The following is a 119,996-nucleotide window of genomic DNA, read 5'->3' as shown; positions in this document are numbered from 1 at the left end:
CTGGAGACCGGACATACAGACTAGGTTGAACACTTCCCCCAGTACTCCTCCCTCCACTCACAATTGTGGTTCAAAAATATCGCCAATGGGCCCTGGCTCTCGGTAGAGAATTTAGTAATTTATAATAAGTAAAACTACATTTTTTCTTAAACATTTTTAAATTTAATAAATTTTTTAATTAATTAATTTTTAAATTTTACATCCAAATTAGTTAGCAGATAGTGCCACAATGATTTCAGGAGTAGATTCCTTAATGCCCCTTACCCATTTAGCTCATCCCCCCTCCCACAACCCCTCCAGTAACCCTGTTTGTTTTCTATATTTAAGAGCCTCTTATGATTTGTCCCCCTCCCTGTTTTGGTATTATTTTTACTTTCCTTCCCTTATGCTCATCTGTTTTGTCTCTTAAAGTCCTCATATGAGTGAAGTCATATGATTTTTGTCTTCCTCTGACTGACTAATTTCGCTTAGCATAATACCCTCCAGTTCCACCCACGTAGTTGTAAATGGCAAGATTTCATTCTTTCTGATTGCCGAGTAATACTCCATTGTATAGATATACCACATCTTCTTTCTCCATTCATCCATCGATGGACATTTGGGCTCTTTCCATACTTTGACTATTGTCGATAGCGCTGCTATAAACATGGGGGTGCATGGGCCCCTTTGAAACAGCACACCTATATCCTTGGATAAATACCTAGTAGTGCAATGGCTGGGTCGTAGGGTAGTTCTATTTTTCATTTTTTGAGGAACCTCCGTACTGTTTTCCAGAGTGGCTGCACCAGTTTGCATTTCCACCAGCAGTGCAAAAGAGACCCTCTTTCTCTGCATCCTACCCAACACCTGTTGTTGCCTGAGTTTTTAATGTGAGCCATTCTGACAGGTGTGAGGTGGTATCTCATTGCGGTTTTGATACAACTAAAATGTTTTACATTGAAACCAATCTGCAAGTTACTTTGAATCAAGAAAATAAGTTTTAGTAATGAACGTAATTTGACTGGTTGGATGAAATTCTAAGAACAGGTAAATTTTCAGAATTTTGTAGAGCCTGTGGGCATTTGGCGAAACCCTCTGCCATTTCCAGGGGTAGATACCGTGACTCAGAAATTCCTGGCTAGAGAAACACAGATCGTTCATTGCACAGACTTAGGCTCAGAAAAACACGAGTACAGGTACACCGCATATAGTTAGTCTTCTAGATGTAAACAGGTGGAAACTTCAGCTGCTTGTAAAACCAGATCAAAGTCATCTTCACGAAGTAGAAAATATTAGCATGCCATTTCTCTGCTAGACAACAAAGCAGATATGACTGAAACACACTGGTCCCTCAGGGATACATCTTCAGTTGACTCAAAAGATTTTATAAAAATTCACAGGCCAAGTTACCTAGAGGTACAGGGGTCATGGCAGATGGCTGAGTCAACAGACCCGAAGGGCTTTTTCCCACCCATATATTTTCTTACCAGGCTCTGAGGATCCACGTCCTGTACTAAGGAAGAAAGCCCAGTAGCTTCAGAGAATACATGGGTACTGAAACGAAAGCCAGCTTTCCCATATGACCAGCAGCTAAAAGCCTAGGAAGAAAATACAGAAAATACAGAGCACAGAACGGATTTCCCAGGATCAGAAACAATATGAGGCACTATTTGCAATATAGCCAGGACGCCTTGGGGGGAGGGGGGGAATCAAATGGTGTGAAAAAGATAGGCAAAAGGGAAGAGTTCTCAAAAAGGGAAAAAAATCAAAATAAAAGGTCTTCAGAGAAAGGAAAAACTAAAGAAGTCAAGACAAGCTAGTATAAGGAAGATATATTAAATAGTTTTAATGTAATGAACGTCGCACTGGGATACAGGTTGCACACAACGCAGGAGTGTGCGATTCACCTTGGAGAGGACCCATAGAAGAAGGGTACCGAGCTGGTGAGAAGGAACGGGAAGATCCTGGCTAGGTGTAAGGTAAGGCCGGAACGGGAAACTAGTAAACGTGAAATCTTGGTGGCGGGCAAGAGGAATGAGGGACGGGGGTGGGGAGAGGAGGGGGAGGACGGTACTTCTGGGTAACACGCTGGCCGCTGGGCCATATGACGGAGGGTATCAGTCACGCAACTGGAAAAACACGCACACGAGAAGTCCACTCCGTCCTCCCGTGTGATGCACAGGTTCCCACCTGCTTGAGGTTGGATCTTCCTCACCGGCTCCACCTGTATCTGCGTGCTCTCTCACCTTCATTGCCTGATGGTCCCAATGAAGGGACTTGGCGAGAATTTGCTTTTCACATCCAGGTTCGGATTCCACGGTCGGTCTCAGTTCTCCCATTCCCCCAACCCACCACTCCCGTGGGACACAGTAATCGCCGCAGGGAGGACTCCACCTCTGCCACCGCTGGTTCCGCCGCCCCGGAACGAACACCACTGCCACCCTTCATCCACACACCGCGTGCTCCTTTCCGGCGCGATGCCCGCTTTGCCGCAAAGAGGCAGCGTGCTGGAAGTACCGAAGGCCAAACCCGTGCGTGAGTGGATCTGGGTCCCCTCCGAGTCTGGGCCAGGAATGCCATGCGGGGGAGGGGACCGAGACCGGGGGGGGGGGGGGGGGGGAGTCGGGAAGGGGGGGGCCCGTGCCGGGCGCCCGTGCAGGGCAGGGAGTCGAGGGCGGCAGGCAGGGGCAGGCGTGGGGAGGCAGCCGGAGAGGGGTCGGGCGCCCGGGTGGCCGGCCGCCGCCGTCCTCGTTAGTATAGTGGTGAGTATCCCCGCCTGTCACGCGGGAGACCGGGGTTCGATTCCCCGACGGGGAGGCAAGACGCCCTTTTTGGTGGCCTGCGCAGCTCTGGGTCCCACCTCTTGCTCCCGAGGGGCAGGGGCGCTTCTTCTCGGCCGTCCGTCGTCCGGCCGGCGGCGCGTGCCCGGCCTGCCCACCGTCCACCGGCCCCGGCCCTTTGCGTGGCTCGAGGCCGGACGCTGGGTCGCCACCGCGCAGCCGGGGCCTCGTGTGGTCGGTCCCCGCGGCAGCCACAGCGAGCTCCTCGGCGACGTGCCGCCCAGCCGCACAGCCGCCGTGGGTGTCGCTCGGGTGGGAGGCAGAAGGGTCCGGTCCCGTCTGGATGCGGGAGGTGGTGTGGCCTGGCGCACGCCCCCTCTGCTCCTTCCCGCGCCCGGCCAGGCCGGGCCGGGCCGGGCCGGGCCGGGCCGGGCCGCTAGCTGCGGGCCGCGGAGGACGCGGAAGACGCCGGGCCGGGGACGTGGCGGGGCTCCCCAGCCGGCCTCCGAGGGCCCGAGAGCGGCCAGGCGGCCAGAGCGCCCTCCAGAGGCGGGCGGCGGTGGGCGCCGGGCGCGGGGCGCAGGGCGGGCGGACGGGCGGGCGTGCCCGGCGACCGGCCGGCGCAGCTGAGTCGGAGGGGTGAGGCTGGGGCGCCGGGCGGCCGGAGCCCGTGGTGGCCGGGCAGAGCTGCGGCCGGGCGGGACGTCGGGGCAGGGATGCGCCGGGCGGCGGCGGCAGCGGCAGCGGCGAGAGAGCGCCAAGGCGAGAAGGCGCCGGAGCGCACCCTGGGCCGGCCGCGTCGGGCCGGCCCGGGCCGTGCAGCGTTGGTGGTATAGTGGTGAGCATAGCTGCCTTCCAAGCAGTTGACCCGGGTTCGATTCCCGGCCAACGCAGCCGGCCGACCTTTTGCGCCGCTCCGGGGCCCTCCTGGCCAGGCCCGCCGGGCGCTGGCAGTGGGGGACGGCGTGCCGGCCCGCTGGGCGCTGGGCGCTGGGCACGTGGCCCGAGGCGGCGTGCGGGTGCGAGGGCGGCCGGCGCGCAGCGTTTTGCGAGTGCTGCCAGCGGTCCGGGTGGACTGCGTGGGGCCCGCGGGCGGCTGGACGTGCAGAGGCAGGGGCCTCGGGGCCCAAGCGGAGCCGCGTGGGGGGAATGGAGGCGCTGGGTCCAGGGGGTGCAGGCCAGGCACGCAGCCTGTCGCTCCCTGGTGGTCTAGTGGTTAGGATTCGGCGCTCTCACCGCCGCGGCCCGGGTTCGATTCCCGGTCAGGGAAGCCTTTCTTCTTCCTCTGGCCCTCCGGGGCCTCCCCTCCCGGCCGGCCGAGCCGAGCCACCCACCGCCCCGTCCCCAGTGCACCCGCACCACCCCCTTTTAGCCCACGCCGGCACGCCAGGCCGAGCTGGCTAGCTTGTCGCGGGCCCCGCCGCCACGATGGAGGGGTGCACACAAGGCCACCTGCCACGCCCCGACGGGCAGCCCCAGCCTCGCCCTGCCACCTCGGCCCGTCCGAGCCTTTTGGCCTGGCTGGCCCACCGGAGGCCCTCGGCCTCGCCTCGCCCCTTCGCCCCCACCCGCGCACACGCTCGCCTGGCACCTTCGCTTCCACAGCCCGAGACGCGAGTGGCCGGGGCGGCCTCTGTCCCCCGCCGGGACCACCAGTGTGCGCAGGCGCCCCTGCCCCCCGAGTGTGCTCGGACCCCCACCGCCCCCTCCGGTGGCGCTCCTAGCTGGCCGGGCTGACGAGCCATCCTGTCCTCCCTCGTGAGGTGCCCGCGGTGGCGGTGCTGGGCGCGTGGGTCAGGTGAGCCACGCGCAGCCCTGAGTCGCGTCACCTGGCCGAGCAACCCCCCTCGGGCCTGCGACCTCTCGGGCGGCTTCCCTGCCCCACGCGGGGCGGGAGCGCCACGACCTGGCTGGCTGCGTCTCTCCCCGGCGACGGAGAGCGGACCCCACGGGCACGCTAGTCTTGGGCGCCCATGCGAGCGCAGAGTCCGACCGCCGTGCCCGGGAGGTGGAGGAGGGAAGAGGCATCCGGGCACGGCCCGGACCCCCCCCCACGCCCCCCCCCCCGCCCCGGGCACTGGAGGTGAGACAGCGGGGAGGTGCCGTGGGAGCCCCGGGGAAAGACAACCCAGCAGCCAGGCAGGTGGGCGGCGGTCGACGCACCCCGGGGGACTGGGCGCACTTGTCGCCAACTTGTCATTCCACTTGCAGGACACGTCGGTCCCTCCATCCTAGGCGCCGTCCGTCCTTCTGTCCACCCCTGTCTGTATCCGTCCTCTTCTGTGGATGCCTCCCAAGGTCCATCGCACACCTCAGTCTCCTTCCCGCCCCAATTTGGACACCCCTGTCCGCCGGGGATTTGCTCTGTGATCAGAGGTGTCCCCTCTCGAGGCCAAGCGGTCAGCCGGTGCGCCGCGCACACCTGCTGGGGCACACTCGCTTCAACCGCACAAGCCCCCTGCAGCGGTGCGGAGGAGTCGCGGCGGCCGTGGGTCTCCGGGTGCTTCCCGTGCCCGCGGGAAGTTTCCTCGGAGTCCTTGCTTTTGCGTGGGTGTGTGTGTGTGTGTGTGTGTGTGTGTGTCTCGGGAGGGGGTGGCTGGTGGGAGGGGCGGCGGTGCGAGGTGGTGCCGAGGGAAGGGGAGGAGCGTGTGGGTGGCAGCGCGAGTTGGTGCGGGGATGCGTTCCTTGCAGTGAATCGGGAGACTGGAGCGAGGCGAGCGTCGTTAAAGAGAAGAAGGGCAAGGCAGGTGTGTGGGCGGGCGCGGACGGGCCCTTGGCTCCGGGGCGGGCGGAGTTTTGTCCCCAGGGCGAGCGAGCCAGGGAGGAGGAAGGGAATGTGCGGCAGGGGCGGGGACGGACCCCCAGAGAGGAGCAGAGGTGGCTTTGGCCAGGTGCTCTGAAGGTGGGAGAGAGGCTTGGAAGCGGAGCGCGCAGTTGGCGCTGCGGGGCCAAAAGGGGATGGCGCGTTGCATGGGCCGGGAATCGAACCCGGGCCTCCCGCGTGGCAGGCGAGAATTCTACCACTGAACCACCCATGCACCCACGGACGTGGTCCACAGAGGGCTTCCCCAGCGGCGCCGGCCGCCTCCGTTGCCGGTCCCCGCCAGTAGTGAGCGTGAGCGTGAGTGTGAGCGTGAGCGTCTGCTCCGTGGGAGCAGGAGGCGGGCGGTCTGCAAGACAGGCTCCAGGCACGCGGAGAGCCAGCCCCTAGGGCGCGGCGCGGCGCGGCGCGGCGCGGCGCGGACGTCCGGGCAGAGGAAGGCACGGAGGCGGACTGGGCTCATCCCGTGCTTTGTCCCTCGTCCGGGGCCGCCGCCACAGCCTGCCCGTGTCCCCAGAGGCAGCCAGGAGCTGGACCCAGCCTGGCCAGCGCCCGATCCCCAAACAGCCGGAGCCATTTGTGGCCGGTGCCGGCAGGCCAGGGACCTTGCCTTCAGCTACTCCCAGCCCCGAGCCAGAGTCCGTTTGGCGGATGGTTTTCTCGCGCGTGCAGTGTGTGTCCCGACGGAAGGGGTGGGGAACGGACCTCTCGTGTGTGGAGCCATGGGGCCAGGGGCCGGGGCCGGGGCCGGGGGGCGGGGCCGGGTGGGCTGTGTGTCTTTGTGTGTGTGTGTGTGTGTGTGTGTGTGTGTGTGTGTGTGTGTTTGTGCTCGCGCCGGCGTCTGTCGGAGTTAGAGGCCAGGTAGCGCCGCCTGCGCCTCTGAGTGCGTCTCGCTCGGGCCAAGAGAGCAAAGGCCTGAGCGCGCTGGCCGGAGCCTCTCCCTAGGGGTCCGGCTCGGTGCCTTGGCAGGTTGGGAGGCAGGAGGGCGGTCTTGGATCCGGGCGGAACGCTGGGGCGGAGTGGCCGGCCGGCGGCGGCGGCGGCGGCCTCCCCGAGCCAGGAGATGCGCTGTGGTGCCCGGCTGGATGGCCTGGGGGTCTAGGGCTTCCGCTCACTGCTCCCTGCAGCCACCTTCCCGGCTTGGACTCGTGAGCCAGGCCCACAGAAGGGAGGGGTCCGCGCCGCCGGCTGGCCAGCAGCCGGCTGCGCTGTATGGCTCCCGGGAGGCAGACAGGCAGGCAGGCAGGTAGGTGTGGCCAGGGGAAGGCCCCTAGGTGGAGAATCGTGTGGGCCGCCTCGGGAGGGTGTGGAGAGAATGGACTAGGGCCGGGGGAAAAGCACGGGGTGACGGTGGGGTGGGTGCGTGTTCCCGGTGGCGGCGGAAGCGGACGGCTGGCTGGAAGGGCCAGGCGCTGTCCAGCGGCCACAAGTGGGAGCGGGAAGCGCGGGGAGCTTTGCAGCCTGGGCTGGTTCGCGAGTGCCGGGGTGAGGAGGGCAGGGGCGGGAATAGACGAGAAGGAGGACCAAAGAGCCTCCAGAAAGACGCAGGTGCGAAGTCAGCGAAGCCTGCGGGTGTGGGAAAGGCGCTCGAGGCGCGGGGGAGTGCGTGTGTGTGCGCCCGCGCGCGCCCGCGTGCGCGCGCGCGCTCAGAGCCCGAGGCGGCGAGGGTGGAGGGGCTGGAGCTCGGTCCCGGGCAGCGTGTGCTCGGGTGCGAGGCGGGCCGCGGCCGCGAGAGGGTGTGGTCCAGGCCCCGGTGGCGTGGCTGCTGTGTGGGGCGGGCCAAAAGGTGGGCGTGTCAGGAGTGGGATTCGAACCCACGCCTCCAGGGGAGACTGCGACCTGAACGCAGCGCCTTAGACCGCTCGGCCATCCTGACGGCGGGTGTGGGCGCGTCGCCGCTGGCCTGGCTGGGACGCGGCGCTAACGCTGGTGTCCTTGGCCGTCATGGCGCCCGGCTGGCGGCTGTGTGCGTGCGCAAGGGGCGAGACACGCGCGGCGGCCCCGGAGGAGCACGGCCAGCCGCCTCGCCGCCGCCGCCGCCGCCGCCGCCGCCAGCGCGGCTCCCGTGGCTGTCGCACCCCCACCCCCAGCTCCCTGCAGGCCCCGTCCAGCGTCGGCGCCCCTTGCCCTGCTCCCCACCCCGCCTGCCTCGCCCTCGCCCTCGCCCTCGCCGTCGCCCTCGCCCTCGCCCTCGCCGCCCCGCTTGCCGTCTGGGGCCTTTTCTCCCGGCGCGATGCCCGCCTGGCAGACGAGAGAGAGGCAGCGCTCGTTGGGAGTACTGAGCGCCGTCCGGTCCGTGTGTGGGCCCCGGGTCCGGGCGGACTCCGAGTCGGGGCCGGGGCTGCCGTGCGGGAGAGGGGGCCGAAGCGGGGCTGGGGTCGGGTGGGGCGTGGCCCGTGCCGGGCGCCCGTGCAGGGCAGGGCGTCGAGGGCAGCAGGCAGGGGCAGGTGTGGGGAGGCAGCCGGAGAGGGGTCGGGCGCCCGGGTGGCCGGCCGCCGCCGTCCTCGTTAGTATAGTGGTGAGTATCCCCGCCTGTCACGCGGGAGACCGGGGTTCGATTCCCCGACGGGGAGGCAAGACGCCCTTTTTGGTGGCCTGCGCAGCTCTGGGTCCCACCTCTTGCTCCCGAGGGGCAGGGGCGCTTCTTCTCGGCCGTCCGTCGTCCGGCCGGGCGGCGCGTGCCCGGCCTGCCCACCGTCCACCGGCCCCAGCCCTTTGCGTGGCTCGAGGCCGGACGCTGGGTCGCCACCGCGCAGCCGGGGCCTCGTGTGGTCCCCGCGGCAGCCACGGCGAGCTCCTCGGCGACGTGCCGCCCAGCCGCACAGCCGCCGTGGGTGTCGCTCGGGTGGGAGGCAGATGGGTCCGGTCCCGTCTGGATGCGGGAGGTGGTGTGGCCTGGCACCCGCCCCCTCTGCTCCTTCCCGCGCCGGGCCAGGCCGGGCCGGGCCGGCCGCTAGCTGCGGGCCGCGGAGGACGCGGAAGACGCCGGGCCGGGGACGTGGCGGGGCTCCCCAGCCGGCCTCCGAGGGCCCGAGAGCGGCCAGGCGGCCAGAGCGCCCTCCAGAGGCGGGCGGCGGTGGGCGCCGGGCGCCGGGCGCCGGGCGGGGGGCGGGCGGACGGGCGGGCGTGCTCGGCGACCGGCCGGCGCAGCTGAGTCGGAGGGGCGAGGCTGGGGCGCCGGGCGGCCGGAGCCCGTGGTGGCCGGAGCCCGTGGTGGCCGGGCAGAGCTGCGGCCGGGCGGGACGTCGGGGCAGGGATGCGCCGGGCGGCGGCGGCAGCGGCGAGAGAGCGCCAAGGCGAGAAGGCGCCGGAGCGCACCCTGGGCCGGCCGCGTCGGGCCGGCCCGGGCCGTGCAGCGTTGGTGGTATAGTGGTGAGCATAGCTGCCTTCCAAGCAGTTGACCCGGGTTCGATTCCCGGCCAACGCAGCCGGCCGACCTTTTGCGCCGCTCCGGGGCCCTCCTGGCCAGGCCCGCCAGGCGCTGGCATTGGGGGACGGCGTGCCGGCCCGCTGGGCGCTGGGCGCTGGGCACGTGGCCCGAGGCGGCGTGCGGGTGCGAGGGCGGCCGGCGGGCGGCGTTTTGCGGGTGCTGCCAGCGGTCCGGGTGGACTGCGTGGGGCCCGCGGGCGGCTGGACGTGCAGAGGCAGGGGCCTCGGGACCCAAGCGGAGCCGCGTGGGTGGAATGGAGGCGCTGGGTCCAGGGGTTGCAGGCCAGGCGCGCAGCCTGTCGCTCCCTGGTGGTCTAGTGGTTAGGATTCGGCGCTCTCACCGCCGCGGCCCGGGTTCGATTCCCGGTCAGGGAAGCCTTTCTTCTTCCTCTGGCCCTCCGGGGCCTCCCCTCCCGGCCGGCCGAGCCGAGCCACCCACCGCCCCGTCCCCAGTGCACCCGCACCACCCCCTTTTAGCCCACGCCGGCACGCCAGGCCGAGCTGGCTAGCTTGTCGCGGGCCCCGCCGCCACGATGGAGGGGTGCACACAAGGCCACCTGCCACGCCCCGACGGGCAGCCCCAGCCTCGCCCTGCCACCTCGGCCCGTCCGAGCCTTTTGGCCTGGCTGGCCCACCGGAGGCCCTCGGCCTCGCCTCTCCCCTTCGCCCCCACCCGCGCACACGCTCGCCTGGCACCTTCGCTTCCACAGCCCGAGACGCGAGTGGCCGGGGCGGCCTCTGTCCCCCGCCGGGACCACCAGTGTGCGCAGGCGCCCCTGCCCCCCGAGTGTGCTCGGACCCCCACCGCCCCCTCCGGTGGCGCTCCTAGCTGGCCGGGCTGACGAGCCATCCTGTCCTCCCTCGTGAGGTGCCCGCGGTGGCGGTGCTGGGCGCGTGGGTCAGGTGAGCCACGCGCAGCCCTGAGTCCCGTCACCTGGCCGAGCAACCCCCCTCGGGCCTGCGACCTCTCGGGCGGCTTCCCTGCCCCACGCGGGGCGGGAGCGCCACGACCTGGCTGGCTGCGTCTCTCCCCGGCGACGGAGAGCGGACCCCAGGGGCACGCCGGTCTTGGGCGCCGATGGGAGCGCAGAGTCCGACTGCCGTGCCCGGGAGGTGGAGGAGGGAAGAGGCATCCGGGCACGGCCCGGACCCCCCCCCACGCCCCCCCCCGCCCCGGGCACTGGAGGTGAGACAGCGGGGAGGTGCCGTGGGAGCCCCGGGGAAAGACAACCCAGCAGCCAGGCAGGTGGGCGGCGGTCGACGCACCCCGGGGGACTGGGCGCACTTGTCGCCAACTTGTCATTCCACTTGCAGGACACGTCGGTCCCTCCATCCTAGGCGCCGTCCGTCCTTCTGTCCACCCCTGTCTGTATCCGTCCTCTTCTGTGGATGCCTCCCAAGGTCCATCGCACACCTCAGTCTCCTTCCCGCCCCAATTTGGACACCCCTGTCCGCCGGGGATTTGCTCTGTGATCAGAGGTGTCCCCTCTCGAGGCCAAGCGGTCAGCCGGTGCGCCGCGCACACCTGCTGGGGCACACTCGCTTCAACCGCACAAGCCCCCTGCAGCGGTGCGGAGGAGTCGCGGCGGCCGTGGGTCTCCGGGTGCTTCCCGTGCCCGCGGGAAGTTTCCTCGGAGTCCTTGCTTTTGCGTGTGTGTGTGTGTGTGTGTGTGTGTGTGTGTGTGTGTCTCGGGAGGGGGTGGCTGGTGGGAGGGGCGGCGGTGCGAGGTGGTGCCGAGGGAAGGGGAGGAGCGTGTGGGTGGCAGCGCGAGTTGGTGCGGGGATGCGTTCCTTGCAGTGAATCGGGAGACTGGAGCGAGGCGAGCGTCGTTAAAGAGAAGAAGGGCAAGGCAGGTGTGTGGGCGGGCGCGGACGGGCCCTTGGCTCCGGGGCGGGCGGAGTTTTGTCCCCAGGGCGAGCGAGCCAGGGAGGAGGAAGGGAATGTGCGGCAGGGGCGGGGACGGACCCCCAGAGAGGAGCAGAGGTGGCTTTGGCCAGGTGCTCTGAAGGTGGGAGAGAGGCTTGGAAGCGGAGCGCGCAGTTGGCGCTGCGGGGCCAAAAGGGGATGGCGCGTTGCATGGGCCGGGAATCGAACCCGGGCCTCCCGCGTGGCAGGCGAGAATTCTACCACTGAACCACCCATGCACCCACGGACGTGGTCCACAGAGGGCTTCCCCAGCGGCGCCGGCCGCCTCCGTTGCCGGTCCCCGCCAGTAGTGAGCGTGAGCGTGAGTGTGAGCGTGAGCGTCTGCTCCGTGGGAGCAGGAGGCGGGCGGTCTGCAAGACAGGCTCCAGGCACGCGGAGAGCCAGCCCCTAGGGCGCGGCGCGGCGCGGCGCGGCGCGGCGCGGACGTCCGGGCAGAGGAAGGCACGGAGGCGGACTGGGCTCATCCCGTGCTTTGTCCCTCGTCCGGGGCCACCGCCACAGCCTGCCCGTGTCCCCAGAGGCAGCCAGGAGCTGGACCCAGCCTGGCCAGCGCCCGATCCCCAAACAGCCGGAGCCATTTGTGGCCGGTGCCGGCAGGCCAGGGACCTTGCCTTCAGCTACTCCCAGCCCCGAGCCAGAGTCCGTTTGGCGGATGGTTTTCTCGCGCGTGCAGTGTGTGTCCCGACGGAAGGGGTGGGGAACGGACCTCTCGTGTGTGGAGCCATGGGGCCAGGGGCCGGGGCCGGGGCCGGGGCCGGGGGGCGGGGCTGGGTGGGCTGTGTGTCTTTGTGTGTGTGTGTGTGTGTGTGTGTGTGTGTGTGTGTGTGTGTGTGTGTTTGTGCTCGCGCCGGCGTCTGTCGGAGTTAGAGGCCAGGTAGCGCCGCCTGCGCCTCTGAGTGCGTCTCGCTCGGGCCAAGAGAGCAAAGGCCTGAGCGCGCTGGCCGGAGCCTCTCCCTAGGGGTCCGGCTCGGTGCCTTGGCAGGTTGGGAGGCAGGAGGGCGGTCTTGGATCCGGGCGGAACGCTGGGGCGGAGTGGCCGGCCGGCGGCGGCGGCGGCGGCCTCCCCGAGCCAGGAGATGCGCTGTGGTGCCCGGCTGGATGGCCTGGGGGTCTAGGGCTTCCGCTCACTGCTCCCTGCAGCCACCTTCCCGGCTTGGACTCGTGAGCCAGGCCCACAGAAGGGAGGGGTCCGCGCCGCCGGCTGGCCAGCAGCCGGCTGCGCTGTATGGCTCCCGGGAGGCAGACAGGCAGGCAGGCAGGCAGGTAGGTGTGGCCAGGGGAAGGCCCCTAGGTGGAGAATCGTGTGGGCCGCCTCGGGAGGGTGTGGAGAGAATGGACTAGGGCCGGGGGAAAAGCACGGGGTGACGGTGGGGTGGGTGCGTGTTCCCGGTGGCGGCGGAAGCGGACGGCTGGCTGGAAGGGCCAGGCGCTGTCCAGCGGCCACAAGTGGGAGCGGGAAGCGCGGGGAGCTTTGCAGCCTGGGCTGGTTCGCGAGTGCCGGGGTGAGGAGGGCAGGGGCGGGAATAGACGAGAAGGAGGACCAAAGAGCCTCCAGAAAGACGCAGGTGCGAAGTCAGCGAAGCCTGCGGGTGTGGGAAAGGCGCTCGAGGCGCGGGGGAGTGCGTGTGTGTGCGCCCGCGCGCGCCCGCGTGCGCGCGCGCGCTCAGAGCCCGAGGCGGCGAGGGTGGAGGGGCTGGAGCTCGGTCCCGGGCAGCGTGTGCTCGGGTGCGAGGCGGGCCGCGGCCGCGAGAGGGTGTGGTCCAGGCCCCGGTGGCGTGGCTGCTGTGTGGGGCGGGCCAAAAGGTGGGCGTGTCAGGAGTGGGATTCGAACCCACGCCTCCAGGGGAGACTGCGACCTGAACGCAGCGCCTTAGACCGCTCGGCCATCCTGACGGCGGGTGTGGGCGCGTCGCCGCTGGCCTGGCTGGGACGCGGCGCTAACGCTGGTGTCCTTGGCCGTCATGGCGCCCGGCTGGCGGCTGTGTGCGTGCGCAAGGGGCGAGACACGCGCGGCGGCCCCGGAGGAGCACGGCCAGCCGCCTCGCCGCCGCCGCCGCCGCCGCCGCCGCCGCCGCCAGCGCGGCTCCCGTGGCTGTCGCACCCCCACCCCCAGCTCCCTGCAGGCCCCGTCCAGCGTCGGCGCCCCTTGCCCTGCTCCCCACCCCGCCTGCCTCGCCCTCGCCGTCGCCGTCGCCCTCGCCCTCGCAGCCCCGCTTGCCGTCTGGGGCCTTTTCTCCCGGCGCGATGCCCGCCTGGCAGACGAGAGAGAGGCAGCGCTCGTTGGGAGTACTGAGCGCCGTCCGGTCCGTGTGTGGGCCCCGGGTCCGGGCGGACTCCGAGTCGGCGCCGGGGGCTGCCGTGCGGGAGAGGGGGCCGAAGCGGGGCTGGGGTCGGGTGGGGCGTGGCCCGTGCCGGGCGCCCGTGCAGGGCAGGGCGTCGAGGGCAGCAGGCAGGGGCAGGCGTGGGGAGGCAGCCGGAGAGGGGTCGGGCGCCCGGGTGGCCGGCCGCCGCCGTCCTCGTTAGTATAGTGGTGAGTATCCCCGCCTGTCACGCGGGAGACCGGGGTTCGATTCCCCGACGGGGAGGCAAGACGCCCTTTTTGGTGGCCTGCGCAGCTCTGGGTCCCACCTCTTGCTCCCGAGGGGCAGGGGCGCTTCTTCTCGGCCGTCCGTCGTCCGGCCGGCGGCGCGTGCCCGGCCTGCCCACCGTCCACCGGCCCCGGCCCTTTGCGTGGCTCGAGGCCGGACGCTGGGTCGCCACCGCGCAGCCGGGGCCTCGTGTGGTCGGTCCCCGCGGCAGCCACAGCGAGCTCCTCGGCGACGTGCCGCCCAGCCGCACAGCCGCCGTGGGTGTCGCTCGGGTGGGAGGCAGATGGGTCCGGTCCCGTCTGGATGCGGGAGGTGGTGTGGCGTGGCACCCGCCCCCTCTGCTCCTTCCCGCGCCCGGCCAGGCCGGGCCGGGCCGGGCCGGGCCGGGCCGGGCCGCTAGCTGCGGGCCGCGGAGGACGCGGAAGACGCCGGGCCGGGGACGTGGCGGGGCTCCCCAGCCGGCCTCCGAGGGCCCGAGAGCGGCCAGGCGGCCAGAGCGCCCTCCAGAGGCGGGCGGCGGTGGGCGCCGGGCGCGGGGCGCAGGGCGGGCGGACGGGCGGGCGTGCCCGGCGACCGGCCGGCGCAGCTGAGTCGGAGGGGTGAGGCTGGGGCGCCGGGCGGCCGGAGCCCGTGGTGGCCGGGCAGAGCTGCGGCCGGGCGGGACGTCGGGGCAGGGATGCGCCGGGCGGCGGCGGCGGCGGCAGCGGCAGCGGCGAGAGAGCGCCAAGGCGAGAAGGCGCCGGAGCGCACCCTGGGCCGGCCGCGTCGGGCCGGCCCGGGCCGTGCAGCGTTGGTGGTATAGTGGTGAGCATAGCTGCCTTCCAAGCAGTTGACCCGGGTTCGATTCCCGGCCAACGCAGCCGGCCGACCTTTTGCGCCGCTCCGGGGCCCTCCTGGCCAGGCCCGCCGGGCGCTGGCAGTGGGGGACGGCGTGCCGGCCCGCTGGGCGCTGGGCGCTGGGCACGTGGCCCGAGGCGGCGTGCGGGTGCGAGGGCGGCCGGCGCGCAGCGTTTTGCGAGTGCTGCCAGCGGTCCGGGTGGACTGCGTGGGGCCCGCGGGCGGCTGGACGTGCAGAGGCAGGGGCCTCGGGGCCCAAGCGGAGCCGCGTGGGGGGAATGGAGGCGCTGGGTCCAGGGGGTGCAGGCCAGGCGCGCAGCCTGTCGCTCCCTGGTGGTCTAGTGGTTAGGATTCGGCGCTCTCACCGCCGCGGCCCGGGTTCGATTCCCGGTCAGGGAAGCCTTTCTTCTTCCTCTGGCCCTCCGGGGCCTCCCCTCCCGGCCGGCCGAGCCGAGCCACCCACCGCCCCGTCCCCAGTGCACCCGCACCACCCCCTTTTAGCCCACGCCGGCACGCCAGGCCGAGCTGGCTAGCTTGTCGCGGGCCCCGCCGCCACGATGGAGGGGTGCACACAAGGCCACCTGCCACGCCCCGACGGGCAGCCCCAGCCTCGCCCTGCCACCTCGGCCCGTCCGAGCCTTTTGGCCTGGCTGGCCCACCGGAGGCCCTCGGCCTCGCCTCGCCCCTTCGCCCCCACCCGCGCACACGCTCGCCTGGCACCTTCGCTTCCACAGCCCGAGACGCGAGTGGCCGGGGCGGCCTCTGTCCCCCGCCGGGACCACCAGTGTGCGCAGGCGCCCCTGCCCCCCGAGTGTGCTCGGACCCCCACCGCCCCCTCCGGTGGCGCTCCTAGCTGGCCGGGCTGACGAGCCATCCTGTCCTCCCTCGTGAGGTGCCCGCGGTGGCGGTGCTGGGCGCGTGGGTCAGGTGAGCCACGCGCAGCCCTGAGTCGCGTCACCTGGCCGAGCAACCCCCCTCGGGCCTGCGACCTCTCGGGCGGCTTCCCTGCCCCACGCGGGGCGGGAGCGCCACGACCTGGCTGGCTGCGTCTCTCCCCGGCGACGGAGAGCGGACCCCACGGGCACGCTAGTCTTGGGCGCCCATGCGAGCGCAGAGTCCGACCGCCGTGCCCGGGAGGTGGAGGAGGGAAGAGGCATCCGGGCACGGCCCGGACCACCCCCCCCCCCCACGCCCCGGGCACTGGAGGTGAGACAGCGGGGAGGTGCCGTGGGAGCCCCGGGGAAAGACAACCCAGCAGCCAGGCAGGTGGGCGGCGGTCGACGCACCCCGGGGGACTGGGCGCACTTGTCGCCAACTTGTCATTCCACTTGCAGGACACGTCGGTCCCTCCATCCTAGGCGCCGTCCGTCCTTCTGTCCACCCCTGTCTGTATCCGTCCTCTTCTGTGGATGCCTCCCAAGGTCCATCGCACACCTCAGTCTCCTTCCCGCCCCAATTTGGACACCCCTGTCCGCCGGGGATTTGCTCTGTGATCAGAGGTGTCCCCTCTCGAGGCCAAGCGGTCAGCCGGTGCGCCGCGCACACCTGCTGGGGCACACTCGCTTCAACCGCACAAGCCCCCTGCAGCGGTGCGGAGGAGTCGCGGCGGCCGTGGGTCTCCGGGTGCTTCCCGTGCCCGCGGGAAGTTTCCTCGGAGTCCTTGCTTTTGCGTGGTGTGTGTGTGTGTGTGTGTGTGTGTGTGTGTGTCTCGGGAGGGGGTGGCTGGTGGGAGGGGCGGCGGTGCGAGGTGGTGCCGAGGGAAGGGGAGGAGCGTGTGGGTGGCAGCGCGAGTTGGTGCGGGGATGCGTTCCTTGCAGTGAATCGGGAGACTGGAGCGAGGCGAGCGTCGTTAAAGAGAAGAAGGGCAAGGCAGGTGTGTGGGCGGGCGCGGACGGGCCCTTGGCTCCGGGGCGGGCGGAGTTTTGTCCCCAGGGCGAGCGAGCCAGGGAGGAGGAAGGGAATGTGCGGCAGGGGCGGGGACGGACCCCCAGAGAGGAGCAGAGGTGGCTTTGGCCAGGTGCTCTGAAGGTGGGAGAGAGGCTTGGAAGCGGAGCGCGCAGTTGGCGCTGCGGGGCCAAAAGGGGATGGCGCGTTGCATGGGCCGGGAATCGAACCCGGGCCTCCCGCGTGGCAGGCGAGAATTCTACCACTGAACCACCCATGCACCCACGGACGTGGTCCACAGAGGGCTTCCCCAGCGGCGCCGGCCGCCTCCGTTGCCGGTCCCCGCCAGTAGTGAGCGTGAGCGTGAGTGTGAGCGTGAGCGTCTGCTCCGTGGGAGCAGGAGGCGGGCGGTCTGCAAGACAGGCTCCAGGCACGCGGAGAGCCAGCCCCTAGGGCGCGGCGCGGCGCGGCGCGGCGCGGCGCGGACGTCCGGGCAGAGGAAGGCACGGAGGCGGACTGGGCTCATCCCGTGCTTTGTCCCTCGTCCGGGGCCACCGCCACAGCCTGCCCGTGTCCCCAGAGGCAGCCAGGAGCTGGACCCAGCCTGGCCAGCGCCCGATCCCCAAACAGCCGGAGCCATTTGTGGCCGGTGCCGGCAGGCCAGGGACCTTGCCTTCAGCTACTCCCAGCCCCGAGCCAGAGTCCGTTTGGCGGATGGTTTTCTCGCGCGTGCAGTGTGTGTCCCGACGGAAGGGGTGGGGAACGGACCTCTCGTGTGTGGAGCCATGGGGCCAGGGGCCGGGGCCGGGGCCGGGGCCGGGGGGCGGGGCTGGGTGGGCTGTGTGTCTTTGTGTGTGTGTGTGTGTGTGTGTGTGTGTGTGTGTGTGTGTGTGTGTTTGTGCTCGCGCCGGCGTCTGTCGGAGTTAGAGGCCAGGTAGCGCCGCCTGCGCCTCTGAGTGCGTCTCGCTCGGGCCAAGAGAGCAAAGGCCTGAGCGCGCTGGCCGGAGCCTCTCCCTAGGGGTCCGGCTCGGTGCCTTGGCAGGTTGGGAGGCAGGAGGGCGGTCTTGGATCCGGGCGGAACGCTGGGGCGGAGTGGCCGGCCGGCGGCGGCGGCGGCGGCCTCCCCGAGCCAGGAGATGCGCTGTGGTGCCCGGCTGGATGGCCTGGGGGTCTAGGGCTTCCGCTCACTGCTCCCTGCAGCCACCTTCCCGGCTTGGACTCGTGAGCCAGGCCCACAGAAGGGAGGGGTCCGCGCCGCCGGCTGGCCAGCAGCCGGCTGCGCTGTATGGCTCCCGGGAGGCAGACAGGCAGGCAGGCAGGCAGGTAGGTGTGGCCAGGGGAAGGCCCCTAGGTGGAGAATCGTGTGGGCCGCCTCGGGAGGGTGTGGAGAGAATGGACTAGGGCCGGGGGAAAAGCACGGGGTGACGGTGGGGTGGGTGCGTGTTCCCGGTGGCGGCGGAAGCGGACGGCTGGCTGGAAGGGCCAGGCGCTGTCCAGCGGCCACAAGTGGGAGCGGGAAGCGCGGGGAGCTTTGCAGCCTGGGCTGGTTCGCGAGTGCCGGGGTGAGGAGGGCAGGGGCGGGAATAGACGAGAAGGAGGACCAAAGAGCCTCCAGAAAGACGCAGGTGCGAAGTCAGCGAAGCCTGCGGGTGTGGGAAAGGCGCTCGAGGCGCGGGGGAGTGCGTGTGTGTGCGCCCGCGCGCGCCCGCGTGCGCGCGCGCGCTCAGAGCCCGAGGCGGCGAGGGTGGAGGGGCTGGAGCTCGGTCCCGGGCAGCGTGTGCTCGGGTGCGAGGCGGGCCGCGGCCGCGAGAGGGTGTGGTCCAGGCCCCGGTGGCGTGGCTGCTGTGTGGGGCGGGCCAAAAGGTGGGCGTGTCAGGAGTGGGATTCGAACCCACGCCTCCAGGGGAGACTGCGACCTGAACGCAGCGCCTTAGACCGCTCGGCCATCCTGACGGCGGGTGTGGGCGCGTCGCCGCTGGCCTGGCTGGGACGCGGCGCTAACGCTGGTGTCCTTGGCCGTCATGGCGCCCGGCTGGCGGCTGTGTGCGTGCGCAAGGGGCGAGACACGCGCGGCGGCCCCGGAGGAGCACGGCCAGCCGCCTCGCCGCCGCCGCCGCCGCCGCCGCCGCCGCCGCCAGCGCGGCTCCCGTGGCTGTCGCACCCCCACCCCCAGCTCCCTGCAGGCCCCGTCCAGCGTCGGCGCCCCTTGCCCTGCTCCCCACCCCGCCTGCCTCGCCCTCGCCGTCGCCGTCGCCCTCGCCCTCGCAGCCCCGCTTGCCGTCTGGGGCCTTTTCTCCCGGCGCGATGCCCGCCTGGCAGACGAGAGAGAGGCAGCGCTCGTTGGGAGTACTGAGCGCCGTCCGGTCCGTGTGTGGGCCCCGGGTCCGGGCGGACTCCGAGTCGGCGCCGGGGGCTGCCGTGCGGGAGAGGGGGCCGAAGCGGGGCTGGGGTCGGGTGGGGCGTGGCCCGTGCCGGGCGCCCGTGCAGGGCAGGGCGTCGAGGGCAGCAGGCAGGGGCAGGCGTGGGGAGGCAGCCGGAGAGGGGTCGGGCGCCCGGGTGGCCGGCCGCCGCCGTCCTCGTTAGTATAGTGGTGAGTATCCCCGCCTGTCACGCGGGAGACCGGGGTTCGATTCCCCGACGGGGAGGCAAGACGCCCTTTTTGGTGGCCTGCGCAGCTCTGGGTCCCACCTCTTGCTCCCGAGGGGCAGGGGCGCTTCTTCTCGGCCGTCCGTCGTCCGGCCGGCGGCGCGTGCCCGGCCTGCCCACCGTCCACCGGCCCCGGCCCTTTGCGTGGCTCGAGGCCGGACGCTGGGTCGCCACCGCGCAGCCGGGGCCTCGTGTGGTCGGTCCCCGCGGCAGCCACAGCGAGCTCCTCGGCGACGTGCCGCCCAGCCGCACAGCCGCCGTGGGTGTCGCTCGGGTGGGAGGCAGATGGGTCCGGTCCCGTCTGGATGCGGGAGGTGGTGTGGCGTGGCACCCGCCCCCTCTGCTCCTTCCCGCGCCCGGCCAGGCCGGGCCGGGCCGGGCCGGGCCGGGCCGGGCCGCTAGCTGCGGGCCGCGGAGGACGCGGAAGACGCCGGGCCGGGGACGTGGCGGGGCTCCCCAGCCGGCCTCCGAGGGCCCGAGAGCGGCCAGGCGGCCAGAGCGCCCTCCAGAGGCGGGCGGCGGTGGGCGCCGGGCGCGGGGCGCAGGGCGGGCGGACGGGCGGGCGTGCCCGGCGACCGGCCGGCGCAGCTGAGTCGGAGGGGTGAGGCTGGGGCGCCGGGCGGCCGGAGCCCGTGGTGGCCGGGCAGAGCTGCGGCCGGGCGGGACGTCGGGGCAGGGATGCGCCGGGCGGCGGCGGCGGCGGCAGCGGCAGCGGCGAGAGAGCGCCAAGGCGAGAAGGCGCCGGAGCGCACCCTGGGCCGGCCGCGTCGGGCCGGCCCGGGCCGTGCAGCGTTGGTGGTATAGTGGTGAGCATAGCTGCCTTCCAAGCAGTTGACCCGGGTTCGATTCCCGGCCAACGCAGCCGGCCGACCTTTTGCGCCGCTCCGGGGCCCTCCTGGCCAGGCCCGCCGGGCGCTGGCAGTGGGGGACGGCGTGCCGGCCCGCTGGGCGCTGGGCGCTGGGCACGTGGCCCGAGGCGGCGTGCGGGTGCGAGGGCGGCCGGCGCGCAGCGTTTTGCGAGTGCTGCCAGCGGTCCGGGTGGACTGCGTGGGGCCCGCGGGCGGCTGGACGTGCAGAGGCAGGGGCCTCGGGGCCCAAGCGGAGCCGCGTGGGGGGAATGGAGGCGCTGGGTCCAGGGGGTGCAGGCCAGGCGCGCAGCCTGTCGCTCCCTGGTGGTCTAGTGGTTAGGATTCGGCGCTCTCACCGCCGCGGCCCGGGTTCGATTCCCGGTCAGGGAAGCCTTTCTTCTTCCTCTGGCCCTCCGGGGCCTCCCCTCCCGGCCGGCCGAGCCGAGCCACCCACCGCCCCGTCCCCAGTGCACCCGCACCACCCCCTTTTAGCCCACGCCGGCACGCCAGGCCGAGCTGGCTAGCTTGTCGCGGGCCCCGCCGCCACGATGGAGGGGTGCACACAAGGCCACCTGCCACGCCCCGACGGGCAGCCCCAGCCTCGCCCTGCCACCTCGGCCCGTCCGAGCCTTTTGGCCTGGCTGGCCCACCGGAGGCCCTCGGCCTCGCCTCGCCCCTTCGCCCCCACCCGCGCACACGCTCGCCTGGCACCTTCGCTTCCACAGCCCGAGACGCGAGTGGCCGGGGCGGCCTCTGTCCCCCGCCGGGACCACCAGTGTGCGCAGGCGCCCCTGCCCCCCGAGTGTGCTCGGACCCCCACCGCCCCCTCCGGTGGCGCTCCTAGCTGGCCGGGCTGACGAGCCATCCTGTCCTCCCTCGTGAGGTGCCCGCGGTGGCGGTGCTGGGCGCGTGGGTCAGGTGAGCCACGCGCAGCCCTGAGTCGCGTCACCTGGCCGAGCAACCCCCCTCGGGCCTGCGACCTCTCGGGCGGCTTCCCTGCCCCACGCGGGGCGGGAGCGCCACGACCTGGCTGGCTGCGTCTCTCCCCGGCGACGGAGAGCGGACCCCACGGGCACGCTAGTCTTGGGCGCCCATGCGAGCGCAGAGTCCGACCGCCGTGCCCGGGAGGTGGAGGAGGGAAGAGGCATCCGGGCACGGCCCGGACCACCCCCCCCCCCCACGCCCCGGGCACTGGAGGTGAGACAGCGGGGAGGTGCCGTGGGAGCCCCGGGGAAAGACAACCCAGCAGCCAGGCAGGTGGGCGGCGGTCGACGCACCCCGGGGGACTGGGCGCACTTGTCGCCAACTTGTCATTCCACTTGCAGGACACGTCGGTCCCTCCATCCTAGGCGCCGTCCGTCCTTCTGTCCACCCCTGTCTGTATCCGTCCTCTTCTGTGGATGCCTCCCAAGGTCCATCGCACACCTCAGTCTCCTTCCCGCCCCAATTTGGACACCCCTGTCCGCCGGGGATTTGCTCTGTGATCAGAGGTGTCCCCTCTCGAGGCCAAGCGGTCAGCCGGTGCGCCGCGCACACCTGCTGGGGCACACTCGCTTCAACCGCACAAGCCCCCTGCAGCGGTGCGGAGGAGTCGCGGCGGCCGTGGGTCTCCGGGTGCTTCCCGTGCCCGCGGGAAGTTTCCTCGGAGTCCTTGCTTTTGCGTGTGTGTGTGTGTGTGTGTGTGTGTGTGTGTGTCTCGGGAGGGGGTGGCTGGTGGGAGGGGCGGCGGTGCGAGGTGGTGCCGAGGGAAGGGGAGGAGCGTGTGGGTGGCAGCGCGAGTTGGTGCGGGGATGCGTTCCTTGCAGTGAATCGGGAGACTGGAGCGAGGCGAGCGTGTCGTTAAAGAGAAGAAGGGCAAGGCAGGTGTGTGGGCGGGCGCGGACGGGCCCTTGGCTCCGGGGCGGGCGGAGTTTTGTCCCCAGGGCGAGCGAGCCAGGGAGGAGGAAGGGAATGTGCGGCAGGGGCGGGGACGGACCCCCAGAGAGGAGCAGAGGTGGCTTTGGCCAGGTGCTCTGAAGGTGGGAGAGAGGCTTGGAAGCGGAGCGCGCAGTTGGCGCTGCGGGGCCAAAAGGGGATGGCGCGTTGCATGGGCCGGGAATCGAACCCGGGCCTCCCGCGTGGCAGGCGAGAATTCTACCACTGAACCACCCATGCACCCACGGACGTGGTCCACAGAGGGCTTCCCCAGCGGCGCCGGCCGCCTCCGTTGCCGGTCCCCGCCAGTAGTGAGCGTGAGCGTGAGTGTGAGCGTGAGCGTCTGCTCCGTGGGAGCAGGAGGCGGGCGGTCTGCAAGACAGGCTCCAGGCACGCGGAGAGCCAGCCCCTAGGGCGCGGCGCGGCGCGGCGCGGCGCAGCGCAGCGCGGCGCGGACGTCCGGGCAGAGGAAGGCACGGAGGCGGACTGGGCTCATCCCGTGCTTTGTCCCTCGTCCGGGGCCGCCGCCACAGCCTGCCCGTGTCCCCAGAGGCAGCCAGGAGCTGGACCCAGCCTGGCCAGCGCCCGATCCCCAAACAGCCGGAGCCATTTGTGGCCGGTGCCGGCAGGCCAGGGACCTTGCCTTCAGCTACTCCCAGCCCCGAGCCAGAGTCCGTTTGGCGGATGGTTTTCTCGCGCGTGCAGTGTGTGTCCCGACGGAAGGGGTGGGGAACGGACCTCTCGTGTGTGGAGCCATGGGGCCAGGGGCCGGGGCCGGGGCCGGGGCCGGGGGGCGGGGCTGGGTGGGCTGTGTGTCTTTGTGTGTGTGTGTGTGTGTGTGTGTGTGTGTGTGTGTGTGTGTGTGTTTGTGCTCGCGCCGGCGTCTGTCGGAGTTAGAGGCCAGGTAGCGCCGCCTGCGCCTCTGAGTGCGTCTCGCTCGGGCCAAGAGAGCAAAGGCCTGAGCGCGCTGGCCGGAGCCTCTCCCTAGGGGTCCGGCTCGGTGCCTTGGCAGGTTGGGAGGCAGGAGGGCGGTCTTGGATCCGGGCGGAACGCTGGGGCGGAGTGGCCGGCCGGCGGCGGCGGCGGCGGCCTCCCCGAGCCAGGAGATGCGCTGTGGTGCCCGGCTGGATGGCCTGGGGGTCTAGGGCTTCCGCTCACTGCTCCCTGCAGCCACCTTCCCGGCTTGGACTCGTGAGCCAGGCCCACAGAAGGGAGGGGTCCGCGCCGCCGGCTGGCCAGCAGCCGGCTGCGCTGTATGGCTCCCGGGAGGCAGACAGGCAGGCAGGCAGGCAGGTAGGTGTGGCCAGGGGAAGGCCCCTAGGTGGAGAATCGTGTGGGCCGCCTCGGGAGGGTGTGGAGAGAATGGACTAGGGCCGGGGGAAAAGCACGGGGTGACGGTGGGGTGGGTGCGTGTTCCCGGTGGCGGCGGAAGCGGACGGCTGGCTGGAAGGGCCAGGCGCTGTCCAGCGGCCACAAGTGGGAGCGGGAAGCGCGGGGAGCTTTGCAGCCTGGGCTGGTTCGCGAGTGCCGGGGTGAGGAGGGCAGGGGCGGGAATAGACGAGAAGGAGGACCAAAGAGCCTCCAGAAAGACGCAGGTGCGAAGTCAGCGAAGCCTGCGGGTGTGGGAAAGGCGCTCGAGGCGCGGGGGAGTGCGTGTGTGTGCGCCCGCGCGCGCCCGCGTGCGCGCGCGCGCTCAGAGCCCGAGGCGGCGAGGGTGGAGGGGCTGGAGCTCGGTCCCGGGCAGCGTGTGCTCGGGTGCGAGGCGGGCCGCGGCCGCGAGAGGGTGTGGTCCAGGCCCCGGTGGCGTGGCTGCTGTGTGGGGCGGGCCAAAAGGTGGGCGTGTCAGGAGTGGGATTCGAACCCACGCCTCCAGGGGAGACTGCGACCTGAACGCAGCGCCTTAGACCGCTCGGCCATCCTGACGGCGGGTGTGGGCGCGTCGCCGCTGGCCTGGCTGGGACGCGGCGCTAACGCTGGTGTCCTTGGCCGTCATGGCGCCCGGCTGGCGGCTGTGTGCGTGCGCAAGGGGCGAGACACGCGCGGCGGCCCCGGAGGAGCACGGCCAGCCGCCTCGCCGCCGCCGCCGCCGCCGCCGCCGCCGCCGCCAGCGCGGCTCCCGTGGCTGTCGCACCCCCACCCCCAGCTCCCTGCAGGCCCCGTCCAGCGTCGGCGCCCCTTGCCCTGCTCCCCACCCCGCCTGCCTCGCCCTCGCCGTCGCCGTCGCCCTCGCCCTCGCAGCCCCGCTTGCCGTCTGGGGCCTTTTCTCCCGGCGCGATGCCCGCCTGGCAGACGAGAGAGAGGCAGCGCTCGTTGGGAGTACTGAGCGCCGTCCGGTCCGTGTGTGGGCCCCGGGTCCGGGCGGACTCCGAGTCGGCGCCGGGGGCTGCCGTGCGGGAGAGGGGGCCGAAGCGGGGCTGGGGTCGGGTGGGGCGTGGCCCGTGCCGGGCGCCCGTGCAGGGCAGGGCGTCGAGGGCAGCAGGCAGGGGCAGGCGTGGGGAGGCAGCCGGAGAGGGGTCGGGCGCCCGGGTGGCCGGCCGCCGCCGTCCTCGTTAGTATAGTGGTGAGTATCCCCGCCTGTCACGCGGGAGACCGGGGTTCGATTCCCCGACGGGGAGGCAAGACGCCCTTTTTGGTGGCCTGCGCAGCTCTGGGTCCCACCTCTTGCTCCCGAGGGGCAGGGGCGCTTCTTCTCGGCCGTCCGTCGTCCGGCCGGCGGCGCGTGCCCGGCCTGCCCACCGTCCACCGGCCCCGGCCCTTTGCGTGGCTCGAGGCCGGACGCTGGGTCGCCACCGCGCAGCCGGGGCCTCGTGTGGTCGGTCCCCGCGGCAGCCACAGCGAGCTCCTCGGCGACGTGCCGCCCAGCCGCACAGCCGCCGTGGGTGTCGCTCGGGTGGGAGGCAGATGGGTCCGGTCCCGTCTGGATGCGGGAGGTGGTGTGGCGTGGCACCCGCCCCCTCTGCTCCTTCCCGCGCCCGGCCAGGCCGGGCCGGGCCGGGCCGGGCCGGGCCGGGCCGCTAGCTGCGGGCCGCGGAGGACGCGGAAGACGCCGGGCCGGGGACGTGGCGGGGCTCCCCAGCCGGCCTCCGAGGGCCCGAGAGCGGCCAGGCGGCCAGAGCGCCCTCCAGAGGCGGGCGGCGGTGGGCGCCGGGCGCGGGGCGCAGGGCGGGCGGACGGGCGGGCGTGCCCGGCGACCGGCCGGCGCAGCTGAGTCGGAGGGGTGAGGCTGGGGCGCCGGGCGGCCGGAGCCCGTGGTGGCCGGGCAGAGCTGCGGCCGGGCGGGACGTCGGGGCAGGGATGCGCCGGGCGGCGGCGGCGGCGGCAGCGGCAGCGGCGAGAGAGCGCCAAGGCGAGAAGGCGCCGGAGCGCACCCTGGGCCGGCCGCGTCGGGCCGGCCCGGGCCGTGCAGCGTTGGTGGTATAGTGGTGAGCATAGCTGCCTTCCAAGCAGTTGACCCGGGTTCGATTCCCGGCCAACGCAGCCGGCCGACCTTTTGCGCCGCTCCGGGGCCCTCCTGGCCAGGCCCGCCGGGCGCTGGCAGTGGGGGACGGCGTGCCGGCCCGCTGGGCGCTGGGCGCTGGGCACGTGGCCCGAGGCGGCGCGCAGCGTTTTGCGAGTGCTGCCAGCGGTCCGGGTGGACTGCGTGGGGCCCGCGGGCGGCTGGACGTGCAGAGGCAGGGGCCTCGGGGCCCAAGCGGAGCCGCGTGGGGGGAATGGAGGCGCTGGGTCCAGGGGGTGCAGGCCAGGCGCGCAGCCTGTCGCTCCCTGGTGGTCTAGTGGTTAGGATTCGGCGCTCTCACCGCCGCGGCCCGGGTTCGATTCCCGGTCAGGGAAGCCTTTCTTCTTCCTCTGGCCCTCCGGGGCCTCCCCTCCCGGCCGGCCGAGCCGAGCCACCCACCGCCCCGTCCCCAGTGCACCCGCACCACCCCCTTTTAGCCCACGCCGGCACGCCAGGCCGAGCTGGCTAGCTTGTCGCGGGCCCCGCCGCCACGATGGAGGGGTGCACACAAGGCCACCTGCCACGCCCCGACGGGCAGCCCCAGCCTCGCCCTGCCACCTCGGCCCGTCCGAGCCTTTTGGCCTGGCTGGCCCACCGGAGGCCCTCGGCCTCGCCTCGCCCCTTCGCCCCCACCCGCGCACACGCTCGCCTGGCACCTTCGCTTCCACAGCCCGAGACGCGAGTGGCCGGGGCGGCCTCTGTCCCCCGCCGGGACCACCAGTGTGCGCAGGCGCCCCTGCCCCCCGAGTGTGCTCGGACCCCCACCGCCCCCTCCGGTGGCGCTCCTAGCTGGCCGGGCTGACGAGCCATCCTGTCCTCCCTCGTGAGGTGCCCGCGGTGGCGGTGCTGGGCGCGTGGGTCAGGTGAGCCACGCGCAGCCCTGAGTCGCGTCACCTGGCCGAGCAACCCCCCTCGGGCCTGCGACCTCTCGGGCGGCTTCCCTGCCCCACGCGGGGCGGGAGCGCCACGACCTGGCTGGCTGCGTCTCTCCCCGGCGACGGAGAGCGGACCCCACGGGCACGCTAGTCTTGGGCGCCCATGCGAGCGCAGAGTCCGACCGCCGTGCCCGGGAGGTGGAGGAGGGAAGAGGCATCCGGGCACGGCCCGGACCACCCCCCCCCCCCACGCCCCGGGCACTGGAGGTGAGACAGCGGGGAGGTGCCGTGGGAGCCCCGGGGAAAGACAACCCAGCAGCCAGGCAGGTGGGCGGCGGTCGACGCACCCCGGGGGACTGGGCGCACTTGTCGCCAACTTGTCATTCCACTTGCAGGACACGTCGGTCCCTCCATCCTAGGCGCCGTCCGTCCTTCTGTCCACCCCTGTCTGTATCCGTCCTCTTCTGTGGATGCCTCCCAAGGTCCATCGCACACCTCAGTCTCCTTCCCGCCCCAATTTGGACACCCCTGTCCGCCGGGGATTTGCTCTGTGATCAGAGGTGTCCCCTCTCGAGGCCAAGCGGTCAGCCGGTGCGCCGCGCACACCTGCTGGGGCACACTCGCTTCAACCGCACAAGCCCCCTGCAGCGGTGCGGAGGAGTCGCGGCGGCCGTGGGTCTCCGGGTGCTTCCCGTGCCCGCGGGAAGTTTCCTCGGAGTCCTTGCTTTTGCGTGGGTGTGTGTGTGTGTGTGTGTGTGTGTGTGTGTCTCGGGAGGGGGTGGCTGGTGGGAGGGGCGGCGGTGCGAGGTGGTGCCGAGGGAAGGGGAGGAGCGTGTGGGTGGCAGCGCGAGTTGGTGCGGGGATGCGTTCCTTGCAGTGAATCGGGAGACTGGAGCGAGGCGAGCGTCGTTAAAGAGAAGAAGGGCAAGGCAGGTGTGTGGGCGGGCGCGGACGGGCCCTTGGCTCCGGGGCGGGCGGAGTTTTGTCCCCAGGGCGAGCGAGCCAGGGAGGAGGAAGGGAATGTGCGGCAGGGGCGGGGACGGACCCCCAGAGAGGAGCAGAGGTGGCTTTGGCCAGGTGCTCTGAAGGTGGGAGAGAGGCTTGGAAGCGGAGCGCGCAGTTGGCGCTGCGGGGCCAAAAGGGGATGGCGCGTTGCATGGGCCGGGAATCGAACCCGGGCCTCCCGCGTGGCAGGCGAGAATTCTACCACTGAACCACCCATGCACCCACGGACGTGGTCCACAGAGGGCTTCCCCAGCGGCGCCGGCCGCCTCCGTTGCCGGTCCCCGCCAGTAGTGAGCGTGAGCGTGAGTGTGAGCGTGAGCGTCTGCTCCGTGGGAGCAGGAGGCGGGCGGTCTGCAAGACAGGCTCCAGGCACGCGGAGAGCCAGCCCCTAGGGCGCGGCGCGGCGCGGCGCGGCGCGGCGCGGACGTCCGGGCAGAGGAAGGCACGGAGGCGGACTGGGCTCATCCCGTGCTTTGTCCCTCGTCCGGGGCCACCGCCACAGCCTGCCCGTGTCCCCAGAGGCAGCCAGGAGCTGGACCCAGCCTGGCCAGCGCCCGATCCCCAAACAGCCGGAGCCATTTGTGGCCGGTGCCGGCAGGCCAGGGACCTTGCCTTCAGCTACTCCCAGCCCCGAGCCAGAGTCCGTTTGGCGGATGGTTTTCTCGCGCGTGCAGTGTGTGTCCCGACGGAAGGGGTGGGGAACGGACCTCTCGTGTGTGGAGCCATGGGGCCAGGGGCCGGGGCCGGGGCCGGGGCCGGGGGGCGGGGCTGGGTGGGCTGTGTGTCTTTGTGTGTGTGTGTGTGTGTGTGTGTGTGTGTGTGTGTGTGTGTGTGTGTTGTGCTCGCGCCGGCGTCTGTCGGAGTTAGAGGCCAGGTAGCGCCGCCTGCGCCTCTGAGTGCGTCTCGCTCGGGCCAAGAGAGCAAAGGCCTGAGCGCGCTGGCCGGAGCCTCTCCCTAGGGGTCCGGCTCGGTGCCTTGGCAGGTTGGGAGGCAGGAGGGCGGTCTTGGATCCGGGCGGAACGCTGGGGCGGAGTGGCCGGCCGGCGGCGGCGGCGGCGGCCTCCCCGAGCCAGGAGATGCGCTGTGGTGCCCGGCTGGATGGCCTGGGGGTCTAGGGCTTCCGCTCACTGCTCCCTGCAGCCACCTTCCCGGCTTGGACTCGTGAGCCAGGCCCACAGAAGGGAGGGGTCCGCGCCGCCGGCTGGCCAGCAGCCGGCTGCGCTGTATGGCTCCCGGGAGGCAGACAGGCAGGCAGGCAGGCAGGTAGGTGTGGCCAGGGGAAGGCCCCTAGGTGGAGAATCGTGTGGGCCGCCTCGGGAGGGTGTGGAGAGAATGGACTAGGGCCGGGGGAAAAGCACGGGGTGACGGTGGGGTGGGTGCGTGTTCCCGGTGGCGGCGGAAGCGGACGGCTGGCTGGAAGGGCCAGGCGCTGTCCAGCGGCCACAAGTGGGAGCGGGAAGCGCGGGGAGCTTTGCAGCCTGGGCTGGTTCGCGAGTGCCGGGGTGAGGAGGGCAGGGGCGGGAATAGACGAGAAGGAGGACCAAAGAGCCTCCAGAAAGACGCAGGTGCGAAGTCAGCGAAGCCTGCGGGTGTGGGAAAGGCGCTCGAGGCGCGGGGGAGTGCGTGTGTGTGCGCCCGCGCGCGCCCGCGTGCGCGCGCGCGCTCAGAGCCCGAGGCGGCGAGGGTGGAGGGGCTGGAGCTCGGTCCCGGGCAGCGTGTGCTCGGGTGCGAGGCGGGCCGCGGCCGCGAGAGGGTGTGGTCCAGGCCCCGGTGGCGTGGCTGCTGTGTGGGGCGGGCCAAAAGGTGGGCGTGTCAGGAGTGGGATTCGAACCCACGCCTCCAGGGGAGACTGCGACCTGAACGCAGCGCCTTAGACCGCTCGGCCATCCTGACGGCGGGTGTGGGCGCGTCGCCGCTGGCCTGGCTGGGACGCGGCGCTAACGCTGGTGTCCTTGGCCGTCATGGCGCCCGGCTGGCGGCTGTGTGCGTGCGCAAGGGGCGAGACACGCGCGGCGGCCCCGGAGGAGCACGGCCAGCCGCCTCGCCGCCGCCGCCGCCGCCGCCGCCGCCGCCGCCAGCGCGGCTCCCGTGGCTGTCGCACCCCCACCCCCAGCTCCCTGCAGGCCCCGTCCAGCGTCGGCGCCCCTTGCCCTGCTCCCCACCCCGCCTGCCTCGCCCTCGCCGTCGCCGTCGCCCTCGCCCTCGCAGCCCCGCTTGCCGTCTGGGGCCTTTTCTCCCGGCGCGATGCCCGCCTGGCAGACGAGAGAGAGGCAGCGCTCGTTGGGAGTACTGAGCGCCGTCCGGTCCGTGTGTGGGCCCCGGGTCCGGGCGGACTCCGAGTCGGCGCCGGGGGCTGCCGTGCGGGAGAGGGGGCCGAAGCGGGGCTGGGGTCGGGTGGGGCGTGGCCCGTGCCGGGCGCCCGTGCAGGGCAGGGCGTCGAGGGCAGCAGGCAGGGGCAGGCGTGGGGAGGCAGCCGGAGAGGGGTCGGGCGCCCGGGTGGCCGGCCGCCGCCGTCCTCGTTAGTATAGTGGTGAGTATCCCCGCCTGTCACGCGGGAGACCGGGGTTCGATTCCCCGACGGGGAGGCAAGACGCCCTTTTTGGTGGCCTGCGCAGCTCTGGGTCCCACCTCTTGCTCCCGAGGGGCAGGGGCGCTTCTTCTCGGCCGTCCGTCGTCCGGCCGGCGGCGCGTGCCCGGCCTGCCCACCGTCCACCGGCCCCGGCCCTTTGCGTGGCTCGAGGCCGGACGCTGGGTCGCCACCGCGCAGCCGGGGCCTCGTGTGGTCGGTCCCCGCGGCAGCCACAGCGAGCTCCTCGGCGACGTGCCGCCCAGCCGCACAGCCGCCGTGGGTGTCGCTCGGGTGGGAGGCAGATGGGTCCGGTCCCGTCTGGATGCGGGAGGTGGTGTGGCGTGGCACCCGCCCCCTCTGCTCCTTCCCGCGCCCGGCCAGGCCGGGCCGGGCCGGGCCGGGCCGGGCCGGGCCGCTAGCTGCGGGCCGCGGAGGACGCGGAAGACGCCGGGCCGGGGACGTGGCGGGGCTCCCCAGCCGGCCTCCGAGGGCCCGAGAGCGGCCAGGCGGCCAGAGCGCCCTCCAGAGGCGGGCGGCGGTGGGCGCCGGGCGCGGGGCGCAGGGCGGGCGGACGGGCGGGCGTGCCCGGCGACCGGCCGGCGCAGCTGAGTCGGAGGGGTGAGGCTGGGGCGCCGGGCGGCCGGAGCCCGTGGTGGCCGGGCAGAGCTGCGGCCGGGCGGGACGTCGGGGCAGGGATGCGCCGGGCGGCGGCGGCGGCGGCAGCGGCAGCGGCGAGAGAGCGCCAAGGCGAGAAGGCGCCGGAGCGCACCCTGGGCCGGCCGCGTCGGGCCGGCCCGGGCCGTGCAGCGTTGGTGGTATAGTGGTGAGCATAGCTGCCTTCCAAGCAGTTGACCCGGGTTCGATTCCCGGCCAACGCAGCCGGCCGACCTTTTGCGCCGCTCCGGGGCCCTCCTGGCCAGGCCCGCCGGGCGCTGGCAGTGGGGGACGGCGTGCCGGCCCGCTGGGCGCTGGGCGCTGGGCACGTGGCCCGAGGCGGCGTGCGGGTGCGAGGGCGGCCGGCGCGCAGCGTTTTGCGAGTGCTGCCAGCGGTCCGGGTGGACTGCGTGGGGCCCGCGGGCGGCTGGACGTGCAGAGGCAGGGGCCTCGGGGCCCAAGCGGAGCCGCGTGGGGGGAATGGAGGCGCTGGGTCCAGGGGGTGCAGGCCAGGCGCGCAGCCTGTCGCTCCCTGGTGGTCTAGTGGTTAGGATTCGGCGCTCTCACCGCCGCGGCCCGGGTTCGATTCCCAGTCAGGGAAGCCTTTCTTCTTCCTCTGGCCCTCCGGGGCCTCCCCTCCCGGCCGGCCGAGCCGAGCCACCCACCGCCCCGTCCCCAGTGCACCCGCACCACCCCCTTTTAGCCCACGCCGGCACGCCAGGCCGAGCTGGCTAGCTTGTCGCGGGCCCCGCCGCCACGATGGAGGGGTGCACACAAGGCCACCTGCCACGCCCCGACGGGCAGCCCCAGCCTCGCCCTGCCACCTCGGCCCGTCCGAGCCTTTTGGCCTGGCTGGCCCACCGGAGGCCCTCGGCCTCGCCTCGCCCCTTCGCCCCCACCCGCGCACACGCTCGCCTGGCACCTTCGCTTCCACAGCCCGAGACGCGAGTGGCCGGGGCGGCCTCTGTCCCCCGCCGGGACCACCAGTGTGCGCAGGCGCCCCTGCCCCCCGAGTGTGCTCGGACCCCCACCGCCCCCTCCGGTGGCGCTCCTAGCTGGCCGGGCTGACGAGCCATCCTGTCCTCCCTCGTGAGGTGCCCGCGGTGGCGGTGCTGGGCGCGTGGGTCAGGTGAGCCACGCGCAGCCCTGAGTCGCGTCACCTGGCCGAGCAACCCCCCTCGGGCCTGCGACCTCTCGGGCGGCTTCCCTGCCCCACGCGGGGCGGGAGCGCCACGACCTGGCTGGCTGCGTCTCTCCCCGGCGACGGAGAGCGGACCCCACGGGCACGCTAGTCTTGGGCGCCCATGCGAGCGCAGAGTCCGACCGCCGTGCCCGGGAGGTGGAGGAGGGAAGAGGCATCCGGGCACGGCCCGGACCACCCCCCCCCCCCACGCCCCGGGCACTGGAGGTGAGACAGCGGGGAGGTGCCGTGGGAGCCCCGGGGAAAGACAACCCAGCAGCCAGGCAGGTGGGCGGCGGTCGACGCACCCCGGGGGACTGGGCGCACTTGTCGCCAACTTGTCATTCCACTTGCAGGACACGTCGGTCCCTCCATCCTAGGCGCCGTCCGTCCTTCTGTCCACCCCTGTCTGTATCCGTCCTCTTCTGTGGATGCCTCCCAAGGTCCATCGCACACCTCAGTCTCCTTCCCGCCCCAATTTGGACACCCCTGTCCGCCGGGGATTTGCTCTGTGATCAGAGGTGTCCCCTCTCGAGGCCAAGCGGTCAGCCGGTGCGCCGCGCACACCTGCTGGGGCACACTCGCTTCAACCGCACAAGCCCCCTGCAGCGGTGCGGAGGAGTCGCGGCGGCCGTGGGTCTCCGGGTGCTTCCCGTGCCCGCGGGAAGTTTCCTCGGAGTCCTTGCTTTTGCGTGTGTGTGTGTGTGTGTGTGTGTGTGTGTGTGTGTCTCGGGAGGGGGTGGCTGGTGGGAGGGGCGGCGGTGCGAGGTGGTGCCGAGGGAAGGGGAGGAGCGTGTGGGTGGCAGCGCGAGTTGGTGCGGGGATGCGTTCCTTGCAGTGAATCGGGAGACTGGAGCGAGGCGAGCGTCGTTAAAGAGAAGAAGGGCAAGGCAGGTGTGTGGGCGGGCGCGGACGGGCCCTTGGCTCCGGGGCGGGCGGAGTTTTGTCCCCAGGGCGAGCGAGCCAGGGAGGAGGAAGGGAATGTGCGGCAGGGGCGGGGACGGACCCCCAGAGAGGAGCAGAGGTGGCTTTGGCCAGGTGCTCTGAAGGTGGGAGAGAGGCTTGGAAGCGGAGCGCGCAGTTGGCGCTGCGGGGCCAAAAGGGGATGGCGCGTTGCATGGGCCGGGAATCGAACCCGGGCCTCCCGCGTGGCAGGCGAGAATTCTACCACTGAACCACCCATGCACCCACGGACGTGGTCCACAGAGGGCTTCCCCAGCGGCGCCGGCCGCCTCCGTTGCCGGTCCCCGCCAGTAGTGAGCGTGAGCGTGAGTGTGAGCGTGAGCGTCTGCTCCGTGGGAGCAGGAGGCGGGCGGTCTGCAAGACAGGCTCCAGGCACGCGGAGAGCCAGCCCCTAGGGCGCGGCGCGGCGCGGCGCGGCGCGGCGCGGACGTCCGGGCAGAGGAAGGCACGGAGGCGGACTGGGCTCATCCCGTGCTTTGTCCCTCGTCCGGGGCCACCGCCACAGCCTGCCCGTGTCCCCAGAGGCAGCCAGGAGCTGGACCCAGCCTGGCCAGCGCCCGATCCCCAAACAGCCGGAGCCATTTGTGGCCGGTGCCGGCAGGCCAGGGACCTTGCCTTCAGCTACTCCCAGCCCCGAGCCAGAGTCCGTTTGGCGGATGGTTTTCTCGCGCGTGCAGTGTGTGTCCCGACGGAAGGGGTGGGGAACGGACCTCTCGTGTGTGGAGCCATGGGGCCAGGGGCCGGGGCCGGGGCCGGGGCCGGGGGGCGGGGCTGGGTGGGCTGTGTGTCTTTGTGTGTGTGTGTGTGTGTGTGTGTGTGTGTGTGTGTGTGTGTGTGTTGTGCTCGCGCCGGCGTCTGTCGGAGTTAGAGGCCAGGTAGCGCCGCCTGCGCCTCTGAGTGCGTCTCGCTCGGGCCAAGAGAGCAAAGGCCTGAGCGCGCTGGCCGGAGCCTCTCCCTAGGGGTCCGGCTCGGTGCCTTGGCAGGTTGGGAGGCAGGAGGGCGGTCTTGGATCCGGGCGGAACGCTGGGGCGGAGTGGCCGGCCGGCGGCGGCGGCGGCGGCCTCCCCGAGCCAGGAGATGCGCTGTGGTGCCCGGCTGGATGGCCTGGGGGTCTAGGGCTTCCGCTCACTGCTCCCTGCAGCCACCTTCCCGGCTTGGACTCGTGAGCCAGGCCCACAGAAGGGAGGGGTCCGCGCCGCCGGCTGGCCAGCAGCCGGCTGCGCTGTATGGCTCCCGGGAGGCAGACAGGCAGGCAGGCAGGCAGGTAGGTGTGGCCAGGGGAAGGCCCCTAGGTGGAGAATCGTGTGGGCCGCCTCGGGAGGGTGTGGAGAGAATGGACTAGGGCCGGGGGAAAAGCACGGGGTGACGGTGGGGTGGGTGCGTGTTCCCGGTGGCGGCGGAAGCGGACGGCTGGCTGGAAGGGCCAGGCGCTGTCCAGCGGCCACAAGTGGGAGCGGGAAGCGCGGGGAGCTTTGCAGCCTGGGCTGGTTCGCGAGTGCCGGGGTGAGGAGGGCAGGGGCGGGAATAGACGAGAAGGAGGACCAAAGAGCCTCCAGAAAGACGCAGGTGCGAAGTCAGCGAAGCCTGCGGGTGTGGGAAAGGCGCTCGAGGCGCGGGGGAGTGCGTGTGTGTGCGCCCGCGCGCGCCCGCGTGCGCGCGCGCGCTCAGAGCCCGAGGCGGCGAGGGTGGAGGGGCTGGAGCTCGGTCCCGGGCAGCGTGTGCTCGGGTGCGAGGCGGGCCGCGGCCGCGAGAGGGTGTGGTCCAGGCCCCGGTGGCGTGGCTGCTGTGTGGGGCGGGCCAAAAGGTGGGCGTGTCAGGAGTGGGATTCGAACCCACGCCTCCAGGGGAGACTGCGACCTGAACGCAGCGCCTTAGACCGCTCGGCCATCCTGACGGCGGGTGTGGGCGCGTCGCCGCTGGCCTGGCTGGGACGCGGCGCTAACGCTGGTGTCCTTGGCCGTCATGGCGCCCGGCTGGCGGCTGTGTGCGTGCGCAAGGGGCGAGACACGCGCGGCGGCCCCGGAGGAGCACGGCCAGCCGCCTCGCCGCCGCCGCCGCCGCCGCCGCCGCCGCCGCCAGCGCGGCTCCCGTGGCTGTCGCACCCCCACCCCCAGCTCCCTGCAGGCCCCGTCCAGCGTCGGCGCCCCTTGCCCTGCTCCCCACCCCGCCTGCCTCGCCCTCGCCGTCGCCGTCGCCCTCGCCCTCGCAGCCCCGCTTGCCGTCTGGGGCCTTTTCTCCCGGCGCGATGCCCGCCTGGCAGACGAGAGAGAGGCAGCGCTCGTTGGGAGTACTGAGCGCCGTCCGGTCCGTGTGTGGGCCCCGGGTCCGGGCGGACTCCGAGTCGGCGCCGGGGGCTGCCGTGCGGGAGAGGGGGCCGAAGCGGGGCTGGGGTCGGGTGGGGCGTGGCCCGTGCCGGGCGCCCGTGCAGGGCAGGGCGTCGAGGGCAGCAGGCAGGGGCAGGCGTGGGGAGGCAGCCGGAGAGGGGTCGGGCGCCCGGGTGGCCGGCCGCCGCCGTCCTCGTTAGTATAGTGGTGAGTATCCCCGCCTGTCACGCGGGAGACCGGGGTTCGATTCCCCGACGGGGAGGCAAGACGCCCTTTTTGGTGGCCTGCGCAGCTCTGGGTCCCACCTCTTGCTCCCGAGGGGCAGGGGCGCTTCTTCTCGGCCGTCCGTCGTCCGGCCGGCGGCGCGTGCCCGGCCTGCCCACCGTCCACCGGCCCCGGCCCTTTGCGTGGCTCGAGGCCGGACGCTGGGTCGCCACCGCGCAGCCGGGGCCTCGTGTGGTCGGTCCCCGCGGCAGCCACAGCGAGCTCCTCGGCGACGTGCCGCCCAGCCGCACAGCCGCCGTGGGTGTCGCTCGGGTGGGAGGCAGATGGGTCCGGTCCCGTCTGGATGCGGGAGGTGGTGTGGCGTGGCACCCGCCCCCTCTGCTCCTTCCCGCGCCCGGCCAGGCCGGGCCGGGCCGGGCCGGGCCGGGCCGGGCCGCTAGCTGCGGGCCGCGGAGGACGCGGAAGACGCCGGGCCGGGGACGTGGCGGGGCTCCCCAGCCGGCCTCCGAGGGCCCGAGAGCGGCCAGGCGGCCAGAGCGCCCTCCAGAGGCGGGCGGCGGTGGGCGCCGGGCGCGGGGCGCAGGGCGGGCGGACGGGCGGGCGTGCCCGGCGACCGGCCGGCGCAGCTGAGTCGGAGGGGTGAGGCTGGGGCGCCGGGCGGCCGGAGCCCGTGGTGGCCGGGCAGAGCTGCGGCCGGGCGGGACGTCGGGGCAGGGATGCGCCGGGCGGCGGCGGCGGCGGCAGCGGCAGCGGCGAGAGAGCGCCAAGGCGAGAAGGCGCCGGAGCGCACCCTGGGCCGGCCGCGTCGGGCCGGCCCGGGCCGTGCAGCGTTGGTGGTATAGTGGTGAGCATAGCTGCCTTCCAAGCAGTTGACCCGGGTTCGATTCCCGGCCAACGCAGCCGGCCGACCTTTTGCGCCGCTCCGGGGCCCTCCTGGCCAGGCCCGCCGGGCGCTGGCAGTGGGGGACGGCGTGCCGGCCCGCTGGGCGCTGGGCGCTGGGCACGTGGCCCGAGGCGGCGTGCGGGTGCGAGGGCGGCCGGCGCGCAGCGTTTTGCGAGTGCTGCCAGCGGTCCGGGTGGACTGCGTGGGGCCCGCGGGCGGCTGGACGTGCAGAGGCAGGGGCCTCGGGGCCCAAGCGGAGCCGCGTGGGGGGAATGGAGGCGCTGGGTCCAGGGGGTGCAGGCCAGGCGCGCAGCCTGTCGCTCCCTGGTGGTCTAGTGGTTAGGATTCGGCGCTCTCACCGCCGCGGCCCGGGTTCGATTCCCGGTCAGGGAAGCCTTTCTTCTTCCTCTGGCCCTCCGGGGCCTCCCCTCCCGGCCGGCCGAGCCGAGCCACCCACCGCCCCGTCCCCAGTGCACCCGCACCACCCCCTTTTAGCCCACGCCGGCACGCCAGGCCGAGCTGGCTAGCTTGTCGCGGGCCCCGCCGCCACGATGGAGGGGTGCACACAAGGCCACCTGCCACGCCCCGACGGGCAGCCCCAGCCTCGCCCTGCCACCTCGGCCCGTCCGAGCCTTTTGGCCTGGCTGGCCCACCGGAGGCCCTCGGCCTCGCCTCGCCCCTTCGCCCCCACCCGCGCACACGCTCGCCTGGCACCTTCGCTTCCACAGCCCGAGACGCGAGTGGCCGGGGCGGCCTCTGTCCCCCGCCGGGACCACCAGTGTGCGCAGGCGCCCCTGCCCCCCGAGTGTGCTCGGACCCCCACCGCCCCCTCCGGTGGCGCTCCTAGCTGGCCGGGCTGACGAGCCATCCTGTCCTCCCTCGTGAGGTGCCCGCGGTGGCGGTGCTGGGCGCGTGGGTCAGGTGAGCCACGCGCAGCCCTGAGTCGCGTCACCTGGCCGAGCAACCCCCCTCGGGCCTGCGACCTCTCGGGCGGCTTCCCTGCCCCACGCGGGGCGGGAGCGCCACGACCTGGCTGGCTGCGTCTCTCCCCGGCGACGGAGAGCGGACCCCACGGGCACGCTAGTCTTGGGCGCCCATGCGAGCGCAGAGTCCGACCGCCGTGCCCGGGAGGTGGAGGAGGGAAGAGGCATCCGGGCACGGCCCGGACCACCCCCCCCCCCCACGCCCCGGGCACTGGAGGTGAGACAGCGGGGAGGTGCCGTGGGAGCCCCGGGGAAAGACAACCCAGCAGCCAGGCAGGTGGGCGGCGGTCGACGCACCCCGGGGGACTGGGCGCACTTGTCGCCAACTTGTCATTCCACTTGCAGGACACGTCGGTCCCTCCATCCTAGGCGCCGTCCGTCCTTCTGTCCACCCCTGTCTGTATCCGTCCTCTTCTGTGGATGCCTCCCAAGGTCCATCGCACACCTCAGTCTCCTTCCCGCCCCAATTTGGACACCCCTGTCCGCCGGGGATTTGCTCTGTGATCAGAGGTGTCCCCTCTCGAGGCCAAGCGGTCAGCCGGTGCGCCGCGCACACCTGCTGGGGCACACTCGCTTCAACCGCACAAGCCCCCTGCAGCGGTGCGGAGGAGTCGCGGCGGCCGTGGGTCTCCGGGTGCTTCCCGTGCCCGCGGGAAGTTTCCTCGGAGTCCTTGCTTTTGCGTGGGTGTGTGTGTGTGTGTGTGTGTGTGTGTGTGTCTCGGGAGGGGGTGGCTGGTGGGAGGGGCGGCGGTGCGAGGTGGTGCCGAGGGAAGGGGAGGAGCGTGTGGGTGGCAGCGCGAGTTGGTGCGGGGATGCGTTCCTTGCAGTGAATCGGGAGACTGGAGCGAGGCGAGCGTCGTTAAAGAGAAGAAGGGCAAGGCAGGTGTGTGGGCGGGCGCGGACGGGCCCTTGGCTCCGGGGCGGGCGGAGTTTTGTCCCCAGGGCGAGCGAGCCAGGGAGGAGGAAGGGAATGTGCGGCAGGGGCGGGGACGGACCCCCAGAGAGGAGCAGAGGTGGCTTTGGCCAGGTGCTCTGAAGGTGGGAGAGAGGCTTGGAAGCGGAGCGCGCAGTTGGCGCTGCGGGGCCAAAAGGGGATGGCGCGTTGCATGGGCCGGGAATCGAACCCGGGCCTCCCGCGTGGCAGGCGAGAATTCTACCACTGAACCACCCATGCACCCACGGACGTGGTCCACAGAGGGCTTCCCCAGCGGCGCCGGCCGCCTCCGTTGCCGGTCCCCGCCAGTAGTGAGCGTGAGCGTGAGTGTGAGCGTGAGCGTCTGCTCCGTGGGAGCAGGAGGCGGGCGGTCTGCAAGACAGGCTCCAGGCACGCGGAGAGCCAGCCCCTAGGGCGCGGCGCGGCGCGGCGCGGCGCGGCGCGGACGTCCGGGCAGAGGAAGGCACGGAGGCGGACTGGGCTCATCCCGTGCTTTGTCCCTCGTCCGGGGCCACCGCCACAGCCTGCCCGTGTCCCCAGAGGCAGCCAGGAGCTGGACCCAGCCTGGCCAGCGCCCGATCCCCAAACAGCCGGAGCCATTTGTGGCCGGTGCCGGCAGGCCAGGGACCTTGCCTTCAGCTACTCCCAGCCCCGAGCCAGAGTCCGTTTGGCGGATGGTTTTCTCGCGCGTGCAGTGTGTGTCCCGACGGAAGGGGTGGGGAACGGACCTCTCGTGTGTGGAGCCATGGGGCCAGGGGCCGGGGCCGGGGCCGGGGCCGGGGGGCGGGGCTGGGTGGGCTGTGTGTCTTTGTGTGTGTGTGTGTGTGTGTGTGTGTGTGTGTGTGTGTGTGTGTTTGTGCTCGCGCCGGCGTCTGTCGGAGTTAGAGGCCAGGTAGCGCCGCCTGCGCCTCTGAGTGCGTCTCGCTCGGGCCAAGAGAGCAAAGGCCTGAGCGCGCTGGCCGGAGCCTCTCCCTAGGGGTCCGGCTCGGTGCCTTGGCAGGTTGGGAGGCAGGAGGGCGGTCTTGGATCCGGGCGGAACGCTGGGGCGGAGTGGCCGGCCGGCGGCGGCGGCGGCGGCCTCCCCGAGCCAGGAGATGCGCTGTGGTGCCCGGCTGGATGGCCTGGGGGTCTAGGGCTTCCGCTCACTGCTCCCTGCAGCCACCTTCCCGGCTTGGACTCGTGAGCCAGGCCCACAGAAGGGAGGGGTCCGCGCCGCCGGCTGGCCAGCAGCCGGCTGCGCTGTATGGCTCCCGGGAGGCAGACAGGCAGGCAGGCAGGCAGGTAGGTGTGGCCAGGGGAAGGCCCCTAGGTGGAGAATCGTGTGGGCCGCCTCGGGAGGGTGTGGAGAGAATGGACTAGGGCCGGGGGAAAAGCACGGGGTGACGGTGGGGTGGGTGCGTGTTCCCGGTGGCGGCGGAAGCGGACGGCTGGCTGGAAGGGCCAGGCGCTGTCCAGCGGCCACAAGTGGGAGCGGGAAGCGCGGGGAGCTTTGCAGCCTGGGCTGGTTCGCGAGTGCCGGGGTGAGGAGGGCAGGGGCGGGAATAGACGAGAAGGAGGACCAAAGAGCCTCCAGAAAGACGCAGGTGCGAAGTCAGCGAAGCCTGCGGGTGTGGGAAAGGCGCTCGAGGCGCGGGGGAGTGCGTGTGTGTGCGCCCGCGCGCGCCCGCGTGCGCGCGCGCGCTCAGAGCCCGAGGCGGCGAGGGTGGAGGGGCTGGAGCTCGGTCCCGGGCAGCGTGTGCTCGGGTGCGAGGCGGGCCGCGGCCGCGAGAGGGTGTGGTCCAGGCCCCGGTGGCGTGGCTGCTGTGTGGGGCGGGCCAAAAGGTGGGCGTGTCAGGAGTGGGATTCGAACCCACGCCTCCAGGGGAGACTGCGACCTGAACGCAGCGCCTTAGACCGCTCGGCCATCCTGACGGCGGGTGTGGGCGCGTCGCCGCTGGCCTGGCTGGGACGCGGCGCTAACGCTGGTGTCCTTGGCCGTCATGGCGCCCGGCTGGCGGCTGTGTGCGTGCGCAAGGGGCGAGACACGCGCGGCGGCCCCGGAGGAGCACGGCCAGCCGCCTCGCCGCCGCCGCCGCCGCCGCCGCCGCCGCCGCCGCCGCCAGCGCGGCTCCCGTGGCTGTCGCACCCCCACCCCCAGCTCCCTGCAGGCCCCGTCCAGCGTCGGCGCCCCTTGCCCTGCTCCCCACCCCGCCTGCCTCGCCCTCGCCGTCGCCGTCGCCCTCGCCCTCGCAGCCCCGCTTGCCGTCTGGGGCCTTTTCTCCCGGCGCGATGCCCGCCTGGCAGACGAGAGAGAGGCAGCGCTCGTTGGGAGTACTGAGCGCCGTCCGGTCCGTGTGTGGGCCCCGGGTCCGGGCGGACTCCGAGTCGGCGCCGGGGGCTGCCGTGCGGGAGAGGGGGCCGAAGCGGGGCTGGGGTCGGGTGGGGCGTGGCCCGTGCCGGGCGCCCGTGCAGGGCAGGGCGTCGAGGGCAGCAGGCAGGGGCAGGCGTGGGGAGGCAGCCGGAGAGGGGTCGGGCGCCCTGGCCGGCCGCCGCCGTCCTCGTTAGTATAGTGGTGAGTATCCCCGCCTGTCACGCGGGAGACCGGGGTTCGATTCCCCGACGGGGAGGCAAGACGCCCTTTTTGGTGGCCTGCGCAGCTCTGGGTCCCACCTCTTGCTCCCGAGGGGCAGGGGCGCTTCTTCTCGGCCGTCCGTCGTCCGGCCGGCGGCGCGTGCCCGGCCTGCCCACCGTCCACCGGCCCCGGCCCTTTGCGTGGCTCGAGGCCGGACGCTGGGTCGCCACCGCGCAGCCGGGGCCTCGTGTGGTCGGTCCCCGCGGCAGCCACAGCGAGCTCCTCGGCGACGTGCCGCCCAGCCGCACAGCCGCCGTGGGTGTCGCTCGGGTGGGAGGCAGATGGGTCCGGTCCCGTCTGGATGCGGGAGGTGGTGTGGCGTGGCACCCGCCCCCTCTGCTCCTTCCCGCGCCCGGCCAGGCCGGGCCGGGCCGGGCCGGGCCGGGCCGGGCCGCTAGCTGCGGGCCGCGGAGGACGCGGAAGACGCCGGGCCGGGGACGTGGCGGGGCTCCCCAGCCGGCCTCCGAGGGCCCGAGAGCGGCCAGGCGGCCAGAGCGCCCTCCAGAGGCGGGCGGCGGTGGGCGCCGGGCGCGGGGCGCAGGGCGGGCGGACGGGCGGGCGTGCCCGGCGACCGGCCGGCGCAGCTGAGTCGGAGGGGTGAGGCTGGGGCGCCGGGCGGCCGGAGCCCGTGGTGGCCGGGCAGAGCTGCGGCCGGGCGGGACGTCGGGGCAGGGATGCGCCGGGCGGCGGCGGCGGCGGCAGCGGCAGCGGCGAGAGAGCGCCAAGGCGAGAAGGCGCCGGAGCGCACCCTGGGCCGGCCGCGTCGGGCCGGCCCGGGCCGTGCAGCGTTGGTGGTATAGTGGTGAGCATAGCTGCCTTCCAAGCAGTTGACCCGGGTTCGATTCCCGGCCAACGCAGCCGGCCGACCTTTTGCGCCGCTCCGGGGCCCTCCTGGCCAGGCCCGCCGGGCGCTGGCAGTGGGGGACGGCGTGCCGGCCCGCTGGGCGCTGGGCGCTGGGCACGTGGCCCGAGGCGGCGTGCGGGTGCGAGGGCGGCCGGCGCGCAGCGTTTTGCGAGTGCTGCCAGCGGTCCGGGTGGACTGCGTGGGGCCCGCGGGCGGCTGGACGTGCAGAGGCAGGGGCCTCGGGGCCCAAGCGGAGCCGCGTGGGGGGAATGGAGGCGCTGGGTCCAGGGGGTGCAGGCCAGGCGCGCAGCCTGTCGCTCCCTGGTGGTCTAGTGGTTAGGATTCGGCGCTCTCACCGCCGCGGCCCGGGTTCGATTCCCGGTCAGGGAAGCCTTTCTTCTTCCTCTGGCCCTCCGGGGCCTCCCCTCCCGGCCGGCCGAGCCGAGCCACCCACCGCCCCGTCCCCAGTGCACCCGCACCACCCCCTTTTAGCCCACGCCGGCACGCCAGGCCGAGCTGGCTAGCTTGTCGCGGGCCCCGCCGCCACGATGGAGGGGTGCACACAAGGCCACCTGCCACGCCCCGACGGGCAGCCCCAGCCTCGCCCTGCCACCTCGGCCCGTCCGAGCCTTTTGGCCTGGCTGGCCCACCGGAGGCCCTCGGCCTCGCCTCGCCCCTTCGCCCCCACCCGCGCACACGCTCGCCTGGCACCTTCGCTTCCACAGCCCGAGACGCGAGTGGCCGGGGCGGCCTCTGTCCCCCGCCGGGACCACCAGTGTGCGCAGGCGCCCCTGCCCCCCGAGTGTGCTCGGACCCCCACCGCCCCCTCCGGTGGCGCTCCTAGCTGGCCGGGCTGACGAGCCATCCTGTCCTCCCTCGTGAGGTGCCCGCGGTGGCGGTGCTGGGCGCGTGGGTCAGGTGAGCCACGCGCAGCCCTGAGTCGCGTCACCTGGCCGAGCAACCCCCCTCGGGCCTGCGACCTCTCGGGCGGCTTCCCTGCCCCACGCGGGGCGGGAGCGCCACGACCTGGCTGGCTGCGTCTCTCCCCGGCGACGGAGAGCGGACCCCACGGGCACGCTAGTCTTGGGCGCCCATGCGAGCGCAGAGTCCGACCGCCGTGCCCGGGAGGTGGAGGAGGGAAGAGGCATCCGGGCACGGCCCGGACCACCCCCCCCCCCCACGCCCCGGGCACTGGAGGTGAGACAGCGGGGAGGTGCCGTGGGAGCCCCGGGGAAAGACAACCCAGCAGCCAGGCAGGTGGGCGGCGGTCGACGCACCCCGGGGGACTGGGCGCACTTGTCGCCAACTTGTCATTCCACTTGCAGGACACGTCGGTCCCTCCATCCTAGGCGCCGTCCGTCCTTCTGTCCACCCCTGTCTGTATCCGTCCTCTTCTGTGGATGCCTCCCAAGGTCCATCGCACACCTCAGTCTCCTTCCCGCCCCAATTTGGACACCCCTGTCCGCCGGGGATTTGCTCTGTGATCAGAGGTGTCCCCTCTCGAGGCCAAGCGGTCAGCCGGTGCGCCGCGCACACCTGCTGGGGCACACTCGCTTCAACCGCACAAGCCCCCTGCAGCGGTGCGGAGGAGTCGCGGCGGCCGTGGGTCTCCGGGTGCTTCCCGTGCCCGCGGGAAGTTTCCTCGGAGTCCTTGCTTTTGCGTGTGTGTGTGTGTGTGTGTGTGTGTGTGTGTGTGTGTGTCTCGGGAGGGGGTGGCTGGTGGGAGGGGCGGCGGTGCGAGGTGGTGCCGAGGGAAGGGGAGGAGCGTGTGGGTGGCAGCGCGAGTTGGTGCGGGGATGCGTTCCTTGCAGTGAATCGGGAGACTGGAGCGAGGCGAGCGTCGTTAAAGAGAAGAAGGGCAAGGCAGGTGTGTGGGCGGGCGCGGACGGGCCCTTGGCTCCGGGGCGGGCGGAGTTTTGTCCCCAGGGCGAGCGAGCCAGGGAGGAGGAAGGGAATGTGCGGCAGGGGCGGGGACGGACCCCCAGAGAGGAGCAGAGGTGGCTTTGGCCAGGTGCTCTGAAGGTGGGAGAGAGGCTTGGAAGCGGAGCGCGCAGTTGGCGCTGCGGGGCCAAAAGGGGATGGCGCGTTGCATGGGCCGGGAATCGAACCCGGGCCTCCCGCGTGGCAGGCGAGAATTCTACCACTGAACCACCCATGCACCCACGGACGTGGTCCACAGAGGGCTTCCCCAGCGGCGCCGGCCGCCTCCGTTGCCGGTCCCCGCCAGTAGTGAGCGTGAGCGTGAGTGTGAGCGTGAGCGTCTGCTCCGTGGGAGCAGGAGGCGGGCGGTCTGCAAGACAGGCTCCAGGCACGCGGAGAGCCAGCCCCTAGGGCGCGGCGCGGCGCGGCGCGGCGCGGCGCGGACGTCCGGGCAGAGGAAGGCACGGAGGCGGACTGGGCTCATCCCGTGCTTTGTCCCTCGTCCGGGGCCACCGCCACAGCCTGCCCGTGTCCCCAGAGGCAGCCAGGAGCTGGACCCAGCCTGGCCAGCGCCCGATCCCCAAACAGCCGGAGCCATTTGTGGCCGGTGCCGGCAGGCCAGGGACCTTGCCTTCAGCTACTCCCAGCCCCGAGCCAGAGTCCGTTTGGCGGATGGTTTTCTCGCGCGTGCAGTGTGTGTCCCGACGGAAGGGGTGGGGAACGGACCTCTCGTGTGTGGAGCCATGGGGCCAGGGGCCGGGGCCGGGGCCGGGGCCGGGGCCGGGGGGCGGGGCTGGGTGGGCTGTGTGTCTTTGTGTGTGTGTGTGTGTGTGTGTGTGTGTGTGTGTGTGTGTGTTTGTGCTCGCGCCGGCGTCTGTCGGAGTTAGAGGCCAGGTAGCGCCGCCTGCGCCTCTGAGTGCGTCTCGCTCGGGCCAAGAGAGCAAAGGCCTGAGCGCGCTGGCCGGAGCCTCTCCCTAGGGGTCCGGCTCGGTGCCTTGGCAGGTTGGGAGGCAGGAGGGCGGTCTTGGATCCGGGCGGAACGCTGGGGCGGAGTGGCCGGCCGGCGGCGGCGGCGGCGGCCTCCCCGAGCCAGGAGATGCGCTGTGGTGCCCGGCTGGATGGCCTGGGGGTCTAGGGCTTCCGCTCACTGCTCCCTGCAGCCACCTTCCCGGCTTGGACTCGTGAGCCAGGCCCACAGAAGGGAGGGGTCCGCGCCGCCGGCTGGCCAGCAGCCGGCTGCGCTGTATGGCTCCCGGGAGGCAGACAGGCAGGCAGGCAGGCAGGTAGGTGTGGCCAGGGGAAGGCCCCTAGGTGGAGAATCGTGTGGGCCGCCTCGGGAGGGTGTGGAGAGAATGGACTAGGGCCGGGGGAAAAGCACGGGGTGACGGTGGGGTGGGTGCGTGTTCCCGGTGGCGGCGGAAGCGGACGGCTGGCTGGAAGGGCCAGGCGCTGTCCAGCGGCCACAAGTGGGAGCGGGAAGCGCGGGGAGCTTTGCAGCCTGGGCTGGTTCGCGAGTGCCGGGGTGAGGAGGGCAGGGGCGGGAATAGACGAGAAGGAGGACCAAAGAGCCTCCAGAAAGACGCAGGTGCGAAGTCAGCGAAGCCTGCGGGTGTGGGAAAGGCGCTCGAGGCGCGGGGGAGTGCGTGTGTGTGCGCCCGCGCGCGCCCGCGTGCGCGCGCGCGCTCAGAGCCCGAGGCGGCGAGGGTGGAGGGGCTGGAGCTCGGTCCCGGGCAGCGTGTGCTCGGGTGCGAGGCGGGCCGCGGCCGCGAGAGGGTGTGGTCCAGGCCCCGGTGGCGTGGCTGCTGTGTGGGGCGGGCCAAAAGGTGGGCGTGTCAGGAGTGGGATTCGAACCCACGCCTCCAGGGGAGACTGCGACCTGAACGCAGCGCCTTAGACCGCTCGGCCATCCTGACGGCGGGTGTGGGCGCGTCGCCGCTGGCCTGGCTGGGACGCGGCGCTAACGCTGGTGTCCTTGGCCGTCATGGCGCCCGGCTGGCGGCTGTGTGCGTGCGCAAGGGGCGAGACACGCGCGGCGGCCCCGGAGGAGCACGGCCAGCCGCCTCGCCGCCGCCGCCGCCGCCGCCGCCGCCGCCGCCAGCGCGGCTCCCGTGGCTGTCGCACCCCCACCCCCAGCTCCCTGCAGGCCCCGTCCAGCGTCGGCGCCCCTTGCCCTGCTCCCCACCCCGCCTGCCTCGCCCTCGCCGTCGCCGTCGCCCTCGCCCTCGCAGCCCCGCTTGCCGTCTGGGGCCTTTTCTCCCGGCGCGATGCCCGCCTGGCAGACGAGAGAGAGGCAGCGCTCGTTGGGAGTACTGAGCGCCGTCCGGTCCGTGTGTGGGCCCCGGGTCCGGGCGGACTCCGAGTCGGGGCCGGGGGCTGCCGTGCGGGAGAGGGGGCCGAAGCGGGGCTGGGGTCGGGTGGGGCGTGGCCCGTGCCGGGCGCCCGTGCAGGGCAGGGCGTCGAGGGCAGCAGGCAGGGGCAGGCGTGGGGAGGCAGCCGGAGAGGGGTCGGGCGCCCGGGTGGCCGGCCGCCGCCGTCCTCGTTAGTATAGTGGTGAGTATCCCCGCCTGTCACGCGGGAGACCGGGGTTCGATTCCCCGACGGGGAGGCAAGACGCCCTTTTTGGTGGCCTGCGCAGCTCTGGGTCCCACCTCTTGCTCCCGAGGGGCAGGGGCGCTTCTTCTCGGCCGTCCGTCGTCCGGCCGGCGGCGCGTGCCCGGCCTGCCCACCGTCCACCGGCCCCGGCCCTTTGCGTGGCTCGAGGCCGGACGCTGGGTCGCCACCGCGCAGCCGGGGCCTCGTGTGGTCGGTCCCCGCGGCAGCCACAGCGAGCTCCTCGGCGACGTGCCGCCAAGCCGCACAGCCGCCGTGGGTGTCGCTCGGGTGGGAGGCAGATGGGTCCGGTCCCGTCTGGATGCGGGAGGTGGTGTGGCGTGGCACCCGCCCCCTCTGCTCCTTCCCGCGCCCGGCCAGGCCGGGCCGGGCCGGGCCGGGCCGGGCCGGGCCGCTAGCTGCGGGCCGCGGAGGACGCGGAAGACGCCGGGCCGGGGACGTGGCGGGGCTCCCCAGCCGGCCTCCGAGGGCCCGAGAGCGGCCAGGCGGCCAGAGCGCCCTCCAGAGGCGGGCGGCGGTGGGCGCCGGGCGCGGGGCGCAGGGCGGGCGGACGGGCGGGCGTGCCCGGCGACCGGCCGGCGCAGCTGAGTCGGAGGGGTGAGGCTGGGGCGCCGGGCGGCCGGAGCCCGTGGTGGCCGGGCAGAGCTGCGGCCGGGCGGGACGTCGGGGCAGGGATGCGCCGGGCGGCGGCGGCGGCGGCAGCGGCAGCGGCGAGAGAGCGCCAAGGCGAGAAGGCGCCGGAGCGCACCCTGGGCCGGCCGCGTCGGGCCGGCCCGGGCCGTGCAGCGTTGGTGGTATAGTGGTGAGCATAGCTGCCTTCCAAGCAGTTGACCCGGGTTCGATTCCCGGCCAACGCAGCCGGCCGACCTTTTGCGCCGCTCCGGGGCCCTCCTGGCCAGGCCCGCCGGGCGCTGGCAGTGGGGGACGGCGTGCCGGCCCGCTGGGCGCTGGGCGCTGGGCACGTGGCCCGAGGCGGCGTGCGGGTGCGAGGGCGGCCGGCGCGCAGCGTTTTGCGAGTGCTGCCAGCGGTCCGGGTGGACTGCGTGGGGCCCGCGGGCGGCTGGACGTGCAGAGGCAGGGGCCTCGGGGCCCAAGCGGAGCCGCGTGGGGGGAATGGAGGCGCTGGGTCCAGGGGGTGCAGGCCAGGCGCGCAGCCTGTCGCTCCCTGGTGGTCTAGTGGTTAGGATTCGGCGCTCTCACCGCCGCGGCCCGGGTTCGATTCCCGGTCAGGGAAGCCTTTCTTCTTCCTCTGGCCCTCCGGGGCCTCCCCTCCCGGCCGGCCGAGCCGAGCCACCCACCGCCCCGTCCCCAGTGCACCCGCACCACCCCCTTTTAGCCCACGCCGGCACGCCAGGCCGAGCTGGCTAGCTTGTCGCGGGCCCCGCCGCCACGATGGAGGGGTGCACACAAGGCCACCTGCCACGCCCCGACGGGCAGCCCCAGCCTCGCCCTGCCACCTCGGCCCGTCCGAGCCTTTTGGCCTGGCTGGCCCACCGGAGGCCCTCGGCCTCGCCTCGCCCCTTCGCCCCCACCCGCGCACACGCTCGCCTGGCACCTTCGCTTCCACAGCCCGAGACGCGAGTGGCCGGGGCGGCCTCTGTCCCCCGCCGGGACCACCAGTGTGCGCAGGCGCCCCTGCCCCCCGAGTGTGCTCGGACCCCCACCGCCCCCTCCGGTGGCGCTCCTAGCTGGCCGGGCTGACGAGCCATCCTGTCCTCCCTCGTGAGGTGCCCGCGGTGGCGGTGCTGGGCGCGTGGGTCAGGTGAGCCACGCGCAGCCCTGAGTCGCGTCACCTGGCCGAGCAACCCCCCTCGGGCCTGCGACCTCTCGGGCGGCTTCCCTGCCCCACGCGGGGCGGGAGCGCCACGACCTGGCTGGCTGCGTCTCTCCCCGGCGACGGAGAGCGGACCCCACGGGCACGCTAGTCTTGGGCGCCCATGCGAGCGCAGAGTCCGACCGCCGTGCCCGGGAGGTGGAGGAGGGAAGAGGCATCCGGGCACGGCCCGGACCCCCCCCCCCCCACGCCCCGGGCACTGGAGGTGAGACAGCGGGGAGGTGCCGTGGGAGCCCCGGGGAAAGACAACCCAGCAGCCAGGCAGGTGGGCGGCGGTCGACGCACCCCGGGGGACTGGGCGCACTTGTCGCCAACTTGTCATTCCACTTGCAGGACACGTCGGTCCCTCCATCCTAGGCGCCGTCCGTCCTTCTGTCCACCCCTGTCTGTATCCGTCCTCTTCTGTGGATGCCTCCCAAGGTCCATCGCACACCTCAGTCTCCTTCCCGCCCCAATTTGGACACCCCTGTCCGCCGGGGATTTGCTCTGTGATCAGAGGTGTCCCCTCTCGAGGCCAAGCGGTCAGCCGGTGCGCCGCGCACACCTGCTGGGGCACACTCGCTTCAACCGCACAAGCCCCCTGCAGCGGTGCGGAGGAGTCGCGGCGGCCGTGGGTCTCCGGGTGCTTCCCGTGCCCGCGGGAAGTTTCCTCGGAGTCCTTGCTTTTGCGTGTGTGTGTGTGTGTGTGTGTGTGTGTGTGTGTCTCGGGAGGGGGTGGCTGGTGGGAGGGGCGGCGGTGCGAGGTGGTGCCGAGGGAAGGGGAGGAGCGTGTGGGTGGCAGCGCGAGTTGGTGCGGGGATGCGTTCCTTGCAGTGAATCGGGAGACTGGAGCGAGGCGAGCGTCGTTAAAGAGAAGAAGGGCAAGGCAGGTGTGTGGGCGGGCGCGGACGGGCCCTTGGCTCCGGGGCGGGCGGAGTTTTGTCCCCAGGGCGAGCGAGCCAGGGAGGAGGAAGGACCCCCAGAGAGGAGCAGAGGTGGCTTTGGCCAGGTGCTCTGAAGGTGGGAGAGAGGCTTGGAAGCGGAGCGCGCAGTTGGCGCTGCGGGGCCAAAAGGGGATGGCGCGTTGCATGGGCCGGGAATCGAACCCGGGCCTCCCGCGTGGCAGGCGAGAATTCTACCACTGAACCACCCATGCACCCACGGACGTGGTCCACAGAGGGCTTCCCCAGCGGCGCCGGCCGCCTCCGTTGCCGGTCCCCGCCAGTAGTGAGCGTGAGCGTGAGTGTGAGCGTGAGCGTCTGCTCCGTGGGAGCAGGAGGCGGGCGGTCTGCAAGACAGGCTCCAGGCACGCGGAGAGCCAGCCCCTAGGGCGCGGCGCGGCGCGGCGCGGCGCGGCGCAGCGCAGCGCGGCGCGGACGTCCGGGCAGAGGAAGGCACGGAGGCGGACTGGGCTCATCCCGTGCTTTGTCCCTCGTCCGGGGCCGCCGCCACAGCCTGCCCGTGTCCCCAGAGGCAGCCAGGAGCTGGACCCAGCCTGGCCAGCGCCCGATCCCCAAACAGCCGGAGCCATTTGTGGCCGGTGCCGGCAGGCCAGGGACCTTGCCTTCAGCTACTCCCAGCCCCGAGCCAGAGTCCGTTTGGCGGATGGTTTTCTCGCGCGTGCAGTGTGTGTCCCGACGGAAGGGGTGGGGAACGGACCTCTCGTGTGTGGAGCCATGGGGCCAGGGGCCGGGGCCGGGGCCGGGGCCGGGGGGCGGGGCTGGGTGGGCTGTGTGTCTTTGTGTGTGTGTGTGTGTGTGTGTGTGTGTGTGTGTGTGTGTTTGTGCTCGCGCCGGCGTCTGTCGGAGTTAGAGGCCAGGTAGCGCCGCCTGCGCCTCTGAGTGCGTCTCGCTCGGGCCAAGAGAGCAAAGGCCTGAGCGCGCTGGCCGGAGCCTCTCCCTAGGGGTCCGGCTCGGTGCCTTGGCAGGTTGGGAGGCAGGAGGGCGGTCTTGGATCCGGGCGGAACGCTGGGGCGGAGTGGCCGGCCGGCGGCGGCGGCGGCGGCCTCCCCGAGCCAGGAGATGCGCTGTGGTGCCCGGCTGGATGGCCTGGGGGTCTAGGGCTTCCGCTCACTGCTCCCTGCAGCCACCTTCCCGGCTTGGACTCGTGAGCCAGGCCCACAGAAGGGAGGGGTCCGCGCCGCCGGCTGGCCAGCAGCCGGCTGCGCTGTATGGCTCCCGGGAGGCAGACAGGCAGGCAGGCAGGCAGGTAGGTGTGGCCAGGGGAAGGCCCCTAGGTGGAGAATCGTGTGGGCCGCCTCGGGAGGGTGTGGAGAGAATGGACTAGGGCCGGGGGAAAAGCACGGGGTGACGGTGGGGTGGGTGCGTGTTCCCGGTGGCGGCGGAAGCGGACGGCTGGCTGGAAGGGCCAGGCGCTGTCCAGCGGCCACAAGTGGGAGCGGGAAGCGCGGGGAGCTTTGCAGCCTGGGCTGGTTCGCGAGTGCCGGGGTGAGGAGGGCAGGGGCGGGAATAGACGAGAAGGAGGACCAAAGAGCCTCCAGAAAGACGCAGGTGCGAAGTCAGCGAAGCCTGCGGGTGTGGGAAAGGCGCTCGAGGCGCGGGGGAGTGCGTGTGTGTGCGCCCGCGCGCGCCCGCGTGCGCGCGCGCGCTCAGAGCCCGAGGCGGCGAGGGTGGAGGGGCTGGAGCTCGGTCCCGGGCAGCGTGTGCTCGGGTGCGAGGCGGGCCGCGGCCGCGAGAGGGTGTGGTCCAGGCCCCGGTGGCGTGGCTGCTGTGTGGGGCGGGCCAAAAGGTGGGCGTGTCAGGAGTGGGATTCGAACCCACGCCTCCAGGGGAGACTGCGACCTGAACGCAGCGCCTTAGACCGCTCGGCCATCCTGACGGCGGGTGTGGGCGCGTCGCCGCTGGCCTGGCTGGGACGCGGCGCTAACGCTGGTGTCCTTGGCCGTCATGGCGCCCGGCTGGCGGCTGTGTGCGTGCGCAAGGGGCGAGACACGCGCGGCGGCCCCGGAGGAGCACGGCCAGCCGCCTCGCCGCCGCCGCCGCCGCCGCCGCCGCCGCCGCCAGCGCGGCTCCCGTGGCTGTCGCACCCCCACCCCCAGCTCCCTGCAGGCCCCGTCCAGCGTCGGCGCCCCTTGCCCTGCTCCCCACCCCGCCTGCCTCGCCCTCGCCGTCGCCGTCGCCCTCGCCCTCGCAGCCCCGCTTGCCGTCTGGGGCCTTTTCTCCCGGCGCGATGCCCGCCTGGCAGACGAGAGAGAGGCAGCGCTCGTTGGGAGTACTGAGCGCCGTCCGGTCCGTGTGTGGGCCCCGGGTCCGGGCGGACTCCGAGTCGGGGCCGGGGGCTGCCGTGCGGGAGAGGGGGCCGAAGCGGGGCTGGGGTCGGGTGGGGCGTGGCCCGTGCCGGGCGCCCGTGCAGGGCAGGGCGTCGAGGGCAGCAGGCAGGGGCAGGCGTGGGGAGGCAGCCGGAGAGGGGTCGGGCGCCCGGGTGGCCGGCCGCCGCCGTCCTCGTTAGTATAGTGGTGAGTATCCCCGCCTGTCACGCGGGAGACCGGGGTTCGATTCCCCGACGGGGAGGCAAGACGCCCTTTTTGGTGGCCTGCGCAGCTCTGGGTCCCACCTCTTGCTCCCGAGGGGCAGGGGCGCTTCTTCTCGGCCGTCCGTCGTCCGGCCGGCGGCGCGTGCCCGGCCTGCCCACCGTCCACCGGCCCCGGCCCTTTGCGTGGCTCGAGGCCGGACGCTGGGTCGCCACCGCGCAGCCGGGGCCTCGTGTGGTCGGTCCCCGCGGCAGCCACAGCGAGCTCCTCGGCGACGTGCCGCCCAGCCGCACAGCCGCCGTGGGTGTCGCTCGGGTGGGAGGCAGATGGGTCCGGTCCCGTCTGGATGCGGGAGGTGGTGTGGCGTGGCACCCGCCCCCTCTGCTCCTTCCCGCGCCCGGCCAGGCCGGGCCGGGCCGGGCCGGGCCGGGCCGGGCCGCTAGCTGCGGGCCGCGGAGGACGCGGAAGACGCCGGGCCGGGGACGTGGCGGGGCTCCCCAGCCGGCCTCCGAGGGCCCGAGAGCGGCCAGGCGGCCAGAGCGCCCTCCAGAGGCGGGCGGCGGTGGGCGCCGGGCGCGGGGCGCAGGGCGGGCGGACGGGCGGGCGTGCCCGGCGACCGCCCGGCGCAGCTGAGTCGGAGGGGTGAGGCTGGGGCGCCGGGCGGCCGGAGCCCGTGGTGGCCGGGCAGAGCTGCGGCCGGGCGGGACGTCGGGGCAGGGATGCGCCGGGCGGCGGCGGCAGCGGCAGCGGCGAGAGAGCGCCAAGGCGAGAAGGCGCCGGAGCGCACCCTGGGCCGGCCGCGTCGGGCCGGCCCGGGCCGTGCAGCGTTGGTGGTATAGTGGTGAGCATAGCTGCCTTCCAAGCAGTTGACCCGGGTTCGATTCCCGGCCAACGCAGCCGGCCGACCTTTTGCGCCGCTCCGGGGCCCTCCTGGCCAGGCCCGCCGGGCGCTGGCAGTGGGGGACGGCGTGCCGGCCCGCTGGGCGCTGGGCGCTGGGCACGTGGCCCGAGGCGGCGTGCGGGTGCGAGGGCGGCCGGCGCGCAGCGTTTTGCGAGTGCTGCCAGCGGTCCGGGTGGACTGCGTGGGGCCCGCGGGCGGCTGGACGTGCAGAGGCAGGGGCCTCGGGGCCCAAGCGGAGCCGCGTGGGGGGAATGGAGGCGCTGGGTCCAGGGGGTGCAGGCCAGGCGCGCAGCCTGTCGCTCCCTGGTGGTCTAGTGGTTAGGATTCGGCGCTCTCACCGCCGCGGCCCGGGTTCGATTCCCGGTCAGGGAAGCCTTTCTTCTTCCTCTGGCCCTCCGGGGCCTCCCCTCCCGGCCGGCCGAGCCGAGCCACCCACCGCCCCGTCCCCAGTGCACCCGCACCACCCCCTTTTAGCCCACGCCGGCACGCCAGGCCGAGCTGGCTAGCTTGTCGCGGGCCCCGCCGCCACGATGGAGGGGTGCACACAAGGCCACCTGCCACGCCCCGACGGGCAGCCCCAGCCTCGCCCTGCCACCTCGGCCCGTCCGAGCCTTTTGGCCTGGCTGGCCCACCGGAGGCCCTCGGCCTCGCCTCGCCCCTTCGCCCCCACCCGCGCACACGCTCGCCTGGCACCTTCGCTTCCACAGCCCGAGACGCGAGTGGCCGGGGCGGCCTCTGTCCCCCGCCGGGACCACCAGTGTGCGCAGGCGCCCCTGCCCCCCGAGTGTGCTCGGACCCCCACCGCCCCCTCCGGTGGCGCTCCTAGCTGGCCGGGCTGACGAGCCATCCTGTCCTCCCTCGTGAGGTGCCCGCGGTGGCGGTGCTGGGCGCGTGGGTCAGGTGAGCCACGCGCAGCCCTGAGTCGCGTCACCTGGCCGAGCAACCCCCCTCGGGCCTGCGACCTCTCGGGCGGCTTCCCTGCCCCACGCGGGGCGGGAGCGCCACGACCTGGCTGGCTGCGTCTCTCCCCGGCGACGGAGAGCGGACCCCACGGGCACGCTAGTCTTGGGCGCCCATGCGAGCGCAGAGTCCGACCGCCGTGCCCGGGAGGTGGAGGAGGGAAGAGGCATCCGGGCACGGCCCGGACCCCCCCCCCCCCACGCCCCGGGCACTGGAGGTGAGACAGCGGGGAGGTGCCGTGGGAGCCCCGGGGAAAGACAACCCAGCAGCCAGGCAGGTGGGCGGCGGTCGACGCACCCCGGGGGACTGGGCGCACTTGTCGCCAACTTGTCATTCCACTTGCAGGACACGTCGGTCCCTCCATCCTAGGCGCCGTCCGTCCTTCTGTCCACCCCTGTCTGTATCCGTCCTCTTCTGTGGATGCCTCCCAAGGTCCATCGCACACCTCAGTCTCCTTCCCGCCCCAATTTGGACACCCCTGTCCGCCGGGGATTTGCTCTGTGATCAGAGGTGTCCCCTCTCGAGGCCAAGCGGTCAGCCGGTGCGCCGCGCACACCTGCTGGGGCACACTCGCTTCAACCGCACAAGCCCCCTGCAGCGGTGCGGAGGAGTCGCGGCGGCCGTGGGTCTCCGGGTGCTTCCCGTGCCCGCGGGAAGTTTCCTCGGAGTCCTTGCTTTTGCGTGTGTGTGTGTGTGTGTGTGTGTGTGTGTGTGTGTGTGTGTGTCTCGGGAGGGGGTGGCTGGTGGGAGGGGCGGCGGTGCGAGGTGGTGCCGAGGGAAGGGGAGGAGCGTGTGGGTGGCAGCGCGAGTTGGTGCGGGGATGCGTTCCTTGCAGTGAATCGGGAGACTGGAGCGAGGCGAGCGTCGTTAAAGAGAAGAAGGGCAAGGCAGGTGTGTGGGCGGGCGCGGACGGGCCCTTGGCTCCGGGGCGGGCGGAGTTTTGTCCCCAGGGCGAGCGAGCCAGGGAGGAGGAAGGGAATGTGCGGCAGGGGCGGGGACGGACCCCCAGAGAGGAGCAGAGGTGGCTTTGGCCAGGTGCTCTGAAGGTGGGAGAGAGGCTTGGAAGCGGAGCGCGCAGTTGGCGCTGCGGGGCCAAAAGGGGATGGCGCGTTGCATGGGCCGGGAATCGAACCCGGGCCTCCCGCGTGGCAGGCGAGAATTCTACCACTGAACCACCCATGCACCCACGGACGTGGTCCACAGAGGGCTTCCCCAGCGGCGCCGGCCGCCTCCGTTGCCGGTCCCCGCCAGTAGTGAGCGTGAGCGTGAGTGTGAGCGTGAGCGTCTGCTCCGTGGGAGCAGGAGGCGGGCGGTCTGCAAGACAGGCTCCAGGCACGCGGAGAGCCAGCCCCTAGGGCGCGGCGCGGCGCGGCGCGGCGCGGCGCGGACGTCCGGGCAGAGGAAGGCACGGAGGCGGACTGGGCTCATCCCGTGCTTTGTCCCTCGTCCGGGGCCACCGCCACAGCCTGCCCGTGTCCCCAGAGGCAGCCAGGAGCTGGACCCAGCCTGGCCAGCGCCCGATCCCCAAACAGCCGGAGCCATTTGTGGCCGGTGCCGGCAGGCCAGGGACCTTGCCTTCAGCTACTCCCAGCCCCGAGCCAGAGTCCGTTTGGCGGATGGTTTTCTCGCGCGTGCAGTGTGTGTCCCGACGGAAGGGGTGGGGAACGGACCTCTCGTGTGTGGAGCCATGGGGCCAGGGGCCGGGGCCGGGGCCGGGGCCGGGGCCGGGGGGCGGGGCTGGGTGGGCTGTGTGTCTTTGTGTGTGTGTGTGTGTGTGTGTGTGTGTGTGTGTTTGTGCTCGCGCCGGCGTCTGTCGGAGTTAGAGGCCAGGTAGCGCCGCCTGCGCCTCTGAGTGCGTCTCGCTCGGGCCAAGAGAGCAAAGGCCTGAGCGCGCTGGCCGGAGCCTCTCCCTAGGGGTCCGGCTCGGTGCCTTGGCAGGTTGGGAGGCAGGAGGGCGGTCTTGGATCCGGGCGGAACGCTGGGGCGGAGTGGCCGGCCGGCGGCGGCGGCGGCGGCCTCCCCGAGCCAGGAGATGCGCTGTGGTGCCCGGCTGGATGGCCTGGGGGTCTAGGGCTTCCGCTCACTGCTCCCTGCAGCCACCTTCCCGGCTTGGACTCGTGAGCCAGGCCCACAGAAGGGAGGGGTCCGCGCCGCCGGCTGGCCAGCAGCCGGCTGCGCTGTATGGCTCCCGGGAGGCAGACAGGCAGGCAGGCAGGCAGGTAGGTGTGGCCAGGGGAAGGCCCCTAGGTGGAGAATCGTGTGGGCCGCCTCGGGAGGGTGTGGAGAGAATGGACTAGGGCCGGGGGAAAAGCACGGGGTGACGGTGGGGTGGGTGCGTGTTCCCGGTGGCGGCGGAAGCGGACGGCTGGCTGGAAGGGCCAGGCGCTGTCCAGCGGCCACAAGTGGGAGCGGGAAGCGCGGGGAGCTTTGCAGCCTGGGCTGGTTCGCGAGTGCCGGGGTGAGGAGGGCAGGGGCGGGAATAGACGAGAAGGAGGACCAAAGAGCCTCCAGAAAGACGCAGGTGCGAAGTCAGCGAAGCCTGCGGGTGTGGGAAAGGCGCTCGAGGCGCGGGGGAGTGCGTGTGTGTGCGCCCGCGCGCGCCCGCGTGCGCGCGCGCGCTCAGAGCCCGAGGCGGCGAGGGTGGAGGGGCTGGAGCTCGGTCCCGGGCAGCGTGTGCTCGGGTGCGAGGCGGGCCGCGGCCGCGAGAGGGTGTGGTCCAGGCCCCGGTGGCGTGGCTGCTGTGTGGGGCGGGCCAAAAGGTGGGCGTGTCAGGAGTGGGATTCGAACCCACGCCTCCAGGGGAGACTGCGACCTGAACGCAGCGCCTTAGACCGCTCGGCCATCCTGACGGCGGGTGTGGGCGCGTCGCCGCTGGCCTGGCTGGGACGCGGCGCTAACGCTGGTGTCCTTGGCCGTCATGGCGCCCGGCTGGCGGCTGTGTGCGTGCGCAAGGGGCGAGACACGCGCGGCGGCCCCGGAGGAGCACGGCCAGCCGCCTCGCCGCCGCCGCCGCCGCCGCCGCCGCCGCCGCCAGCGCGGCTCCCGTGGCTGTCGCACCCCCACCCCCAGCTCCCTGCAGGCCCCGTCCAGCGTCGGCGCCCCTTGCCCTGCTCCCCACCCCGCCTGCCTCGCCCTCGCCGTCGCCGTCGCCCTCGCCCTCGCAGCCCCGCTTGCCGTCTGGGGCCTTTTCTCCCGGCGCGATGCCCGCCTGGCAGACGAGAGAGAGGCAGCGCTCGTTGGGAGTACTGAGCGCCGTCCGGTCCGTGTGTGGGCCCCGGGTCCGGGCGGACTCCGAGTCGGGGCCGGGGGCTGCCGTGCGGGAGAGGGGGCCGAAGCGGGGCTGGGGTCGGGTGGGGCGTGGCCCGTGCCGGGCGCCCGTGCAGGGCAGGGCGTCGAGGGCAGCAGGCAGGGGCAGGCGTGGGGAGGCAGCCGGAGAGGGGTCGGGCGCCCGGGTGGCCGGCCGCCGCCGTCCTCGTTAGTATAGTGGTGAGTATCCCCGCCTGTCACGCGGGAGACCGGGGTTCGATTCCCCGACGGGGAGGCAAGACGCCCTTTTTGGTGGCCTGCGCAGCTCTGGGTCCCACCTCTTGCTCCCGAGGGGCAGGGGCGCTTCTTCTCGGCCGTCCGTCGTCCGGCCGGCGGCGCGTGCCCGGCCTGCCCACCGTCCACCGGCCCCGGCCCTTTGCGTGGCTCGAGGCCGGACGCTGGGTCGCCACCGCGCAGCCGGGGCCTCGTGTGGTCGGTCCCCGCGGCAGCCACAGCGAGCTCCTCGGCGACGTGCCGCCAAGCCGCACAGCCGCCGTGGGTGTCGCTCGGGTGGGAGGCAGATGGGTCCGGTCCCGTCTGGATGCGGGAGGTGGTGTGGCGTGGCACCCGCCCCCTCTGCTCCTTCCCGCGCCCGGCCAGGCCGGGCCGGGCCGGGCCGGGCCGGGCCGGGCCGCTAGCTGCGGGCCGCGGAGGACGCGGAAGACGCCGGGCCGGGGACGTGGCGGGGCTCCCCAGCCGGCCTCCGAGGGCCCGAGAGCGGCCAGGCGGCCAGAGCGCCCTCCAGAGGCGGGCGGCGGTGGGCGCCGGGCGCGGGGCGCAGGGCGGGCGGACGGGCGGGCGTGCCCGGCGACCGGCCGGCGCAGCTGAGTCGGAGGGGTGAGGCTGGGGCGCCGGGCGGCCGGAGCCCGTGGTGGCCGGGCAGAGCTGCGGCCGGGCGGGACGTCGGGGCAGGGATGCGCCGGGCGGCGGCGGCGGCGGCAGCGGCAGCGGCGAGAGAGCGCCAAGGCGAGAAGGCGCCGGAGCGCACCCTGGGCCGGCCGCGTCGGGCCGGCCCGGGCCGTGCAGCGTTGGTGGTATAGTGGTGAGCATAGCTGCCTTCCAAGCAGTTGACCCGGGTTCGATTCCCGGCCAACGCAGCCGGCCGACCTTTTGCGCCGCTCCGGGGCCCTCCTGGCCAGGCCCGCCGGGCGCTGGCAGTGGGGGACGGCGTGCCGGCCCGCTGGGCGCTGGGCGCTGGGCACGTGGCCCGAGGCGGCGTGCGGGTGCGAGGGCGGCCGGCGCGCAGCGTTTTGCGAGTGCTGCCAGCGGTCCGGGTGGACTGCGTGGGGCCCGCGGGCGGCTGGACGTGCAGAGGCAGGGGCCTCGGGGCCCAAGCGGAGCCGCGTGGGGGGAATGGAGGCGCTGGGTCCAGGGGGTGCAGGCCAGGCGCGCAGCCTGTCGCTCCCTGGTGGTCTAGTGGTTAGGATTCGGCGCTCTCACCGCCGCGGCCCGGGTTCGATTCCCGGTCAGGGAAGCCTTTCTTCTTCCTCTGGCCCTCCGGGGCCTCCCCTCCCGGCCGGCCGAGCCGAGCCACCCACCGCCCCGTCCCCAGTGCACCCGCACCACCCCCTTTTAGCCCACGCCGGCACGCCAGGCCGAGCTGGCTAGCTTGTCGCGGGCCCCGCCGCCACGATGGAGGGGTGCACACAAGGCCACCTGCCACGCCCCGACGGGCAGCCCCAGCCTCGCCCTGCCACCTCGGCCCGTCCGAGCCTTTTGGCCTGGCTGGCCCACCGGAGGCCCTCGGCCTCGCCTCGCCCCTTCGCCCCCACCCGCGCACACGCTCGCCTGGCACCTTCGCTTCCACAGCCCGAGACGCGAGTGGCCGGGGCGGCCTCTGTCCCCCGCCGGGACCACCAGTGTGCGCAGGCGCCCCTGCCCCCCGAGTGTGCTCGGACCCCCACCGCCCCCTCCGGTGGCGCTCCTAGCTGGCCGGGCTGACGAGCCATCCTGTCCTCCCTCGTGAGGTGCCCGCGGTGGCGGTGCTGGGCGCGTGGGTCAGGTGAGCCACGCGCAGCCCTGAGTCGCGTCACCTGGCCGAGCAACCCCCCTCGGGCCTGCGACCTCTCGGGCGGCTTCCCTGCCCCACGCGGGGCGGGAGCGCCACGACCTGGCTGGCTGCGTCTCTCCCCGGCGACGGAGAGCGGACCCCACGGGCACGCTAGTCTTGGGCGCCCATGCGAGCGCAGAGTCCGACCGCCGTGCCCGGGAGGTGGAGGAGGGAAGAGGCATCCGGGCACGGCCCGGACCCCCCCCCCCCCCACGCCCCGGGCACTGGAGGTGAGACAGCGGGGAGGTGCCGTGGGAGCCCCGGGGAAAGACAACCCAGCAGCCAGGCAGGTGGGCGGCGGTCGACGCACCCCGGGGGACTGGGCGCACTTGTCGCCAACTTGTCATTCCACTTGCAGGACACGTCGGTCCCTCCATCCTAGGCGCCGTCCGTCCTTCTGTCCACCCCTGTCTGTATCCGTCCTCTTCTGTGGATGCCTCCCAAGGTCCATCGCACACCTCAGTCTCCTTCCCGCCCCAATTTGGACACCCCTGTCCGCCGGGGATTTGCTCTGTGATCAGAGGTGTCCCCTCTCGAGGCCAAGCGGTCAGCCGGTGCGCCGCGCACACCTGCTGGGGCACACTCGCTTCAACCGCACAAGCCCCCTGCAGCGGTGCGGAGGAGTCGCGGCGGCCGTGGGTCTCCGGGTGCTTCCCGTGCCCGCGGGAAGTTTCCTCGGAGTCCTTGCTTTTGCGTGTGTGTGTGTGTGTGTGTGTGTGTGTGTGTGTCTCGGGAGGGGGTGGCTGGTGGGAGGGGCGGCGGTGCGAGGTGGTGCCGAGGGAAGGGGAGGAGCGTGTGGGTGGCAGCGCGAGTTGGTGCGGGGATGCGTTCCTTGCAGTGAATCGGGAGACTGGAGCGAGGCGAGCGTCGTTAAAGAGAAGAAGGGCAAGGCAGGTGTGTGGGCGGGCGCGGACGGGCCCTTGGCTCCGGGGCGGGCGGAGTTTTGTCCCCAGGGCGAGCGAGCCAGGGAGGAGGAAGGACCCCCAGAGAGGAGCAGAGGTGGCTTTGGCCAGGTGCTCTGAAGGTGGGAGAGAGGCTTGGAAGCGGAGCGCGCAGTTGGCGCTGCGGGGCCAAAAGGGGATGGCGCGTTGCATGGGCCGGGAATCGAACCCGGGCCTCCCGCGTGGCAGGCGAGAATTCTACCACTGAACCACCCATGCACCCACGGACGTGGTCCACAGAGGGCTTCCCCAGCGGCGCCGGCCGCCTCCGTTGCCGGTCCCCGCCAGTAGTGAGCGTGAGCGTGAGTGTGAGCGTGAGCGTCTGCTCCGTGGGAGCAGGAGGCGGGCGGTCTGCAAGACAGGCTCCAGGCACGCGGAGAGCCAGCCCCTAGGGCGCGGCGCGGCGCGGCGCGGCGCGGCGCAGCGCAGCGCGGCGCGGACGTCCGGGCAGAGGAAGGCACGGAGGCGGACTGGGCTCATCCCGTGCTTTGTCCCTCGTCCGGGGCCGCCGCCACAGCCTGCCCGTGTCCCCAGAGGCAGCCAGGAGCTGGACCCAGCCTGGCCAGCGCCCGATCCCCAAACAGCCGGAGCCATTTGTGGCCGGTGCCGGCAGGCCAGGGACCTTGCCTTCAGCTACTCCCAGCCCCGAGCCAGAGTCCGTTTGGCGGATGGTTTTCTCGCGCGTGCAGTGTGTGTCCCGACGGAAGGGGTGGGGAACGGACCTCTCGTGTGTGGAGCCATGGGGCCAGGGGCCGGGGCCGGGGCCGGGGCCGGGGGGCGGGGCTGGGTGGGCTGTGTGTCTTTGTGTGTGTGTGTGTGTGTGTGTGTGTGTGTGTGTGTGTGTTTGTGCTCGCGCCGGCGTCTGTCGGAGTTAGAGGCCAGGTAGCGCCGCCTGCGCCTCTGAGTGCGTCTCGCTCGGGCCAAGAGAGCAAAGGCCTGAGCGCGCTGGCCGGAGCCTCTCCCTAGGGGTCCGGCTCGGTGCCTTGGCAGGTTGGGAGGCAGGAGGGCGGTCTTGGATCCGGGCGGAACGCTGGGGCGGAGTGGCCGGCCGGCGGCGGCGGCGGCGGCCTCCCCGAGCCAGGAGATGCGCTGTGGTGCCCGGCTGGATGGCCTGGGGGTCTAGGGCTTCCGCTCACTGCTCCCTGCAGCCACCTTCCCGGCTTGGACTCGTGAGCCAGGCCCACAGAAGGGAGGGGTCCGCGCCGCCGGCTGGCCAGCAGCCGGCTGCGCTGTATGGCTCCCGGGAGGCAGACAGGCAGGCAGGCAGGCAGGTAGGTGTGGCCAGGGGAAGGCCCCTAGGTGGAGAATCGTGTGGGCCGCCTCGGGAGGGTGTGGAGAGAATGGACTAGGGCCGGGGGAAAAGCACGGGGTGACGGTGGGGTGGGTGCGTGTTCCCGGTGGCGGCGGAAGCGGACGGCTGGCTGGAAGGGCCAGGCGCTGTCCAGCGGCCACAAGTGGGAGCGGGAAGCGCGGGGAGCTTTGCAGCCTGGGCTGGTTCGCGAGTGCCGGGGTGAGGAGGGCAGGGGCGGGAATAGACGAGAAGGAGGACCAAAGAGCCTCCAGAAAGACGCAGGTGCGAAGTCAGCGAAGCCTGCGGGTGTGGGAAAGGCGCTCGAGGCGCGGGGGAGTGCGTGTGTGTGCGCCCGCGCGCGCCCGCGTGCGCGCGCGCGCTCAGAGCCCGAGGCGGCGAGGGTGGAGGGGCTGGAGCTCGGTCCCGGGCAGCGTGTGCTCGGGTGCGAGGCGGGCCGCGGCCGCGAGAGGGTGTGGTCCAGGCCCCGGTGGCGTGGCTGCTGTGTGGGGCGGGCCAAAAGGTGGGCGTGTCAGGAGTGGGATTCGAACCCACGCCTCCAGGGGAGACTGCGACCTGAACGCAGCGCCTTAGACCGCTCGGCCATCCTGACGGCGGGTGTGGGCGCGTCGCCGCTGGCCTGGCTGGGACGCGGCGCTAACGCTGGTGTCCTTGGCCGTCATGGCGCCCGGCTGGCGGCTGTGTGCGTGCGCAAGGGGCGAGACACGCGCGGCGGCCCCGGAGGAGCACGGCCAGCCGCCTCGCCGCCGCCGCCGCCGCCGCCGCCGCCAGCGCGGCTCCCGTCGCTGTCGCACCCCCACCCCCAGCCACCTGCAGGCCCCGTCCAGCGTCGGCGCCCCTTGCCCTGCTCCCCACCCCGCCTGCCTCGCCCTCGCCGTCGCCGTCGCCCTCGCCCTCGCAGCCCCGCTTGCCGTCTGGGGCCTTTTCTCCCGGCGCGATGCCCGCCTGGCAGACGAGAGAGAGGCAGCGCTCGTTGGGAGTACTGAGCGCCGTCCGGTCCGTGTGTGGGCCCCGGGTCCGGGCGGACTCCGAGTCGGGGCCGGGGGCTGCCGTGCGGGAGAGGGGGCCGAAGCGGGGCTGGGGTCGGGTGGGGCGTGGCCCGTGCCGGGCGCCCGTGCAGGGCAGGGCGTCGAGGGCAGCAGGCAGCCGGAGAGGGGTCGGGCGCCCGGGTGGCCGGCCGCCGCCGTCCTCGTTAGTATAGTGGTGAGTATCCCCGCCTGTCACGCGGGAGACCGGGGTTCGATTCCCCGACGGGGAGGCAAGACGCCCTTTTTGGTGGCCTGCGCAGCTCTGGGTCCCACCTCTTGCTCCCGAGGGGCAGGGGCGCTTCTTCTCGGCCGTCCGTCGTCCGGCCGGGCGGCGCGTGCCCGGCCTGCCCACCGTCCACCGGCCCCAGCCCTTTGCGTGGCTCGAGGCCGGACGCTGGGTCGCCACCGCGCAGCCGGGGCCTCGTGTGGTCCCCGCGGCAGCCACGGCGAGCTCCTCGGCGACGTGCCGCCCAGCCGCACAGTCGCCGTGGGTGTCGCTCGGGTGGGAGGCAGATGGGTCCGGTCCCGTCTGGATGCGGGAGGTGGTGTGGCCTGGAACCCGCCCCCTCTGCTCCTTCCCGCGCCGGGCCGGGCCGGGCCGGGCCGGCCGCTAGCTGCGGGCCGCGGAGGACGCGGAAGACGCCGGGCCGGGGACGTGGCGGGGCTCCCCAGCCGGCCTCCGAGGGCCCGAGAGTGGCCAGGCGGCCAGAGCGCCCTCCAGAGGCGGGCGGCGGTGGGCGCCGGTCGCCGGGCGCCGGGCGGGGGGCGGGCGGACGGGCGGGCGTGCCCGGCGACCGGCCGGCGCAGCTGAGTCGGAGGGGGCGAGGCTGGGGCGCCGGGCGGCCGGAGCCCGTGGTGGCCGGAGCCCGTGGTGGCCGGGCAGAGCTGCGGCCGGGCGGGACGTCGGGGCAGGGATGCGCCGGGCGGCGGCGGCAGCGGCGAGAGAGCGCCAAGGCGAGAAGGCGCCGGAGCGCACCCTGGGCCGGCCGCGTCGGGCCGGCCCGGGCCGTGCAGCGTTGGTGGTATAGTGGTGAGTATAGCTGCCTTCCAAGCAGTTGACCCGGGTTCGATTCCCGGCCAACGCAGCCGGCCGACCTTTTGCGCCGCTCCGGGGCCCTCCTGGCCAGGCCCGCCGGGCGCTGGCAGTGGGGGACGGCGTGCCGGCCCGCTGGGCGCTGGGCGCTGGGCACGTGGCCCGAGGCGGCGTGCGGGTGCGAGGGCGGCCGGCGCGCAGCGTTTTGCGAGTGCTGCCAGCGGTCCGGGTGGACTGCGTGGGGCCCGCGGGCGGCTGGACGTGCAGAGGCAGGGGCCTCGGGGCCCAAGCGGAGCCGCGTGGGGGGAATGGAGGCGCTGGGTCCAGGGGGTGCAGGCCAGGCGCGCAGCCTGTCGCTCCCTGGTGGTCTAGTGGTTAGGATTCGGCGCTCTCACCGCCGCGGCCCGGGTTCGATTCCCGGTCAGGGAAGCCTTTCTTCTTCCTCTGGCCCTCCGGGGCCTCCCCTCCCGGCCGGCCGAGCCGAGCCACCCACCGCCCCGTCCCCAGTGCACCCGCACCACCCCCTTTTAGCCCACGCCGGCACGCCAGGCCGAGCTGGCTAGCTTGTCGCGGGCCCCGCCGCCACGATGGAGGGGTGCACACAAGGCCACCTGCCACGCCCCGACGGGCAGCCCCAGCCTCGCCCTGCCACCTCGGCCCGTCCGAGCCTTTTGGCCTGGCTGGCCCACCGGAGGCCCTCGGCCTCGCCTCGCCCCTTCGCCCCCACCCGCGCACACGCTCGCCTGGCACCTTCGCTTCCACAGCCCGAGACGCGAGTGGCCGGGGCGGCCTCTGTCCCCCGCCGGGACCACCAGTGTGCGCAGGCGCCCCTGCCCCCCGAGTGTGCTCGGACCCCCACCGCCCCCTCCGGTGGCGCTCCTAGCTGGCCGGGCTGACGAGCCATCCTGTCCTCCCTCGTGAGGTGCCCGCGGTGGCGGTGCTGGGCGCGTGGGTCAGGTGAGCCACGCGCAGCCCTGAGTCGCGTCACCTGGCCGAGCAACCCCCCTCGGGCCTGCGACCTCTCGGGCGGCTTCCCTGCCCCACGCGGGGCGGGAGCGCCACGACCTGGCTGGCTGCGTCTCTCCCCGGCGACGGAGAGCGGACCCCACGGGCACGCTAGTCTTGGGCGCCCATGCGAGCGCAGAGTCCGACCGCCGTGCCCGGGAGGTGGAGGAGGGAAGAGGCATCCGGGCACGGCCCGGACCCCCCCCCCCCCCACGCCCCGGGCACTGGAGGTGAGACAGCGGGGAGGTGCCGTGGGAGCCCCGGGGAAAGACAACCCAGCAGCCAGGCAGGTGGGCGGCGGTCGACGCACCCCGGGGGACTGGGCGCACTTGTCGCCACCTTGTCATTCCACTTGCAGGACACGTAGGTCCCTCCATCCTTTGGCAAAGGGGCCGGCGTGTTTCCCAGCGGTCCCTTTCGCCACTTCTGCGTCCCACTCCACACCCCCGATGAGCGGCGTCCTCCAACCACCCCCCCACTCACGCACACGTTTCACAGTTTCACTTTTCACAGTTTCCCATCTCGCCTCACCCTGTGCCTCGCCATGGTAGGCGCCGTCCTTCCCTCTGTCCACCCCTGTACCAGTCAACTTCTGTGGATGCCTCCCAAGTCCATTGCACACCTCAGTCTTTCTCCTGCCACATCATTCCCCACCGCACGCCTGGCTGAATGGCAGAGCTCGACCCTGGGCTCAGGTGGTTGGCGGAGGGAAAGGGAATGTGGGCACTGGTGGTTGGCCAGCACCCAGGCAGCGGAGGTGAGAGAGGGTGCAGATATAGGGAATGGAGGGGGAAAACCCAGCGGCCACGCAGCCTGCAGGGGGGCAGAAGTACCTCCGTGACAGGGAGGTCCTCTATCTATGGTGTTATTCAATTTGAGGCCCCATACTCTCCATGGTATGGCACCGTTGCCAGCGTGGTACCCAGAAATAGCTTCCTCCCCCTGTGTTGCGCTACCCCCAATCAGCAGCACACCCCCCCCATCCCCTGGGTTCACTTTTAAGTTTCCTCTCCCCACGTTGCCTTACACCCAGCCTGGATATGTTCCAAGTCTCTCCTCAGTCATGTATATATCTTCTCCTGATGTTCAAGTTTTTTTTTTTTAAAGAGACATTTCCACCATAGACAATCATGCATCAGGTTGGGAAATTGATTATTGAGTCATACATAGATTAAAATTCTAACAGCCAAGGGAATCGTGGGTGATACCAAAGCTTGGTCGCTCCTAGAAATAGTTTTTTCCCAGAACATTAGAGGTAGGATGCTCCTGCTGACACGTTGATTTATGAGTTGTAGCCCTTTAAGACTGTGTGGGATGAAATTTCTGTTGTTTTAAGGTCTCACTGTGATTAATATTTTTGGAAGCCCTAGGAATTCAATATCATTTGTGTAATTGCCATCTAGGTCTTGGAATTAATATTGTACGTTATATCTTTGACCTCATGCCTTTCTATATGGCCCGTCTCTGGCTTGTCATATTTTTAGCCTTATTAGCTTTTATCGATATTTGTTGGGGCATCTGGCGGTCCCAGCCAGTAGAGCACATGACTCTCGATTTCAGGGTAATGAATTTTAGCCTGTTGGGCATAAAGCTAAAATAAAGTAAAACCCTCCTGTGAAATGTGCCCTCGTACGCGGAGGAAAGGAACATTTTTATCTTGCAAGGCAAAGGGACACAGAGAAGAATCTGAAAATTTGCAATATTTGAGACAGAGTGCTGGTGAGGATTCGAGGAAGTGGTCCATATCATCCAGTCTTTTGGACGTCAAATTATAGTACAAAGGTTTTAGAGAATAATTTGGATGTATGTAAATTTTAAATGTGGTTATCATTTATCAAGCAGTTCAACTGTGGGAATTTATCTTAATATTTGCACCGGTGGGCAAAGTTGTATGTTCATTACTTCATTATTGGTGTCCTAGAAAACCAGGCAATATTCCCCATATTCATAGCTAAGAACTTGTTTATGAAATATATAACACAATATAACTGTTTAAAAGAGTCAGTAGGTAAGTACATATATTAATTATACTTTTGTGGCAGTCAGCTTGTAAGATAGTTTTTGATGATCACCACCTCCTGGTTTCCAAACCCGCCACAGTCCTTTCCTAGATTGTAATGGGATTTGTCTTTGTGAATGACAGAACATAGCCAAAATGTAAGTATGTCACTTCTAAGATTTGTTTAGAAAACGCTATGGTTTCCACTCTGGGCTCTCTCTCACAACTTTCTTTGGGGAAAGCCAGTGAACATTTCGTGCTGATTCACAGGCAGCCTAGGAGTGGCCCAAAGGGGGAGGAACAGGGTTTAAGTGAACCACCACCCACACGAGTTGGGTCCCCCCCCCCAGTTGTAGTTAAAGCTTCAGGTGACTGCAGGCCCAGGCAACGGCTTGACAGCGACTTCACGAGGACGCGGAAGCAGAAACTGTGAAGCTAAGTTGTTCCTGGATTCCTCACTCCAGAAGCTGTGACATAATACATGTTTCTTCTTTGAAGCTGCTAAGGTTTGGAGTAATATAACATGTGCTCCGTAGAGAACAAGCTAACGATATATCAGTTGTCTGCAGATAACTAATACAAATTACATGTTAAAAAAGTAAATTGTACCATAGTGAATTTATAATATGAAAAATGATAAATCATGAAAAATCATAAATCATATAATTATTTTCATAGAAACTCTCGAAATTCAAAATACAATAATATGGCAAGTAGGGGCTCGTATCATTTGTCCCCCAGTCTTATTTAAATGTGCTTAGGGGGCCTACATGGCTCAGTCGGTTAAGGGTCCGCATCTTGATTTTAACGGGGTCATGGTTTTGTGGTTTGTGGGATCAAGTCCCACATCAGGCTGTGCACTGACAGCACAGAGCCTGCTTGGGATTCTCCCTCTGCCCCAACCAAGCTCATGCTCTCTCTCTTTCTCAAAATAAATGAAATTTATTTTTAAAATGTTTTTAAATGTTTTTACAATTAATTTTTTAAATTGATGTATAAATGGCATGCAATAAAATGGACACATTTAAAGTGCACTATTTTGGCGGCGCCTGGGTGGCTCAGTCGGTTAAGCTTTCGACTTCAGCTCAGGTCATGATCTCACGGTCCATGAGTTCGAGCCCCGCGTCGGGCTCTGTGCTCACCGCTCAGAGCCTGGAGCCTGTTTCAGATTTTGTGTCGCCCTCTCTCTGACCCTCCCCCATTCATGCTCTGTCTCTCTCTGTCTCAAAAATAAATAAACGTTAAAAAAAATTTTTTTTAAAAGTGCACTATTAGGTAAGGTTTGATGTTTCCTCACATCCCTCTGTAATCTCCCCCTTCTTGTCCCCTCCAGGCAACAACTGGTTTGCTTTCTGCCACCACTGAGTACTTTTGTTTTCTAGAGCACGCTGTCTGCTAGAATTTCTGTGATTATAAAAATGTTTTATATTTGTGTTTTCCACGATGGTAGCCACTAGTCACATGTAGCTATTGAGCACTTGAAAAGAGGCTCGTCCAAATTGAGAAATCCTGTAAGTATGAAATACACACTCAGTTTCAAAGACTCAATATGAAGACAAGAGTGTAAAACATCCATATATTTTTATACCAATTATACATTGAATTAGAATTGTATGGGGTATATTGGATATTATGGATTACGTTGTGTCCCCTCAAAATCCGTATATTGAAATCTTAAGTCCCAGGACCTCAGAATGGGAGCTTATTTGGAAATAGGATGTCTCTCTCCTATGCAATGAGGATGAAGTGAGATTGCAGTAGAGTGGGCTGCTAATACAATGTGGATGCTCCTCACCCATATTAAAAGGGGAAATTCAAATACACAGACATACTCACGGGGGAAGAACACCAGGTAAAGTCTGGAGTTCTGCTGCAAGCAAGGAAATATCAGCAGCTAGGAAGGAGGCCTGGAACATATCCTTCTCTAGTATCTTCAGAAGGCGCATGACCCTGATGACACTTTGATCTGGCTTCCAGCCTCTGAAACTGTGAAACAATAAATTTATGTTGGTCAAGCCAGTCAGTTCATGGTACTTTATTATGGCAGCTATTTAAAATTAATATGTTGGGGTCGACTGGGTGGCTCAGTGGGTTAAACGTCCGACTCTTGATTTGGGCTCAAGTCATGATATCATGGTTTGGGGGTTTGAGGCCCACGTAGGGCTCTCCACTGACCTTGAGGAGCCTTCTTAGGATTCTCTCTCCTTCTCTCTCTGCCCCTCCCTAGTTTGTTTTCTGTCTCTCAAAATAATTAAAAACTTTTTAAAAAATTAATACATTGGATTCAAAAAATATGTTATTAAATTAATTTTAGGGGCACCTGGATGGCTCAGTCGGTTAAGTGTCCAACTTCGGCTCAGGTCATGATCTCGCAGCTTGTGAATTCGAGCCCTGTGTCAGGCTCTGTGCTGACATCTCAGAGGCCTGGAGCCTGCTTTGGATTCTGTGTCTCCCTCTCTCTCTGCCCCCTCTGCTGCTTGCTCTCTGTCTCTGTCTCTCTCTCAAAAATAAAAATAAACATTAAAATTTTACAAATTAATTTTATATGTGCCTTTTTAAAAATACTCCCTTTTGTTTTTTTTTTTTTTTTCAACGTTTATTTTTGGGACAGAGACAGAGCATGAACGGGGGAGGGGCAGAGAGAGAGGGAGACAGAATCGGAAACAGGCTCCAGGCTCTGAGCCATCAGCCCAGAGCCTGACGCAGGGCTCGAACTCCCGGACCGTGAGATCGTGACCTGGCTGAGGTCGGATGCTTAACCGACTGCGCCACCCAGGCGCCCCCAAAAACACTCCCTTTTGAAGAAGGCCCTGAATCTCCCCTCTTCAAACACCCTACAGAACAGATGTACGAATTTCTGAAAAATCAAGCAATCCCATTTTAAACAAAACAACAAGCATATTCCTTATTTTGTGGCATGGCGGCTAAGGTGATATAGACCCCCAGAGGAAACTTTCCACAGTTAAGGCAACAAGAATGGAATCAAGCTCCCCACACCTATGATGGAACGGATGCCTATTCCTACCCTTGCCCCTCTGGAGTGTGTATTGTGACCACATAAGGAGTTGTGATGAGATCACAGTAAAGAATTATGGTGGAGGTGAACTGTAGCACAAAAGTCTGTAAGAATAAATCATGTATTTGACTTTTTCTCTGATTTTTTTTTATACGAAGAAGGAAATAGCTATCCAATCATCAAACGTACGAGGTGAGCCCTCAGCAAAATTGTCAGTTGCTTTTTATTTCTCTCCTTCCAACCCTTCCCTGAGCTGCCCTGTCTTCTCACTGGCCCTCTCCCTAATTGCTGGCATTCCCAGCATTCTGGATCTTTGTCTCCTCTGATGAAACCACCAGCCTGAGAAGGTGATTCTCCCTGTGGTGTTAAATGACTGTCCTCAGCTAGGGATGAAGGTTGGTTATAAGAAAACAAAACCCACTCGAACTAGATTAGTGTCTGTAAGCCAATGAGAGGAAACCTCAAAGCTATTTAAAGACGGGAGAAAAAGCATGACGTGAGCCGGCTGAAAGCGAGACTGGAAGTGTGTTTGGCAAGCCACGATTCGAAGACGTGACCACTCGCGTCTGCTTTTTTCTCTACTTCTCTCCAGTTTCGACCAACTCCCTCATTCTCTCTTGCTCTCTCACTCTCTCCCCTTTCCGTCCTCCAATCCTTCCCGTCTCCTTATCTCAGATGGCTTGTTTTACTTTCACATGACCTAACGTGGATGATTTGAAAAGCTCTTTCAATTAAAGACCTGCCGTAACCTACCTAAAGCGTTTGCAACGCGGTTCAATTTCAAAGAGCATCTGATTGGTCGTTGGTCGTCACGTGAGCTCCCTCCTTCCTGGGTCATGATAGGCCCTGGCCGCCCTGAGGTGGGAGGGGAGTGAAGGAGTTAGGAGAGGGCTTTTCCAACCTGCAAGACAGAGGGCTGTCTCTTCTATCTAGGAGCGGGGCGCAGGGAGTGGAGCACGCCTGTCAGGTTTCTGCTGACGTTGCCTATTGAAAATAGATATTGGCATTACCTATTGTCCCCTGTGGGTCTGGATGTATTGTGAAAAATACTGTAAAAAGTATATACGTACAATTTCATAAATGCTAGAGAGATCATCCCCATTAGGGAAGAGATGATTTTTTTTTACCTTCCCGTTTTTCACTTCTTACTTTTCAAAATGCTCTATTATATATGTGAATTTAAATATGCGGCTCACATTACATTTCTACTGGACAACACTGCTCTAGGGGTATACTTAGCAACAAATGGATCCCATCAGGTTTACCGGAGAGCTGTTTCTTCTGCTCCCAGTCCTTTATCTGGTGATGCCTATCTACTCCACATCCCTAGTAAATACGGAAAGTCAATCTCTGTTTGGCAAACAGCAACTGGTCCTGCCTTTGATATTTACCTAGAACACTCTCCCATTTATATGTAATCTAGCTCTCAAAATCTCAGGTCCTCTTGATGATCTATTTGGAAGAACTCTCTGACTTTGACACTCAATACTCTCTTCTGAGCACGTTTTTTAATCTGCCCTTCAAATCCACAAACTTCTAGCCATAGACATTTTTGCTGGCAACATGGATGGTTATGCGCCCATCCTGATCCCATGGGAGCTATCCTATTGGGCAGGTGTGCTTGATTTTGCTTTAGGAGAACTAAACAATGCCATATTATTCAATCATGAACAATGACATTGTTCTAGGAATTATAGAGAGCATCTTACTACCATTATGTAGTTCAGCAAAAATAAGTGTTACATTAGGATCTCTGCCTTGGAGAATTCAGTCTGTTGATGTTACTCTTGAGTTGTGGAAAGAGACAATTAGAGAAATGGACAGGATAACCTATAAGTGGTAAGTGCAGATGAGAGAATGAGACAGGGAGGTATAAGGGGACCTAGGTTTTAGCACTGAAGAGAGAGATGCCCTGGGGGCTCCTGGGTGGCTCAGTCAGTTGAGCGTCCAACTTTGGCTCAGGTCATGACCTTGCAGCTGTGAGTTTAAGCCCCTCATTGGGCTCTGTGTCAGGATCTGTGTCGGGCTCTGTGTCGGGCTCTGTGCTGACGGCTCAGAGCCTGGAGGCTGATTCAGATTCTGTGTCTCCCTCTCTCTCTGCCCCAACCCACTTGCATTCTGTCTCTGTCTCTCTCAAAAATAAATAAACATTAAAAAAAAGAGAGAGCGATGCCCTGGGTCAACTCACAGCCCTTGTCTGGACTATGGTTTCCTCGCTTACACAAATGAAGGGTTGGACTTTAACTCTTTAGTCTTATGATTCCTTTTTTTTTTTTTTTTTTACATATATAGTAGGAAAAAAAGATACTCCTTTCCATGGACAAACAATCATGCTCAGACATTTCAACTTTCCTACCTCAGAGAGAATTCCGAATATTCGTGAACAACTTTCTGAAATGGGGGAAGATATTGTATCTCTTATTATGAGCATGAACCACACCACCTGTATTCCTGCCCTTGTTCACAGGTTGTCTTAATCCTCAAACCACTGTAGATCTTGCATAGACAGAGTGCTCTCTGATGCCTCAGAAATGCCACTCCCGACCTTGGAATGCTGAATAGAATTTTCTATAAGTTCTGATAAATGTGTTGGGGTAGGTGGCCAGGAAATCTTATAGGAGGCATTATTAAAAATTCAAGCCCAGGATACACACAGTTCTGTCTAATCTGAGGCAACAGAGCAAGGCTCTAGGAGATATGTGCACATAAAGGCTCTGGACCTTCTGGAAGGGATAGATCTCTCTTCCTCTGCTCATCACACACTTACACATTGAATTTAGCACATATACCTTTAAAGTTCTACCTGAGGCCAAAGAGCAAGTTCCTTTACTTTCTACACTGTCATGTCAAGAGCTCTGCTTCTGCAAAGTCTGTCCCAGAAGGCTGCAAAAACAACCAATCTTCATAGGTTCTTTATCAATTCCATTGACTTCATTTCCTAATAGCAAAACAAAACCCAAAACCCCCCAAAACAACCCCCCCCCTCAAAAAACCCAAAAAAGACCAACCAACCAACAAAAAACCCTGGGCTCTCTTAATATATGGGAGGAGTCATTGGTGGGGTGGGGATGGGCGTTCTTTTATTGACACTTGTTAACTAGAGAGTGGAATATTCATTACTTGGGGCAGGAATTTCTTGGATGCAGGGTTTCTGCCTCTCTTTCCTTATTTGGTCAGGTGTTGCCTACCGTGGTATCCGCCATCTTGGCCCTGTCTGTTTTCATCCCGCTTCATGTGGAGTGCTGCCAGGACAGGCCTCTGACTTTCCCCCTAGCTGGCCATGACTTCCTTGTTGCAGACATCCAGGCATCCTGTTAGAACCTAACTGCCTACTCTAACACGGTGACTGGCTTTGTTTCCCACAGTCGCTTGGCCTGATTAAAATTTTAGGTGCTTTCCCTTGACAGGAGGGAGTCCATCTTGTTTGTTAGCTGTTGCTGTCTAATCATTGGGGTCTTTTTTTCTCACTAGTGTTAGCCAGTGAGTACCACCCAGTCCTGAGCTCAGAGGACCTGGCGAGTGAATATCTGTAGATTTGGCCTGGATTCCCTAGTTCAGTGTTTTCCAAAAGCTGTTCCCCAGCCACATAACTCCTTGAGAGAGGTTTTTCAGAATGAAGGGCTCTGTGGTCAAAATAATACAGACATTCTGCATACACTGTTCCTCTCCTTGTATGTTCATAATGCCCATTAAACGCTCCAAGAAGCCTTATTGCAAAGAGAACTTTCAAACTAAATTTTATAAGGCATTTGCCAAACCTCGATAACCACAAAATCTTTTTTCCTCTGTAACTTTTATCAGTGTCGTTCAGACCAGATGTGGCCAACTGTCACCCTTTGGGAAATGCTGACCCAGTGCTTTATTTGGGAAGTCAGAGAGAAGAAGAGAACCTCTGAAGACATCCTGGGCTCCCTGACTGCCATCGGCCTTGGCCTTAGCCCCTGGCTCGAGTGACTTCACAAAGGTTCCCCCACAGGGGACCTGTTTATTCCAAATCTCTGACGTAACAACTCATTTTCCCCATCCCTCCCCTGTGAGGTCTAGCAACTGTATTCATTTTTCCACCTTGGTGTCAAATCACTTTCTGCTGGCTGATGGGACTTCTGCCACAGCAGTGGACGCGGAGCCATCTTTTTCTGTGCAGAGAGACTTTCAAAGCTCAAAGGGAAACTGGAGAAATTATAAAGTCAAATGGAGCCAGGGCCCTCAGGGCAAACGGCCTCTCATCTCAAGGTGTAACAGCACTGGTCGTGATGGGGTTTTAGGGTGAGGGTGGAATTTGGAGCTGAGGGCCAAGAAAGATTTCTTGAAGACATCTTTGGTGCAAAAAGGTGATTTTATTAAAGCACGGGGGCAGGACCCATAGGCAGAAAGAGCTGCTCTGGAGTTACGAGGAGTGACTGGCCCTACACTCTGGACTTGGGGGAGGCAAAGCCAGAACGTAAGTTTCCAAAGGGGTCGCCACACGTCAAAGACCCACAGATCACTGGAGGCCCAGCCACTGCCAAGTCATGGCTGCCCTTCCCTCCCGCAAAGCATCAACATCAAGACAGTAGGGGTTCCTGGAGAAATGTTCTACTCTGCCAGCCTCAAGTATTTGTCAATGAACTGCAAGTTATAAGGAAATTTAATTTTACCTGCCATTTCCTTCTGCTTTGGTTTCCCACACCACCGTGGAGGGGAGGGTGATGTTAGGGCTCCAGGAAACTGAGTCTATAGGTTTCTGGAGATTAGGTCATTGATAAGATTGCCCCTCTCTCGCAATCCACCAAGATCCCCGTAAACTGATGGAGACTCTATCATCCAACCATCTGTTCTCCATCCCCTCCCCTGTCCTGGGGCAGCCAGGAGTGCCCGCAGAACGTCACAAACATCCCACCTGGAGGGGGGTGCGTGCCAGCCTGTACTTTGCCCCCAGCCTGCCCCATCGTCCCTCATCAGTAGAAGCATCTGTTCAGGACATAGATTTCCTCCTCCTCTAGCCCCTCTTCTGACAGCAACCTGGCTAAGGAGCCTTCCACCACCCATTAGCCTCCGGAGGAAAAAAAAAGAGCCTGTGATCTCCAGACCTAACCGGTAACAGGCCTCACCTTCACTGGGTTTCTGAAGATCAAGGCATGGTCTCAGCCCACCCAGTTCTGTAAGGACTCACGGCAAATGTATTTTTCACAGATTTTAGACAGAGGCTCCTCAAATAGATGAAAATTCAGTACATTCTGCTTCTACTTTCAAAATAAGTCCAGCAAACTTACCACCAGCAAGTGGGTCCAAGCCACTGTCGTCCCTCGCTCGGATTACTGCACAGGCTTCCGACCGGTCTCCCTACACTCGCCCTTGACACCCTACAGTCTGCTCTCACCACGACAGCCAAAGCGGTCCTTCTAAGATGTGTGTTGTATTTGCCGCTTCCTTGCTTAAACTAAGCAAGAGCTTGTCCCTGCACTTGAGAACAAATGCTAAAGCTTTGCAGGGCTCCACGACGTGATCCATGATCTTGACCTCACTGTCTGACCTCATCTACTGCTCTCCCTTGAACACACCAATTAGACCTCTGCTCAGGGCTTATGTTAACTTCTGTTTCTGGAATGTTCTTCCTTACAGATATCCACATCATGCTTCGTCATGGCCTTGATTCAAATGTCACCTTATCAGGGAGGCCTCCCTGATCATTCACTAGAACTCCAACCCACCCCTTCACCATCTCCTAATCCCTGTCTCCTGCTTTATTTTCCCTCATTGTACTTCCTGCCAATCGACGTACCCTATGTTCCCTTAACTATGTGTTGCCTGACTACCCTGCCTCCCATCGGAATGACAGCTCCAGGAGAGCAGGGCCTTTGAATTTGCTCACTGCCTTAGAGTGTCTGGCACATGATAAAGCACTCAATAAAAATTCTTCAGCGTTTGACATCAGAAATGTAAACCTAGAAAGTCCTGTATAAACGATACAGTCCACACTCCTCGCCGACTCGAGGCTCAAACCATGAGATCCTGACCTGAGCTGAAGTCGGACGCTCAACAGGCCGAGCCACCTAGGTATTGATAGTGCGCTCAGTATCACAAGCATCCCTCCACTTCATGCTGTCCAGGTAAGTTATCGCTTAAAAAATCTGTTCTACGTCTAAAGACACTCAGGCTAAGTTACGAAACGTAAGTGGATATATTTCAGTGCATGGGAGAAGATGGCCCTGCAACATACGCTCCTCTATATTGGAAACTTTCTGAATTAAAAAGTAAAGACGTGAAATGACTTTGGAAGAGTACCTGTGATGTACTGTGTGGGTCATGTCCAGGTACAGAGGTGCTTACTTTAGGCCTACACCTGGAACTCTGGGGGGTGGGTGGGTGGGGTTTTGAGTTGCTGAGGGCTGGGAGAGAGTGCTGGAGGAACTTGGACAAGACAGTCCCTGAACAGGCCAGGACACAGATCCCAAGCCAGGCCACCTTCCCTTCTGAGGTGAGGACCCTTTTCTTGCAGACCCTTGGCTACAAGTGTCCAGAGTGTGACAGCCAGGCCGGACCTGCCTAGACTCTAAGAGGGAATGAACTTAAAGCTGACGCCTTCTTTCTTCCGGGGCTATAGACTAGCTTTCTCCTTTTTGAGGATGGTTTGGTTTTTCCACTATGGGAGGCATTCACTGCACACTTCTTCTCACATTCCCTTTTTTTCCTGGACCGATCACCTGGACTGATCCCAGTATAGCTGATCTCTCCAGCAGCAAACCTTGCTCCTTCGCACCACTGCACCGGGAGAAGGTTGACTAAGAAACCCCGTCCAGAAGCTGGACTGACCTCTGCATCCTGACTCCCACCTCCTTCCAAGGGCCCCCTGAGCTTTCCACAGGGTTCTCGGGCCTGAGGAGAAAATAGCCACTTATGGGACACAGGTTTTCAGTTTCTCTTTTTTAAAAAACTGGTTTCCTTTGAGTTAGGCAAATAACAATATATTACCAAACAGCCAACTTTACTGAAGCTTCAAGCCCTGAGACGCTGCGCCTGTTTAGTGTAGCCGTTAGTGTCTCTGCCTGCCACCTGGGACAGTCAGGTTCCATTGGCCGTCGGGCAAATGACAAGGACATTTTGTTTTCTTTCCTCCATTTCTACCCTCATGTCTCGAAAAGTTTCCTCCTTTTGTCATGCAGAGCCTTTCCAGCAGGCCTCTGGGACGATGCCCCTCCGGACGCCAGCGACAAGGACGTGGCTCAAGAGGAGGGCGTTCCCACAGTTCAGGAACATCCTCCTTCCGGCGCGCCCCTCCCCCTCCCCGGCCCCGCCCCTGCCCCCGCCCCCGCCCTCGCCCGTCAGAGGAAAGGGACTTGATTAAGGAGGGAAATCAAATCCAATCAATGCAGGCTTCAGCTAGCTGGTTTCGGTTATTTCAGTGTTGCAAATCCTAGGATAGAAAAAGACTGAATTAAAACGACTGGATCAGAAAACAAAAAGCTGCGTTGCATTGGCCGGGAATCGAACCCGGGCCTCCCGCGTGGCAGGCGAGAATTCTACCACTGAACCACCAATGCTGTTGGCTAATGCCCGGTGGTGGCATCCCTTAGCTTCATCTCTGTCCCGAGCTCCGTTCCACGATGTGAATCAGGCTCCCGCTTGAGTCACCGCTGAGTCACCAGTTTGAAAATATTGTCTTTATGTTCCAAGACAGAGAACGTTAGGACTCAAAAAAGAACAACATAAGCTATTTAAAGTCCTGACTCTGAGGCTCTATTGGCATGACGATGACACGCTTTCGGCTCTCCCGGCTCATCAACCACCCAGGGGGCGCATTTGTCCTCGTGGGGAGTTGCGACCTGAAGTGGTTTCGGATCTCGCTTCGGGCCGGCGGGGAGGAGCTGGAACTTTCCCCTCCACGCCGAGCCAGGAGCGGGTAACCGGCAGGCGGCGCGACGGCGCGGGATGAAGGGCTCCTGGAGGCCGAGCCAAGCAGCCCGGAGTCCCAAGGGCTCAGGCGTCCGACGCGGCCCGCGAGAAACCACCAGCGAAGTGGCCGTGGGCACCGACCCTAGCCCCACGTGCTCGTGGGTCGGCGTGCTGCAGGGAGGCGGGGTGGCGGCTGCCAGTCACCCACGACCAGGGCACGCGCCCAGTGCCCGGCTAGGTGGCCTTCAGGACCGCGCGCGGCTGGTGCGCGCGTAGCTAAGAGGCCGGCGCACCACCTGCTTGGACGCCACGCGCGCAGGTTCGTGGTCCCGGCGGTGCTGGCGGACCTGAAGCACGGACCCTTGCAGGGGGCAGAGGGAGGGCGGCAAGGCCTGGGTGCGCGTGTCCCCCCCCCCCCCCCCCCCGGGGGCAGGAGACGTCTTCCTACCCCCAGGAGGTCTCTTCCATGGTGCTGAGCCAGGTGCAGGAGACTGGTCACGGTGCCCGCCTACCTCAACGACCCGCAGCGCCAGGCCACCACGGACACCGGTGCCATCGTGGGGCGCCACGGCGGCCACCATTTCAGACGGGCTGATCAGTGCGGCGCGGGGGAGCAAAATGCGCTCATTTTCGACCTGGGTGGGAGCACCTTCGACCGTATGCATTCTCGCTGCCGACGCGGGTGTCTTCGAGGCTCCTGAGGCTGGGTGGGGAGGGCTCGACGACAGGTTGGTGAGCCGCCTCGGGAAGGAGTTCCAACGGAAGCACGGGAAGATTTCCCAAGAGGACAGGCACAGAGTACAAGTGTCGGGAAGTCCTTGCCTGGCCGGAGCACAGCCAGCTGGCAGAGAAGGAGGACTATGAGAATCAGAAGAGGGAGCTGGAGCAAAGTCTGTCACCCCACCTTCCCCAGGCCCTACGTGTCCCTGGGGGTAGCCGCTGTGGAACTGACACTGGCCAGGGAGCCCCCCACCCCTCCCCGGTGGCGGCCTCCTCACCGAGCAGGTTGATTGAATGGTCCCTCCTGGCAGGTCATCTGTGATGGTAAGGCCTGGGCTTGTGGGCCCTCTGTCTTCTGTGATCCTGCCCTGAACTTGAAGAATGGGAGTGCAGAGGAATCTTCCAATCAGGGAGCTTTCTTCTCGCCGTGGTGTACCACTGAGGTCTGTGCCCGTGTCGCTTGTTAAAATCCTTTTCTCTCCCATTTCAGACGGGCAGAAGTCATCATTATTAACATTTGTGTGGCACTTCAACATCGCTTTTGCCTACTTTGGTGCTGTTGTACCTGCATGTATGGATTTTGTTAATATATGGGTTTTGTGAAACATACATGGAAATAAACATTTAAAACTCCTCCTTAGGGGCGCCTGGGTGGTGCAGTCGGTTAAGCGTCCGACTTCAGCCAGGTCACGATCTCGCGGTATGTGAGTTCGAGCCCCGCGTCGGGCTCTGGGCTGATGGCTCAGAGCCTGGAGCCTGTTTCCGATTCTGTGTCTCCCTCTCTCTCTGCCCCTCCCCCGTTCATGCTCTGTCTCTGTCCCAAAAATAAATAAACGTTGAAAAAAAAAAAATTTAAAAAAAAAAATAAAAAAATAAATAAAACTCCTCCTTAGTTTTCAGTCCAGTTAAATACATAAAGAGGCAAGGCTTTCAGATGGAAGCAGAAACTGTCAGGGTGGGTGCTGAAGGAAGGAAGTGAAGAAAACTCACAAGCCTGTGCGTGTGATTTCCACAGGGGAAAACAGGCTAAGGGAGAGTTTGAGGCAGACATGTCCAGTGGGTACTGAAGTCTGAGGGTTGATAGGAGCGAGCTGTGAGTTACCTGCTGCAAGAGGAAAGGAGATGAGAGTTGGAAAAGTAGAGAATGGAGAGAACCTTTAAGTCCCAGCAAGGTTCCCATGTGTGACCCTAAGATTAAAAAAAAATCCTGTATTGGGATTCTAGTTTAGTTTGTCTGTCTATATGTCCTAATACACTGACAAGATAGTTTATATGATAATTAGCTGGCTCTAATCGAGTTACTTTATCCATTGTTCCTTTTTTAAGCTTGTTCATTTATTTTGAGAGAGAGAGAGAGCGTGCGCATGTGGGGGAGGGATAGAGAGCGAGGGAGAGAGAATCCCAAGTAGGCTCCACACTGCCATTGCTGAGCCTGATGCTGGGGCTTGAACGCACGATCCATGAGAACCATGAGAACTGTGAGATCATGACCCCAGCTGAAATCAAGAGTCTGAGGCTTAACTGACTGAGACCCTTATGCGCCCCTATCCATGTCGTGTTAGAGAATAAACCCCACGTCCTGGACTCTGGAATGTAGAGTATCCTGTCTCTGGAGAGTACATCTAGGGGTGTAATTAAAGTTACTATTGAACTTGTGTGTGAGAGGTTTCTGGTTTCTGCTGATGGGCCCTAAGGGTGATGATTAATCATAATAATGATGCCAGCCCTGTATCATAATAGCAATACTGAAACCAGATTGCTTAGGTTTTCAGCTCTGTTCCTTTATATCTGGTGGAAGTTAAACTTCCCAAGGTTTGGGGGCACCTGGGTGGCTCAGTCAGTTAAGTGTCTGACTTCGGCTCAGGTCATGACCTCATGGTTCATAGGCTCGAGTTCTGCATTAGGCTCTGTGCTGACAGCTCAGAGCCTGGAGCCTGCTTCAGATTCTGTGTCTCCCTCTCTTCTCCTCCCCCCCACCCCCAAATAAAAAAAGATAAAAAAAAAAACCCAAACACTTCTCCGAGGTTCAGTCTCTCCTTCTATATAGAGGGGATGATGATGAAATAGGACCTATTTCAGGATTGGTAAGAGGGTTCAGTTAATTAGTACATGCAAGAAATGATAAAGTTATGCATACAGCATATGAGCAACACATATTAGCTATTACTAATTATTTTAGTTGAGCGTCAACTATGTAGCAGGTACTTGACATACACAATCTAATTTAATCCTCACGGCAACATCACAGGGTTTTATTTCTTTGGGGAGATGAGGATTCTGAGGTTCACAGAGGTTAAGCAATTTACTCAAGGTCGCATAGCTGTTAACTGTGGGGGAGGGGCAGGTTGGAATTGAGAATCCCGTCCTGCCTGATTCTAGAGCCTGTGCCTTGTCACCTCACAAACAGGCCATGACTCTACTTGTTATCAAAACTTCCCAGTCTGTCGTGAAATTGGCTATGTTATTCCTTTAGAACACAGTTGGAGAGAAAAGGTATATATTTTGTTTATTAGTTATATTTTTCACTGATACATGTTTTTTATAGCACGTGGCTGAAGCTGGGAAATATCTTCGGGCTCAATTTTAGTGCCAGTTGAGCAAATGCCGATAGAAGAGCAAGGATAAACTTGCATCAGCTAGTTCCCAATTAACCCAGTCCACACTGGGTCTCTCCTGTGAGCAACGGGAAGATAGACTTTTATCTCAGAACTGCAGGAAGGTTTGGCCAGAGCAAGGCTGCATTACAGTTGGTTCAGGGGCGCCTCTTGCGGGTGACGAGGAGATTGAAGAACAACCCACTTGGCGCCATACTTGTCACTTCCCATTTTTAACTGCTCTCTTTTCCTGCACCTGGGCTTAGTGCTGGCCATGCTGGTTTCACACTAAGAGAACTTGCCCAGAAAAGATGACATCACATACACATTCTATATTACACTTTCCCTTCCCAGAATTTCCTCCCAACTTCCAACTTGGACTTCCCAAGAGGAATGATACTCATGTTGCTGGGTGAATCGGGAAGACCCTGGGCCCTGGGGCCTTGACCCAGTCAGACCTGAAGGAGTCACCAAAAGTTCTTGGTCTTGTCACAAGAATGAATCCAAGGACAGACATGCAACACAGAGGTCGAGTGACACAAGTGGGAAAGTTTATTAAAGCGAAAAGTACACTCTTGAGATTTGAGAGCAGGCTAGCAAGGGGGGGTGGAGAGAGAGACAGAGAGAGGGAGAGAGTGCCTTCTAGAGGTGGGGTTTGGGTTTCTATCTTTTATTGACAGTTGTGAACTAGGGGGCAGAATATTTATCACTTGGGGCAGGAAGCAGGGGTTCCTGCTTTTTCTTCCTAATTTGGTCAGGGATTTCCTGTTATGGTATCTGCCCTCTTGGGCCTGTTGCTTTGATGGGGCTTCCTGTGGAGTGCTCCCTGGACAGGCCTCTGACCTTCACACAGCCTGCCACAGCTTCTTGGTTGCTGGCCTCCAGGTATCCTGTCAGAGCTTAAGTAACTTCGTATTCTAACACTCACAGGGTTAAGATAGTTTGTTAGCATTCCAACAACATATTCTCTCTCTCTCCTTAAAAACATATACAGGGTGTAAGAAGGAAAATCGTCTTGTGTTGTGAAAACATTTCAGATCCTCTCATTTGTATGGGATCTATTTTTCCATGGAGGGATTTAAACACACTACTTCATCTACTTTTGAATGAGTCTGTTGTTAATGGTTTAGTTTCTTTGGGGACTATTTCTTGTAAGCCTGATAAGGCATCTTTTTTTTTTTTTTTTTATTTTTAAAAAATTTATTCTTGAGAGAGAGAGAGAGAGGGACAGAGCATGAGCGGGGCAGGGGCAGAGCAAGAGAGGGACACAGAATCCGAAGCAGGCTCCAGGATCTCAGCTGTCACCGGATCCCGACGAGGGGCTCGAACTCACAAGCCGTGAGATCATGATGTGAGCCAAAGTCGGGCGCCCAAACGACTGAGCCGCTCAGGTGTCCTTGATAAGACATCTTTATATTGTATATAGTTGTCAAAGGACAGAATTTTAACTGAGTAAATCTGAAGATCTAATTGGCTTTTGTAAATGATTCAAGAATTGGGCAATGTCCACTCTAGCAAGTCAAGGAGAACTCTGAGGCCTTTTACAAAAAAAAAAAAAAAAAAAATCGAAGGTTTTTATAGGCAGGAGGGTGGGTGACAAGTTACTAGCAAAAGAAAAGAAAGGATTGCTCCAGATAAGGTCACCCTCCCTTAGGGGCAAGGGCGGGGTTTCCTACCCTAATTGGTGCAGACTGGAAAATTCCTGACTGGTTAAGACTAAATTTCAGGGAGAGGTTTAAACTGCAATTAGGTTAGAATTTAAGCCCCAGTTTGGTGACTTGGCCCAGCATAAGTGACTCCACCTTGGACCTGTCCTTCCTTCCTTTCTTTCTTTCTTTCTTTCTTCTTTTGATGTATGTTGATTTTTTCTTTTTTTTTTTCTTTTTTTTTTTTTTTTTTTGAAATTTTACATCCAAATTAGTTAGCATATAGTGCAGTAATGATTTCAGGAGTAGAATTCAGTGATTCATCCCCCACATATAACAAGTGTCCTCCTTAATGTCCCTTGCCCATATAGCCCATCCCCCACCCACAACCCCTCTAGCAATCCTCAGTTTGTTCTCTATATTTAAGAGTCTCTTATGTTTTGTCCCCCTCCCTGTTTTTATATTATTTTTGCTTACCTTCCCTACTGTTCATCTGTTTTGTATCTTAAAGTCCTCATATGAGTGAGGTCACATGATATTTGTCTTTCTCTGACTGACCAATTTCGCTTAGTATAATACCCTCCAGTTCCATCCACGTAGTTGCAAATGGCAAGACTTTGACTGCATGGTATATACGTGCCACATCTTTATTCATTCATCCGTGGATGCATTTGGGCTCTTTCCATACTTTGGCTATTGTTGATAGTGCTGCTATAAACATTGGAGTGCATGTGCCCCTTCAAAATAGCAAACCTGTATCCCTTGGATAAATACCTAGTAGTGTAATTGCTGGGTCTTAGGGTAGTTCTATTTTTAATTTTTTGAGGAACCTCCATACTGTTTTCCAGAGTGGCTGCACTGGTTTGCATTCCCACCAGCAGTGCAAAAACGTTCCTCTTTCTCCTCATCCTCCCCAGCATCTGTCCTTGCCCGAGTTGTTAATTTTAGCCATTCTGAAAGGCATGATGTGATAGCTCATTGTGGTTTTGATTTGTATTTCCCTGGTGATGAGTGATGTTGAGCATCTTTTCATGCGTCTGTTAGCCATCTGGATGTCTTCTTTAGAAAAGTGTCTATTCATGTCTTTTGCCCATTTCTTCACTGGATTATTTGTTTTTGGGTCTGTCGTTTTCTTTTTAACATAGTTTGATTAGTGTAATAACAACCATGTCACCCAGTTCCTCCCCAAAAGTATTACAACAAATTAAATCAAAATACGTGCCCATTACTTAGAAATGAAATCTTGCTACAATCCCTCTAATGTAAAAACAGCGTTTTCTTGCCCTACTCTCAATTCCTCACAGGCAGCCACTTTCAAGTGTCTTTTGTTTCGGGTTTTTTGTTGTTGTTGTTGTTGTTTGTTTTTTAGGGCCTTTTTATTGTGCAATAACTTTTGATTGACAGAGAGTTGGGAAGATACTACAGAAAGTTACTATATATCCAGGGGTGCCTGGGTGGCTCAGCCCGTTAAGAAAGTTACTATATATCCTTCACCCAGCTTCCCCTAATGTTAAGATTTTTACATAACCATGGTGCACTTATCAAACCCAAGAAGCTGACATTGGTACAATACAGTTAAGTGAACTATAGACTTTATTCAGATTTCATGTTTTTCCACTAATTTTTTTTTTCCAGAAGCCAATCCAGGATACCATGTTGCATTTGGTTATCATATCTTCCCTGATGTGGAAAATGTCGGGGTTCAGAGCCAATGGTCAAGAAAAAAATCCTTGAACCATCTTTGGCGCAAAAAGGTGGTTTTATTACAGTATGGGGACAGGACCTGTGGGCAGAAAGCTGTCCGGGGGTAGTGACAGGTGACCGATTATGTAAGTTCAAGTTGGGAGGGGATTAGGGATAGCAGAAGTCTCTAAGGAATGTTGGAAACAAGGTTTCTAGGACCTTGAGGGGGCTAGCTATTTTTAGGAAAAGGTCATTTATTACCTTTTTTAGGAAAAGGTCATTTATTACCATTTATTGCCTCTCTCAGTCGTGAGACCCTTCGGATGCATATCTGGGGGCCATATGCCTGGAGGATGATTGCCAACATGTATCTTGGGGGGCAGCGAAAATGAAGTTTCCAAAAGAATTTTTGTATGTTAGACAGGATCCTGTGGGGTTGGGCTAAGGTCACCTTTTGCCCCTAGCAAAGTGTCAACTTCAAGGCAGCTGAACTCCCAGAGGAAGGTCACTCTGCCGGTCTCAAGGCCTTATCAATGGGATGTAGGTAGTAAGGACATTTAATTTTTTTCTTTTGCCTTTGTTTTGTACATCATTCCCGACAATCTGTGACAGTTTCCCAACCTTGTGTTTCATGACCTTGACATTTCCAAGAGCACTGGTCAGTATTCGGCAGATTGTCCCTCGATTTGGGTTTATGTGATATTCTTTCATGATTAGACTGAGGTTTTTAAGAAATGCCCATCTCCATGAATTCGATCTGTGGGACTGTGACCTTGATCACATGGTTAAGGTTATACTTTGTTTTTTTACATGTCTCTCTTGTGAATGCATTGCCATCGGCTTTAGCGTAGACACCTTCTGTTCTAAGCGCGGTGTCTGACATAGTGTGAGTGCTCATCTGAAACTGCCTTGGTGAGAAGCAAGGGAAAGGGTAGTCCAAGTTCAAGATCAGCCTGTGCAAAGGCACCTAAATTGGATCGGTGCTGCTCAAGCTTTTGGATGCGTGTGCATCACCTGGAGACCTTACGAACTTTGGATTTGGTGGGTCTGAGGTTGTGGCCTGCGACCTGCATTTCTAATAAGCCCCTAGGTATTCACCTAAGCCTCCCACCAGCTCAGTGTACTTACTATACTGCTGGGAGCTTCCTGAGGTCACCGTCTGGTCTAGTAAATAACAAAAAATGCAGTTTGGCAAAGTTTCACCAATTTCACCAATTGACCTAGAGATCCTTCCAATCTCACACCTGTGAACCTCACACATTCAGCTTGACAGCTCGTCCCTCTTCCCAAAAGGGCAACAAGGTTTTTTTTCATAGCCACTTCCTCCTCCATCAGAAAGCATCTTATCTGTGACCTTCAGGAAAAAGGAGCTCTCGAAACACCCAACTCCACGAGTTTACCTTTCCTCTGTATTACTTTCCCAGATTTTTTCTGTTGATTTATTTTCCTGAGTTTTGGTGACACAGCAAACCTACTGAATTAGAATTGGTGGTGGTTTTAGCGCAAGCAGGTAGTCGGGTTTCAACCCCATGTCTGGACGCCAGCAAGGGAGGAGTCAGGGTCAGCTATGGGGAAAGTCAGATACCTGTCCTGGCAACATTCCAAAACTAAAGCCAGAAGAAAGCCGGATCAAATCAGACAGGCCCAAGGCAAAGAAGGCCTGCAACCCTGCTCCCAAAGAAACCCCCTCCCCAAATAATATTCCACCGCATGGTAAACAACTGTCGATGAAAGATAGAGACCCAAACCCTGGGCCCTGCTCTCCCTTGAGCGGGCTGCTCTCACATCTGGAGAGTGCACTCTCTCTCCCTTTAATGATCTCTTTTCCAGCACTACTCAACTAGTGTCTGGTCTGTTCTTGAATTTTTCTCTTGGGAGGAGCCTAAGAGCCTGTGGTGACATCCCAGAGAGGGGCTGCGCGGAGGCCTCAGGGCCAAGGGGTCTCCCCAGTCCACCCCGCGACAGATGAACGGCCTGCCCTAATATGCTTGGCACATAGGAAGGGCTCAATATATTGTTGTTAGATAAAGGAGTGGATAAATAGGTACCAAGAGGACGGAGTCTAAGGCAGAAACACTTTTTTTTTCAGTTAGGGATAGATCTTAGTGTCAATTGTTTCCTGATTTCCTAGACCAGTCTCCTGCCTGTAACAGAAAAAAATAGATTGTTTCATATTTACAATGAAGCATAATATTCATATGTAGGCACTCAGGACAAAGAGGTGTCGATTAATCAATACTCCCTTCTCCGTGAATTCAATTCTATTTGTTGGTGGGGAAAAAAAGTGAAAAGCAACACTTTGTCAGAAGTGGGATTCGAACCCACGCCTCCAGGGGAGACTGCGACCTGAACGCAGCGCCTTAGACCGCTCGGCCATCCTGACTTCGTGCCCCACGTTGTCTTATTTTCCTTTAGTATTATTCTACAGTACTGTATCATGACGTTAACATACATCAAAGCTGTATTTATTGTTTTATATAAAATTAGAACTCTCCATGGGGTCCTTGTCAAAGCATGGAAAATAAAACTGTCTCCGACTCCTCTTTCCTACTTCACCATCCTAAACGGTAAGGATCCATTTTAACTTTCGCCCTTCTGAGCCCTCCAATCACTCCTCTAGCGCGGCGGAATCTCGCCAGGGTGGGCCCCTTGCCGGCCGGTCTCCTTCAGACCCTCCGTCCCAAATCGTCGGTACCGAATCCCACGCCCCGCGGATCCAGCGCTGGGACGAGCCCAGTGGCAGAGCTGGGAGCGCGGACAAGAGCAGGGGGCGGGAAAAATCCCTGGGCCGAGCGAGGCGTCTACTTTCCTGCTGGGCTCCGCGCTGCCCCGGCCTCCAGTCCCTGTCCGTAGCCGGAGGATCGACTAGGAGTAAGGCCGAGGTCCATTCTCGTTAAGGGAAAACTCCACGCACTTCAGAATCGTGGAACACCGTGGTCCAAGAAGCCACGGCCTCCATTTGCCTTATATAGAAAATTCCCAGAATTCGGGAACGTCAGCGTTGGTGGTATAGTGGTGAGCATAGCTGCCTTCCAAGCAGTTGACCCGGGTTCGATTCCCGGCCAACGCAACTCTTTTCCTCTTCCAGAGGAAAGCCACACGGGATGCTTTTTTTTTTTTTTTTTTTTTTTTAAAAAGCCTAAACCCAAACTAGGAACCAAACTGCCTTCTCTCCCGGACTCATCTGTAGCTGCGGAACCCCTTCTCCTCCCAACCGCGCTTGGGTCCAGTGTCCGACTCGGAAGGCTTTCTTTCCTGTCTGCCGCTCCTCCCCGCCTTTCTTTCCCCGCTGCCACCTCTGGAGGAACCTGCGCGACGCCGGGTGCCAGGTACCGAGTGCCGAGCGCCGGGAGCTGGGTCTCCGGAGGGCCCTGCGTGCAGGTGCGCGAGGTCCGTGCGGCTGCCCTGCGAGTGTGTCGGGAGAACTGCGCTTGCAGGTACGACAGTAAACTAAATAATTAGCAGAAGTCAATAAATGGACACCCAGTTCAGCCACTGAAGAAAGTCTAAGTACGCTGGGAGCAACTTGGGCATATGAATCCCCTTTTTCAACTGTAAACGTTAGGAAATCTAAGTACGCATCCAGTTTTTCCGATGAAAATTTAACGCCGGAGTGTGCAACCTGCTGTCTGTTGAGTGTCCAATACATACTGGTTTGAAGACAAAGTATGAAAAAATTCTAATATCTTCATATTGGTTACACGCCCAAACAATATTTTGGAGATCTTGGGCTAAAGGAGATGTGGTATTAAAAGCCACCCGTTTCTTAATTTTTAATGTGGCTGCAAGAAAATGTAGATTACATGTAGGGCATTCGGCATGCGTCGGTTGCGACGCGCCAGTCGAGGCAGTAAAAAAGGCACAGCGTTGCCAGCAGCCAGTAACATTTCACGGAAGTGTCCTGGCAAGTTAGAAGTAAGTTTGTAAACAATGACTTGGGAGCTCACTTCGCGGTTTTCCTCGTTAGTATAGTGGTGAGTATCCCCGCCTGTCACGCGGGAGACCGGGGTTCGATTCCCCGACGGGGAGACTATGGAATGTTTTTTTTTCTCCCTCCCACCCCACTTCCTTGTTTCTATACTCTCTTACTGGAGAAATAGAAGTTATTCCTAAATGATTTCAGATTCTCTCCAAAAGTATGCTCGTCACATGCGAATTTCGTGGATGATGGGCAAGAGTACGGGTCCTGCGTTTATTTTGACCCTGGTTCTTCACTCTGGAAGCGAGTTTCCACCTGATGTACCACTGAAAGTTGCCACTGGGTGCAACTTTCTCCCAACCGCGTAATTTCCGGCTGCCCGCTGGAGGAGAATCCCGGGATCCAGGCTGTGCCTTGAGCTCTGTATTCCAAACGTCCACTCTCCACCTTGCGGTCTCCCGCTCCCAGGACTCAGGAGGCGCTCCTGCTTTCTTCCTCCCGGGCTTGTTGCTAGTCTGCTGTGGCCGGCCAGCGTTCTCAAGTTCACACTCTTTGAGCCGCCTTACTACGACCAACTTGTGCCCACAGAAGGGAGCACTGGCCTCAGAATCAGAACATCTGCTCTTTTGTCACTAAGAGGCTGTGTGCTTCTGCGCAAGTCATTTTTCTCGGGGCTTCGGCTTCTTCATCTGTAACGTGAAGGAGCCAAGCTACAGTTTCTGAGACCCTTTGCGGCTCTAAAGTCCTTTGATGTAGTGCCCTGCGGAGCACCTGGGGCACAGTATGTGCTCATTTTTAGAAAAGACAACATTTTTCCTGCATATAAGAGTAATATATAGTCCTTCTAGAAAATATGGGAAATAAGCAAACCACAAAAGAATAAGAGGCACCCATATTTCCATCACCCAGGAAATCCCCATTGTTAATGTTTTGCTGTGTGCTTAGCTCTTTGGCATTTTTTTAAAATTTTTTTTCCAACATTTATTTATTTTTGGGACAGAGAGAGACAGAGCATGAACGGGGGAGGGGCAGAGAGAGAGGGAGACACAGAATCGGAAACAGGCTCCAGGCTCCGAGCCATCAGCCCAGAGCCCGACGCGGGGCTCGAACTCCCGGACCGCGAGATCGTGACCTGGCTGAAGTCGGACGCTTAACCGACTGCGCCACCCAGGCGCCCCCTTTGGCATTTTTTAAATGCAAAGTTGGAATCACGGTGTGAGTACTGTTTTTTAACCTGCATGGGTGTTTACTTAAAAATCTGAATATTTCTATATTCATTGAATGTTAGTCTAAAACGTTACTTTAATGGCTTCGTCGCGCTATATTAAATGGCCACATTATAGCTTCTTCAACGAATCTCCTAATTTTGAACATTTCTTTTGCGGCAGTTTTTCTCTCTTCTGGTGGAGGAGCTCTTGGAATCTCTGCCTGGTACTCTTTTCACCCTCCAGCTATTATTTTCACCATGGCCTCCCTGAAATCTGTGCTGGGTAGATACTTGGTTGGAGGGTAAGCCAGAGATACGAGAGATTTATTTGCAGATTTGGTTTTCCGGAATCAGGCTATCTCTTCTCTGAGATTTGCTCCTTCAATATCCAGCCGGCCTAGCAGCCTTCAACTTTGCCTCAATGCATGAGGTATAAGACTGGTTTTCTGCCTGAATTTATGTGCCCGCGTCTCATTTCCTGGAAAGTGCCCTCAGAACGAGGATCCTGCCCTTATGATTCCTCCTTCCATAGCTTGAATCCTTTTTTTTCTCTTTTTAAATTTTATTTATATCCAAGTTAGTTAACATATACAATGTTCTTTATTTTCTATCTCCTTTGATCGCTTTCCAGTGCCTTATAGATTTTTTTTTAATTTGTCCAGAGTTTATAATTATTATGGGCACAGTGGTTAGTACCACACAAACTCCCCCACCAGTATGGAAAGGAATTAACTTTTTAATTGTATTCATAGCGTTTTTGAACAGAAGTTTCTAATTTTTATGGAGACAAACACTTTCTCTGGTAGTTTCTTAACTTTTTTCATAAGTAGAAAACTCTTACCCACCCCAATATCAGATCAGTTTTTACCTTTATTTTCTTAAGTGTTTCCTTTTGCTTTTTTGGTATTATCCCTTTAATTCTTTTTGAAACCATTTTGAGATGTAACATGGGTAAGTATAACTCTATTCCCATCCCTCCACCTGGTGATTCTCCATTCAATTCATTGCATAGCCCACCCCTCAACCATTGATTTGAAATGACATCATTGATGGGTACTAACTCGTCCATCCCTCTCAAAGAAGACAACACAAAAACTCTGGGACACACTTTGACTCCAGTCCCAGCTTGGGTCCATGAACTAAACGTGAAACCAGAAGATATCAAGCTTCCTCCCGGATACTGTGAATGACTGGGTGTCAATGGCTTACAGTCCCTTAGGCTGCTGTCCCTTGTTGTCTCTTCTTGCTCATGTTTTTGATATTTGGCTATGTGAGTGGTGCCCCGGTCTGATTTCCAAGACAGTTTTGACTCCATCTTGGATTATGAGCTGTTTATCACGAACCCAGTAGATTGCATGCTTTCTCTTAGGTATCGTGGATCAACGGGATGGTATAAACCTTTCTCTGTTCCACTGTTGGGATCTTTTCCACAGGAATTTGGGAAGAGTCCAACACAGGGACCTGGAACCCCTCCCTCCTCCCGCACCCGGGTTGTCTTTTAAGAACAAAAAGCTGCACAGATCCTTGGTGGCAAGGTATATATTATCACAATATGCCCACAACTGTAGCCCAAGACTACAAAGTTCTTTAGATCGTTTCATCCCCTCAGTATCTAATAGTCCCGCATCAGAGGTGGAGGTGGAAGCGTTATCTGCTTTTGTTTTAATTTGGAGTTGGTTTTATTTTTGGTTTTCAGTTTATTCACTGTAGTGGATATGTCCCCTGGTTTGCTCAGCACCCAGTCCTGTACCATTCTGGTTTGCTTTCCTGTGCTATTGAGGCTGGGAAGCTAAAAACTACATTTCCTAGATTCCTTTGCAGCGGGGGTTCTGGTTATGATTTACGTTCCACCAACCAGATGTACTTTAGTGAGATCTGATTTGTAACTGAGTTACATGGGAGAGACACGGGGATACAATTTGGGTGGTGTAAATAGTGGCCAATGCAGCCCGTGTTCTGGAGCCAGAGACCGGAGACTGGGGAAGCTTTTTAATTTGTTTTATAGCAGGTTTTGCTGGGTAGTGTGGTAGCCCGATATACAGAATAGTTTGGGGAGCTATTCCTGGATGTTAGCCTAGAGTCTGTTTCTTCAGGACTCTGTATTTCAGGAGGATTCTGTATTTCAACTATTCCCTACTAGTCCTTAACTGCACGTATAGATCTGTGTGTTTACGCGTCTCATAAAACCGATTTCCAGGCAACGTAAGTTGTCGTGCAAATGCTATTTAACCTTTCAAATCATCTCCAAATTGTTTGATTTTTAATAATTGTCGGTTTTGTTTGATACAGCTGTCACTGGCTAAATGATGCCTCTATCTGAACCCTGCTTTACCCGCGTCAAATTCCCCCACTTTCTGTCCAATACATTGATAGTCGTGCAGTGACTTGTGTAAGCTGAAAATTTTTTCCTAAAATTAGGATATTGAATCCTTTGACATCTTCTGTTAAACTAACAGCAATCGTGATAAGTTTTTTTTTTCCATCCTTTGAAATACTGTTTGAGGGTTGCTTAGATCTGTTTTCTCTATCACACAATAGTCATTTATTGGAATGATATGTGTCATCAGGCTGGATGAGGCAACTAACGGGATTGTGAGGTACATGGGCTCTGTTGTGCTTCCCGTGTTTGAACTTGGCTCCCCTTCTCTGTTTCCTCATATGTAAAAGGGGGTAATGATGACGATTATAATTCTCAGATGAGTTAATAAGAGTTTAGAATGGTGTCTGGCAATGAGCAAGCATTAATTATCTTCTTTATTACTAACACAATTACCCGCGGTGGGAGGATGTTTGGGGTTTGAAAAACAAACAAACCTGTTCCATGAAATGAAGGTGAACCTGGCACAAAAACAGACACATAGACCAATGGAATAGAACAGAAACTCCAGAACTAGACCCACAAACGTATGGCCAACTCATCTTTGACAAAGCGGGAAAGAACATCCAATGGAAAAAAGACAGCCTCTTTAACAAATGGTGCTGGGAGAACTGGACAGCAACATGCAGAAGGTTGAAACTAGACCACTTTCTCACACCATTCACAAAAATAAACTCAAAATGGATAAAGGACCTAAATGTGAGACAGGAAACCATCAAAACCTTAGAGGAGAAAGCAGGAAAAGACCTCTCTGACCTCAGCCGTAGCAATCTCTTACTCGACACATCCCCAAAGGCAAGGGAATTAAAAGCAAAAGTGAATTACTGGGACCTTATGAAGATAAAAAGCTTCTGCACAGCAAAGGAAACAACCAACAAAACTAAAAGGCAACCAACGGAATGGGAAAAGATATTCGCAAATGACATATCGGACAAAGGGCTAGTATCCAAAATCTATAAAGAGCTCACCAAACTCCACACCCGAAAAACAAATAACCCAGTGAAGAAATGGGCAGAAAACATGAATAGACACTTCTCTAAAGAAGACATCCGGATGGCCAACAGGCACATGAAAAGATGTTCAGCGTCGCTCCTTATCAGGGAAATACAAATCAAAACCACACTCAGGTATCACCTCACGCCAGTCAGAGTGGCCAAAATGAACAAATCAGGAGACTATAGATGCTGGAGAGGATGTGGAGAAACGGGAACCCTCTTGCACTGTTGGTGGGAATGCAAATTGGTGCAGCCGCTCTGGAAAGCAGTGTGGAGGTTCCTCAGAAAATTAAAAATAGACCTACCCTATGACCCAGCAATAGCACTGCTAGGAATTTATCCAAGGGATACAGGAGTACTGATGCATAGGGCCACTTGTACCCCAATGTTCATAGCAGCACTCTCAACAATAGCCAAATTATGGAAAGAGCCTAAATGTCCATCAACTGATGAATGGATAAAGAAATTGTGGTTTATATACACAATGGAGTACTACGTGGCAATGAGAAAGAATGAAATATGGCCCTTTGTATCAACGTGGATGGAACGGGAGAGTGTGATACTAAGTGAAATAAGCCATACAGAGAAAGACAGGTACCATACGTTTTCACTCTTATGTGGATCCTGAGAAACTCAACAGAAACCCATGGGGGAGGGGAAGGAAAAAAAAAAAAGAGGTTAGAGTGAGAGAGAGCCAAAGCATAAGAGACTGTTAAAAACTGAGAACAAACTGAGGGTTGATGGGGGGTGGGAGGGAGGAGAGGGTGGGTGATGGGTATTGAGGAGGGCACCTTTTGGGATGAGCACTGGGTGTTGTATGGAAACCAATTTGTCAATAAATTTCATAAAAAAAAAAAAAGAAATGAAGGTGAACCACAATACAGATGGGGGAAAGGGGCACCTGCCCCTCCGTCACCTGTTAGCCCCCAATTTCCCCTATGTTCCAGTCTGCGTCCCAGTCTCCAGCCTATCACAGGACGGCCAGCAGAGGCCACAACATGTGGCTGATACTTTGTGTGACGCGTTACCGCCTGCCCATTCTCTCTGTTATTTCCTGACTCTCGGTACCAAGTTTGGGTGGAGGCTGTGGTTCCCACAAGTGGCCACAGGCAAGGGTGACTACTGAGTAGTAATGAGTGGTAGCAGACAGCCACAGTGTCGGGGAGCCAAACTGACACTGGGCCTTTGTTAACTGGACCAGGGTTCGGGTGGCCCTGTCCTGGGACAGGACAGTCCTATCACCAGGACTTGCAGTAGGCTGGCTTAAATTGGACCCGTAGGTTGGGAGGCATTGAGCTGCCTCTTGACAGTGCTCATGTAGAATTCTTTAGAGTTGGCCAGCAGTGGCATGGGGACTGGCTTTCTGGTGTCTAGGGACAGCCAAAGCAGAACCCAGACGACGATTCTTTCTGAGGGGGAGTTAACGGGTATGGCACTGACCGATCAGAATGTTACCGTCTGTACATTTCCCTCCTCGTCACAGGATTAAGTGTCTTCCAAAAGTTTTCTGTTGTCGTCGCCGTTGTTGTTTTTCTAGCAGATTTATTGACCCGCAGATCCTGTGCAATACGTATGCTAAGCATTGAAGGTCGGTATAGTGTTCCTTTTCCCTGGTGCACATGTAAAACCCTGAACAATCAACAGTTTGGGTATGTTATATATTTGTTACTACTCCATCTAAGCATTTTTCTTTTCTTTAATTTTTTTTTAATGTTTATTTATTTCTGAGACAGAGAGAGACAGAACATGAATGGGGGAGGGGAGAGAGAGAGGGAGACACAGAATCCGAAGCAGGCTCCAGGATCCGAGCTGTCGGCACAGAGCCGGACGCAGGGCTTGAACTCATAAACCATGAGGTCATGACCTGAGCCGAAGTCAGGGGCTCAACGGACTGAGCCACCCAGGCGACCGGATCTAAGCATTTTTCAATTTCCACTCAATTTCTCTTTGATCCATGAATTATTTTAAAAGCATACGTTTGAAAATTTTCCATATATATGAGGGTTTGAAAAGGTTTTTTATTTTTGGAGTTGCTTTCTAAGTTAAATCCCGTTATGTTCAAAGAATGTGTTCTAAATAGTGCCAATTCCGTGAAGCCATGTTTTATGGCTTCATATAATAAAGTGAATTTTTGCAAATGTTTGAGAAGAATATGTAGCCAAAAATTATTGGTTGCAGAGTTCTAATTATATATATTTAATTTTTTTTTAATGTTTACTGATTTTTGAGAGAGAGAGACAGCACAAGTGGGAGATGGGCAGAGAGAGAGGGAGACACAGAATCCAAAGCAAGCTCCAGGCTCTGAACTGTCAGCACAGAGCCCAATGCAGGGCTCGGGCCCACGGGCAGCGAGATCATGACCTGAGCAGAAGCCGGAGGCCCAACTAACTGAGCCACTCAGGCGCCCCTAAATATATATATTTTAAACCAAGCTTATTAATTGTGTTCATATGCTTAATTTTTTTTTCTCTGCTTGACCTATTGAATGCCGAGAATAGTAAGTTGAATTCTCTCACTGTAGAATTTGAAGAATCAACTATAGATGAATTTGTCAGTTTTCTCTCAGAGGTCTAATAATTCTTGCTTCTATGTTTTAACATCATTTTATTAGATACACATGTATTTAGAATTGTTATATGTTTATCATAGTTTAATCTTGAATCATCATGTGGCGACATCTTTATCCCTTATGATGCATTATTTCTTAAACTTTATTTTGTCTGGTATTACTTAGCTATGTGCCAACTTTCTTTTAGACTGTTCCTGTCATATCTTTTTCCATTCTTTTCCATTCAGTCTTTCTGTGGTTTTTTTTCTGTTTTAATGTCATTCTTCTAAAACAGAATAAAATATATTTTTAAAAAATCCACTCTCACTGGCAAATTTTCTCCATTTATATTTATTGTGATTACTGATATATTTGGATTTATTTCATCATCCCATTTTGTACTTTCTTTTTTATTTTTTTTTTAATGTTTATATACTTTTGAGAGAGACAGAGACAGAATGCGAGTGGGGTGGGGCAGAGAGAGAGGGAGGCACATAGTCTGAGGCAGGCTCCAGGCTCCAAGCTGTCAGCACAGAGCCTGATGCAGGGCTCGAACTCAGGAGGTGTGAGATCAGGACCTGATCTGAAGTCAGTCACTCAACCGACTGAGCCACCCAGACACCCCTGTACTTTCTTTTTTAATAACTCAGTTTTTCTTGTATTTTTTTTTTTTTGCCTTCTTTTAGATTGTTGTCTTGTACTTGCAAAGCGAAACATGGGAAATGTATGCGTGTTTAGAATAAACTGGAAAGTAATTTTTAATTTCTTCTGCCAATCCGATAAACAGGTGAAGGTGAGAGTAGCGGTTCCCAAACTTGGACTTTGCAGATAAGTAGAATTTCCCCTAAAATGTTGGTGACCAATATAGAGTTGCCAACTTTTTATTTTGCCGAATTAGGAAATTAATAAAAACAACCGCAGACACTGCTTTGTATAAAACAAAGAACATTTTAAAACAAACTTAAAAGTGTAAAAAAAGGTAATCTCAATATAGAGTTCTTTTGGCAAACTTCTCTGAGATACACACACATACACACACACACACACACACACACACACACATAATTTGGGCCTATATGGGTATTGTGTATTCTCATTCTCTGAAGACACCGACCTGCACCCACACTGGAATCCACTGAGTAGGGCGCAGAGGTGTAGAAGGAAGAGAAGGTTCTGGGCGGAGGGTGGGGACTTGGCACCACAGAGAAGGGCTGCCTGTGGGTGCCTGGGTGCGTCAGAGGTGTGGCTTGGTAGAGGGGTTCGGGGGGGCCAGGGGCGGAGGTGATGTGACTCAGGAAGCCTGCGGCTGCGAAATGACCCAAGAACAAGAGAGAAGCTTCCCTCCGGGCTGCAGAGAAGAGGCCAGGCACTGACCAGGATCCCTGTGCTGGTGATGCTGGATGAGGGGTCTCTGCCCTCAGATATTTAGATCTGGATTTGCCAGTGTGAGAGTCTTTAAATTACAGGCAGTTACAAACTCTGTGTTCTGTCCCGGTGCCTAATGCACGAGTAGAAACCTTTCAAAAACAGCTGGGCTTGGAGATTAGTCTTGTTCTACTGGGCTTCCTTGCTTAGACGTTTCATTTCGCCGGGCGTGATTGGACACGTGATACGGTATTTTAAACATTCACAATAGCAAGCTGATTGTGAGTTACCACTCGCCCAGGCACGAGCGCATAAATCGTCTAGATCAGCAGGAAAGTCGACTGTACCTCCCGGAGCAAAGCCGAGTGAACTCGCGAGCGCACAGAGAGACTTCGTGCTGGACTCCCCAAGGAACTGGGCTGCTGCGGCTTCTCGGCATCATCTGGGTGCACACCGAGGCCTGTCCCAGGTCTAGGCAGGTGCCTCCGCAGCGCCGGGGGAAAGGCCTGCTTGGCTGGGGCCACCCGGCGCGCCGGAAGGGGACCGCCCCGCGGGTTCCCACACCAGCCCCGAGCACCGCTTCGGGGCGAAGCAGAAAGCGCGGCCGAGTGTTTTCCTCCGGTGAACTGGGTTGGCAGAGGCCCTGGCTTCCGCCTGTCTCTGTGGCGCAATCGGTTAGCGCGTTCGGCTGTTAACCGAAAGGTTGGTGGTTCGAGCCCACCCAGGGACGGGGCCTGACTGTTTTGAACCGCGGGCGTGGGTGTGGGTGTTCTTCCCGGAAGCCGCGGGGCATCCTCCGCGTGGCCAGGTTCTCCCTCACCCCTGGTCCCTCGCCCCCGTGGCCTGGGTTTCCTAGCAGGAGGTCCGCCTGGGTAGGGCTGCGGTCAGGAGTGAGAATTTTAGCCGCTTGACTTCAGTTCTACGAAAACTGCCTCGTGAAATTGTTGTAAAAATGTTTGGCGACCAAAGGAAGCCAGCACTGGTAATCCGAAGGTGAGTTCGTTACCAAACCTGTGCCTGCCTCGCCTTTGACCTTGTGTTGCCTAACTCATCAAACGGGCTTGTCCGGAGCCTGGGCCTCTAGTCATGCCGCGTCCGACTGGTTGCCAGTTTTTGGAGAGTCTGCTTTCTAAATATCTTTCAAATAGGCACCTGCGTCCCCAGCCTCGCTGCCACTTACTTCCTCACTATCTAGTCCCCCACCCTCCACCCCCACCGCCCCTTGAGTTACTGCAACAACTACCTAGGTTTCTAGGCGGGTTTCCTGTCTTCAACTCCCCTCTCCCTTCCTTGCACGGAGCTGCCTGAGAGGCTTCCTAAAACTCGTTCTGCCTGAAATCCCTCCACGGCTGGCTGGGGGCCCGGAGGCGCTCTCCTCTGCTAGGAAGGCCGTGCCTTTGATGATCTGGCCCCTGAACTCCCTCTTCTCCCTCACTGGCTCTTTACACTGGAAAAGGGCCGAACCACCTTCTTGAACCCTACTCTGGCTTTGGAATCTTTGCCCAGGGATCTTCAGCGTTCCTCCTCTCTGCCTGGCGAACTCCTCCTTCACCACCACAAGAACACTGCAGCCTTTTCTCCACTCTCTCCTCAAGGCTTTTCTCCCTAGAATGGAGACTCCTCCCGGGACTGACCCTGTGCTCTACATCTCTGTCTTCAGCACTGGGACTCAAGCTGGGCATATTGTAGGCCCTAAATAGATGTGAGGTGGATGTCCAGGGTTTCCCAGTGCACCTGCCTTATGTCTGAATCTCATCCGATATTCATACATCAAGCTTGAATCGTCTTGACCTATAGCTCATAGCTTGACCTATAGCTCATAACTCAGTTATGAGCTATGGCATATGGCTCATAACAATTAGGCTGCCCCTATACCTCTGTCCAGGCCCCTGGCTCCTTCCCAGGGGTGCCGTCTCCTGCCCAGCACCTGCTCTGGAACTACTTCTAGCTTTCCCCCCTCCCCTACTCCCATCCCACACCACCTGTAAAAGTCTCCTGTGCCCGTTGCCTCAGCAGGACTGGTGAATTCGCCACTGGCTGATTCACATGAGCTGCGGTGACATGATTTAGTTTAGACACATGATTAGTTTAGACACTAACCCCTGGTAGAATGTCGGACAACAGGAGGGAAAATGGGTTTTTATTATCAGGTCTTCTTACCACGGTTTTTCCATCTTCTGGCTGACAGTAGCACGCAAAATCTTGTAAAATGCTTTATTGGAATCAAGAAATGTGCTTAAAGCTTGTACAAAGAAATAAGATCGCTAAGCTTTCTTCCACAAGCAATGCTGGTGACCCCACCCTTACTCATTGTCACTGACAGGCGGAGGGATTTCCAACTGTCCTAGCTTAACTCAGCAGACCTGAGTGCATAGAGTATCGCTTAGCCAAGGTTTGTTTGGTGAGTGATGTAAACAAAACTGCACCTCAATTAGACACTGAAGCAGAAAGCTGGTTCGCTGTTCCCTGCCTCTCCTCTCTCTGACTGTGGCTTATCCTGGCCAAGTGTCCTGCCTCCTGAGCAGCTGTAGTGGACTCTTTCCTGCCATGTTTTCTCCGTTCAGACCCGAGAACTGAGAGCTCACTGAGCTCAATCTGGGACAGCCATGCTGCCCTCCTTCCTGCGGACGTAGGGATTGTTCTGTGCTTTCTTTTCCAACACCCTCCAATCCCCAACGTCCTTCCAGGACCATCTTCGACTCATGACATCAAGAGGGTCCATCATTATATACTCACAGACCATCTCAATTCTGGCATGGGCCCCCCTGAAAAACTCAAATCTATACCACCCCTGTGATCTTTCTGCCACCCACACCATGGCTCATATCCTAGGAAGACAGGGATCTTCTCTGATCTGTCCTGGACTGCCGTGCTCTTTCTCAGTCACCTGCTTCACTGGTTCTGCTGTCTCCCCTAGACCCTCCACAGCCCCCACGATCTGTCTGGAAGGAGTTTTAGTGTGCCTCACAACAAATGTAGACCATCAGCCAGCTGGCCCTCGGCCATAATTCTCTTACCTACATATTCGGCTATTTAAGAACAACGTTCGCATGTTGGGTCACCATCCAGATTCTGCATTGTCGTGTTGCTGTGCCAGGGCAGTCGTGCAGAGAGAGCATCTGTGTGGCTCTGAGACTTCAGTTCTGAGGGATGCGGCTACTCACTGGGGCGTCACTGTGGGCACCTGAAGGTCGCCAGCCCTGCCTTCCCAGCGGAGACCGAGAGAAAATGGAGTGGGGTGAGGGACCCTCAGCCTGGACGCTGCCCCCAGAGCTGCCTGTTGGGGACAACGAGGTTGTGAATCCAGAGAGAGGTTCGGGGGTGCCGGTTTTATTGCCCCTGTTTGTCCTACGGGCCGTGGCTCCACGTGACTTTGCCGTCTTTCCACTCCTTCACGGAGCTCTGAAGGTCTCTCTGCACAGCCACATGCAGCCCTGTGTCCACTACAAATAGGAGTGCTGTCACCAGGAAGAAAGCGATTTGGTACCAATGTGGAAGGAACGTTGAGGTGGAGGGAACTGGCGGACCTAACGGGAGAAGCACAGGGATGAGAAAGATGACAGTTGTTAAGGCAGAAGTTTGGTGTCTGTCCAATTATTTCATTTCGTCCAGCGGTTAACTACATAGGCTTTGAATCTTGGGAATGATCCTGGAGAAAAGTTCATTATTCCCGCTCCCTGCACCCCCCCCACCCCCCCCCCCACCCCCCCGGCTCCTTTTCCCCTCAGTCTCTGCATCTGTAAAGTAGACTCCAAACTAGCTAGTGATCTCCTAACGTTGTTGTCAAGAGTCACTGGGTGCTTGGGAGGAAGCACCTGGCACAGTGTCCAACACACCGGAAGTTGCCCAATCAATGTCAACTCGTCCTTGTTACAGAAGGGGAACTTGACATTCAGCGAGACTAAGTGGCTTGCCCACTGTCACACGATGAATGAGCCACAAAACCAGAACCCCGTCTCTAGGCCTTCTCCGTGAGGGGGTGAGAGGCTCCCACCAGGTGGGCTCGTGGTTAAGCCTTGGGCTTGGAGAGGACAGGAAGGCAGGTCAAGATGGCCAGCATCATGTGCGCACATACCCTTGCGGGCATGGTTTGACTGGCGTCAGTGAGGACAGGTGCATTTATGGGGAAGGAAACGCGGTTTCCGTTCCTGCCGTCACATTGCAGAGTGAATGACGCCCCTCAGCCCCCCTCGGAAAGAAGCCTCGGCAATAATCAGGACGCAAAGCAAAAAGCGTAGGATCCTCTGAACTCGTCTTCCCAGGGTGAACGCAGACCCCACGCACAGGGGGCTCTGGGCCCTCTTAGGGCTGCACAGCCTCACCTTGAACCGTGATGTTCACAGCCTCTGATGACTCATTTTTACTCCCGATAAGCCCCCTGCAGAAGTAGGAGCCACTGTGTTTGCTCGTTGCTTTTGGAATGTAGAAGTCGGAATTCTTATGAAAAAACATCTTGCCCCTTCCGTCCTGGAAATATTGAACCTTCTGTACCATCCTGTTCTTCCAGCTGTGGCACCTCAGCTGGATGGTGTCTCCCTCCTGGAACACCCAGCGGGGCGCCTGGAGCAGCAGCCAGCCTGAAAGACACCGAGACCACAGGCCCCGGAGGCCTCAGCGACGAGAGCAAACACCTTCCCAAGGAGACACCACCCAGATCCTGGGAAGTCATGGAGAGCCAGACTGGGAGCCATCCCTGCAGAGCTCCCTTTGGGAAAAAGGCCACTGGGCCCCGCAGGAGAACTCAAGTCGCACCAAGACTTTTTGTCCAATGGGAAAGAGAGACGCACACGTCAAACCGTAAGGTTAGAGCTGAGGGACTTAAGTGATGAGGTAGGTGAGGAGCTATCCACAGGGTCCTTAAGGCCTGTGCTGGGGTTTGCTATGGCAGCTGATAAGCAGCCGCCGTAGGCTTTAGATCAAAGAGTAAACGTTGCACTTGAACGTAATGATTTGCCCCATCCAAGGAAAGGTAGATTTCAGAAAGGATAGATAATTATAGGAATATTCGAAGACTCCTGCCAGTCAGGAGTGAGGTTACTGGATGGCCACGGGAGTTGCTACAGAAATCGTGAAGGAGAACTCAAAATAAAAGTCAAGGAAGGGAGGGGCGCCTGGGTGGCTCAGTTGGTTAAGTGCCCAACTCTCTCTCTCTTTGTTTTTTTTAATGTTTATTTATTTTTGAGAGAGAGAGAGAGAGAGCATGAACAGGGGAGGGGCAGAAAGAGAGGGAGACAAAGAATCTGAAGCAGGCTCCAGGCCTCAACACAGAGCCCGATGAGGGGCTCAAACTCATGGACTGTGAGATCATGACCTGGGCTGAAGTTGGACGTTTAACCGACTGAGCCACCCAGAGCCCCATTAAGTGCCCAACTCTTGACTTTGGCTTGGATCATGGCTCAGGATTTGTGGGATCGAGCCTTACCTATATCAGGCTCTGCACTGACAGCATGGACCCCACTTAGGATTCGTTCTCTCCCTCTCTCTCTCTGCCCCTCCCCCACTTACACGCGCACCTGCATACACGTGACTTCTCTCTCTCTCTCAAAATAAGTAAATAAACTTTAAAAAATTGAAATAAAAGCTCAAATGGCTTTAAAAAAAAAGTCAAGGAGGGGAAAGAGGGGCATGAATGGTGGTGCTCATGGTAACTGCTACTTTCTGAAGGGCCCCAGGGCCCTCATCACTGAGCACAGCCTGCTCGAGAGAAAATTCGTATATCACCAGGATGCTTGTTCTCACAACTCTGTCACCCAGTAACCAGATTTCACACAGAGAGAACACGACAGTCACAGCCAGGAGGTTGACCTGAATAATGAAAAATGACATTGCAGATACATTTTAAGATGACACAAGAAAACAGTCACGAGATAATGCTAAGTGAAAAAGACAGACTACAAAAGCACAGAAGCACAGAAAAAAAGGAAAAGAAAGAAAATGTGCTGAAATATTAACAGGGGTTTCCTCTGAAGGATGGGACTATGGTTATTGTAGTTTCTTTTACATAGTTTTGAGATTGAACCCAAAAGACTTTTGTAATAAGAACAGGACAATAAAACTTCCTATAATTAAAAAAAAAAAAAAGTCTGCTGCCTTACGCTACACAAAATTGGTAGAACACAAAAATTCTCTGCTTGGGAGATTTGCCAAACAGAAAGTAACCTTAATTACTTATCAAGAGATATTTATCAAAAGATGATGTACCCATATATCCATTTACTTTTTCAGTGAAGAGATACATCATTATTATCATAAGAGTATGGTTATAAGAATATGTACATATATATGTGTGTATATCTAATTGTGTGCAGAGAGAGAGAGAGAGAGGGAGAGAGAGAGAGAGAGAGACTGGTGATCTCCAAAAAAGTAAAGAGGACTTATCAGAGGAGGAGGTAAGTGGAGTAATAACAATCAATGATAATCAAGAGTTGGCCTGGTGAAGTTAATGCTCATAGTCTCATTTTCATATGGTCCTCATTGACAGGCCTTCTTTTTTTTTTTAATGTTTATTTATCTTTGAGAGAGACACAGAGTGTGAGTGGGGGAGGGGCAGAGAGAGAGCTGAAGCAGCTCCAGGCTCTGAGCTGTCAGCACAGAGGCCAACACAAGGCTCGAACTCACGAACTCTGTGTGGGATCATGACCTGAGCTGAAGTCAGACGCCCAACCAACTGAGCCACCCAGGTGCCCCTCATTGACGGGCCTTCTAAAGCCAGTTTCTGGATCAAGGTTCAAGGCAAATTTATAATTCTCAGACTTGATTTTTCTCTTACGTCCTGTTGATAATTCCCCCTTTTATTTGGTCCATGGAGGCCATCTCTCACCTCATTAGTAAGAGACATGCCTCCTTGTAATTCTGTAGTGTGACGACCACGTCAGCTGCATGACAGGCAGGGGCTAAGGAACCACAAAGATCAGCTCCAGGGGCACCTGGGTGGTTCAGTCGGTTGAGCGTCTGACTTTGACTCAGCTCATGATCTCACAGTTTGTGGGTTTGAGCCCCACATCGGGCTCTGTGCCGACAGCTCAGAGCCTGGAACCTGCCTCAGATTGTGTCTCCCTCTCTCTGCCCCTCCCCGGCTCGTGCTCTGTCTCTGTCTCAAAAGTAAATAAGCATTAAAAAATTAAAAACAAAATCAGTTCCAGAGGCCCAGTTCCGTGAAACTCTTTGCGAGCCCACCTCCGTCAGGCCCTCCTTCCCCCCTCCAGCCTTGTTCCATCCACACCCGGTGGGCAACTGAGCCTCGGAAGTAGTCAGGCTTGCGAGGCGACACTGCGGGCACCAGGCTAGGTAGTGTGATTCCAGGGCCACCAGGACGGATCCCTGGGAAATACCTCCCCTCACCTGCTTCCGATGCCTGGATTCTGTAAACACACAAAGACTTTCATGCCATGCTCAGTGTGCATGTATCTCCACTAGGTGATTTGCACTGAAGAGTGAGTGAGAGAGGGGGCCCTGATGGGGGGGGGGGGGGAGGGGCTAGATATGACCCTAGGCGGCTAGGAAGGTTAGGAGGAGAGCTTAGGGCGCCGTGTGTCTGAGAGTCAGAAGGAAATGGAGCTCACAGAAAAACAGATCCGGCACTTTACTCAGTAAATATTATCGAGCGCCGGTGTCAGGTGCCGACCTTTGGAGGACACCGTGGGTACCGGGCGCGTCCTACGTGAGCCGGAGCGGCTGGGACTGCGCCCCGCAGCGGTCCCGTACCCATGACCCCCCCCCAGGTTTCGACATTTTGCCAGAGGCCCGCTTATGGTTAGAACCACAACTCTGATATCATTCAGGGGGACCGCAGATGCTGTCATCTCAGTTGTAACCCTCAAGGATGACATCTTCTGGCTCTCCCCGAGTCGTTCAGCGTCTCCCCTCTCACCCTTTGCTGGAGATTCCCTCCTTTCTGTTCCCCGACTCACCAGTGTGCACTTCAAGCTGCACCGGGTCGCTGGCTTCGGAGAGGCCCGTCTGGCACTTATACTCGCCACTGTCTTCACTTCTGGCAGCTTCGATGGAGTAGCTGGGGGCCCGATGGGGGATGACGCTCCCGTTGTGCCACCACTGTGCGGAATCGTCCCCAGGGGGGTAGGCCCCCTGGCACCTCAGAATCACACCGTCCGAAACGAGTACCCTGTTCCATTCAGGTTCTAGGACCACCGTGGCCTTCGAGAGGTCTGCTGAGGAGCCAGGAGAGGAGAAGGTGGGTCAGGGCAAGGAGCAGGCCCTACGCTGGCACTCCCCGGGGACGCTCGGAGCCAGAGGGAGCCCATTGCACACCCACCGTTGGCGACTCAGCCTTGGCCTGTGACTCAGACTTGGAGCATCTTGGCTTCAGGGCGCTTAGTCCCATTTCTGGCCTCTCCTTATCTTGAGGAAAAGTGGCCACAGAAGCCTAGCGCCAAGCCCCACCGTGCGGGGGAAGTGCCCCTGACAACCCTCAACAGCTTCCCAGGCAGAAGGCATTTCCCAACACCCTGTGGCCATTACACGCCATATATGTGCCTCGCTTGATCAATCCAAGGGCACAAAGCCAACTCACCAGCTCGCGTGCCAGCAGAAACTGCAAGACAAAAGAGGGAAACAAATACTGAGCAGGGGCAGAGAGCAGGGCGGCCGGAGCGGATGTAAATTCCCTAGCCCATCCCTTTCCTGAGAGTCCAGCGTTGCCAGGAATCAAGGCGTATACGTGGCTAGCTGTCCCGCTGCCCGCCCTCTGTTCCCCCGTGTCTGTGCCCCCTGCTTTCCTCTCCAGCCAAGTCCCTGTCTTCAACACCATATCCTTACTCCTTAGTCCCTAGTCAAACTCCCAAAATAAGGGCACAGCCTGAATTTCCCTGAATCAAGCCATAGAAACAACCTCAACCCGTGTCCCCCCCAAAAGGGTGGAAATGAAAAGTCTTAGCGGGCAAGCCCAGAATGTCAGAATGGAAGAGACAGAAATTAAAGAGCATCTATCTGGTCCACAGTCTTCATCTTACGGATAGGGAAGCTGAGACCCCGCAGGGTGAGGGCACAGGGACCTCACAGTCCCCCTCTACTTCCTGGTTATGCCCACCTCAGAGGGCTCCCATGTCTAGCCCCCAAATGTTTGTCCTGGGAACTAAATCTAGTGCTAGAGATGGGGTAAGGGGTCCTATGCCTTGGGAGGGCTCCCTTCCCTGACCTGAGAAGTGGGATCTGCTGAACCCAGGGCGTTCTGAGCTTCTCCATCAGCCAGAGTGGCCCTGACTTACCCAGAAGGTGACTCTGACTTACCCAGAAGGAGCAGGGCTGTCGGGGACAGCAGCCGCCACATGCTGCCACGGTAGAATGAACAAGTCACTGCAGATGCACTGAGCTCTGAAGGGACGGAGCTGACTCAAAGAGAGGAAGTAAACAGTCTTTCCCTCACCCCCCTCCCCCACGCCCTCAATTCATTACTCTCTAGGTTCCTTTTCCCAGAAAGTCATCTGATTTCTGAATCTGAATTCTGACCCGTGAGCCCCAAGATAGGGCAGGAAGAGGAGAAGAGCCTGGAAGAGGAGCTGAGGGAGGCTCCCCCTTTGGTCCACATAGGTCTACAGCTAAGCGTCTAGTGACACAGGGTCTGTCCGAACGCGCCCCCCGTAAATCTCAAGGTTTTTCCCCCACCTGGTAGGTTTGGATCTACTCCGTGCCAAGAACAAGATATCGTGACCCTGGGGATGAGACTCAAGAGGGACGGCATTCATTGAGGGATCTGGTGCTCTACTTCAGACCTTGTCACTCTCCCGCCTGGCCCAGACCTGCCTCCAGCCAGCCTGGACCTGCCTGCAGTCATTTAAACCGTCAGACCCCTAGAAGTGTGTCTGTTCCCCCCCCCCCCCCCCCCCCCAGCGATCTCTCCACTGATGTATTTTTAAAGCATGTACCTTGGGGTCTGTAATGCGCTTCTTAGGGTGAATTTGACCATGAGATTCACACCTTCTGTTAAAGGAAACCCGGGCAGTGAGACAGAAATGGGGCCCTGGGATGCCACTGATTGGTTGAAGGGAAGGCAGGAAAGGGGGGCCGGTGGGGAAAGCAGCGAGGAGAGGAGGCCGGGAGCTGTTTACCTTCAATCCACCGTTACCATACCAGGGGTGGGCTGAGTCACAGCAGCTCGGGTGAGCTTAGCCCGTCAGGGACCCTCTGGGCTGCTCGGTGAGCCTGTAGCCACCGTCCCAGGGCTCCTGACTGGAAAAGGTGGAGGCGCTGTGGCCAGGAAGTCTTGAGATTGCTAACCTGTTCTGCTTTCCCCGAGCGCGCCCCACCCCCAACACCCGCGCCTACCTCTGTGCCCTCCCCCTCCCACCCCCCGCTTCGCTTTAATCCTGGTCCCAGACACAGCATCAAATGGCTCTGCTTAGCAGTGCCAAGGCCCCAGGAGGTTCCTGGACATCTGGGACAGGGCTCGCTTCTAAAAGCCGCGGGAAAGCCTGGGAGGTGAACAGCAGACAGATGCGATGTTTGACAGGGGTAGCGTGGAGGCGGGGCCGGCACAGGAGCCTGTGACCTCTGCTTTGGACCAGTGCCCCTCCCCGCTCCAAAGTCGTATTAAAAACCACTTCTCAGGACTTGATTTTCGTTTCCTGTTGCTCCCAGGTAGAGTTTACTGGTGCCGCCCTCCCATCCACCCGCCCCCTTCACGCATTCTGCAGCAACCTCTCCGCCACAGGCCCTGGGATTCGATGTGTGCTTAGCATCAACAGTGAAAACGCACCAGGCAGCGGGTCTGGTGCTCCCTTTCAGGTGCCGCATTTACACCTCGCAAAATCCACATTAGTATCCAGCTAGCTACCTCTCCTGGCACTTCAGGTCCTTATCTGGGAAACCCACGCGCAGAGAGTGCCTTCAGGGCCGTGGAAGGCTTCCCAGGCCGAAGGGGACCCCCTCCGCGCGCGCGCTCTGTTCCTCATAGTTGTCGGAGTGGCTTTCGGGCACGTGAGTCGTGGCGCGCGGCATTCACTGTAGCTCTCCTTCTTTGCGGTTGCATTTTCGCCTCTGACTCAGCTTCTGTCCGTGGTCTTCCAATGGAGGGAGGAATGAATTGCTAGCTGCAGAAAATGGGCTGGACAGGAAGGAGAGAGCACAGGAGGACCGCAAGAGTGGGAAGCGGTCTGCAGGTCTGCATGAAGCATTCATTGAACAAGCCTCAGCTCCAGCCTGAGGTTGTAAGGGCTACTTTTATGGTGTGGGTAGAATGCACATTTCTTTTCTTTTTTTTTTTTTTGAAGCACAGATAGTCTTGGGATCTCTTATACTCGAGTGTTTGTCCTCATCTTTTTGCCTTTTCTTTTCTCCTTTCGTTCTTTCTTCTCTGGCTTCTTCTCTTCCCTTACTTTGCCTCCAACGATGAAATGCCAGCCACAGCACAAGGTTCTGAGATTACCGAGGTCAATCAGTTATCATCCCCCCACCCCCACCCCGGGACTCACACTTTCTCAGGGGGAGACCACCAGATGCGCCACGGGGAGTATAAACAACAGAAATCTATTTTCTCATAGCTCTGGAGTTCAGCGGTCTGAGATCAAGGTGTAGACAGGATTGGTTTTTTTTCCAAGTCCTCTTTCCTTGGCTTGTAGGTGACCATCGTCTCCTTATGTCTTCACATGGTCTTCCCTCTGTGCATGTCTGTGTCCTAATTTCCTCTTCATTTTATTTTATTAAAAAAAATTTTTTTAATGCTTATTTGTTTTTGAGACAGAGAGAGACAGAGCATGAGCGGGGGAGGGGCAGAGAGAGGGAGACACAGAATCCCAAGCAGGCTCCAGGCTGTCAGCACAGAGCCCGACATGGGGCTTGAACTCATATACCGAGAGATCATGACCTGAGCCAGAGTCGGATGCTCAACCGACAGAGCCACCCAGGGGCCCCTATTTTATTTTATTTTATTTTATTTTATTTTAGAGAGAGAGAGAGCATGAGCAGGGGAGAGGGGAGAGGGGCAGAGGAAGAGAGAGACTGAGAATCTTAAGCAGGCTCCACATTCAACATGGACCCTGACTCGGGGCTCGATCCCACCACCCTGGCATCATGACCTGAGCCAAAATTAAACGTCAGACACTCAACTGACGGCATCTCCCAGGCACCCCAGTAATCTCCTTTTCTCATAGGGGCACCAGTCATGTTGGATTAGGATGCATCTTAATGACTTCCTTTTAACTTAATCACCTTTCAAAGTTTCTATCTTCAAATACCGTCACTTTCTTGGGTACTGGGGGATTAGGACTTCAAAATCTAAATCTCTGGGAGACACAGTTTAGCACATAACACTGGTCCAAGTAGGGAAAAGGGGGATGTGGCCTGTTTGGTTTCTGCAGTAGAAACCAGTCTCCACTTTCTATTAAGACTACTTGAAGTGGGAGCTTCCTCAAGGGGGGGATGAGATGCTGATATGGACCCTGGACAGTCAGGACAAAGGTCCATGATGCCTTTATAACAGAGATTCTTTTTTAAAAAAATTTAATGTTTATTTATATGAGAGAGAGGCAGAGTAGAAGCAGGAGACGGTCAGAGAGAGAGGGAGACAGAATCAGAAGGAAGATCCAGGCTCTGAGCTGTCAGCACAGAGCCCAACACAGGGCTCGAACTCACGGAGTGTGAGATCATGACCCGAGCCTAAGTCAGAGGCCCAACCGACTGAGCCACCCAAGTGCCCTCATAGCAGAGATTCTTAAAGGGAGTAGCAATTCATTAAAACCCTTTTTCAGGGGCAACTGGGTGACTCAGTAGGTTAAGCAGGTTAAGCATCCGACTCTGTTTCAGCTCAGGCCATGCTCTCACAGTTCATGAGATCAAGCCCCGAGTCAGGCTCTGCACTAACAATGCAGAACTAACAATGCAGAGCCTGCTTGGGATTTTCTCTCTCTCTCTCTCTCTCTCTGCCCCTCCCCCCACTTCTCTCAAAATAAACACACACACACACACACACACACACATACATACACACTTTTTCACTTCTACTCAATCTTCAACCAAAAGTTATCAAGTGTCTGTCCCCCCACCCCAGCCCCTGAAATTATTCAGGGAGAGGTCATGAAGAGTTCCTGGATTGCCTCATTGAAAGAGCTTCTTGAGCTTTCTACGGCACTTAATATGGTTGACTTCTCCCTTAATACGGAAGCCCCCGCTTCCCTGTTCTCCTCTCTTATTTAGCCCCTCCTACCCAATCTCCTTTGTCAGCTTTTCTTCCTTTTCACCCTGTGAAAGTTGCTGTGCCAAGTTTCTCTCATTGTTTCCCCTCATCTCCTGCCCCTCCTCTCCCATCTCCTTCCTTGCCTCCCTGAAGCTCCCCTATTTTCTCTCTCTGATAATCAGAGAAATCTTACCCCTACCTTATCTTAACCTAGGATCTCTGCATGGGCTTCACATGGGACTTCTTAAATCACAAGGAAATTTATGTGTATACTTATTTGCATTTTTTCTTAGGAAAAGGATTGAAGCTCTTGTTAAAAGTGTAAAACACCATGCTGGTGCCTCATAAACCTTGTGTTTTGGCCAGACCTGCCTCCTGAGTTGCAGGGTCGTGTGTCCAACGGCCTGCTGGGAGTCTCCACCTAAACTCACAGCTATTTCCAGCTCAACAATGTCAAAAGCTGAGGTCATTATCTCCCCACCCAAAGCCTGCTCCTCTTCCTCTATTTCTTAGGTCCATGAAATGTACCACCCTCCTCCTCCTCAGGCAGATCAAAAAGCTGACTGAGCATCACCCCCAGACCCCTCCTTGTCTATTACCCTCACAGCCAATCCCTTGTCCAAATCCTGTCCATTCCACCTTCTTCACACCTGTCTTACATGCTTCCCTGGCATTTCCGCTACGTTAATGGAGAATCTCCTCGCAGCTAAACTGTTAAAATAACTTCCCAACTTTTCCTTCCACCTTCAATCTCTCTCCTCTCCAATCTATTTATTGGACTATTATCAGGATATTTTTTAAATGTTTTTAAAAATTTTTTTACTGTTTATTTGTTTGAGAGAGAGAGAGAGAGAGAGAGAGAGAGAGAGAGTGCTAGCAGGGGAGGGGCAGAGAGAGAGGGAGACACAGAATCTGAAACAGGCTCCAGGTGCTGAGCTATCAGCACAGAGCCCGACTCGAGGCTCGAACTCAGGACCTGTGAGATCATGACCTGCGCGGAAACCAGGAATCGGAAGCTTAACCGACTGAGCCCCCCAGATGCCCCCAGAGTAATTGTTACAATATGTGAAACTGATCATGTCATTCCCCAGCTTTGAGTGTTGATGACTGGCTTTTCATTTTATGAACATTATTCTGGCAGCAATCTAAGAAGGTGTAGACTGTTCACCGTGACGAAGTCCTCCATGATCACCCAAGGAATACTGAGTGCCTGGTATGTTTCAGTCACTGCACTAAATGCTGAGGATACAATACAAACAAAGAGGAACAGTTTCCCTGCCCTCAGAGTCCTTACGGTTCACAGGTATTATGAGTACCACAAAGGAGAAGCGCGGGCTTTTAAAGGAGAAGGGACGAGGGTGTCATCCTAATTCAGATCACCGGGGACAGCCCCAACCTCCATGTTGCACTTCTAATAGCAATCAGTAGATACGCGTCCCGATATGGAACCAGTGCCTTTGAAGACATTGTTTCATTTAGGCTTCACCTCGGAGTTACCACCGCTATTGTTAGCTCCATTTTACAGATATGAAAACCGAGGCCCTAGAAGGGTTAAGTAAGGGATGGAGTTGAGATTCTATCCCAGACTCATCTGAAACCCGGCGCCCTTCCGCTTGCACTTCTCCTTTATGGGACTCACTAACCTCGTGGAACTGTACGTACCCAGCTCTGCGAACAGGCCAGCCTATTTCCCTCCATCTGTGGTCACGCTTCTCTGTTTGCCTGAAATGCCTATTTCCCTCCAAACCTGCCTGCTGAACACGCAATTACCTTCTGTGATCCCATTAAAGTGTTCCGTCCCCCCACAGATGCCCTCTGTGGGCATAAACAGAACCGTGTAAACCACCCAGTCTGTGGTATTTTTATAGACCATATATGTATTATAGCAGCCTGAGCTGACTAATACAGGAAGTCAAAGAGCAGACCGGTGACGTAGGCTTCGCCAACCTGTCTCTTCTGGGATGCTGCATCCCGAAGACGTGACATTATTCACGTGTCAGGAAGATGCATTCTTAAGGGAAGGAGACGGTTGGGTCCTAATCATCACAGCGGTGGGACAGGCTGACCTGCCTCCAGTTGCCATCCAATAAATTCCTTTCCTTTACTTAGTATGTCTAGATTCTGATGCAGTTGCTTACAGTCAAGAGTCCTGAGTGATACAGTAGGAAAGGAGGACCAGAAGATGGTAACTAGAGGGGATCAAAGAAAGGAAAGACAAGGAGTTTTGTTTTGGTTCGTTTGTTTTGTTGCCTGAAGTGAAAGACTTGAACTTGTGCTGGGGTCCAGCTCCAGCGGGTCCAGGGGTTCCCGAACGATGAACGGCGTCGGCGGAAAACTGAAAATAAAATAAAACAAAAATAAAATGGACACAGACCACAGCAGTGGGTTAGAGTGGCCGCTTTATTGTGGCAAACGTGGCATTATAGTTGTTAGCAATCTCCTTGTAGCGTGCGTCATCTATGTTTTCTGGCGTTACCTGATTCTGAAAATGTTCCTATGTGTAATCACCCCTTAAGGAATAACGTGGTTATTTTCTCATAAGGTTCCCTCCTGCCCTTTGCTTATTGATTAATTTCTTACATTATTTTCATTATGTATCTACGTTTATCCATAATCTATAGAGCATTTGCTTTGCTGTTTTCATGAAAGGTCATCTATCTCTCAACGCCTCAAGTGGAACAGTTACGGGACCATGACCTCTTAGCTGTTTCCCCAAACCATTGGTGGTTTGGGGAACAAAAGTGTTCGCCTCGGTCCAAGATGCTAGAAGGGGGCCAACAGGGCCTTAGGAACCCACGCCTTACACATTCTCAGAGAGACAATGCACCTAGGAACTAATGAACCATTCTGTACCTTAACCGACTAGGTTCAGTCATCATCTGGAATGCCTCCTGGAGGCCAAGTGGGCCTAGGGGTTGGAGTAACCTGTGCCCATAGATACACTCCTTAGTTACCCAAGTGGGGCTTTCAAATCCATTTGTTCCTTCCTTGGCTGGGAAATGTAGGAGGCTATCCTTCCTCTAGGTAGAGGAGTCTTTATAGGGGGTGGCAAGGGCTAAATGTAGGGCCGTGCAATTTCCTTGCGGAACTTTATTTTCTTTCCCCAATGGTTCTTTTCCCGGGGGGCCTGTGGAGGGCAAGTCCCCAAAAGACAGTTCCCCAGGTACTTTTATTAAGGCCAAATTACATAAAAGCGGGAATATAAGAAGCTTCGCTGTTGGTGGGCGGCCTACAGTCCCGATCCGTCCACCGCCCGGGCCCGCCATCAGGCTGGTTGGATAGCTCGGCTTCCGGCAAACCCGTATACAGGCCACTTAGGTTTCTTAATGGCCATTATGATGAATGGTTGGGGGGAAAGTCAGAGGCTCGAAGCACTCCCCAGGAAGCCGGATCAAACCAGACAAGCCCCAGATAGCGGGTGCCACGGCAGAAAACCCCTGACCAAATAAGGAAGAAAATAGTCAAACATTGCAACGCACCAAGAAATGAATAGTCTAGCCCCTAGTTAACAACTAGCAATAAAAGATAGAAACTCAACCCCAGGGGGAGCAGCTCTCTCTTTCTCGAGCTCTCCGGCTCTCACATCTTGAGAGTGTACTTTTTCACTTTAATAAACTGTCCCCGTTTTGTCACTCATTCACTGGTGTGTCTGTCCTTGAATTTTTTTTTTCTCATGAAGAGACCAAAAACCTTCAGCGACATCTTTGGGACAGGCTGGGGTGAGCCCCGGGGCCTGGAGTCTCCCCCGTTCACCTGGCAACAAAACCAGTTAAAAGCCCATCCTGAATCAAGGGTAGGGGATATAGATCCCACCTCTCGATGGAAAGAGTGTCAAAGAATTTGTAGCGATGTTTCGATACTGTCGCAACCAGCCGCTTTAGTAACTTTTTGGGGATTTCCTGATCCTTTGAGGGTCTGGTGATTAAAGTGGAAATATTTAAAACAGAGAGGGTTGGGTGGCTCAGTCGGTTGAGTGTCCGACTCTTGATTTCAGCTCAGGTCATGATCCTCAGGGCGCAAGTCAAGCCTTGAGTCGGCTCCATGGAGCCTGCTTAAGATTCTCCCAGGGTGCCTGGGTAGCTTCGTTGGTTCAGCATCCGATTTCATGATTCCGCTCAGGTCGTGATCTTGCAGTTTGTGGGATGGAGCCCTGCGTCGGGCTCTGTGCTGACAGCTCGGAGCCTGGAGCCTGCTTCGGATTCCGTCTCCCTCTCTCTCTGCCCCTTCCCCGCTCACGCTCTGTCTCTCGCTGCCTCTCAAAAATGAATAAATGTAAAAAAAAATTTTTTTTTTCGAAACAAAATAATAAAAAAAAATTTAAAAGAAAGAATAATCACAGGAAGAAGGGAGGTAGTCGATGTTAACTGGAAAGAAGAAAGCCAGACAGACATTATCCATGACTCTCGTCCCAGACTCAAAACTTTGGGTAAGATTATAGCAGCAAAGAAATAGTGTGTGTCATAGCACTGTCTTAGCTCAGGGCTACAGTACAATGCTGAGACATCTAGGGAACAAGGACGTCTTGAACTTGAATCCACGGTAACCCCTGAGTCCTTTGCAACTCAAAAATTGCTCTGACTCAGTTGACTTCACAAGTCTAATACAATGTACAGTGAGGGGGTAGAACTACCCAATATCTATACTTCCTCCTTCCCCACACAGTGCTGATTTTATTCAGGAACTGGCATCACCCCATACGCAGAGGTGTCTCCCGATTGGTCTAAGCCACTGAGGGTGTAGCATTCTCCCGGCTTTTATTGGTTAAGTGGGGGCAGAGGGGACACTGTCCAAACGATCCCTTCAGGCAGAAAGGAATGGCTTTTATACGTCATATTTGGGAGAGAGGATGTCTCTCTTCCACTGGCTGTGAACAAGGACCCATTATGTCTCAAGTTTTGCTGACAGCTGTTGTTAAGACTGTGAGGAGAGCGAGCATGAGGCAAAATACCAAGGAGGGCAGAGAGGAGGGAGGGGAGGGATAGAATGTGGCCTTGGTGACATCGCTGAACTTCCGAAGCAACCAATTTAGACTTGTCATAATTTGAGATACACTTCCTTGTTGTTTAAGCCTATTTAAGTCAGGGCTTGTTGCTTTCAGAGGAAGGCATCCTAATGGACACGCAGGTATTTACCAACTAAAAGAATAAAAAACTCTCTTTCTTGGGGTGCCTGGGTGGCTCAGTCCATTAAGCTTCCGACTCTTGATTTCGGCTCGGGTCATGATCTCACAGTTGATGGGATCGAGCCCCACACTGGGCTCTGTGCTGACAGCGTGGAGCCTGCTTGAGATTGGGATTCTCTCTCTCCTTCCCTCTCTCTCTCTGCCCCTCCCCTGATTTGTTCTCTCCCTCTCTCTCTCTCTCTCTCTCTCAAAGTAAATAAATAAACATTTAAAAAGAAGAGGGGCATCTGGGTGGCTCAGTTGGTTAAGCATCTGACTTCTACTCAAGTCGTGATCTCACAGTTTGTGAGTTCGAGCCCCATATTGGACTCCCTGCTGTTAGCCTGGAGTCCACTTGGGATCCTCTGTCCCCCTGTCTCTGCCCCTCCCCTGCTTGCATATGTATGTGCGTGTTCTCTCTCTCTCTCCTCTCTCTCTCTCTCAAAAATAAGCGTTAAAAAACCCCTCTTTTTCTGGCAAGACCTCCTAATTAATAAGGGAGAAAACTTGGCATTTAAGGAAGAAGAGAAACTATTCACAGGGAAGCCAGGAGTTGTAGACCTTGATTATGTGACCTGGAACAAGGCACTGAATCTTACCAGATCTCAGTCTCTGAGGTCCATGAGCTAAGAACGTAGATTATATGTTTGCCAAGAGCCCCTCTGGTTAAAGAATTCCGTCTTAATGAACGTCAACTAGAGGAAAGATGACTCCTTCACTTTTTTGTTAAGCATCCCTGGTCTGCCGAGAAATGAACAATGAAAGCCCACAGAGAGGCAAAAGGAAATTTAATGGCCTTTTAAGGAAATATTCTACCGGTTCATTTTAATAGCAAAATATAGTAATCTCTGAACTACAACTGCAATAGACATCAAAGTCATTTAATGAAAATATTCACCGTTACACGTCCCATAAAGTTAGGAAAAGAAACAGGAAAGGAAACTGGCAGACTCAGAGAAGGGAGGGGAAAGGCAGAGAGTGTGGTGGGAAGACATGTAATGGGAACAGAAGGTAACGAAACAGCCTGGAGAAGTAAAAGGTGGCAGGAAAGTTACCTGGGTTCACAGACACTGAGTCTCAAATGTAGACGGAAAACACACACATAATAGGACAGGCACGCAGAGGCCTGGAATCGGACACACCTACAGAGACACATACAAGAAGTCATGGGAAAGGGAAGGGTCACCTCTAAACAATGGGAAGTCATCGATGCAAAGGCGGGGGGGGGGGGAAGCCACAAGGAAATAAAACTGACTTTGTGGGGCGACCTTAGGCTACAGCCTGTTACTTTGGCTGTGCGCGTTAAAATAATATAGCCTATTGGGGCGCCTGGGTGGCTCCGTCGGTTACGCATCTGACTCTTGGCTTCGGCTCAGGTCATGATCACACGGTTCGTGGGATCGAACCCCGCATTGGGCTTTGCGCTGACAGTGTGGAGCCTGCTTGGGATTCTCTCTCTCTCCCTCTCTCCCTCTGCGCCCCCCCCAAAGTAAATAAACTAAAAAAAAATTTTTTTAATAATATAGCTTATTGACATAAAAGAGTGTCCCAGAAATTCGATGTTATCTGCTAGAGTGACTTATAAATGCCCTACCTTCTCATCCGATGTCAGAACATGCTTAGAGTCCCCCTGGACTTGCAAACATTTAAAGTTTCAAAAGAAGGCGTTGCTGTGTTATGGGGAGGACATTAGCCAAGGAGGAAGGAAATCCAGTTTCGGTTTCAGCATGACCACTGCTGGCTGTCAAGCCACTTCTCTTCCCTAAACCTCTGTTTCCTCAAACGAGGTAATGATTATGTCTAGCCCCCTTCTATCTTAAATATGCTGGCTTCCCATGTGATTTCCAGACACCGCAGAATGCAGGAGGCTTTGGCTGCTAAAGACCCTAATGAAGGGCCGCCTGGGTGGCTCAGTGGGTTGAGCCGCTGGACTTTGGCTCAGGTCAAGATTTCATGATCCCTGTGTCGGGCTCGGGGCTGACACCTCGGAACCTGGAGCTGCTTCGGATTCAGTGTCTCCCTCTCTCTCTGCCCCTTCCCTGCTCACGCTGTCTGTCTCTCTCTCAAAATAAACGTTAAAAAAAAAACGTAACAAAGGCCACTGGACAACTTTTAGGAGCTGAGGGAATTTCCTAGCAAAGCTAACAGATTAATACGTCTAAGATTTAAAAAATCAGTTACAAAAACTGAACTCATGCTTTCGCTCACCCACGCACTAGTCACTACCTGGGAAAACAAAAGGCGACACCAAAAAAGAAACGTTTCGGAAAAAGAAGTGGAAATGGTTTCATTTGGTTACTGGGTGCCATCCCTTTGGAGATGAGGGGGGGTTGGAGGCATCCACAGGAGTGTGAGCAGAGCCCAGAACCATCCCCAGGGATTCAGTCCCTATCCCTCTCCACGATGTGTCTGGTCATTGTTTGCTATAAACATTTTCTGCTGGAAAATATGCACGCGAAGCTATAATATATTCTTGCTAAGGAATAAGCAAAACAATTCAGAAGGTAAGAAAGCAAAAGTGAAAGTGACTTCTAATGACCTGTACCCCGTTCCTTAGGGGTAACCACTCAGAAGTCTATTGTGTTCTTCCAGAGCTTTCCCTGTGCATTCAGATTCATGGAGGCGCAGACCTATCTACATATATTTACATTTTGTTCATTTTTGCCGACGTTGTTTACATATTGTATTACATAGGTACACCCTACTAGGTAGTGGGAGGGGGAAAAAGCAACAAAAATATTTTTGAGGGGTGTGTGGAAAGGAAGAGGCAGTGTCACTACTTTGGCCTGTTATTTCTTTTAATTTTTTTTCAACGTTTATTTATTTTTGGGACAGAGAGAGACAGAGCATGAACGGGGGAGGGGCAGAGAGAGAGGGAGACACAGAATCGGAAACAGACTCCCGTCTCTGAGCCATCAGCCCGGAGCCCGACGCGGGGCTCGAACTCACAGACCGCGAGATCGTGACCTGGCTGAAGTCGGCCGCTTAACCGACTGCATCACCCAGGCGCCCCCGGCCTGTTATTTCTAAGAGACTCAGTTCATCAAGGGCACCAGAACGAGATTTCTCTGGTAAGAAGTCGGCCAGCCCCACCGCTGTTTCTCCCTTGGGAACAGAACATGATTTTGTTCAGAAATACGAAGGCCAGGAGCTTTAGGGGAAGCTCAACCTCTTACCAACCTCAGGAGGTGACTTTTCATCAGTCCAAGTCGTACTTCTCCAATTTGATCTACATCGGAGTCATCTGACTGTCCTGCAAATTAGTAGGCCTGGCTCTCAGATTTTCTGATTGAGGTGGGGCCTGGGAATTTGCATTTCTTTCTCTTTTTTTCATACTTATTTATTAAAAAAATTGTTTTCTCAATGTTTATTTTTGAGAGAGAGAGAGAGAGAGAGACAGAGAGAGAGAGCAGGGGAGGGGCAGAGAGAGAGGGAGACACAGAATCTGAAGCAGGGTCCAGGCTCTGAGCTGTCAGCACAGAGCCCGACACGAGACTTGAACTAGAGAACTGTGAGATCATGACCTGAGCTGGAACTGGATGCTTAATCGACTGAGCCCCCCAGGTGCCTCTGCTTATTATTTTTTTTTTTAAATCTCTACACCAACCTAGGGCTTGAACACACGACCCTGAGATCAGGAGTTGCATGCTCTATGAACTGAGCTGGCCAGGTGCCCTGAATTTGCCTTCTTTTTCTTTTTCTTTTCTAAATGTAATTTTCTGTCAAATTAGCTAATGTACAGTGGATACAGTGTGCTCTTGGTTTCAGGAGTAGATTCCCAGGATTCGTTGCTTACATACAATACCCAGTGCTCATCCCAACAAGTGCCCTCCTCAATGCCCATCGCCCATTTTCCCCTCCCCTCTGCCTCCCCCATCACCCCTCAGTTTGTTTTCTGTATTTAACTTGCATTTTTAAAAATGTTTTTATTTTATTTTTGAGAGACAGACAGAGCACAAGTGGGGAAGGGGCAGAGAGAGAGAGAGAGAGAGAAACACAGAATCTGAAGCAGGCTCCAGGCTCTGAGCTGTCAGCACAGAGCCAGATGCAGGGCTCAAACTCACAGACTGTGAGATCATGACCTGAGCCGAAGTCGGACACTTAACCGACTGAGCCACCCAGGCGCCCCTTAGCTTGAATTTCTAATAAGTTTCCAGGCAATGCTGACCCTGCAGATTCAAGAACTACACTTTGAGAACCACTCCCCCTGCCGGTGATGGACGTAGGACAGAACATGTGATGCAGTTCTGGACAATGAACCCTCCGGAGGCAACCTGCTGGGGGGCTGTGGAACACAAGAAGCAATGAATTCTCCGTCAGTCTTTGGATATGATGACGTTTGCGGGTGTGATGCTGGGTGCACCTGCTGCTGTTTTGCTCCCACGAGGGAGGGAAGTGGCTGACAGGCTAACGATAACAAAGCAAAGAGGGAAGAATCTGGGTTACTGGTGACATTACTGAGTTATAGCGTAACCCATGCTGGAAATGCCCCATCTTCCTACAACTTTGACATGTGAGATCATAAAAGATTTCTTTCTTGCTTAAGCCATTTGAGTGGAACTTTCTAGCACTTGCAGAGAGACACCTCTCTCTCAGTGTTTAGGGAGACTCCAGCTAATGTAGTTGTACAGCAGTTAACCTAAAGCTAGAATTTGTACATTTTTAGGTTGTTTCTAGTTTTCGGTATTCTCAAGAGTTCTGCAAAGAGCAGGAAGATTTCATTTTATTTTATTTTTTGGCATATTTCCAAAGGCCATGTTTGTAGTGTCGTAGCTCTGCACATTTCTGAGCTTTCTGATAGTGCTTCCATGTTTCTTTCCAAAACAGTTCCTTTGTTAAAAAATATGTTGATATTTTTTTTCATTTTTCTTTTTTTTTTAACGTTTATTTATTTTTGAGACAGAGAGAGACAGAGCATGAATGGGGGAGGGTCAGAGAGAGGGAGACACAGACTCTGAAGCAGGCTCCGGGCTCTGAGCTGTCAGCACAGAGCCCGATGCGGGGCTTGAACTCACAGACCGCGAGATCATGACCTGAGCTGAAGTCGGCAGCTTAACCGAATGAGCCACCCAGGCGCCCCATTTTTTTTCAGTTTTGAGAGATAGGGGCAGAGCATGAGTGGAGGAGGGGCGGGAGCGAGGGAGACACAGAATCCGAAGCAGCCTCCAGGCTCCGAGCTGTCAGCACAGAGCCCGACAGCTCGAACCTACGTAGGTTCGGGGCTTGAACCTACGAACCGCGAGATCATGACCCGAGACAAAGTCGGAGGCCTAACCAACTGAGCCCCCACCCCGGTGCCCCCAAAACAATTCTGTACATTTGTACTCCATTCAGAAATCTATGAGAATCCATTCAATCACTTTCTTTTTTAAATTAAGTTCTTCATTTTAATTCCAGTATAGTTAACATACAGCGTTATGTTAGTTTTAGGTCTACAACATAGCGATTCGACAATTGTCTACATCACTCAGCGCTCGTAAGGTAAATGTGCTGCTCATTTCGACCGCCTGTTTCCCCGGTCCCCCCACCTCCCCTCTGGTGACCAGCAGTGTGTTCTGTATCGTCCGTTTCTGGGTTTCTCTCTCGCTCGCTCGCTTTCATTTGTTTTCACATTCTTTTTCGTAATCTTTGGTAACTTCATAGACAAGAAATGGGATCTCATCATTTCAACTTTCTGTGATGACTAGTAGGAGTGAACATTTCCCGTGTATTTTATTGGCTGTGTTTCCTCTTTTATATTTCCATTAGGCGGGAAGCACTTAAGCCAGTGTCTAGCACATTTAGGCATTTAATGTCTGTGTAATCAAAGGTCCTTGGATGTCTGTTGGCTCCCCCATCCCACCTGGTTCTCGAAACTCTATGTTTTTCTCTTTAATTACTTATAGAACAAAAACACCTCTTGGGGGTATTCATTAAAATGTTTTTTTTTTTTCCCAGATTGCAATTGGTAGTTTACTTAGAGCTGGTTTTAGTTTTGTATTACTGAGAAATTTAAAAAGTTTTAGGAGGGGCTCCTGGGGGGCTCAGTGGGTTAAGCATCTGACTTTGGCTCAAGTCGATTTCATAGTTCAAGAATTGGATCCCCGCTTCTGGCGAGCCCTGCCTCTATCTCTGCCCCTCACTCACTTGCTCCTTCTCTCTCTCTCTCTCAAAAAAAAGTTTTATGAGGATCTTTTCCTCTCCCCACCCCCCCCCCCCCAGGC

The 119,996-nt window shown here is 61.0% G+C and overlaps 1 protein-coding gene and 63 non-coding genes across 65 annotated transcripts; 39 read left to right on the top strand and 25 right to left on the bottom strand.

The window, feature by feature from the left end:
• The first annotated feature begins 2,724 nt into the window (after nucleotides 1–2,724).
• TRNAD-GUC (transfer RNA aspartic acid (anticodon GUC)) lies at nucleotides 2,725–2,796 on the top strand. The gene has a single exon. It is a non-coding gene; the product is annotated as a tRNA-Asp (tRNA).
• Nucleotides 2,797–3,580: 784 nt separating this feature from the next.
• Nucleotides 3,581–3,652, top strand: TRNAG-UCC (transfer RNA glycine (anticodon UCC)). The gene has a single exon. It is a non-coding gene; the product is annotated as a tRNA-Gly (tRNA).
• Nucleotides 3,653–3,957: 305 nt separating this feature from the next.
• TRNAE-CUC (transfer RNA glutamic acid (anticodon CUC)) lies at nucleotides 3,958–4,029 on the top strand. Its single transcript has one exon. It is a non-coding gene; the product is annotated as a tRNA-Glu (tRNA).
• A 1,697-nt stretch (nucleotides 4,030–5,726) lies between these two features.
• Nucleotides 5,727–5,797, bottom strand: TRNAG-GCC (transfer RNA glycine (anticodon GCC)). The gene has a single exon. It is a non-coding gene; the product is annotated as a tRNA-Gly (tRNA).
• A 1,576-nt stretch (nucleotides 5,798–7,373) lies between these two features.
• Nucleotides 7,374–7,456, bottom strand: TRNAL-CAG (transfer RNA leucine (anticodon CAG)). The gene has a single exon. It is a non-coding gene; the product is annotated as a tRNA-Leu (tRNA).
• Nucleotides 7,457–8,081: 625 nt separating this feature from the next.
• Nucleotides 8,082–8,153, top strand: TRNAD-GUC (transfer RNA aspartic acid (anticodon GUC)). The gene has a single exon. It is a non-coding gene; the product is annotated as a tRNA-Asp (tRNA).
• Nucleotides 8,154–8,935: 782 nt separating this feature from the next.
• Nucleotides 8,936–9,007, top strand: TRNAG-UCC (transfer RNA glycine (anticodon UCC)). The gene has a single exon. It is a non-coding gene; the product is annotated as a tRNA-Gly (tRNA).
• Nucleotides 9,008–9,312: 305 nt separating this feature from the next.
• Nucleotides 9,313–9,384, top strand: TRNAE-CUC (transfer RNA glutamic acid (anticodon CUC)). Its single transcript has one exon. It is a non-coding gene; the product is annotated as a tRNA-Glu (tRNA).
• Nucleotides 9,385–11,083: 1,699 nt separating this feature from the next.
• On the bottom strand, nucleotides 11,084–11,154 carry TRNAG-GCC (transfer RNA glycine (anticodon GCC)). Its single transcript has one exon. It is a non-coding gene; the product is annotated as a tRNA-Gly (tRNA).
• A 1,592-nt stretch (nucleotides 11,155–12,746) lies between these two features.
• Nucleotides 12,747–12,829, bottom strand: TRNAL-CAG (transfer RNA leucine (anticodon CAG)). The gene has a single exon. It is a non-coding gene; the product is annotated as a tRNA-Leu (tRNA).
• Nucleotides 12,830–13,449: 620 nt separating this feature from the next.
• TRNAD-GUC (transfer RNA aspartic acid (anticodon GUC)) lies at nucleotides 13,450–13,521 on the top strand. The gene has a single exon. It is a non-coding gene; the product is annotated as a tRNA-Asp (tRNA).
• Nucleotides 13,522–14,311: 790 nt separating this feature from the next.
• Nucleotides 14,312–14,383, top strand: TRNAG-UCC (transfer RNA glycine (anticodon UCC)). Its single transcript has one exon. It is a non-coding gene; the product is annotated as a tRNA-Gly (tRNA).
• Nucleotides 14,384–14,688: 305 nt separating this feature from the next.
• On the top strand, nucleotides 14,689–14,760 carry TRNAE-CUC (transfer RNA glutamic acid (anticodon CUC)). The gene has a single exon. It is a non-coding gene; the product is annotated as a tRNA-Glu (tRNA).
• Nucleotides 14,761–16,454: 1,694 nt separating this feature from the next.
• Nucleotides 16,455–16,525, bottom strand: TRNAG-GCC (transfer RNA glycine (anticodon GCC)). The gene has a single exon. It is a non-coding gene; the product is annotated as a tRNA-Gly (tRNA).
• Nucleotides 16,526–18,115: 1,590 nt separating this feature from the next.
• TRNAL-CAG (transfer RNA leucine (anticodon CAG)) lies at nucleotides 18,116–18,198 on the bottom strand. The gene has a single exon. It is a non-coding gene; the product is annotated as a tRNA-Leu (tRNA).
• Nucleotides 18,199–18,818: 620 nt separating this feature from the next.
• Nucleotides 18,819–18,890, top strand: TRNAD-GUC (transfer RNA aspartic acid (anticodon GUC)). Its single transcript has one exon. It is a non-coding gene; the product is annotated as a tRNA-Asp (tRNA).
• A 790-nt stretch (nucleotides 18,891–19,680) lies between these two features.
• Nucleotides 19,681–19,752, top strand: TRNAG-UCC (transfer RNA glycine (anticodon UCC)). Its single transcript has one exon. It is a non-coding gene; the product is annotated as a tRNA-Gly (tRNA).
• A 305-nt stretch (nucleotides 19,753–20,057) lies between these two features.
• TRNAE-CUC (transfer RNA glutamic acid (anticodon CUC)) lies at nucleotides 20,058–20,129 on the top strand. The gene has a single exon. It is a non-coding gene; the product is annotated as a tRNA-Glu (tRNA).
• Nucleotides 20,130–21,822: 1,693 nt separating this feature from the next.
• On the bottom strand, nucleotides 21,823–21,893 carry TRNAG-GCC (transfer RNA glycine (anticodon GCC)). The gene has a single exon. It is a non-coding gene; the product is annotated as a tRNA-Gly (tRNA).
• A 1,600-nt stretch (nucleotides 21,894–23,493) lies between these two features.
• TRNAL-CAG (transfer RNA leucine (anticodon CAG)) lies at nucleotides 23,494–23,576 on the bottom strand. Its single transcript has one exon. It is a non-coding gene; the product is annotated as a tRNA-Leu (tRNA).
• Nucleotides 23,577–24,196: 620 nt separating this feature from the next.
• On the top strand, nucleotides 24,197–24,268 carry TRNAD-GUC (transfer RNA aspartic acid (anticodon GUC)). Its single transcript has one exon. It is a non-coding gene; the product is annotated as a tRNA-Asp (tRNA).
• A 790-nt stretch (nucleotides 24,269–25,058) lies between these two features.
• TRNAG-UCC (transfer RNA glycine (anticodon UCC)) lies at nucleotides 25,059–25,130 on the top strand. The gene has a single exon. It is a non-coding gene; the product is annotated as a tRNA-Gly (tRNA).
• A 282-nt stretch (nucleotides 25,131–25,412) lies between these two features.
• TRNAE-CUC (transfer RNA glutamic acid (anticodon CUC)) lies at nucleotides 25,413–25,484 on the top strand. Its single transcript has one exon. It is a non-coding gene; the product is annotated as a tRNA-Glu (tRNA).
• A 1,693-nt stretch (nucleotides 25,485–27,177) lies between these two features.
• On the bottom strand, nucleotides 27,178–27,248 carry TRNAG-GCC (transfer RNA glycine (anticodon GCC)). Its single transcript has one exon. It is a non-coding gene; the product is annotated as a tRNA-Gly (tRNA).
• Nucleotides 27,249–28,839: 1,591 nt separating this feature from the next.
• TRNAL-CAG (transfer RNA leucine (anticodon CAG)) lies at nucleotides 28,840–28,922 on the bottom strand. Its single transcript has one exon. It is a non-coding gene; the product is annotated as a tRNA-Leu (tRNA).
• Nucleotides 28,923–29,542: 620 nt separating this feature from the next.
• TRNAD-GUC (transfer RNA aspartic acid (anticodon GUC)) lies at nucleotides 29,543–29,614 on the top strand. The gene has a single exon. It is a non-coding gene; the product is annotated as a tRNA-Asp (tRNA).
• Nucleotides 29,615–30,404: 790 nt separating this feature from the next.
• TRNAG-UCC (transfer RNA glycine (anticodon UCC)) lies at nucleotides 30,405–30,476 on the top strand. The gene has a single exon. It is a non-coding gene; the product is annotated as a tRNA-Gly (tRNA).
• A 305-nt stretch (nucleotides 30,477–30,781) lies between these two features.
• TRNAE-CUC (transfer RNA glutamic acid (anticodon CUC)) lies at nucleotides 30,782–30,853 on the top strand. The gene has a single exon. It is a non-coding gene; the product is annotated as a tRNA-Glu (tRNA).
• Nucleotides 30,854–32,546: 1,693 nt separating this feature from the next.
• TRNAG-GCC (transfer RNA glycine (anticodon GCC)) lies at nucleotides 32,547–32,617 on the bottom strand. Its single transcript has one exon. It is a non-coding gene; the product is annotated as a tRNA-Gly (tRNA).
• Nucleotides 32,618–34,206: 1,589 nt separating this feature from the next.
• On the bottom strand, nucleotides 34,207–34,289 carry TRNAL-CAG (transfer RNA leucine (anticodon CAG)). The gene has a single exon. It is a non-coding gene; the product is annotated as a tRNA-Leu (tRNA).
• A 620-nt stretch (nucleotides 34,290–34,909) lies between these two features.
• TRNAD-GUC (transfer RNA aspartic acid (anticodon GUC)) lies at nucleotides 34,910–34,981 on the top strand. The gene has a single exon. It is a non-coding gene; the product is annotated as a tRNA-Asp (tRNA).
• A 790-nt stretch (nucleotides 34,982–35,771) lies between these two features.
• TRNAG-UCC (transfer RNA glycine (anticodon UCC)) lies at nucleotides 35,772–35,843 on the top strand. Its single transcript has one exon. It is a non-coding gene; the product is annotated as a tRNA-Gly (tRNA).
• A 305-nt stretch (nucleotides 35,844–36,148) lies between these two features.
• Nucleotides 36,149–36,220, top strand: TRNAE-CUC (transfer RNA glutamic acid (anticodon CUC)). The gene has a single exon. It is a non-coding gene; the product is annotated as a tRNA-Glu (tRNA).
• A 1,693-nt stretch (nucleotides 36,221–37,913) lies between these two features.
• On the bottom strand, nucleotides 37,914–37,984 carry TRNAG-GCC (transfer RNA glycine (anticodon GCC)). Its single transcript has one exon. It is a non-coding gene; the product is annotated as a tRNA-Gly (tRNA).
• A 1,588-nt stretch (nucleotides 37,985–39,572) lies between these two features.
• Nucleotides 39,573–39,655, bottom strand: TRNAL-CAG (transfer RNA leucine (anticodon CAG)). The gene has a single exon. It is a non-coding gene; the product is annotated as a tRNA-Leu (tRNA).
• Nucleotides 39,656–40,278: 623 nt separating this feature from the next.
• Nucleotides 40,279–40,350, top strand: TRNAD-GUC (transfer RNA aspartic acid (anticodon GUC)). Its single transcript has one exon. It is a non-coding gene; the product is annotated as a tRNA-Asp (tRNA).
• Nucleotides 40,351–41,140: 790 nt separating this feature from the next.
• TRNAG-UCC (transfer RNA glycine (anticodon UCC)) lies at nucleotides 41,141–41,212 on the top strand. Its single transcript has one exon. It is a non-coding gene; the product is annotated as a tRNA-Gly (tRNA).
• Nucleotides 41,213–41,517: 305 nt separating this feature from the next.
• TRNAE-CUC (transfer RNA glutamic acid (anticodon CUC)) lies at nucleotides 41,518–41,589 on the top strand. The gene has a single exon. It is a non-coding gene; the product is annotated as a tRNA-Glu (tRNA).
• Nucleotides 41,590–43,286: 1,697 nt separating this feature from the next.
• TRNAG-GCC (transfer RNA glycine (anticodon GCC)) lies at nucleotides 43,287–43,357 on the bottom strand. Its single transcript has one exon. It is a non-coding gene; the product is annotated as a tRNA-Gly (tRNA).
• A 1,592-nt stretch (nucleotides 43,358–44,949) lies between these two features.
• On the bottom strand, nucleotides 44,950–45,032 carry TRNAL-CAG (transfer RNA leucine (anticodon CAG)). Its single transcript has one exon. It is a non-coding gene; the product is annotated as a tRNA-Leu (tRNA).
• Nucleotides 45,033–45,652: 620 nt separating this feature from the next.
• Nucleotides 45,653–45,724, top strand: TRNAD-GUC (transfer RNA aspartic acid (anticodon GUC)). Its single transcript has one exon. It is a non-coding gene; the product is annotated as a tRNA-Asp (tRNA).
• Nucleotides 45,725–46,514: 790 nt separating this feature from the next.
• Nucleotides 46,515–46,586, top strand: TRNAG-UCC (transfer RNA glycine (anticodon UCC)). Its single transcript has one exon. It is a non-coding gene; the product is annotated as a tRNA-Gly (tRNA).
• A 305-nt stretch (nucleotides 46,587–46,891) lies between these two features.
• Nucleotides 46,892–46,963, top strand: TRNAE-CUC (transfer RNA glutamic acid (anticodon CUC)). The gene has a single exon. It is a non-coding gene; the product is annotated as a tRNA-Glu (tRNA).
• A 1,664-nt stretch (nucleotides 46,964–48,627) lies between these two features.
• On the bottom strand, nucleotides 48,628–48,698 carry TRNAG-GCC (transfer RNA glycine (anticodon GCC)). The gene has a single exon. It is a non-coding gene; the product is annotated as a tRNA-Gly (tRNA).
• Nucleotides 48,699–50,297: 1,599 nt separating this feature from the next.
• Nucleotides 50,298–50,380, bottom strand: TRNAL-CAG (transfer RNA leucine (anticodon CAG)). Its single transcript has one exon. It is a non-coding gene; the product is annotated as a tRNA-Leu (tRNA).
• A 620-nt stretch (nucleotides 50,381–51,000) lies between these two features.
• Nucleotides 51,001–51,072, top strand: TRNAD-GUC (transfer RNA aspartic acid (anticodon GUC)). Its single transcript has one exon. It is a non-coding gene; the product is annotated as a tRNA-Asp (tRNA).
• A 784-nt stretch (nucleotides 51,073–51,856) lies between these two features.
• On the top strand, nucleotides 51,857–51,928 carry TRNAG-UCC (transfer RNA glycine (anticodon UCC)). The gene has a single exon. It is a non-coding gene; the product is annotated as a tRNA-Gly (tRNA).
• Nucleotides 51,929–52,233: 305 nt separating this feature from the next.
• TRNAE-CUC (transfer RNA glutamic acid (anticodon CUC)) lies at nucleotides 52,234–52,305 on the top strand. The gene has a single exon. It is a non-coding gene; the product is annotated as a tRNA-Glu (tRNA).
• A 1,699-nt stretch (nucleotides 52,306–54,004) lies between these two features.
• Nucleotides 54,005–54,075, bottom strand: TRNAG-GCC (transfer RNA glycine (anticodon GCC)). Its single transcript has one exon. It is a non-coding gene; the product is annotated as a tRNA-Gly (tRNA).
• Nucleotides 54,076–55,659: 1,584 nt separating this feature from the next.
• TRNAL-CAG (transfer RNA leucine (anticodon CAG)) lies at nucleotides 55,660–55,742 on the bottom strand. Its single transcript has one exon. It is a non-coding gene; the product is annotated as a tRNA-Leu (tRNA).
• Nucleotides 55,743–56,362: 620 nt separating this feature from the next.
• On the top strand, nucleotides 56,363–56,434 carry TRNAD-GUC (transfer RNA aspartic acid (anticodon GUC)). The gene has a single exon. It is a non-coding gene; the product is annotated as a tRNA-Asp (tRNA).
• Nucleotides 56,435–57,224: 790 nt separating this feature from the next.
• On the top strand, nucleotides 57,225–57,296 carry TRNAG-UCC (transfer RNA glycine (anticodon UCC)). The gene has a single exon. It is a non-coding gene; the product is annotated as a tRNA-Gly (tRNA).
• A 305-nt stretch (nucleotides 57,297–57,601) lies between these two features.
• TRNAE-CUC (transfer RNA glutamic acid (anticodon CUC)) lies at nucleotides 57,602–57,673 on the top strand. Its single transcript has one exon. It is a non-coding gene; the product is annotated as a tRNA-Glu (tRNA).
• Nucleotides 57,674–59,338: 1,665 nt separating this feature from the next.
• On the bottom strand, nucleotides 59,339–59,409 carry TRNAG-GCC (transfer RNA glycine (anticodon GCC)). Its single transcript has one exon. It is a non-coding gene; the product is annotated as a tRNA-Gly (tRNA).
• Nucleotides 59,410–61,008: 1,599 nt separating this feature from the next.
• TRNAL-CAG (transfer RNA leucine (anticodon CAG)) lies at nucleotides 61,009–61,091 on the bottom strand. Its single transcript has one exon. It is a non-coding gene; the product is annotated as a tRNA-Leu (tRNA).
• Nucleotides 61,092–61,685: 594 nt separating this feature from the next.
• On the top strand, nucleotides 61,686–61,757 carry TRNAD-GUC (transfer RNA aspartic acid (anticodon GUC)). The gene has a single exon. It is a non-coding gene; the product is annotated as a tRNA-Asp (tRNA).
• Nucleotides 61,758–62,540: 783 nt separating this feature from the next.
• Nucleotides 62,541–62,612, top strand: TRNAG-UCC (transfer RNA glycine (anticodon UCC)). Its single transcript has one exon. It is a non-coding gene; the product is annotated as a tRNA-Gly (tRNA).
• A 305-nt stretch (nucleotides 62,613–62,917) lies between these two features.
• TRNAE-CUC (transfer RNA glutamic acid (anticodon CUC)) lies at nucleotides 62,918–62,989 on the top strand. Its single transcript has one exon. It is a non-coding gene; the product is annotated as a tRNA-Glu (tRNA).
• Nucleotides 62,990–76,029: 13,040 nt separating this feature from the next.
• On the bottom strand, nucleotides 76,030–76,100 carry TRNAG-GCC (transfer RNA glycine (anticodon GCC)). The gene has a single exon. It is a non-coding gene; the product is annotated as a tRNA-Gly (tRNA).
• Nucleotides 76,101–85,395: 9,295 nt separating this feature from the next.
• TRNAL-CAG (transfer RNA leucine (anticodon CAG)) lies at nucleotides 85,396–85,478 on the bottom strand. Its single transcript has one exon. It is a non-coding gene; the product is annotated as a tRNA-Leu (tRNA).
• A 615-nt stretch (nucleotides 85,479–86,093) lies between these two features.
• TRNAG-UCC (transfer RNA glycine (anticodon UCC)) lies at nucleotides 86,094–86,165 on the top strand. The gene has a single exon. It is a non-coding gene; the product is annotated as a tRNA-Gly (tRNA).
• Nucleotides 86,166–87,052: 887 nt separating this feature from the next.
• On the top strand, nucleotides 87,053–87,124 carry TRNAD-GUC (transfer RNA aspartic acid (anticodon GUC)). Its single transcript has one exon. It is a non-coding gene; the product is annotated as a tRNA-Asp (tRNA).
• A 9,038-nt stretch (nucleotides 87,125–96,162) lies between these two features.
• TRNAN-GUU (transfer RNA asparagine (anticodon GUU)) lies at nucleotides 96,163–96,236 on the top strand. The gene has a single exon. It is a non-coding gene; the product is annotated as a tRNA-Asn (tRNA).
• Nucleotides 96,237–97,706: 1,470 nt separating this feature from the next.
• Nucleotides 97,707–104,855, bottom strand: LOC125155550 (low affinity immunoglobulin gamma Fc region receptor III-A-like). Of its 2 annotated transcripts, none has more exons than XM_047840982.1 (5): nucleotides 104,753–104,855; nucleotides 104,037–104,057; nucleotides 103,417–103,674; nucleotides 99,829–100,083; nucleotides 97,707–99,033 (listed from the first exon to the last, which is right to left on the bottom strand). In XM_047840982.1, exons 1-5 carry the CDS (start codon nucleotides 104,790–104,792, stop codon nucleotides 98,855–98,857), a joined length of 753 nt encoding a protein of 250 aa, XP_047696938.1. In that variant the 5' UTR covers nucleotides 104,793–104,855; the 3' UTR covers nucleotides 97,707–98,854. The 2 variants fall into 2 exon arrangements, with proteins under 2 accessions (XP_047696938.1, XP_047696939.1); XM_047840983.1 differs by having other exon boundaries at nucleotides 103,417–103,671; nucleotides 104,753–104,852.
• Nucleotides 104,856–119,996: the final 15,141 nt, after the last annotated feature.

Source organism: Prionailurus viverrinus, chromosome F1 (genome assembly GCF_022837055.1).
Source record: "Prionailurus viverrinus isolate Anna chromosome F1, UM_Priviv_1.0, whole genome shotgun sequence".
Taxonomy (NCBI): Eukaryota; Metazoa; Chordata; class Mammalia; order Carnivora; family Felidae; genus Prionailurus; species Prionailurus viverrinus.
Note: the sequence above shows the minus strand (reverse complement) of the source record. Positions and strands in the feature narration are given on the sequence as shown.

Coding starts and splice junctions, on each gene's coding strand:
- LOC125155550 (XM_047840982.1), bottom strand. CDS start 104,792: ATGTGGCGGCTGCTGTCCCCGACAGCCCTGCTCCTTCTGG. Junction 103,675..104,036: donor TTCTGCTGGCACGCGAGCTG/GTGAGTTGGCTT, acceptor CTGGCTCCTCAG/CAGACCTCTCGAAGGCCACG. Junction 100,084..103,416: donor GCAGCTTGAAGTGCACACTG/GTGAGTCGGGGA, acceptor GGTGTCTTTCAG/GCTGGCTGCTGCTCCAGGCG.